We start from the raw sequence: 144,179 nt of genomic DNA, 5'->3' as shown, positions 1-144,179 counted from the left end.
ATATTATATATATATATATTCTCTTCTCTATGCAATTGTGCAAGGGGGTTGGTGAGCAGAGAAGTGGGGTGGAGGGAGAAGCCACAAGGAGGAGGTAGGTGAAGGGAGGATGAAGGAACAACCATGAGGAGAGGGAGGTGAAGAGGAAATAATGAGTTGGAGCGGCAGTGAGGGGAGTAACTTTTGCCAAGGGGTGAAGGTCATGAAGAGAGAGAGAAAGAGAGACTAGAGGCAAGGTGGGAGGTATCATGAAGTAGTGAGGGGGATCTAGAGACACGTAGAGAGCAAAGGGTGTTGAGACAACTAGGAAGACAAGAGAGAAAGTAGAGAGGGAATGACAAAACAAAAGAGGTGATGAGCTTTAAGGTCATGAGGGGTAGATATCAAGGCTACACTTCATTTTAGTTTAGCATGTGAGGAACCAGTCATTGTATGAGTCCACACTCCATAGCTTTAGTGGGTGAAAAAACCAAAGGGTGGTGAGAATTTAGAAATCTTTACCCATCTATCCCTAACGATGCATTAAATGGGGGCTGATCTGTCCCTATTCGGGACAGATGCCATCTTTAAAAAGATGGTCTGGACTCTGATCTATTAACATTAGGGTTGGTCGAAAGAAATTGCTCAGTCCAAGGGGTACGTAATTTAGAGGTATTGTACCCCAAACCTCCATCAGGGAAGAGGAAGCTAAGATGACAATCACCTGAGTTGCCACGCTGCCAACAGAAATCTAAATGTATGTTGCACAAGCAGTTTTCATGCTAGGTATGTGATTTGCGCTTAGACATCTCATTGTTGCTAGTCGTGGACATGCAACAATGTCCTTGCTACTGTTTCAACAAGTTGCCTTAGACTCTTAGAGTGCTATTAGTCCACGTATCGTACATGAAAAAGGTTTAAATTTATGTGCTTGGATCATAGAAAAGCACCTTCATGATTTGATCCAAAGTGCAGGGAAATTACTGATCAAATATGAATCATATGATAATCATAGAAACCACAGATGACAATTAGTTGCAGCGCCCACGATCAGCTGCTTTCAAAATTTGCAAAGATACCTACGTGATTAGTCAGGACCGGTGAACCTACATTTTCCTAGTAAATAGAGGCTCTCGATTGTATAGAAAGTAATCTATAAATCACTCTGGAGTGTCATAGTTCGCTCCGTATAGCTGAGAATATTCCTAACAAAGCAATACAATAGTAGAATACTCTGATAGCAATAACAGAGAACTAATGCAAAACCGAACAATTGCCCTATGATTGAAAGATATAAAGTGATCTTTATAGATCATAGTACAACGATCACACATGTGATCTTCTCCTAGAATATAGGATCTAATGCATTCGATGCACATGATATATAATGGAGCTCTCCATGTGTTGCTCCACGTGATGCTTTTCGAGATGCTAGGCTATGAGAACACAGAATCTAATGCATTCGGTGCACATGATATATAATGGATCTCTCCATGTGTTACTCCACATGACGCTTTCTAAGATGCTAGGCTATGATTATGGTTGAGGGTCATGGATGACCTGACATACCCCCCCTTCAAACACGACCCTCGAGTCATGAGATGGTGAAAACAGGTTTCAGTTGATTCGTTTATGTGAAACCTTGCTAAGGAATGGTTGATACACCGAGAGAAGATCTGAGTAGTTGGAAACATGGTCGGGGAAGAGGCTTAGTGAGAATGTCTGCTGGCATATCAAATGTAGGTAGATAATGGACCATCAGGATTTGATCATGTACTTGATCTCGGATGTAATGATAGTGCAAATGGAAATGCTTTGTATGTGAATGCAATACTGGATTTTTAGTCAAAGCAATGGTGCTTTGATTATCACACCAAAGAGGTGTGGGAGTGGAATCTGGAAGTTTAGAAAGATCCTCAAGTAGTCGATGAAGCCAAACGATCTCCCCGGATGCAACAGAGGCTACAATGTATTCTGCCTTAGTAGAAGACATTGCAACCACTTTCTGAGGTTTGCTGAACCAACTGATCGTAGTCCCATTGATAAGAAAACAGCATCTAGTGACAGATCGGCTAGTATGAACATTTGTACCCCAATTGGCATCTGAATATGCATGTAGTTCAAATGAAGAGGAGGGCTAGCATCGGAAAGTGAGACCAAAAGCTTGAGTACCACAAAGGTATCGTAGAATATGCTTGAGTAACTGCCAATGAGATGGATTGGAACTATATTGAGAAAGAGAGATGACAGCAAATGCTATATCAGGTTTGCAACAAACCATAGTATAGAGGAGGCTTCCAAGTAAGCTGTGAAAGGGAAATCGAGGAGAAGCTTGATCAGAAGTGGGAGCAGCAGCATTGAAGATAGAGATGGCACTGGGATCCATTGGAATAGAAGCTGAATCACATTGAGCCATGTTATACTTGGATAGCGAATCACAAACATATTTATGCTGAGAGAGGTGGAGGATACCGGCATCATGATCTCAAAAAATTTCCATGCCTAAGCAATAACCAATCTTGCCGAGATCAACCATGTCAAAATGAGTATGGAGACTATCTTTAACTTGTGCCAAAGTAATGATATCGTTGGCAAAGAGAAAAATGTCATCCACATATAGAGTACGCATTACAATAGCAGAGGATTCATGAAAAATGTAAAGATTGGAATCTGCAGAGGAGGAGATGAATCCATGAGTGTGGAGATAAGTGTCAATTTTCTGAAACCAAGAATGTGATGCTTGCTTCAGTCCATAAAGAGACTTGAGAAGATGATAAACATGTTGTGGACGAGAAGAGTCTTCATAGCCTGATACTTGAAGCATGTAAGTTTCTTCCTGAATGTCACCATGCAAGAATGCCGTTTTTACATCCATCTCATGGATATGAAGGTCCTCTTGTGTAGCATAAGCAAACAAAACTCGAATGGTACTTAGCTTGACAACTAGAGAAAAAGTCTCAAAATAGTTGAGGCCGGCAACCTAAGAATACCCTTTGTATATCCACTTGCAAGGAATTGGTGACCTCTGAGGTGGTAATTCAGTAAGCATCCAAGTGGAGTTGCGAATGAGAGAAGCATGTTCTTCATCCATAGATTGTTTGCAATGTTGTGCTTTTGGGCCATCAATAGCTTCATCAAATGAAGCTGGTTCGGGTCCATTGTCAAGATGACAATAGGCTTGAGCTTGAAACCAAGGGCACTCTCCTGCATAAAAATTTCAAGCATTCTCGATTACCTTAGCAGATGGTTTTCATGATGGAGGAGGAAGATGACTAGGTGGTATAGCATCGGGCTCTACCAGGAAAAGATCATCTATGTCACGGTAAACATCATTAAAAGCATCATGAATAGGGGAAGGAGAATTTGTTGCTGAACTTGATGGAATGGAGGAGGAGGATTCAAACGAATCAAGGGAAGAGGAAACATCAGAGGAAGCCTGGTCAAGAATTGAGGATTCGGCATGAGCTATAGGAGTGTCAGAATGAGATTCCTCATGCAACGAAACATCATCATCGTTCATGACAAGATCAAGAAGATCATCATTACCAATGAGGTGAATGTCATGAAGTTCATTACCAGATGGAATAGCACGATCGAGAGGTACGCTTGGAAATTCAAAATGGGAAGACTCATCACGACCATGCATTGTACCTGGAAAAATATTTTCAGAGAATATAACATCAGTGCTTAGGATCATGCGTGTTGCAAAAGGATCCCAAAGCTTATAGCCACATCGATTTGTAAGATACCCAACAAATATGGCTTTGTGGGTGCGAGGATCAAACTTTGAACATTGTAAAACCGGTATCTTAGCAAAAGCCTGACAACCAAATACTCGAAGTGTGGAGACATCAGGTTTGGAACCATGCCACTGTTCATAGGGAGTTGAATTGGATAATGCTATAGTGAGTAATCGATTCTACACTTAAATGGCTGTGTGAACTGCCTCTGCCCAAAAACTTGCATCTAGATGACTTTCCACCAACATGGTTCGAGCTGCATTATTGGAAGTTTGATTTTTTCTTTCAGCAACTCCATTAAGCTATGGAGTATATGGTATAGTGAGTCGGCGTTGAATGCCTTCTTGTCGACAAAACATCTGGAAATCATGAGCAAGATACTCCCCTCCATTATCTAATCGTAATGCCTTGAGCTTTCTACCAGTTTGCAGCTCTGCCATGCTTTTGTCTTGTTGGAAGCATTAAAATGCTTCTAATTTTGTCTATGGAAAATAAACTTCTATCCACCTACTTGCATCATCAATAAAGGTCATATAGTACTTGCTGCCTCCTTTAGAAAGAATTGAAATAGGTCCACATAAGCCAGAATGTACTAAATCTAGAACATTTGTAGAATGAGGAGCATGACGATGAAAAGAGCGTTTGGAATGCTTTCCGATGATACATGATTCACATGCTCCCAACCTTAGACTTTGAGCAAGTTCTAAGCCATTGACTAACTGTTTCTTGTGCATGTGACAAATAGTTTTGAAGTTCACGTGAGCCAAAATGCTTGTGCCATGTATCAGTGTTGCTTGTGCTTGTACCTAAGAAGACAACGTTTTGAATGTCAAAGGTATCCGTCAGTAAATACAATGAATGACGATGTATACCTTTAGCTACAAGCTCACGTGTGTCTTCCTCGTGAATGAGACATTCATATGCTGTGAATTCAACTGACATGCTCATATCTATCAACCTTGCTATTGAAATAAGATCTCTTTTTAATTTTGGAACATAAAGAACTCCACACAGTCGAAAAACATCACTAGTGGCTAACTAAAATTCTACATCACCTATTCCTTCAATATAATGTTCAGTGTCATCACCCATTTGAACTATTCGTTTTGAATGACAGTGCTTGAAAGAAATGAACCACTCAGAATGAAACGTCATATGCTGATTTGCCCTAGAATCAAGAATGAGATTTTCTATTGCTTGTACCTTTGATGGCTGACGTGAAGACGGAACCTCTTGAACATTGTGCATGCGAGGTTTTGTCAAATGAAGAAGAATTCATAGTTAGCTTCTTGAGTCATTTCTCCAAATCAGCAAGCTTTCGTCTGTATTCAAATTCAAAGAGTCCATCATACGCTGTAGCAAAGTGTGATTGCTACGTCCTGAACCGCACGTGCAGATATCAATGCACAAAAAATCCAACAATTAGCTGGTTCGTTGGGACGTCGGACTCTGGAGATAGTTAGGATAATTTTACCGGATGAGTTGTCGGGTTTGATGACGAGCTTCATCTGTTACCATGGTTGTTCTTCGGCTTTCAAATGGCTAGAAATTCGAAATTAGATTGCAGAACTTTTCGGGCATAATTGTTTGCGAGCGACTTCCCAAAAATGAAAAAAGGTTGTAGCATGGAATCAATTTGGCTTTTGCCCAATAAATTTGACTTCTGCCCAGATGTCCAAGTAACGTTTTGTCCTCGTCCGTGAGTAATGGTTATTTATAGAATCTTGATTCAAAATGCAGAAGTCAAACAACAGTGCCATGGAAGGCTACTAGAAGGGAAGAGTCATGTGCTTGTGCAATATTTACTATTGATTCAAAGCGATGTGTGCATCATTCATGAGAACGGATCAACTGTGCTGACACACATCTGTCCACATATTTCATAAAACCCTTCATTAGTTGAAAGGCAATAGCGGCAAAGGAAGAAATCCATTCAAGTGTAATCATCAATAAATACTAGTATGCAACCTGCGCATTGTTGAGGGATATAGAGAGAACGAGAGCCTTTTGGCACATGCATTGATCGGTTCTTAAATTGCTAATCAACTAGGGTGCGGTAGGTTGCCTAAGGGGAAAGGTGGATTGAATTACAGAATTTATAATAAGTCGATTTAAATTAACAATGTTTTAAATTGAAATGAAAAAATTAAGTTGAGGATATCAAAATTGTATTCTTTTTGCCTTTTTTGCATTTAAAAAGCAAAGATATGCTTTCACCCATGAGTTTTTATGCTATTTGAATAAAACCTTCATGATTGACATTAATTAAAATCAATTTAAGGGCTCATATTCGTAAGGGGTAAAATCAATCTAGGGGCTCATATTCGTTACACTTGGCTAAAGGAGATGGAAGAAAATTAAAAAAAATGAAATTTGTAAGTTTTCAAAGACAAGAAAGGAAAATACCTGACTATAAAGTAAGTAGGCAATAGTAGGTTCGAGCAAATGTCATGCGTGTTTAAGTGTTCTCTTCTTGCAAGTACCTCAATAGAGAAACATATAAGAATTTAGAATATGCAAAAGAAAAATTCAACAAACAAGGTGACATTCAAAACATATATATACATATATATATATATATATATATAAAATATACTTTATATAACCGGTTACACATAGTGTGGGTGGGGAGGCGGCACGCTTCCTTCCCTAAAGAGTTATAATCCAAGGGAATGGGCCCTTCCCCGTGCATCGAGATTGAGTATCGCGAATATGTAAGAGAATGACACGTTACCTAAATCTCAATGGATGTGTTTGTATTCCAAGTTAAGCATCCAAATTCATGTACGCACCAAGTATATACATCTGCTTCACTTTCTGAAAAGATGCAAAAAACACGTCTGAAATGGAAACAATATTAATATATAATATTATTGAGCAACAAATCATTAGTATTCTAAGGATAGATTACAAGCAAGTGAGAGTGACCACAAGGGCAGATTTGATGTGTTGCATTTACCATTTCCTTCAGAGAGAGCTTGCAAGTAGTGGTCCTGTTGGAAAAGCATGATACTAGTTTTTAAATATGTATTACGTTCCTCAGATCCTCAGACCCAATGCAGTTTTGATGAGAATGTAAAAGATTGGGCATCACAAAAGTCCCTATTGCAGACCATCAGATATGTCTACCTTGAGAAATCCAGAGAAATGATGCTTACTTTTTGTTATGAGCTCCAAATCGCAAAAGAAGTCGGTTACTCCCATAGTGGTGCCCTCCATCTCATCTGCGACACTGATACATTTGAAGCCATCCTCCGTCTCCTCACCGCAAAGACATGAGCATATTCCTGCCCCAGTTGCTTCTCAACTTGGCACTGACGCTGTCTTCATAAGAAAGATTAAAGCGGAGGTTATGCTATTCTTCCGTACGATGCCGATGTGTTGCAGGTTCTAATTGCATTAGCTTTTGATTTTTAAAGCTCGATAAGAAAGCTAGCACCTCTAATTTTGCATAAAACAATGTTACACCATTGGATCTTTTTAAAATCCACGTCTCCAATTGTGACACTTGGCTCTAGGAGGACTCAAAGATCCAAAACATGCCTCTAGGCTGCCTACCGTAATTAACTTGCATGGATATGGATATGAGTGTGCGCACGTATGCGTAAGTTGGTGGGTTTGTTTTGTGTGTGTGAGAGACAGACCTTGCAAGGAAAAAGAGAGTGGAGAAATGGAGAATGAATCGAAGAAAACATGGAAATCGCAATGGAAAGCAATTAGTAGGATTGCACGAGAATACACCGAGTGGATTCGACATGCGAGATCAGATAAGGAAAAATGGGTGTCTGCTGTAACTGTACCTGCCGGCAGCTGACTTCTCAAACATCAACATTGTCGCTGTGGCGGAATAATCGGGACGCTTTTTTGACGCGACATACCGTCGATTGTCATGGCAATCAATCATTCTTATCACACGCGATCGTTTCTTCACGCAGGCAAGTTATAGAAATGACTTCCGACCACATCTGACTCATCGAACCTGCATGTGAATCGATGTTTCACGCTAGAATGTGCCTGCTTTGGTGTGAGATACTGGTTTAGCATATTAGCTTCTCCGTTGATTTTTAGAATTGCTTCGTGCCGCAGAGGCTTGCCTTGGAAGTCTCAAAAAATGGGCAACAAAATTGCAATTCATACATCGTCGATAGTAACGAGTTAGATTGATCATTTATAATCGTGGGTTTTTCCTACATACTTTATTGGGACCTACTCCTACATGTCAATAATACGCACGCACTTAATTTGGATTACTCATCAGAAATTTGTTCTTTCCTTTTGGCAGGGCATGTGGATCATTGCATAGTATTATTGACAGTTCGCCAAATTGTCTAGCTGCCAAGGCGAAGTTGAAAGAACTTTTTGGGTTAGGCATGCCGGCACTGAGCTTTGCTAACTGATGACACCTCTAGGTTTTCCTGTTTGTGTGCCAGAACTTGCGGGAATCGTAGAAACTTCAAATTGCAGGATGATGCTGAGGGTTCCTAAGCTCTTCATATGAAAGATAGCTGGATTTACGAAATACGCCACGATTTTGAACTAGAAAAATATTGAATTTCCTAGAAGACATCAGAATGGACACTTCCAGCAATCCAATAGCAGGAAGCGGCATACATGGGAATATGGAGTCGTGCTTACTTGATTATCGGTTAGCGAAGACACTTGGCGTTGGTTCGTTTGGGAAAGTAAAGTTGGCACTAAGGGAGCAATTGCAGAGCAGCCTATAACAAAACCCACCGGTAAGGCCCCTACCCAACAACACCATAAAAAGACCCGCTGTTTGAGAGGAATCTTGCTATTCCGAATGCGACAAAGACATGTCTTTCACCAAGCAAGAGGCTTGTGAATATGCCAAAATAAATTCCCATGCTGCGGAATCCAAGGCTGTGGAAGAAAGACTTGATAAGCTTTCTTAGCAGAGAGGTCAGCAAATGAAAAGGAAGGATAGCTGGGAGAATGGCAATCAAGCTTCCAATCTAACAACATATGTGTAGTAAACAAATGGGGGATAGGCTGAAAAGGCTAAAAGATGACTGTAAGAGTGCGCCACATAGATCTGTGATGCATAGCCAGACAATACTATCTTGTAGCCCATGGGGGAAACCCCAAGAAGAGGTAAAAACCCACCAATACTTAAGTACAAAGGAAAAATTTACAAGTAAAGCCTAAGAAAAGTCATGAGGCAGCCAAGTAAAGACTGTAGGAAAAAAGAAACATTTACATCCTGAACAGAAAGAAACTCTGGCACAGTCTTCATAGACATAGGAACTAGATCAATATCTGTACTCTTTGAAGAAGGAGCATCTGACAAAAGAGCTACATCATATAAATTACGACTCATCATTTCAGCTTTAGTCAGGATAGCAACCTAAGAGAGAGCATGCAGATCATCCTGTAAAATCCCCTTTCAAGGGGCACATCCATATCATGAGGAGGAGAAGACTGATGGGCTCAATAGGGGTGCAATCCTGAGCTTCTTTAGCAAGAGGAAGATTGGCTTGTGATTTATCTACCTTCCTCTAGTAGTGCTTTGGAGCAGTAGAAGAAGGCTTCTCCAAAGAAGCCATAGTAGAAACCGCCAGAGGAGAAGGGAGAGTAACCTTGACAGCTGAAGAAGGAGCAGGAGGAGTGGGCCTGGATGCAGAAGGGCAATCACATGCAAAATGACCAACCTGTCGGCACCGATAACATGCAGTGGGAAAAGATGCAAAATGCAGCCTGATGCGCATCGGATGGGAAAATCCCAAATCAAGATCCAGAGTAGATGGCATGGGCGGCATCATATCCCACAAAACGAAAAGGCGAACATCACGGGAAGCTTGTAAGAACTCCTGTCGCGGAACATGAAGAGGCCTTCCCAAAAGCGCTGCAAGAGTAGGAAGATGCTGAAGAAGAGGCACAGGCAACGCTTTGAGAGTAATCTAGACCGGACAGTGAGTCAGAAGGGTAGCAAAAGGATCAAAAAGTGGATCCCAGGGCATCACATAAGCAAAGAAACCAGCCCTAGGAACACCTGCACGATTGACTAGCCGCTCCACCACATCAGTCGAAGAAACGTGGGCATAAGCTATTTGGCGAGAGACCTTGCTCTTGCATTTGCACATAAAAGCCAAAACCTTCCTTGCTTTCTTCTTGTTCAACATACCCCAAGATCCTTGTACTCCATGTAAGCACATTGCAATGAGGCTGCAATTCAGTGAAGACACTCAATGCTCCCACATTTTGTGTACATGTCTGCCAAAGTAGTTTCCACAAATAAATCAAACTCAAAGCGAATCTTAAAAACATTGGAGTTGTTTATTAGCAGTGGCTCTCCTAGAGGTAGTGCTTTAGGATTGAGTCGAGTGGGAGTTTTGTGATTATTCTTAGGTTTTTAGAAATTTTTGTTAGGAATTTCTAAAATTCTTAACCTGTACTCTTAGATGGTTGTTGGCTTTCTAGCTTTTAGCTTATGTGTGGCTGTTGGCTTTTCATCTTTTAGCTTGTGTGTGCTTTTGATCCCCCTTCAACATGGCTATAAATCACTTCAAGGGCTCCACTCTCCCTCCATGCTTGAGCTCTCCCTAGAATGTGCCTTGGCTTCCTCTAGCTACAAGTCTTCAAGTCACTTTAAGCTTTCCGGTCGAGGTCTCCCGTGTTCGTTTGTGAGCAGGGTGCTAAAGCTGGTTCGCCTATTAAGTGCTAAAGCTAGAAAAAAAAATGCTATCCAGAAAGCCGTTTGCCAGAAAAGTAGTTCGCTTATTTAAAAAAATACGTTTTAATCAAACGGGCTTTCTGCCAGCCAAACGGGCTTTATGCCTGCCTAACGGGCTTCATGCCATTGTCGGTGAAGAGATTGTTGTCTACTGGATCTATTTATAAAAATAAAGCAAAAAAAAAACCCCAGAAAGTTGACATCAAAACTTTGCAGGTATCATTCATGAAAACTTCAAGGAAAAATAACACCGATTTACCTTTCAGTTTTAAATTATGGTTTTTTTAGATAAAAGGCAGTGGCTTTGTAGTCAGTGTGAGAGCATGCAAATAACCATAGAACCTTGGCAAAGCTTGCAGGTCCTCAAAGCGTTCCTTTTTAATTATTTCTTACTAAACAATCGACAGCGTCTAAAGACTTGTAAAACCCACAAGTTGGAGCCAAGTGCTTTCGTGCATACATGCACCCTTTTTAAACTTCATGTCACTGCAAAACTATTGCAAGCCTGCAATGCGCAAGAATGCTTGTTCAATGCCACAAAGCATAACACATTTATCCCCACGATGCACACCACCAAAACCTCATACGACACCTCTAGTCAGTGCTTGTGCTTGATCATCACCAAGCTGGTACCTCTCAAAGTGTTGAGCTCTCTTAGATAGCAACAATTGTCCCCCGACTACATGCTCCATATATATTATATAGAGGGCAAGGCAAGGGGAATCTCTTGAGCTCTCTCAGACAACAACAATCGTTCCCTCACTACGTGTTGCAGATAAAAATATATGGCAAGCTTCGTAATGATTCAAGATCCTTATATGTAGGCTTTAATTTAAAAAACTATTGTTGCAAATTTGCTTTGCTTAAGATCCTTGCAAGATTCCCTAGACGATGTATAGGGAAATGACACCTTCGTTGGTGGGGAAATGATATGCATATGATATACTAAAGGAATTTATTTGTTTTATGCAAACTTTACAAATTCAAAAAGCCATTGTTATTCGAGTGTTGTATGTATAAAGTCTAAAGATTAAGTTTTAAGGATCAAGCAGAGGTTGATCTTACGATTCGTCAAACCAATAATATTGTAATCTTGTTGATCGGCTGTCTCATCCTTGGTGCTTGTCCTCCTCAGCAACAGATTAGTAAATCATCCCTTGCTCGTGTAGCAGTGGATTAGTAGATCAAACCTGTGCTCGCATACCATATTTATGTCAAGCGAGCTGCTAATGTAGGTTCTTAGCTACCTACGTGCATGTGACTAGGAGAGGCCTTGGCAAGGCCTCTCTCTCTCTATCTCTCTCTCTTACCCTCACTATCTGCTGTAGATAAAAATATATGGCAAACTTCGCAATGATTCAAGATCCTATTATGTAGGCTTGAATTAGAAAAAATATTGTTGCTTATTTGCTTTGGTTAAGACCCTTGCAAGATTCCCAAGATGATGTATAGGTAAATGACACATTCTTTGGTGGGGAAATGATGCACATATGATATACTAAAGGAACTTATTTGTTATATGCAAACTTAATAATTCAAAAAGCCATCGTTACTCGAACGTTGTATGCATAAAATTTATGGATAAAGAAGAGGTTTGATCCGAACCAATAATATTGTAAGCTTGTTGACTGACTGTCTCCTACTTGACTGTGCTTGTTCTCGTGAGTGGATCAACCCTCACTAGTGGAGCAGCAGAGTAGTTAGTAGCTCAAACCTTTGCTCTACCATATTTATGTTAAGCCAGTTGCTAATGGAGGTTCTAAGCTACCTAGGTGCACTGCTAGGAGAGGCCTTGGCCAGCCCCCCCCCCCCCCCCCCTCTCTCTCTCTCTCTCTCTCTCTCTCTCTCTCTCTCTCTCTCTCTCAGCCCAATATGAAGCAGCACTTTGAGGCTCCCATCGATCAATGTGCAAAATGCCTATGCTCACGATGTCAAGCGAGTTGCTAATGAATGTCTTGAGCTACCCAAGGTGCATTGTTAGGAGAGGCCTTGGCATGCTCTCTCTCTCTCTTTCTCTCTCTCTCTCTCTCTCCGCATGTCTATTCTCGGCCCCCCACTTAATGTCACATGTTCTCTTCCTAGCAGTTGTGCATGTGGCTATGCCACAATTCGCCACTTGTTAGATTTGCGCCAAGTCTTGCATGTGGTGCTGCACATTGATTGCATGGCAGCCGTTGTGCTTGACGACCTGCAACCATCTACCTTATCAGACACAACCTACTCCACAGTCAGACAACTCGTCCCTCTGTCATGTTGCCACATGGCCTCCCGCCAACTAATGCCCACATGGCCTCCCCGAAGCTCCCTCCTCTAGCAAAGGTAGTGCCTAAATTGCCAGTGGTCAGCCAATGTTGCATGATGACCCCCACACACATCTGAACCATTGAATTTCTCTGATGATTCCTACATGCATGCCACATCATCAAGATCGTGCGATGAGCCTTTGTGTATGTCTTGGTAGTTTGGGCCACGTAGTCTGGCATGTGTCTGCAGTCTGCTAGCGCCAGCCCTCATTCACTCCTAGTTTGTTAGGTCGGGGAACCCACGTGTGGTGTGCTCAGAAGTTGTCTTGGCCGAGTTGTGCTATGTCATGCCACGTGTCATCATAGCACATTCCTCCATCCAAATATTTTTGCGAACCTCCTCTTACCTTCATTGAACTTCCCTCCTCTCTTCCCGACCCTCCCACGAAACTCCCTCCTCTCCTTCCGAGCCTCCATATCCCTGCCATGTGGCAGGTCTCCTTGCCCTCCTTTCCAAAACCTCTCCTTAAAGGAGTAGAAAGAAAGATGTAGAGGTAACCCTGGACGTTGATGAGCCAGGCACTGTGGTGTAGAACATGGAGAGCGCTAACAAAGAGGCAAAATGCGATGGAGAGGAGACCACGAGGTGATGACAGTGCATTGCCTCGTTTGCTAGTGCATCCAATGCGCATGCGATGTGATTGTGCTGAGAAGTCTCCCCTCCTTCTTGGCTTAAGTCTATAGTATAAGTCCTCGTAATATGGGGTTGTGGCGTTATGGTGTTGTGACAATGTTGAACTATGGCCCGTTGACGACACGGAGGGGGATGTTGAATTGTGGGTTGACAATGCGAGCGTGTCATACGGGTGTCAAATGCCTGTAGTAGTAGTCTTCGGAGGAGCATGACTACATACTATTCAAAATACAAATGGCATGCATACTATGGGGACTTCCTTGGAAGAGCTTATAGACTTACTAGACTTGCGATTCGATTCGGAGGCTATAACAAGGGGGGCTTACTGGTGATTTGATTTTGGAAAGGGGCTTATACTCTGGACTTGTGATTTGATTTGGAGGGGGGGCAATTCAATTTTTGTTTGTTGCAATTCGATCTGATTTTTGTCTACTGCGATTGATTTGGAGGGGGGCCTTACTATAGATTTTTTGGAGGGGGGACTTACTAGCCCGATTTTATGAAATGGGGGTATTTACTCGTATCAAATGGAGGTGGGAGTAAGAGTACCTTGCATGAAATGGCATGAACATGGATTTCCTAGTGTGGGAATGGGTGGCTCAGAGGTTGGCTATTGCTTATTTGTTTAGGGTTTCATGCCCCCCCCCTTTGAGCAGCGTGAAAAGACCAAGGGGAAGGCGTAAGAAGTTGTGGTCTCCGCCACCAAGCTGGAAACATCCAAAGTTTACAAGCTCATTGTAACAATAGGGGTTGGTGGAGCTAATATAGACCTTGGTGCCATGCCTGTTGTAGAGCAATTTTAATGTAACAATAGGGGTTGGTGGGGCTAATATAGGCCTTGGTGTCTTGCCCGCTGTAGAGTGATTTTTGTTGAAGTCTTCTCTTGCTAGTCTTTGCTCTGGAAGGTCCTCACAGGACGCTCCCACACCTATTGGGAACCTTCGATTGGCAAGCATGGGAGGAGCGGGGGTGTCTGTACCTCCATCGACGCTTCTCTAGTTCAGCATGTGTGTGGTTTTGGCACTCTGATCCCAGGACGTGCGCTTTGGGTGGGCTTGCATATTGAGGGATCCCGTATCGGCATCCTCAATATCTATGCCCCGACCGATCTCAGACGGAGAGCCGCTTTTTGGAGAGCCTTCACAGACTTGTTGCCAGAGATGGACTCTCGGATTGTAGGAGGGGACTTCAATAACCTTGAGACCCTAGAGGATCAGCAGGGACGGGGCCTAGAGTTCCTCGGTATAGCTCAGGCAGAGCAGGCATATTGGGACTCCTTCCTATTCGCAGTGGGAGGTCGGGACAGCTGGAGGGAGCCTTCCTTTCGCAGATGGACAGGGAGTCTGGACTTCTCTTGGGGTTACAGGAGGGAGGGAGGCAGAATTCTGTAGCGGCTGGACCGTTTCTATGTGAGCGATTGGGCGCTTGGCAGAGGTGGAGTCAGGAGTGGTTCCAGGGACGACACTCAGACCATGCCCCAGTCATCCTAGTCCTGGACTCAGTCTCTCACTCCTCACCTCCACGCTCATGCTGGATCCCAGACTCCATCTACTCCAGAGCAGCGGTTCATTGCAGGATAGTGGACCTGTGGGAGTAGGATTGGGACCCCACCGGGGATATGGCAGTAGCTCAGGTGCTTGCTGAGTCTAGCCTCATCTGTCAACAGGAGGCGATTCAGGTCAGGCAGCAGTGTTGGGCAAGGGAGAGGGGTCTCAGACGAGATCTCGCTTCGATTCAGCGGATGCAGCAGTCTTCTCCAGGCCCTGAGGAGCTCAGATTGCAGGAGGTTCGGGCACGAGCCATGCTAGAGGAGATCACCCAGCGTCGCTCAGAGTTTTCATTTCATGCTTCCAAGTCCTTCTGGGCTAGGAAAGGCGATAGGATGTGTAGAGAGTTCTTTAGGACTCATGGACAGAGGTCAGCAGGGGAACAACTCCGTTCTCTTAGGGCGCAGGATGGTAGTGTCAGGACAGATCCAGACGAGGTCTGGGACTTGGCGATATATTTCTACAGATCCTTGTTCCAGCAGGAGCCCCCAGACCCTCGTGGCCGCCTATGCAAGGAGGAGGTGTGGAGATCTACACCACGGCTCGTGCAGCCTAGCATGAGTGACTCCCTTCTCGCCCCTTTCACCGTGGCGGAGATGCAGGATGCGGTGAGCGCTATTGATGGGAAGAAATGCCCAGGTGAGGATGGCCTCTCCAGAGCTTTCTTCACCACCTTTTGGGAGCAGATCCACCGGCCCTTGCTCGCAACCTTCCAGCATATCTTCTCCAGCGGGCAGATGTCAGAGAGCCTTGCGACAGGCTTGATTTGCCTCATTCCCAAAGGGGGGGACTGTCAGGAAATCAGACAGTGGCGCCCTATCACCCTCCTCCCGACCGCCTACAAAATCCTCGCCAAGATGATCAGTAGCCGCATCCGCCCCCTGCTACACGACTTGATTCATGACACCCAGACTGGTTTTGTCCAAGATCGCAGCATTTTGGACAACATCTTCACTTTCTCAGAGGCGACGGAATGGGCCCAGCACAGTGGCCAGCACCTTGCCATACTCCTTCTCGACTTTGAGAAGGCGTACGACAGGGTAGACTGGTCCTTCTTGGAAGATACTCTCTCGGTTCGGTTTCCCGGATGAGTGGATCAGAGGTATTGCTAGCCTCTACAGGTTATCATCAGCGGTAGGATTGGGGAGAGATTCACACTCAAGCGCTCGGTGCGTCAGGGCTGTCCGCTAGCGCCCTACCTCTTCCTATTTTTTGCGGAGGCCATGACCCACTTCCTTCGAGCCCGTACCACTTGTCTTCGCAGGATGCGTCTCCCTATTCGAGACGTCTGGACTTTGAGTATGCAGATGACACGGCCCTATATGTGCAGGATGATGACGAGTCACTGGAGCGAGTGAGACTGTCCCTAGAGATTTTTTGCCTTGCGGCTGGGGCGAAAATCAACTGGCATAAGTCAATGGTTTTCTTACGGATCCGGAAGCCAGCTCACAATGGGGTATTTTCCTGGGGTTTCGTTGGATCCCTAGAGGACAGACGACACGTTACCTGGGATTCCAAGTAGGCCTGGACATCACGCCGGCTCAGCAATTCTTGCCGGTCCTAGCCTCCATACGACGGAAGCTTGCTTTCTGGAGCACGGCTCGGCTTTCCTTGGCAGGCAGGGCCCTTGTGGTCAACCAGGTCCTTCTTGCCACTGCTTGGTATGTGGCCTCTTGCTAGTGTTTCTCGAGATCATGTGTAGCCCAACTGAGGAGACTGGTGCCGAACTTCCTATGGTCTGGTTCAGACGGTTCCGGCACCACCAGAGCCAGGGTTGCCTGGCAGACGGTCATTCTCCCCCAGACAGAGGGCAGCCTCGACATCATAGATCCAGAGCTGCAGAGTCAGGCACTTCTTGGCAAGTTAGTCATCCGCGGTCTGACCCCAGGAGGGCAGACGTGGAAGCTCTTGCTACAACATGGTCTCAGCGCGTGTACCCCCCCGAGAGGGGGTGTTTGGCAGCCTTCTATCCAATGGATCTTCACTTCTACCCCTTTGACTCAGCCCCATTCCCCCTTCCTCGGTAGCCTCATCTCGGTCTGGAGGAAGTTGCGACACAGCCTCTCCCAGGTGCCCCCTAGCTGCCGAGAGGAGATAGACAGACAGCCCCTGATCTGGAGCAGCCAGGTGACAGATGATACAGGTCGCCAGCTTGGAGAGAGATCCCATATCCCTTGGGCGCTCTAGGCACGTGGGCCCGCGCGCTCGCTCCGGGTTTGGAGGGACGTCTACAACCAGCTGAGCCCAGGCGAGCTGGCAGCAGTAGTAGGTACGGCACGTGGGATCTAGGCTCGACGAGCGGAGATTGATGCTGCCATTCCTGCAGGTTGGAGGATTCCCATAGTCACCGGACAGCTCTTCTCGAGAGATGAGAGATGGCTAGAACAGTTCACTCCACGAGGCATTCCCTTGGTGGTTGCAGGCCTTTTCTCGGACTCCTCAGTACACTTCTTCTCCGTCACCGATGATAGCCGTCTACAGAGCAGAGAGGCCGTGATCGACCCCCAGCTTCCCTGGCAGCGACTTCGCATTGTAGGGCTGTAAGGGAAGACGTGGCATATAGACCCCCTGATTATGCAGGACCAGGATTGGAGACTCTGGATATGGGAGGGCCGTTCCTTGATAGAGGTGGAGTGGGACCCAGGGGAGTGGTGCTGGCCACCATTGGAGACCTTAGAGAACCCTACCCCCTTCTTCTCTTACAGTGCGCGTACGGGTAGGCATGCTCTTGGGGCTCTCCAGCACGGGCTACCCACACAGGCACATAGTTGGTATGCCCAGGGGATATCTTTGGTCTTTCTTCGCACTTTCTGGAAGACTCTTTGGGCTAGCTAGCGACCGAGGAAGATCTCTTACTTCCTTTGGATGGTGGCACACAAGGGGCTACCAGTTGGCAGCTGGCTGAGGCAGATGGGGCAGGAGGGGCAGTGCTAGATGTGTTTTGAGGAGGAGTCGTCCCTGAAGCACTGCCTTTGGAGCTGCTCGCATGCGCAGACATTTTGGAAGGGAGTCATGGGGATCTTAGCGAGGGCTGCACCCGAGCTAGGACCGATCACTTGGGGAGTAGTTTGTTGGTGCAGCACTGAGATGGGACATCACTTGGCTTATGAGTTCTCTAGACAGAATCATATCTTCTTCATCACGCAGGCCACCTGGGCATACATGGACAGCTTCCCTTGGCATCTAACAGAGACAGATGTAGGAGCGATGACTCGGCACCCAGTTTGGGAGATCATAGGGAGCATTGCAGGCTGGCATATCTGGACTTCCAGATGCGCGCAGACCGTAGGAGATCAGACTTCTTCTGCTACCCAGACCCAAGCAGACATTTGGAGCACGATCGTTCACACGCTCAAGGGTCAGTGAGATCAAGTCGTGGGGAATGGTCTGCTGATGACTGCGGCATCCTAAACCACTGATACTAAAGTGTCTGAGGCATGGGTGTGGTCTACATAATCCCGGAGGGAGCCTATAGCTCATACGATAGATGACTTATGTATATTGCATCAAGGGCATGATAAAAGTGCACCTGGACTTGAGTGGAGGCTAGTGGACCCTGTCTTGTGGCCGGCCTGGAGGCTGAGATGCTGAAAGTTAGACAAGAGTGGTCAATGCCTAGTGGGGGGGGAGGGACAGTGAGGTCATGTACATGTGACACAAAAGCCGTAGATGCCAAAAGGTAATCTACTGTACTCGATCCCCTTCCATGTGGAAAGCAGGTGAGCCCTTCCGACAATGGCCATCTGAGAAGACAGTTGTATATAATTAGATTATGAACAGCTCCCATATCCAATAGATGGCGGCCATAACCAGTGATGTGTGGTGCATCCTTTGATTGTCTCGCTCTTCCAAGCTCTGTCAGGTCTACTATGAAGGGATCAGGCCCACAGGTCTGTTCCTTGTACGCTCATTGAAGTCACCCAAGAGTAGGATCTCTCCCTGTCCGGAGAATTCCATGATATCCTCAAATATCGTCTCATATGCGCTATGACCCTCTATGGTGACTTCATGTGCGTATGATGAAGTGTTTGGGGGGGAAGTACCACAATGTATATCGGGCGTGTGCCAGGTGGCTGAATTCGTATCCACATGTAATGTGCATGCTCCTCCTTCCTCATCGCAAGGTCTCATATGTGACCAAAAGAGATTGTCACCCTTCCTAAGCCCCGTATGCCGCTATCTCTCTGCATCTCCTTTCTATGGGCTGATTCCCATATATATCTTGTTACTATTTGCAATCCCCTCTCTGGGCTCTCATGAGTCTCTATGTAAAAGATCACATCTCTGTAAGTGTATGTTTCTGAAGGGTTCCATTGCAAATCCATACAGCCATTAGTATTCTACTCTGTGCTCTCGTCTCTAGGCCCTGACACTGTCGTGCGCTGCCTATTTCACCACCTTCTTTCTCTTCTCCTTCTTCTCTATTTGCTCTTTCGCGGATGATCACTTTACCATGTCCCATTTCCCTTCCTGTCTTGCTGCCGTCACTTTCACCGTTCCTTCCCTCCAATGTTCATGTTGTAGGAGGGTGACATCATCATCTAAGAAGGTCCTAGTGCCCTTCAGTGTTGCCTTCATGCTCATAAGAATAGATCTGTCCTCTTTTGTTCAGAATCTCACCACTAATGGCCCCGCTGGTATGTCCACTTTACCCATCCTCCAAGCTACCTCACAAGTGAGGTTGACCACCATCTTGGTGAAAAGGATTTTGGCGTCTGCCATTGGGGTATCCCCTACCAGTAAGTCTCTAACATGTACATTCAAGGATTTGTTGTCCCGTCTCTTGTCCTCTTCAAGGGCATCCGATATGATCTCTTTTTTAGGTGCTGATGTACCTTTTTTAACCACATTCTTCCAGTCCAACATTTTGGCTTGTCCTTTGCTGATTTGCTGTTTAAGTTCAGTGTGCTTCCCTTGCATTGTGGCTGCAATATCTTTCCTGAGATTGGCATTCTCAGTTTTGAGCTCTTCCACCATTTTGCATGTCCCTTCTGAGGTCCCTTTCATTTTGTTTGACTTGATGCAATTCAATCTCCGATGCATGCACTTTGTCTTGGAGGCTGGTTTTGGCAGATTCCCATTCCACTTTTTCTTTCTCCAACTCCTCTGTCATAGCTTTCTCTTTCTTCCATCCTTCCTGCAGCTTCCCTCCCTGCTTCTTCATTTCAGTTAAGGCCTTGTCCACAAGTGCTTTCTCAGCTAGCAAGGCCACATTTGTGGTTTCTAGATTCTCTATCTTCTCGATGAGGGCTGTGCAAATCTTATTGAGGCTAGTGAGGACATTTTCTGCAGCCTTATTAGTTGTCCCTGTTGTGTATGTTGCCATGGCATTCTCCATAGCTTGCTTTCCCCATCTGTCTTCAACGCATCCTCGCGTAGGCATTGCAAATAACACAAGAGAGAGAGAGAGAGAGAGAGAGAGAGAGAGAGAGAGAGCATGCTGAAGAATGTCAATTTGATGTTTGGTGTTGATTTGTAGATAATTGAAAATTGTGATTTAGAAGAGCTTCGGGAGTTGGGATTTGGTACTTTTGGCACAGTTTATCATGGAAAGTGGAGGGGGACAGATGTGGCAATTAAGCGCATTAAATCGAGTTGCTTCACAGGAAGGCCATCGGAGAGGGAACGGCTGGTGCAATTTTTGTAACTTCCCTCCATTTGTGGATAGCATGATTCATTGTAAGATGAAGAACTTGATATATGAATTTTTGAACTTCTTTGTGTGTTGAACAGGTTGCTGATTTTTGGAGAGAAGCTTATATTCTTGGACAGTTGCATCATCCAAATGTGGTGGCATTTTATGGTGTTGTCCCTGATGGGCCTGGAGCTACCTTGGCAACGGTTACAGAGTACATGGTCAATGGATCCCTCAAGCAAGTTTTGCAAAAGAAGGACAGGTAAGCTCTATAACAAATGGGAATCATATCTTGTTAATTCTCTCATTGGAGCTATGATCCTAGTACTCCCTTTGCATTTCCTTTCTAAATCCTTTGATTGCTCCGTACAGAATAATCGTTCGTCGAAAGCGTTTGCTTATTATCATGGATGCAGCTTTTGGCATGGAATATTTACATGGAAAAAATATTGTACACTTTGATTTGAAATGTGAGAACTTGCTTGTTAATATGAAAGATCCACAACGACCAATTTGCAAGGTGCGCTTGCATGTTGGCCAACCTTTTTTTATTAAGATTGTTACTTCCTTGTTCTCGCACTTGGACGAAAGGATTCAATAAAGAGAACCTTTTTTTGTATAATGATGTATTGTTTTCGTAGTTTTTGCTGTTTGATCTTGGGTTGGAACTATATATTCGCTTTATAAATTCTTGTTTCGGGTTTCTATCAATTTGTTGCGATAAGCATAGGAAATCATTGAAGTGAGTTCTCCTTATTTGAGGGATATTCAAGGTCGATACATTAGTAGGACTTCTGTCACTTTGTTGTGATAAGCATAGGGGCTTTTCTGAAGCAAGTTGTTGTTATTCGAGTCTTGGGTGGGATATACCGACCATGTATTTGATAATGTCCTCATGGGTTGTAATATTGAGTCTATCCTAGGTGACAACATGTGTAACAAGTGTATAGGCTCCTAGACGATTTGTAGGGTTTAGCTCTAGAATTTGACTCCAATTCAATGAAGGAATCTAGGGTTCTTGGTGCAATAATAAATTTTTGCACCATAAATGTGACACTATGTCACGTGTCCCTCTAGTTCTTGGTTTAGGCCTAGGGTTTATCAAAATGCGCAAGTAAATGGAAAAGCATTTAGCATTTGTTATTAAAGTTTATGGAATAAAGGAAATCCTTACATGTGCATTCCATTTGAAATGGCAAACTAGCAATCCTAAAACAATATTCAGGTTGCAATCTCGCATTAAAATGCTAAAACCTAAATGAAAAAACATTTTCTATTTGCCATTGAAATTTAAATTTAAGATTAAAACATAAAGCAAATTGCCATAAAAATTAAAGAACTGACCCAATCATGGATACTTATATGCACTTACATAATAATCTCTCTCTCTCTCTTTCTCAATCAATGAATTAAAACTAATCTCGAAATTGAGCCAAAAAGAATGCTACCAAAGGCAAGAAATACTTTGCATATGCTTCTTCCCTGATGTCATTGCATAGGCTTCTATTGCATATGATGGTAAGTGGTATGCCAGTTTGCATGCTCTTGAGTAGTTGAACCTGATCAAGAGCGCGTTTTCTATAAAACTCACATTTCCTTTGAATATCAAAGTGTGCTGTTCATTTTCAACGTTGTGTATTCTCTCCGCTCTCACCAACTTCACAAATGCCATAACTTGCTCCACATGGATGCACATGGTTTTGTGGTGATGCGAGAGCTCTCCATGTAGGTCAAATCTACAAGCTTGCAGCCTGAATAGTACGAGATAGATCTACCATAACGGCTTCAGATTCAGATCAGTCACGAAGAGTATAAGATAGGCATAAATACTCGTGGAGAAAAAAAAACACTGAAAATCTTGGTACGGAATCTGTACAGTCAGGTGATTTTGTCCATGTAGTCTGCACAGCTCTTCCATGTCTTTGAAGCGATTGAACCTACAAAGAATAGCTTTGAAACAACAAAAATATGTAAAAATAGCACTCTTGCGCGGATTTGTGAGTTTTTGACAGCCTATTTCACTTTCAGCTAGGAAATTTTACCTTTGGATGCCATTTAGCATGTACATTGAGGCGTTTTCATGCATTCGTAGTAGGTTTGACAGAAAATTGGACTGAAGATAGCCTAATCTTGCTGTAAACGCACATTTGAAGAGGTTTTGTGGTGACAAACAAGAGACTTTTACATTTTGTGTTTGCTTACACACATTTTGAAGAAATTTGAGATGTTTGGCAAAAGGATTTTATGATTCAAGGTGCGATTTCAGCTTTAGGCAAATGCTACACCTCTCTTCTAGTGATTTCAACAAACCACATTAGAGTTTTTCGCCTTTTGCAAAGGTACGACTTCATATAGTCGCTTCCTCATGTTGAACATAAATTGAATGCCATCCATAACTATCTCTTTGAAGTTCGCAATGAAGATGCTATTTACTAGCCTTACGGCTTCTAGAAATTTGTTGTAAGCACATTCACAAAGTTTATTACTGATAACAAGAGAATCAAGAAGTGGGAGATAAAGGATGGCCCATTCTCGTTGCAAATATAAAAAATTTAATCATATAGAGAGTGTCAAAACTTCAGACGGCATATATTTCATGGCACATTTGAGGTAAACAATGCAAGCAAGAAATTTGCAACCCAAAGGACAGATTCACTCTTTGAGAATAGGAGAGGGAGATCTACTCTCCACTCATGTCGACAAGCTCAAACAAATCACTGAGCAGCTAGTAACCATTGGTGAGGAAACAACAGACAAGGATTTTGTGCCAATTACTTAAACCATCATACAAAGGATTTATCTTCAGCTTCAATATGGCGGCTCATGGCATCATGTCTACAATGCAAGAGATGTGTGGCTTGCGCTACCAGGAAGGGAAATTGATGCAACATTAAATGGAAGTCATGGAAACGACCAAGCTTTTGCAGCTCATAAATGTGGGAAGGCCAAAGGCAAATTTGTTAAAAAGTATTCTTCAACTCACAACTGTCATGCAAAGATAGGTGGTGGTGGCAAGGCAAATGTCAACAATAATGCTTATGGTTCAAGCAGTGGAACCAAGTTCTACAAAAAAGGCAGGTGTCTCTATTGTGGGGAAATGATACCTTATGAGAATGAATGCATGGAAAAGAAGGCATATCAAGGTCAAGGACAACAAGGACGTAGGGTCCAAGACACTTCCATAAATGCAATCCGTCCACAAGCAATGTTGAACAAAGCAATTATGTGTCAAGGTCGAGTACAATGAGAACATGTAGTGAAGACAATTCCATTAATGCAAAACCGTCTACAATGCCGAACAAAGCAATTATTGGCTAGAAGTTCTCTTCATACAGTAGAGATTATTGAGCCTGAAATGCCTTTGGATGGGCAGTCAGCCCTATGTGATGAGCAGCCAGCTCGTGAAGAATATGCACATCAGGATGATGACATTTATTTTTATCCACAACCTCTGGCAGACGTTTTTTAAGATGAGTGTTCTATGTTGTCATTTGATTAACACGCATGTATTGTATGTGTTGTATGTGTTGCATGTGTTACGATAGCCATTTGATGCTCATGAATGTGATGAATAATCCACTAATGAGGAGCAAAAAGATGTTTAAGTCTTTGATTGTCATGGTGATGAAATCGTCGGAGCTTTTGATGAGGATCATCTTGCTTCTTAATTGAATCCTATGCATGAGCATTTCATGGTAGCAGATGAAAGGTTCTTACTCTCAAACTTCCCACTTAAGATTTATGAATGATAGACTCAGGTGCTAGCAAGCACATGACAGATCATGGGGATTGATTTCAATCATTAGATCAGTACATACATGGTGTGGTAGTTCACCGTAGTAGTTGCAAATGCTTAAAGCTGAATATCATGGGGGATGGCACAATTCCAATGTTGGATTAACATGAAAAGTGCACTAACTATTTATAGATTTTCAAATATGTGTAAGATCTTTGAAAGAACTCACTCTCTCTTTCAGTAATTTGTGATGATGGGATTGATGTACTCTTCACAAAGTGTAAATGTTCTATAAATGATCATTCAATAGAGTCATGGACTCAAGTAGCAGATATAGACGCCTTTACACATTTGATGGCATAGTCATGAAGATGTTCCAAAACCGAACAGACCTTTAGTATAGAAGAATATCTCACATTAACCTTAAAAGCCTTAGCACATTGAAAATGATTAATATGATGAATGCCTTGGTTTGGGTACAATCAGATATCTCTTTTCGTGAGGCTTGCGTTGATGGATAGGCCATTTGACGCTCATGAATGTGGTGAGCAATCCACTAATGAGCATCTAAAAGATGTGTAGTCTATGATTTTCATGGTGGTGAATTCCTTAGAGCATTTTATGAGGTTCAGAAGAAATCCTAGGCATGAGCATTTGATGATAGCATATGAAAGTTTCTTACTCTCAAGCTTCGCCACTTAAGATTTATGGACAATAGACTCAGGTGCTAGCAAGCACATGACAGATCAGGGGACTGATTTCAATCATTATATCAGTCCATAAGTGGTGTGGTAGGTCACCATATTAGTTGCAAATGCTTACAAGCTGAATATCATGGGGAATGGCACAATTCCAATGTTGGATTCACATGAAAAATGCATGAACTATTTAAACAATCTAAAGAACTTTCTTTCTATTTCAGTAATTTGTGATGATTGGAATGATGTACTCTTCACAGAGTGTAAATGTTCCATAAAGGATCATTCAATAGAATAATTGACTCAGGTAGCGGATATAGAGGCCCTTACACAAATGATGGTAGTCATGAAGAGAGAAACTGCATGTTCCACAACCGAACAGCTCACTTTAGATCTTTGGCATGGAAGAATAGCTCACATCATACCCAAAATCCTTTGCACACCTTGGATTGGGCACTATTACATGTTTCTTTTTGTTGGGCTCATGTTTATGGAAAGATGCACAGGTTGCCTTTCCACAAGCATGAGCAGAGTCCCTCTGGATGTTGAGCACACAGATTTCGTAGGGTCCATGATAACGAGTTTTTTTATGGAAAGAAATATAAGAAGATCTGGGTGCATTTCTTGAGCAAGAAATTAGAGAACTTCTCTCAATTCCTTGAATTCAAGGCTCTTGCAGAGAAAGAAAAAGATAAGAAAATTAGAATTTTAAGAAGTGATTTGGGGATTGGAGGGGGGGGGGCAGTACAAAAGTAAAGAGTTCAAGATATTTTGCACATAAAGCAAGAGTTCACAACTATTGCCCAAAATGTGTATCTTCATTAGCTACTACCTGAAAGCTTGCTCGTTGATTTACAGATATAGAAGAAAGTGCTGTGCCGCAAATGTGCAAGCAGAGGTCTTTTTTAGCGATGCTGTCCTCTACCTCCCCTGGAAGATACTGTGAGTATTCCTTGATATGAGTGCAGAAGGAGAATTGGCACAAGTCTGGCTGAGAGAAGGGGGCAGCTGCTCATTTGAATTGCTTTCTGGGCTGGACAAGATTAGGAAGTATGAGAGAGGAGGGGAACATGACCTTAAAATCAGAATACAGCTTGAAGTAGTAAAAATGCTAAGCTTGGATTCTCAAACTGGCAAATGTGAGAATGAGAAAGTTAGATCAATTCATACTACTCACTGAAATATAAACTAACCAATGACATGTCGACATGTGGCATGAAGGGCATGTGGGCCCCTTAAATCCCTAGAAACTTCAATTACAAGAAAACTTCTGAGCCAGCTTTCCAGCCATCACTTTAGAAGCATTTGTTTACATGTGAGAATCGTGAGGAAATGCACTGTGAATGGAGTGCTACCCTAACCTACGTATGGAGGATGTGTAATCATTATACTTCAAATGCACTCAGCATGGCTTCATTATGTGTAAGACTGAAGGCCCCTGTGTGCCTGCAAAACCTCTCCCAAGGTAAAACCTTTTTAAGATATCTGCATGGTTCTCCTGTGTATGGGTTAAACTGTCTCTCCAGTCTCTCTTTGACACAGTGATGCTGAATATCAATGTGCTTGACAAGGACATGAAAGGCTGGACTGGTTGTCACAATGACTCTTGGTCCTGCTGAATTCAGGGAAATGACATTCTGATGGTGACCACTTGGTTTGGCCAAAGGATCTCTAATGGCAATATCCATGAATCCCATTGCCATCCAGATCTCCTTTTGCCTGGAGGATAAACAGCAGGAATAGAAAGTTGTTCAAGAAGTGATAAAATAGAGTTGTGGTTGGAGACATTGTTGTCCTCACAGTTTGCCTAAACTTAGACTCGCAATGGCAGGTCCTTCTTACATGTACTTTTTAGAAAAGTTTCCTCAAAATTGGCACTCTTCAAACCTGAATGATTATGTGGATCAATGGATGTTCACTTGTGAAAGGTTGTACCCTTTCAACGGGACTCATGTTTGGAGACTTATTCTCTCTCTGTTTAAATGGGTTTGGCTATCCTAACCTTGGGTCCCCTCATCAGGCTTATTCTATATTTCTTTTCTGCAGGTGGGAGATCTGGGTTTGTCGAAAGTCAAGCACCAGACAATGGTCTCAGGTGGGGTACGAGGGACACTGCCATGGATGGCTCCAGAGCTACTAAATGGGAGTAGCGATTTGGTTTCCGAGAAGGTAAGCTGGTCCTCTTGATAAATTGATTGTATTCTGAAAGCAAGGTGCTTTCTAGCCTGAGTTTTCATATTATGACACTCCTTTTTTAGTTGACTGGTATTGTTTGGAGTTCATTTTGCGTTTAGTTAATGGATTATCCTCCCTTGGAATTCATCCTTACCTTTAGCTAATGAACTCCATTAAATAGATGTACCTTACCTTGGAGTCCATCCTGCCATCCCTTCTCCCCCTATATTATCAGTTGGAGCCTGCCTCTAATGGCTTATCTCATGTAGAAAATTTGAAGCTCAATGAGGGAAGCTCTCGTGTCCCCAAGCACAATTGTTTTCCTTTTAGGGAGGATTTATATTGATTTAATTCCTACTTATGGCAGGCTAATTGGTCTGTGAAGTTCAGTTGAAAACTTGTCTGTGAAGATTATTTTTTTAATAATCTGACCTCTCCTCCTCAAAGCTGTTCCTGCCAGCTCCTTTATCCCCAATCACACGCCCCCCCCTCCCCGTCAATTTCAATTTGGCACCTGTTCCGACCTCCTCCCTTCTTTGGCCCTCCCCCCCCCCCCCCGTTGCTGCGATTTTTTGCCTATCCAGCCCTTCCTTCAGACCACCTTGCACACTTGATTCTCCTTCGTGCCCCCTCTTGTGCATGCATTTTTACCCCCCACTGGGAGCTTGATCTGTGCCTCTAGCCAAGGCACCCTTTTAGGGCCGTTTGCCATATCCTTGTAGGCTCACGCAAGCAAAAGGATGCACAAGAGTGGAGCAAGAAGTGGAAGCCGTCACATCAACTAGTATGAAAATGAAAGTACAAAGTACTATAAAAGAGAACCTACCTTAGGACCTAGTGTCCTAGTGGTACCACTAGGTGTCATAAGACACTAAAAGTATTAGGTGACCTAAGTGCCAATAACTAAAGCTACATGGCACATACCAGGGCCTAGAGGGCATCAATACGACCGGGAGAAGATGGCCTACGAACCCCCCTCCATGGTATGGACTGAAGTATTCTAGAAACGTCTCAGAATACCTGGTATTTTCTAGAAGGTCATGGTGGCACATGTTCATCCAAAAGGATATAGCCACCTATGAATGTACAAGGTATGCCAGATCATCTAACAAAGGGAACCGATTGTAAAGCCTGTCGAAAGACTTCAAACTTGGGATGAGGAAGTGCCTTTGTAAACATATCTGCTATGTTGTCCTCTATGGGAAGGTAGGACAACTCCATGTCTCTTGGTGATAACCGCTCTCGAACATAATGATAGTGAACTTCAATGTGCTTGGTACGCACATGAAACACTGGATTACGCGCAATGGCCAAAGCACTCTAGCTGTCAGTGTAGACCAAAGTGGAGGATGTTTGGCGAATACCAAGATCTATAAGTAACTGTCGAAGCCAGACACACTCTACTGTAGCGGTGAAGGCCGCCCTGTACTCAGCCTCACAACTGGATGTGGCAACTGTTGGTTGCTTCTTGCTGAGCCAAGAGATACATGAACTGCCAAGCAAAAAACAATTGCCGGTATGTGACACTCTGGTGTCGGAACAACCTCCTTAGTCACTATCCGTGTAAGCATGCATGGTAAGTGAACCCTGATCACCATAGAAAAGGGCTAAATCCTGAGTGCCTCTGAGATATCTAAAGACTCTCTTCACTGCCTGCCAATGTTGTGAACTAGGCATGTGCATGAACCTGCTGAGCTGGGATATTGCATACAGTCAGGTCTGGTGTGGCATAAGTAAATGAGACATCCAACAACTTGTTGGTAAAGAGTGACATCACATGGTGGGCTCCCATCATGAGCTGAAAATTTGAAGCCAAGGTCCACTGGAGTAAAGATTGGCTTGCAATCCTCAAACTGAAAACGATCAAGGAGCTGTCCAATATACTTGGACTGTGACTTCATGATACCCCCCTCAACATGAGCAAACTGAATGCCTAAATAATAGTGCAACTATCCCATGTCTGGCATTTCAAAAGCTTGCTGCAAATCAACCTTGAAAGCTGTAATATGCTGAGTATTAGGGCCCGTGATCAGCATGTCATCCACATATAAAATCAGCACTAAAAAATCAGATCCACTCCCACGAACATAAAGAGTGGGCTCTATGGGGCTATTCTGAAAACCAAGGGACAGTAAGTGTGCATGAATTTTAGCATACCATGCCCTGGGTGCCTACCTCAAACCATAAAGGGCTTTTCTCAGCCAGCATACCTTGTTTTCAGAGCCAACAACCTCAAAGCCAGGAGGTTGTGTCACATAAACTTCTTCCTGTAGATCCCCATGAAGAAAGGCAGTCTTGATGTCAAGCTGGTGTACTTGCCAATGGTGATGGGTTGCAATGGCAATGACATCTAATAGTAGTAATCCTAGAAGTGGGAGCAAAGGTCTCCTCAAAGTCAATGCCTTGTTGTTGGGCATACCCTTTTGCAACAAGACAGGCTTTGTGTCGATCTATGTTGCCATCAAATTTCCTTTTTAATTTGTAGACCACCGGGTACCAATGGCATGCTTGCCGGGAGGGAGATCTACTAATTCCCATGTGTCATTTTTGGTAATAGATTGTAGCTCAGCTCTCATTGCTAAACAAAATGACCATGCATCTCTCTATTCCCTGATCTTGTCCGCGCAGCAAGAGGTTGATCTTGTTTGCTGTCCCTCAATGTGTCAAGAAGCCATCTGGGAACTTGCCTTTGCTGTCTATTGACAGCTCTTTCTTCAATCATTGCATCATGAATAGTGGGATCATTTTGTGCTGGAGAGGAACCTGCAAATCAGCATGGGGTGTTGGCTGATTATTGCTTGTTGGAGGGCATGTAGGAGGCTCATGTTGCTGATCAAAGTCCCCCTGTGAGGGAAGCAGAGGTAACCAAGAGTCAAAGGCATCAAACATGTCAACTTCTAGCTTAGCTTTGCAGTCCACAAGAGGAGAAGCTGAATGTTCAGCAAAGATTACATCTCTACTAACAATAATCTTCTCAGTATTTGGTTGATACAACCGATGCCCTCTGCTCTCCTGGCTGTAACCAATAAATATGCATTTGATTGTCTTATTATCAAGCTTATGTCTCAGCTGAGATGGTACATGAACATATGCAAGAGACCCAAAAACTTTCCTGTGTGAAAGTGAAGGCTTCCTGCCTTTCCATGCTTCATAAGGTGTAACAGTCCTCAATGCCCTTGTAGGTGATCTATTCAGCACATAGTGGGGACTGTCACATGTGCTAATAATGCTCATTGCTTCCTATGCTGTAAAAGGAATTGGAGATGTGCAGCTCACATCCATTTCAAGCCATCCTGTCACTTTGACAAATGTTCTTTTTGTGCCTGGAATTGAAGTCAACTTGATTTCAATTTCAATAATTGCCACTTCAGGTTTCAGAGTGATATTTGATGGATACAGATGCTTAGTATATGATCTTTGTGATGACAATGCCATAGTTCTCATTGGCACTTTGCAAAAGGGGCTTTATCACCTTGATCATCACTCAGCTGCACTTTCTAGTGAAGCATTTGCTATTTCAGATTCACAGCTTGCTGAAACTCATCTTTGGCATGAGAGAATGGGTCATCTCAATTAAAGAGCTCTTGCCAAGTTACATTCACAGGGCATGGCAAATGATGTACCTCAAACTCACACAATTTCCAAACATGTGTGTGAGGGTTGTCTTTTGGGTAAGATGCATCGGTTTCCTTTTCAAAAGAATTGTCCAAGGAAATTGCAGCTAGTGCACAGTGATGTCTGTGGCCCAATGAGGACAAATGCCATTGGAGGGTACAAATATTTCATGACTCTAATTGATGACTTCACAACATATTGCTGGGTATATGCTTTAAAAGCCAAATCTGAAGTGTTCTCATGCCTTCAGAGGTGGCTGAATATGGTTGAGAATGAATCAGGACGGAAGATTGTCACCCTCAACACAGATAGGAGGGGAGAGTATATGTCAAAGGAGTTTGATGCATTTTTGTCTTCACGGGACATTGTTCACTCATGCACTACTCCTTACACTCAGCATAATCCTGATCCTGAAAGGAAGAATGGGTCCATTATGGAGATGGCCAGATGCATGCTTAAGGCCAAGTCCTTGCCCAATAAATTTTGGCTTGATGCAGTGATGTGTGCTACCTCGAGGTGCATTAGCTAAGGAATGAAACAACTGTCTGCAAGAAGTGACGTGCTTGGAAGCATCACTATCAAAATACAAAGACTGAGCATCATTAGCAGTAAAGAATGCATCAACTTTGGAGGGATCAAAGGAGCAATGGACAGCCCATGCCCCATCATCCTGGAGAGCATGTGCATGTGAGGCATCTGCTGGCTCATGGGATTCAATTGCGTGTGAGGCATTGATTGTCAATCCTGCTTTCTTTTTCTCCGAAGCAATGCGCTTCCTGCATTCTGAAATTTCATGCCCTGCTGGCTTGCGACAATAGTTGCATCTTTTCTTCTTTGACTTATCTGCTGTATTTTGAGATGCATTGGAGAAATTGCCACCGTTAGGCGCATATTTAGGCTTGCCCATAGGCTTGGAAGCCTTGCCTTTTCCTGTTTGCTATGAAGCAAATGCATGATCAAGAATAGTAGCTTGCCTATTTGCACGACTTTGCTCTTCCTGCAAAAGCAAAGTGACTAACTGATCAAAGGAGTAGTGGTCTGGATTACCCAACTAGTCGAAGGGTTGTAGCAAACCCTTGATATGTATCTGGCAGCCCATTCAATGTGGTACTGACAAACTGAGAATTGGGCACCACCTCATCAATATTAGCAAGTTGTTCCATGAGGTCCTTGACCTTTGTCAAGTATGCATCCATAGAGTCACCTTCATTCATGCTAACTTCCTGCAATTGCCTTCTTAAATATGCAACACGTGTCTCATTGTGAATCTGATAAAGAGAAGCCAATTTGTCCCAACCATCCTTTGCTGTCCTGCATGACCGGATGTGTGGAATAATGATTCTCTTGCATGATAAAGCAATACAAGAATGTGCATTTGCATCTCGTGCATCCCATCTTGTTTGTTCTTGAGTTGGAGGAGCAGCAACAGGGGTGCTAGAGGATAAAGCATCAGGAGGAGTACCCTCTGCAGAGGGACCAGCAGTAGGGGCAGCCACTGTAGCATTGGCTGGTCTCAACCCCAGAAACAATGTTCCAAAAATGCCTTGCAACAAGAATATGTTTCATGAGATAAGACCACATCGGATAGTTGGTGCCATCCAACTTATCATCTTCACGAAGAATGCCAAATAAATCATGATTGTTGCCAGCCATTGCAAATGGGACAAGTCAAAAGCACTGACAAAGTAACCCAAAAGATAGCCTTAAGGCTTGCAACTGCAAAAAATAGGACTTGCTGTCCAAATCTGAAAAAGCCCCAAAATAAGCTGTAATTTGCAAATGTGATCAAATGGCCTGCAATTTCTTGCCAAATTCACTGCAAATCTGAAAGTATTGTGCAATCTGCCTGCAATAGACCCAAAAGCCCCAATTTGTAGAGCAAAACTGAGCCAAAAATGCGGCAAATTTAAGAAAAGCCCCAAATTGTCTGCAAATCTGCAATCTACCTGCAAAATCATAGACCGAATGCAAAAGCCCATATGTCACCAAAAAATTGCATATCTGTTGCAATGTCTACTCCGGACGGTATGGAATGGTACGGCCGGTACGGAACTATACGGATGCCGAAGTACGAAAATGTACGTAAATAAAAAATGTACGAAAATCAAAACTATGCGGAAATTGAAATTGCACGAAAATCCGTACAACAGTACGAAAATCCGTACAATTGTACGGAATTCACAGAAGCAAAAGGATGCACAAGAGTGGAGCAAGAAGTGGAAGCTGTCACATCAACTAGTATGAAAATGAAAGTACAAAGTACTATAAAAGAGAACCCTAGGACCTAGTGTCCTAGTGGTACCACTAGTACTAGGTGTCATAAGACACTAAAAGTACTAGGTGACCTAAGTGCCAATAACTAAAGCTACATGGCACATACCAGGGCCCAAAGGGCATCAATACGATTGGGAGAAGATGGCCTACAATCCTCCCTCCCTACGTGCCCCTTGCCCCTCTTTGTGGGAGGGAGTTCTCTCCTCCCCAATTCTTGCACCTTTTGTCTACTCGTTCAGCCTTTTCTTTATTGCCTTGGGGACAAGCAAGGAGTTGAGCATGGCATACATGAGCTCTAAGATGATGCCATGGTGGGCACAATGTCGGCCTGATGCACACGTGGCCAAGTTGGAGATTGATTCTAGGCAAGGCTAACTAGGAAAGGGGACAACATTCAAGAGGTCATTATCTATGGGAGACCACTTAGCTCTTGTTATGACAGAATATTTGGTCTTGCGTTTGTTTTTTTCATTCCCTAGTACCATTGATTCATAGTACATGGAGAACAAGCACCATGTGCCGTGATTACTACCCAGGGAGTACAGGGACGTTTTGCTTTTGGTAGGGTTTTTAATTTCAAGTCATGTCATGTCATGGAGACTTCCATGATGGAAGCTTCAGTGTTCATGGATGACGGTGTAACAAAGATACATCTGATTGTAGAGGATCCAAAATTCCTCCTCTTGAGTGCATGTACCTCCAGCATGAACCGGCCCTCCCAAAATTCCTCACAGCAGTTAACTACGTTTGGGAGTAGTCTGGACCAGCCCTCTTGGAGTTCCGTGTCTCTAGCTTCTAGGGTGGAGAAGTAATATGCTTCTTGTTGTTAGCTAAAGTCGAACACATCTACTAGGGATCGTGTAAGGATAAAGGGTTGAGCATGAGCTTATGTTTTCACATGATATGCTGCCAACTGGGAGACTGTTGGTCTCAATTCACATGGATCTCACTTTTTCATAGTGTGGGCTCAAGTGTTTTCTATTGGCCGAGACTGTTGGAGAGCTTAGGGATGTAGTCTCGACCTTGATAGCGGGCTTTCAAGGTGGGTTTGGAGACAGCAATGCCTCTTGCACACCACTACATTGACCCTAACTTTTCTTCATCCAAACTTCCCTCAAAGCCTAGAAGATCAGAGACATCCTTGCAAGTCTAAAGTACCAGGCGCAACAGGCTGAGACTCCTATCAAGCCCAGTCAATGGCCTCTTAAAATGTGAAGATGCTGCTTGAGAGTCGAGAGACCGAGCTCTTAATCAAACCGCCTCCGTGAATGGCCTTGATGAGGCCGGGAGGCTATGTCTAGGGAGGTGATCAGTACTCAATGTTAGATATCGGCTACATTCCCCCCTTGGGGATAAGCCAGATCCTATCAGATTCTATCATCCTGACAGAGTAGAAAAGGCTACCTTGCATGGGGGAGAAGTTGGGCTCTCACCACGAATCTCTATCTCTGATGGAAAAGATAAACTGTTCCCAAGAGGTAGAACAAAGTGCCCCCAAGCTTGTCTTGACAAACTCCAAGTTGTTGAGGTCTCCTCCAATCATCTAGGAATCCGCCTCATACCTGGCATCATCTTGGAGTTCAAGAAGGCCTAGGGTGAAATGGACTTGTAGGGCAATATGAGCTGACTTGGTCTCTCACAGTGGATCAAGGGTATGTCAATTGCCTACATAGCAATCTATGTAAGCAACTTGAGCCAGCTACTTATTGGAGACCACATAAGTGAGGCCTTCTCTTTCTCCTGGTCAGGGTGTAACTTAGCCTCCTTTCCATTTTCCTGGCCCTTTGGCTATTTTTTCAGCTCACGGGAGGCAAGATTGTGCTTGATTTGGGAGCAAGGTAATGAGGGCTCTAGGAAATACTACATGACGTTTCTGCAAGTTCTGGCCTACAAATACTTTTTTAGTGTGCTCCAGGTTAATTTAGGCAATGAGCTGCAACCTTCAGAAGCAGGCTGCAAACAGCCTTTCTCTCTCCGTTGGACCTTTGCGGATAGCTGATCTCATGTGGATTTTTTAGCAAGGTTTGTTGCTTTTTTTAAAACAGTTTTCTTGAGGATTTCTCTGCTTTGGGCTGCCGGTTGATGTTTTCTCCTTCGGCATTGTGATGTGGGAGCTCTTGACAGGGGAGGAACCCTATGCGAACATGCATTATGGTGCTATTATAGGTAAGGCATTCATTTGGCTTGTTGGCAGGTGATATATATGGGGGTGGATTGATGTTTAATTAGTTCTAGCATCGTATGTATTCAGAATAAGCTCTCTTGCACAGTTGTTGCTCATTGGGTGATCATTTCTCCTTTAACGTTTCATGGATGTTTTGTCTTGTTTTTTGTAAGAAGTTCTCGACTCAGACAGAATTTTGTTTTAGTATTTCAGAGAAGCTCACGTGCCTAGTGATCAGTAGAATCATTTCTTCCCAAAAGCAGAAGGAACGACATTGTATTGTTTTGTCATGAAAAATGCAAAGCGGATGAGTATCTGATGTAGATTTACTGTAGAACTCTCTTTGTCTCCCTTCTTCATTGTTGTTTATGATCATTTTTTGCTTATAGGACGTTTAGCTGGGGTGACATACATATATTTTATGACTGGGTTATCAGGGGGCATAGTAAATAACACCTTACGGCCGCCCGTACCAAGTTGGTGTGACCCTTCATGGAGGTCTCTGATGGAGCGTTGCTGGTCAGCTGACCCAGTGCAAAGGCCCTCCTTTCCAGAACTTGCTGCAGAATTAAGGGCGATGGCCACGGTGGCAAACTCAAGGTCAGCACCTGCGGTCTAGGTTGACATAGTACTGGAGATTCACATCATGCGTACAGGAAATCTTCTTGTTTTGACCTGCTTCATAGGCTTCCTTACTATGGTGATCAGATGAGATTCTGGAGAAAGGCCACACCAGCTTAGCCTTGGGACTGTAACCAGGCAACTTGAAGCAAGGGTTTCAAAGTCGTAGCTAACGTAGACATCCAATCATTCTTTGGAAATTGTAAATTGAAATTTGTCGGCTTCTTTCTCTTTTGGACTGCTATTATTTTTCAGTGAAGCTGGATGATGGTTGGTTATTCTGTGCATCTCTACAATTGGTTTAATCAGCCTTTTTATGTAAGAATAGGGTTTCACTGTTTCAACTTTATTCTGATTCCAAATATTTACGATGCTTGCTTCTTTTTCCTTCTTAGCATTCGTTTTTTGTTTTAGCATTCGTTTTTTGTTTCCCATGAAGGCATCTGGAATTATATTTGTTCTTTTAGTTTACACTCAGATTTAAAATCATCACCGTATGAATTCATCTCAATTGTTAACTAAATGGTGTCTTAATGTGATAGCTTAGTTACAAGTGTTTGTTTTTAAGCACATGATTTCTTTTGATATCATTTGATTTTGTTATTGCTTTGATTTGACATGCATGTTTACAATAATCTCAAAAATGTTTTCACCATTCACCACTAAGGATTGATCTTACGGTATTTTAAAAAAATATGTATTCAAATTTTGAAAGTTTCTTTGCAGAATTTTGCAATTCAATTGTTTATGCTCTTGTTTAATTACATCAAGATGAAACGATTTAGTAATTTTAACATGTGATCTAATCGAATTAGATAATTATGTTTCAAGATGCAAAAGTCTAGAGGGACTACAAATTGCCTTTAGACATAGTTTGAACCCTTGCTCCAAAGAGGAAAGAATCAACAATTTTGCAAGTAGTTGAACTAGGTATTTGTAAACTTTCACATAAGCAATTTTATTTGGTGTGATTCTTTTTTAATGCATTTATCTGCAAAATTATGATGTCCATGTGAGCTCTCTTTTCTTACAGTTACTATGTAGAGCTTCTAGGTCAAGTTTAAAATAAATGTACACTTATTTTCCTCTAGAATTTGTGATGATTATGTAATTTTAAGATAAATGAAGGATTTACAACATTGGTGGAATGCTTGGATAATGTGAACTAGCTAATGCATGAGCAATCATTTTGATTTTTCTAGTGGTTGGTGGAGTTTTAATAATTTGAACCAGCTAATGCATGAGTAACCATTTTGCATTTATTTAATTCTTTACTTGGTGGAATTCTTGGACAGAGAACTAGCTAATGCAAGAGCAACCATTTTGCATTTATTTAATTCTTTACTTGGTGGAATTCTTGGACAGAGAACTAGCTAATGCAAGAGCAACCATTTTGGTTTTTCTAGTGGTTGGTGGAACTAGCTAATGCATGAGCAACCATTTTTATTTTTCTATCGATGGGATGTTTTAATAATTTGAACTAGCTAATGATGAGCAATCGTTTTGAATAGAAATTGACAATTGTCGAGTGATAAAGAATTATATATATTTGATTATATACATTATCTTTTTTAAAAGAAAGCAAGTTTGGGCCACTTACATATGCCATTGATCTAGACATCTTTGATTGAATATAGACCAATGAGGCCTTAGAAGTTGACTATAGGTACTTGATCATATTAGTAAAGTATGTATTCAAAAAGCCAAAGCTTGACATAAGAATGTCAAAATCAACCTAGACTTATTGCAAAACATCAAGCTAATGTGTGTGTGTATGTGTGTGTGTGTGTGTGTGTGTGAGAGAGAGAGAGAGAGAAAGCACCTATCTTGAGAAAGCATAAAACATAAAATTATCTATTCGAGAAAAAGGCGAACTAGAAAGATAAATTGATGCAAGTGCCCTCTTTCTTGGCGCGCGCGTGGGTGGAGGGGGGTACATAAAGCAAGTAATGTGCTGATCTTGCAAGTGGATAAAATGTAAAATCATATATATTTGTAGGGGAAGCAAAAAAGAAAGCAAGTGGCCATTGACCCACTTGCCAAAGGCCCCCATGAACTAATTAATGGATAAAAGAGAAACTAGAGTTATATTCAATCAACTTGTAGTGGGAAGCCTACTCATAACATTGGAATCTTTGGGCATTATGGTCTGTAAGTCTCAAGCAAATTGAAACTCAAAACATATGATTAAGTTATATGCATCATTTTATGAGACCAAACCTTAAATCTGAAAAAATCATCACCACCATGAGGCATTTGCCTCGTTCATTAGAATCCTAGTCCCCTTGAAATTTTAGGGTTGGTAATTTTATTACAAAGTAAATATAATCATAGATATAGTTCTTTATAGCCATAGAGTTTCCAAGAATAGCCACTCAATCTCCAAAAAAGTGTAAAACTTCAAAACAGGTCCCTTCCTTGCATCCAATGTATATAAAATGGTTATTGTGGTTAAGTTTGCCTAGTAAAAAGATGGAGACAACGGAGTTATGAACAAAGTGTGTTAGATGTATGAACAGCATTTGAATGTCTTTGGCAATATTGCAACCTACATTTAATAACTAAATATAAAATTAGCAAATGTTAATGAATTCATATGGGTGTTTCTTGCAAATACCAAAATAATAATAATATTTTGAGTTTAGAAAATAACTCATTCATATCAAGAGCACTTAGGAGTCATGCTTAATCATACACAAGTTATCACTCAAGAACACACGTGTCTTAAGTGGCACTCAGTCATATTTTCCTCATAATGGAAGATTGAACACTACGATGGCCTCAATTAGCTATTTATGTTTTATTACAAATCAAATTCAATGTGGAGTCCCAACCTATTGAATTTAAAGAAGCTTTATGTACAAATCATCTTACTAGAAGGTAATGGTATTGATATACAACTTTTGATTCAACGTTATAACACCACATGAACATCAAGAACATCATGCTTTCATTTCAAGGGCAATTAAGGGATTACACAAACAATTAATGCATTTGTTTAAAGGAGGAGGTCTCAAAGGTGAGCCCCTTCCCTCCTAGGTAAATAAGAAGGTATCAATGTTCACAGGGGCATAACTTTTTCTCAAAATGTCAAATTCAAATCTTTTGAACCAGACGTGAGAGTACATCTTGCTCTTCATTGTGCATTGTTGGATTGGCATTTTAAGCAACTTGGTGGCATGTAATCCAACCAAAGAGATATATTCAAAAACTAAATGCAAACATTACAATGAAAATATCAAAATAAATTCTCTTCAAAATGCAATTCATGTTGTGTCTATGGTGCATTGGGGCTTAGCCATGTCTTATCAAATGGAGTACATTCGGTCCTCTTCACTACCTTAATGTTCACAAGTATTGATTTGATGTACTCCCTTAGGATTGCCGAACTAATTCTCATTTGAGTATATAGAGAAATCAATTCAATAGCCTTGTACTCTCTTACTAATTTAAAAATAAAATTGACAAGTTAGTTCCATAACTTTGATTATCCAATAAAGGGCACACTAATTAGCAAGAAAAATTTTATGTTAAAAATAGACGATGCACCAGGAGTCCTCCTAAGCAAACTTCCTAACCAATCGATTTCCCAAAAAACAACCAAGAAAGTTGCAAGTTCTGTTAGGTTGCTTTTATAAGGTCATCCATTTCATGCCTTTTTATAGTGATCTTTGTCAACTTTTGTTTACATATATCGAGAACCTAAAGTTATGCAATCACATGGGATCACGTGGGTAGATAGTGTGTGTCATTATCATCTTCTAGAATGAAGGAGCATCCACTTATCTTAGTAATTAAATGGGATAACATAGGTGCTAGTCATTATCATCCACTTATTTTCGTAATCAAATGGGATAGCATAGGTGCTAGTCATTATCATATTCTAGGGTAAAGAGCAATTAGGGAGCATCCATGTATTTTACACCAACTCCACACATCGCCTTCAACTCCTCAATAAATTGATCCTTGTACAATATACATGTTGATGCACCAACAAGAGTGCATGAATGGCAGTCCATTTTTATCTTATACGGCTATTTGCTAATCCATGCCACTCCCACTAATGGTGTCTATAACCAAAGATAGAAACCTTCATATGTATCAACACTAGGCTCTCCAAAACATTCCTCTAGTCTAAACAAGAACTAATATAGCACCAAAGACTAATATAACTAAACCACATACACACCACTATCAACATAGCCACACTAGTTTCAATCTAAGCCTTTGATTTTAGGTGCAAAAGATTTTTTGTACATAAAAGCACCCTCCAATAAAATTTTGTAGCGCTTGCACATAGACTAATATTCTACATAAAAGCATGCCCCAACAACATTTTTTTAGCCTTTGCATACAGATTTGTGCAAGCATGTTGTCACATTGCATCCACAAAGCTTCCACAGATTGAGTTGGGCCAATCTCAACAAGATCTCAACAATTGTGTGATTGCAAGTCCTACTTGGTTCACGTGCCCCAAAGTCACCCTCAAGAACATAAAGGTCAAGAGGAAGGTCCATTCCTCGAACCTTGGTCCAATGGACATCTATGTCTAGACGCCTGCGTCCCATACCACATATTACCTCCACAAGGGAGGCATTGGACTAGCTTGCTAACCTATGACACCTATGGACAAGATCTACAATCCAAGTATTGATCAAGGAATGTCAATGGCCCAAGCAATAAATAGTCTTAGGCTAGTACTAAATATATCATGAACGCTTCTTACTCCTTATACCTTTACTTGATATGATATTCCTTAACCTTAACCATGGGGCCTTCCACCATAGGTTAATATCCTGACCCTCTAAGGTCTTGACTACAGGTAGGGCTAGCTATTGACAACTCATGGTTGGCTAGGGATCTAACCTGCTTCCCCTCTCAAGGTATTTACATCCTCATAGATGGAGTAGGGGAACCCTCCTCTTTGAATTGGAAATCCTCTTTTCATCTGGCTCTACTTAACATATCTTTTGACGATATTGAACCTTGACTTCATTCCACCCAAAAAAGAAAGAAAAAACTTCACTTCAGTCATAGCCCTCATACTTTTAGAAGTTAGTTTGGCATTCCATAAATAAGCTCCAACTAATCCTTGTGATGTCTCACATGTAAGTGTGTGCACACGCGTGCATGTGTGCATGCGTGTGTGTGTGTGTGTGCACATGCGTGCGTGCGAGTGCATGTGCATGCGTGCACGCACGTGTGTGTGTGTGTGTGTGTGTGTGTGTGGGGAGTGACACACACACAAGGATGTTTAGGCTATACTAAGTCAATGTGGGTTCTTATTTAACTTAGCTTCAAGCTTATCAAAAATCCATATATCATGCCATACAACTCATGAATTCACATGTAAAATGTATATCAAATCTTCACCTAAACGTTTCATTATGTGCAAATATCAACATATTTCTTTCTTCCTCTAGATTAAAAGAACAATATATGAGCTCTAAATTCATATGCCAAACATGATCAAGGGCAAATCTAATATGATGGGGATACCATAGAATACTTTCCAAATCTTTAAAAATTGCATAGCCATCCATGGAAAGAATTAAAGATCCTAGTTCTTGAAGACCCAAGGATTTTCACTTACTGAATTCCGCCTTGCTCTACTTTTCAGCAGTTTTGATAGCTTTTTAAAAAAATACAAGTGCCTCTGTATATCTTGCAAGAAATAATATTGGACTTTCATGTCTTCCCATGTCTAGAGATATGAGATATTTGGTCTGAAGTACATATCTAAGCATAAATAAGCTATAGTTTATAGTGTATATGCATATTATAATCATGAGCTCCACCATCGAAATATATCTCTCCCAATCTATAGGCGATCAAGGGAAATATGTCCTTGATCTTGATATACTACCTAACTATGGTCAACCAATAGAGACTCAATCTCCTTTCAAATAAGTTGCTTGTCTTAAAGTGTCCATGACCTCAAGCTTTGGTCACTAGCTATGTCAATAGTAAATTTGTCATGTCGAATTCCAATATTTACTCATAGGTATATAAAGTATCAATTTGGTAAGCTATATGACTTTCACCCAATTTGTCTCCTATCTTGTATTCCTTTTTGCTTAGGATAAATATGTGACAATTACCTCAGAGGTAATTGCCCCTTTCCCTAAAGGAATCACTAGAGTATATAGCAAGACAATTGTTTCAATTGCAATCAACTCAAATGTATAGACTTGATTAACACTTACCCACATAGTAATAGATATGCATTTTTCATTCCATCCAATCAAATTGTATGCTGGAAAGATAAAAAGGCGATTTGCACTAATGCTAGCACTCGATAAAATAGAAAATCTCCAATTTCCAAATTCACTACTAGGAAGAACCTACCTCTAAGAAGCATCAATCTTTAGCCAAATATTTTTACCCCATTCTCAACATTACAATCTTGTTTGAAATTTCATTCCTAGAAATCTTGCCATATACAATTGAAGTAAATATTTGTGGCCAAACTACTTGACTTCAGGGGGACCTTATTACTTCACCTCAAATGTGATCTTTGTATGTGCATTTTCCATTCTAATTTGAATTTCTTCCATCAAGAAATCTCAAAGTCAAATCATTATCCTAACTCAACCCGCTTCATCTTTTGGCCTTTCATCTATTCTCGACTTCTTCTTAAGGGCTACATATTTAGAATATGACAACAAAAATACTAAAGTCCGTGTAGGAGGAACCATAATGTTCATCTACTTCAAAGATGATTTTTTAGCACCCACTATCTAGGTACATTGCCTTGTATCAATTTGTCACTCTTGAAGAAAAAAAAGGAATGAGGAATCCTTGACCGAATGGCTTGTTTTGTTGTCTTTTTCCACATCATGCTGTATCTAGTACCACTTTTCATATGCTTAATGCTTGAAATTATGACGTGGATAACAATTGGGGTTAGGATTCAATGCTTTGTAGTCCCCATCATTCTCAATGAAGTTATAATGGACTAGTTGTAGTGTAGTGGGTGGATGTAGGCTAGTGTCTACCCCCTTCAATTATTTGGATTAATGATTGTAACAAAGGCTTTGCAAACTATACAAAGGTCTAGCATGATTTGGTAAATAATATGTTACTTTATTCCATTTTAGTTGCATTTTTTGGGTTGTTAAGGCCTCTACAAAGTATCATACCCATAATACACATATACATATGATAGAAGCACATTGATGCATATTTTTTAGCACTTAGGCATGATGCTTTACAAAACAAGAAAATGCACTTTTTTTACCACTCAAATGATATCTGAATCACATCAAAGCCCGAACATGGATCATACTTTTACAAAGTATCATACCCATATGGCATTCTAAAGTATATGTGTAAATTTTGAATAAAGAAATGTTAAAATATCAAACTACATAAGATAAAGTGATGGCCCAAGTAAAGTAATCGTATAGAGATGATGATTAAAATATACAATGATTAGATAAATACAATGAGAAAGTGTGGCACAACATAGTGATATGCGCTTTGTTTTTCTTTCAATATTTAATTTTGCATTTTCCATTAATCTAGCCACACTAATCCTTATTTTGAATCATGTCCTATTAACTCACCAAATCAATCATTTCCATGTGAGCTAATGCGTTGTGTTCGTTTTTGGTTCCCTTCAAGCCATCCACACTACTCAAATTATCTCAAGTGAGGTCAATCACAATTATAACTTTTCGTGAACTAATGCTTGGTTCTCTCCATGAATTATATATTTAGCACACAATCCTTTCACCCACATCTTGTTACCAAAGAAATAGCAAGCTAACCTTGTGGCTTGGAGAAAGTAGGATTATCATCTCTTAAGATGATTGCGATAAGAATGGTAGTAGCCCCTAGGGGATGCACCTAGAATATGTAACCATACACTATAGGTTTAAAAAAAAGGTTTTTAATCCAAAAAAGACATGCACAAGGGTTTTCAATCCAAAAAATTCATGTACGAATTGTATAGGTTTTAATTTAAGCTCTTATAAAGGGAAAGGAATGTACGAATTGTATCCAAGTATAGGTTTAAATATTGCACACGGTATGTACTAGTTTCTTTAGTAGTACACCCCTTAGCTTGTAACCAAGTCGTGCAACATAATGTACTTGCATTAGGAATGACTATGAGTTTACACCAAATACATAGCTATTCACCATGGTATAAATAAATTCAACATAGATGTGCATATATGAACACACTAATCAAAATGCCAACCTTTTTCCAAACCATGCTAACAAATGTAAACTCCTCTATAGGCCTATTTATTTCACACAAATCTATCAAAGTGAAGTCCTCATTTTCTTTTTCATAAAAAACAAACAAGTTGAAATCCTCTACTCCACAAGCCTATTTGTTTCTTTTAGTTTTACGAAGGCAAATAGGACCGGATTATTCACAAAAATGAAACTAATGAAACTACGCACGGATATCCACATCATTTGGTAGTCACGGTATTTAGATGGACAAGCTTTCCCCCTTTCAATATAGCATGGATGCACCACCCGAGATGATCCCACGAGATGAGATCAACCGTATCATACAGTTGGACCTCCTCAAGCTCCATACATTGAGGGCTTGGTGGGGAGAGGAGTTCCCCACCAAGATCTAGCTCTACCATGACCACTTCCTAAGGGTCTTGGAGCATGGTTTCGTCATTAGACCTCAATAGCTCAAGAAAAGAAGAGGCTCACATGCATTGAGGATCGCCATCAGTCAATTGCGAGTCTCATCAAATCAGCAGAGGATTGAGGCAAGGAGAGCTGCACGCATACCCAGAGAGAAGAGGATCTGCATGGAGATCGGGATAGAAGACCAATTTGTATATGTCTGCCCAGTCTACTATGAGATCCGAGGGCAATATCACTGCCTCTTTCAGTAGGGGCATGGCTTTGGTCCATTTTCCCGATCAGGTTTGTGTTGGGATCTATCTAATTGAGATGTGACAACAGAGAGATATATTGATGCAACAGACCGGAGGGCAATAGGGATTGATGCCACAGGTCACCGAGATCGACAGAGCACAAACACTTGTTACAAATTTCTATGCATCTGAGTCAGCTATTGTCGGTGAGGCTGAGGGAGAGGAGCTTGATGAGATGAGAGCATCATGAATTAGCAATGGGAGTCTCGACCACGATGCTACCAAACGAGGGACACGCACTCCACATGCAACACGGAGAGGGACCAGAGCATGCACGATCGAGGTTCCATCTATTTCAACCCTCCTGAGAGGTGACCACCAAAGACGAGGCGCCACCTTGATATAGCCCATCGGATACAGAGATCGAGGAGATCATACCCTCCACCCCATCGAGAGACATCTCAATAGACACAGATAAGAGAGCTCCTCACATCTCATCAGAGAACCACCAAGTTACCTGGATATATGGAACCTTGGCATGTATTAGGAGTGTTAGCTCTGAGCACCTGATACTCTTTTGACATTTTGCTACTCTACTATTTTGTTCACTAGCTTAGCACTTTAGCTTTAAGCAAGGACCTTAGTGAGCCCTTTGCTTTAGCCCTTAGTGGCTTGTTTGAGTTACCTTTTGGTTTTGCACTTTGTCTCATAGGCTCGCGAGGCCTCCTGTAGACGTTAATACCTCTCTCTCTCTCTCTCTCTCTCTCTCCATGTGAGATGCACATGCATTTGCTAATATTGGAGCTCAACAAAAAAATTATTACCCACAATTATAATACCATTGTCCCCCACGAACGAAGATATCATTTCTTCTCACAATGTAATAAAGCCCTCACTTTGTTGACTAAGCTCACTCAAGCTTGCAAGGGATTTGTAATCTCTTTCTTAAGAATAATCTACATGTTTGTCTTACAAATTTCACTCATCCCGAATGTGACATTAAGTAGTCTTGCCCACAGCTTTATGTAGCTCGATAACACTCAGGGTCCATCCTTTGGCACTACATCCGTAGAAACTACGATCAACATCAATAATCTAGCTAAACATGTATGGAATGGAGCTATACTCTATGCATGGAAGCCTTACCACCTCGGTAGGAAATGAACAAATGCAAAGGGGACCACTGCATATCACAAAATAGCTGTGCTTGGAAGGTATGTGTTGAATTGCGAAGGAGCAAGCTTGCCATTACATTCAAAAGAAAACCGATAATGTTCGCAAATATACCCTCAAAATCACTACTACCTTGTCAATGCACTCTTTAGTATAACATGTACAACCCTAACTCCTATTAGAATATGATAATCTACTCGCCACCACAAACAACGCACAATACAAGGAGAAAAGAGAGTCACACCGATACTACAATAGGGTTGGCTGTTGCATGGGCAAAATGAGTTTTCCATGTCAGCAGATCTAAGAGATGTGAGGGTTGTCACACCGAAAACATCTTGACAGCAACAGTGGCAGCTCTATGGGCTACCATCTAGGCAGCAACACAGTTGGCTACAATGTGTGCATTCTCATTTGCACATATCAAAATCGCGAAAGTAGTTGCATTTCTGTGCATAGTGTGTAGCTTGATAGACAAAAATAAAACCAACAGTTATGTTTGCCACTTGGGGCAAAACTCGCGTGCCCGATGTCACCATTTGGTACTCCTCTCAAGAAATAAAGTGTAATCTTAATTACAATTGACTTCATTCAAACAATGTTGGCTTTGGTTAACTAACAATAGGTTTTATTGTTTTACTTTTGCTTTGCATTGGTAAAAGAGAACTCTGGGGACACCCACAAGGGACTAGGATTAGTCTAAGAACTAGGAATGCATGCATTTCGCTAATCTTTAATGGGTTAAGTGCTGGAGTTCCCCTCCAACTCCACCTTCCCCTCCCCCCTCCCCCTCCCCCTCCCCCTCCCCCCTCCATCTCCACCACCCCCTCCCCCCTCCCCCTTTCCCCCCTCCATCTCCACCACCCCCTCCCCCCTTCCCCCCTGCATCTCCACCACCCCCTTCCCCCTCCCCCCCTCCCCCCTCTCCCTTCCATCTCCACCACCCCCTCCCCCCTCCACCACCCCCCTCCACCATCACCCCCTTGTGAAGAGAGTGGGAGAAAAGTAAGGAGTCTCACTTGCAGCTTTCTCACATACACAATGGGGGAATACACACAAAGGTGGAGGCTTAAAACAGCTTTCCTCTTCTTAGTTGTGACAGCCAAAAGAACTCTCTCTAAGTACAAAAGGGAGAGGTGAACCATATATGTGGGTGAAAGCTTAGCTTTTATAAGAGTACCTTTACAAAAGTGAGTCTAGCTTTTAGCTAGGTCAAGTCTATAAAAGACGGGTGCTCGGAGCTCCTAGATTCATTCAGGGTTGTATGCTCTTCTTAGAGCCAGTTGTACAAAGTTCATTTCTATCTATCTATCCATTTATCAATCTATCTATCCATCTCTCTATCCATCCATCCATCCATATATATATATATATATATTCCCCCCCAGTCTCCTACTCTTGATGCAAGTTATTATTTCTGTTCCTCCACGCCCTACCTTTGTGAGCCACGTGTGTGAGCTGGCTAAAGGAAGAGAGATCCTCTTCCAATTAATAGTCCAACCTTCCCAAGGGCTCCAGAACTGCTGCAATTTGTACCAGGAAGCTAGAACTTGATGGCGATTTAAGAAAATTTTTGCTACGATTTGATTACGAGCTTTCAATATGGATTGCGAATAGCTTCTGATTGTTGCAATTTTTTGTATGGGTTGGTCTCAGTGGTATCAGAGGGCAATTTTGCCGCTTCCCTTCGTGGCAACCATCCAAGGAGTCCTTCGTTTGAAGCAACCTCATCGCAATACAACTGGGGTTGCAATTTTCTATATTACTATTATTTTTATGGATCATACCCCGGACTAGTGGTTGAGCCACAACCAAAAAGCCACTCCCACCCATATTTCATCACGCATCGAGCCAACTCTCATCTTCACCCGTAAGTGTTTACCTATTTGGATGCCCGAAAAGCCTTCGAGTTTGAGGGAGAAAAACTGCCAAAAGAACTGTCAAAGCCTTCAACGAAAGGAGTCCTTGATATGTTGGGAAGACCAATTGATCCGGACACTCAAGACCTTTGCCTCTCATGAGGTAAAGTATGAGACGAAAATGCTTTGATCTTATTTGATCTAGGAATCAAAACTCAAGAGTTAGGACCAAGTCTAGATGCAAAATATGTTTTTAAAGCAAAACAAGTTAAAGTTACTCCATTGATTGGAAAGCTCTGACATCACATTCAAGACTGTGGACCATGAGGAGTTTTATGTTTCAACCATCATGACGTCATTTTAGGAATGCCATGGTTCCACAAAGTGAAAGTAAATATGGACACCAAGACAAGAACTCTCAGTTTCATACGCAAAAACAAGGAGCACAAAATTTTGGCGAAAAGAAGAGGCGAGAGAATCCCAATTATATCTAATGTTTCTATTGCTAAGCCAATAAAATCTGCTATTTACTTGTACTTTGTTTTCATACGAGAGAGGGCGAGCCCCATGTGAAAGTGAATCCTGTCGAGAAAGAAAAATTTTAGTTTCTTGATTCTTTAAAAGATTATTTCCTAGATTCTCTTCCAAGAGAGCTTCCTCCTGAGCGGCCGGAAGATCATGTCATAGAGGTCCTCCCAAGAAGTGAGCCTCCGAATAGGCCACCTTATTGCATGAGTGCAACACAAAAATCATGACATAGGTACAGCATCTACTTTCTTCTAAACGACTCATTAGACCCAATTCCTCACCCTTCTGTTCACCCGTACTCTTAGTTCAAAAGAAAGATGGCTCCTAACATATGTGTGGAGTATAAAGCCCTCAATAAAATGACGATTAAGAATAGGTTTCTGATCCGTCGTGTAGACGATATCTTGGATAGACTAAAAAAGGCCACAATCTTTAGTCGCATTGATTTGAAAAGCGGGTACCATCAGATAAGAATCCATCCTCGAGATGTTCGTAAGACAGCTTTTCAGACATGAGTTCTTGGTGATCCCGTTTGGGTCAACCAACACACCAACCACTTTCAATTGCACGATGGACATGATTTTCAGACCATACAAACATTTCACAGGTGCTTTCTTTGATGACATCTTGGTCTTTCCAAAGATAGAAGAACATAAGGAGCACTTGGCCACCGTGTTCCAAGAACTTCGAAATCACAAGCTTTTTATCAAAGGCAAGAAGGGCGAGTTTTTCCTTAATGAGATCACTATCTCGGGCATATTATCCCTAAAGAAGGGATTCGGATGGATCCCACAAAGATAAGAGCTAGGAATGGCCAGAGCTTACCTCAGTACATGAAGTACGTAGCTTCCTCAAGCTTTGCTCCTATTACAAACACTATATCAGACATTTTGCTGATAGAGCAGCCACGTTGCATGAATCTGTAATCTTCAGATGGGGAGAACAAAGGACAACTTTCAACACTCATAGAAAAATTATCCAAACAAATTCTCGTTCTTCCAGATCTACACAAACAATCCAATGTGGACTATGATGCATTTGGGAAGTGTGTAGGAGCTGCCCTTCGTCATAAAGGTCGAGTCATAGCTTATGAGAGTCGAAGGCTGCGTTGCGGCAAGATAAAAGGTAATGGTTGTTTTGGCTCTAAAGGTAGCTACTGTGAAAATAGTAGCAGCATAAGAATTGCACATTTCATAGTAAATTCAAAATTATTTCCTATGAGACCTCAGACAGTCCTATACAATTTCCAAAATTGATTTGAAACATCAACGCATGTTGTTCAAAAGGATGAGCATGATTCATCCGTTGTACGAGTGTGTCTCATTTTACAAAGAGCTAGGCCTTTGCCCTGCTCCATCTCATTTTATGATCAAAGTTTGCAATACATCCCTGAAACCCAGATACCATGAACTGATTTTCTTCATTAAGAGAGTAAAACCTTCAAGCTCCACGGAACCTTGAGCTAACCCAAGGCTTATCCACTGCTGCACCATGATCCATCAGTTTGTGTATTCTTGAGGACAGCTCTTCTGCCTGGCACAGAAACAGTACAAAGCTCAGTCACTCAACAAAAGCAAATATGCAAACAGATGTTTATGTGCAACATGTGGGCGCGTGAGGTGAAGTGGTAAAGGTGAATCAAGTCTCCCAGTGATGGGCTCATTTATGTGTGTGTGTTGTGTGCAGGTGCTGAGAAAGCTCAAGATTCCCTTGAAAAGAGTTTTCTAGATTGAATTATGTGGATGGGATGACAAAAGTGCATCGTTCCTAGTTTTGTTTTCATCAATGTGCTTCAGGCTTGATCACGTAGTTATAGTACAACACAACACTTGGAGCAGCCAGCAAAACGGCCCAGCAGTTAGATCTAAGAGACTCTAAATTGCAGGAATGACTAGAGTGTCACAGTATTTATCCCAAGAAATAAAGAGAACTATTTTGTTTTGATTCCGTTAAAAGAGATTTGACTTTGGTCAACCAGAGAAAGTTTCTATTTCATTGCTTGCATTTGTTTATATGCATAGTGGGGACTTTCCCACAAAGGACTAGGATTAGTCCAGAGACTAGAATCCATGCGTTGGCCAACCAATAATGGGTGAAATGTGTCAGATATTTTTTTGTTTGTGACAGGACTCTAGAGAATGCAAAAATTCCCACTTTTTTAAGGGAAGAGGCATAGGCACAAAAGGGGAAGGGAAAGCCGAGGGGTGTTTGGGGAGGGGGGGGCGCTGGCTTCTGGCCCCTAGTGTATGTGCGCTCCTCTCCTTCTCTCCACCTCAAATTCCAAGAAGTCAATATTGGTTTGAACCTGAAGTTCGAGTAAATTTGAGAAATTGTAAGCAATGGAGTTCCAGTGGTATCAAAGCCAAGATTCCATCCTGGGACCTATGGGTTATGAACCCACCACGCTTCGATCCCTCGGGCGCTCCGGTAGCGACTCTCCTAGAATAGACTCTATAAAACAAGCTTTAAGGGACTCAAGAAACTGAAAAACTTCTTTTTCCAAGGGATTGATTCAACTTCTGGATCATTTTCTTTATCTCGATGGAAATCATATATGCAGACATGGCAAACCGAAACATTAGATACAACAGGAATTGTCTTTCCATGGCAAAAATCTTGTGCTGCTTGTTTTTATGGGTAAAAACACACATCATAAGATGTACTCCCTTTCTATTAAAGCACGGAATCGTTGGGATATGTGTAATCAAGGGCTTGCTAGGTGCATGTGTGCATCCACTAGCAGCCATATGGTTGTGTGTGTGTGTGTGTGTGTGTGTGTGTGTGTGTGTGTGTGTAGAAGAGGCACACTTAGGGCCATAGGCCACGACGGAGGTGGTGAAGCAGTGCAAGGTCCCCCACATGGGGTGATACCTATGATTGTGGAGTTCCTATGATTTAGAAGCTACCTCCTTTGATGTAGGAGAGGTGCCATTGTTTTAGGACACCCTCTCTCCATTTCTATAAAAGAGGGACTTCCCTCTCAAATCAATAGAACACCCATTTCAATATCTTATGTGTTCTCTCCTCTTGCCATAATGCATCTATTCTCCCCCACGTTCCAACATGTGGTATGAGAGCTATGATCCTCCTTGACCTTTTAGACTCATAGGCTGCCACATCATCATCTTCTTCAACCTTCTTCCATCTCTCTCCCATTTTTCCCAATTCTGCTCGAATCTTGCAGCATCAAATTCTCCAGATCTAGCCGTTAACTTTTAAAATGCTTCCGGCTGCAGCTTCGCCACACTAGGGCGCACCTCTTCACCGTTGGGATTGACAGAATTTTACTCTGAGCTGCCGTGCCGCTTCGTTCTTTGTTCGCCAATCTTGCTCAAAATTCCGCCTAGTGGGAGACAATTTCGTAAAACCCTCTTAGTCATAGTTAGGCGACCTTATTAGCTACTTGCTGTTCAAGTTTGAGCCCATTTGGTCAATAGATGGAGGAAAAATCAGAGAAAAACCAGTCAACTTTCAAGCTTCTGCCCCAGGAAATGCCGCGCAAAATTTCGCCATGCCTCTTTGGTAAAAGTAGTCCTCATTAAGAGCTTCATTCCCATGCCAAAAGCCCCTTGAATGGTTCTTCCTTCAGCTTCAATTGCACCCTCCAACTTCAGACTGTTCAATTTGGGGGTAACAGTGATATTTGCTTCTAATATGAACCAAGAGCTTCATTCCCATGCCAAACGCCCCTTAAATGGTTCTTCCTTCAGCTTCAATTGCACCCTGCAACTTCAGACTGTTCAATTTGGGGGTAACAGTGATATTTGCTTCTAATATGAACCATTGAATATGGTTAAATGCTAGAAAGTTTAATTATTATCTCTGTTATCTTTGGGCTTTTGGATGTTTGATCATTGGAAGTGATCTTAGGCATTTTTCAGTCTTATCTTTGGAGCACTGTCCTGCGGTTTGACAGTTTTGTTAAATGCTCATGATGCATTTATGATATATTTTGAATTGAATATGTTTGAATGCTATTTTGTAAGAGTATAGACACTGCCCTTGAATAATATATCAAGTGGTAAGACCTACTCAAGATCATGTCTTCACAAGGTGAAGGAGTTGCCCAAAGGTACTTACTTGTTCATAGTGACATATATAGAAGATCATCACTTTTCATTGGGTGCTCTACCCTGGCCTTGATGTCTAAAAAGATTGGAAGTGATGAGCTTGGATGTGATATGATCAAGATGATATGTTGTGATACCAAGATAAAGCTTGGACACTTCAAGAAGATTATGGAGAACAAGAAGTTCACCATCATAAAAAAAGGGATATGGAATGTGGTAAATGGGAAAGAAAAGAAGCCAAGGGAAGTACAATGGACAGTCCAATATGAAAAGACCCTTGCTATCATAGCATTGGGACTTAGTGACTCATACATTCATCACATTGATGGGTGTGAGACTTCACATGAAGTTTGGGTGCAACTTGAAAAGCTATTTAGTGCACGAGTTTTACTCAAAAGTCTTCTAGATGAAGATTATAGCAACACTTTTACATCCAACTTGGTGGATATTGAAGCTTCTCTTTTGGAAGAAGAGAAAAGAGAGAAATGGATTCTACTACAACTCCAAAGAGAATGAAGAATATCATGTGAAGAAGAGCTACATCAACAACAAAGCAAATCTTGCTGAAGGAAGAACTATATCAACAAATAAAGAATCAAATTTTGTGGTAGATTGGACTTTCCAGAGTCCAACATATTGAACTTTAGTCACCACTTGGTCATGTAGTCAATTTTTGAGGTTCTCTGCCTGCAATAGTACTCCAAAAGGAATGTCTTGGTTATGTTTTTCCTTGTAGTCTTTTTGCAAATCACCTCTGGTCACCATATGATGTAGGCCATGTGATATGTGTTTGCCCCCTTGATACCTTTGCAAACATGAGAAACTAGGTCCACACAAAGGCCTAATATTAATCCTTGTACATACAAGGGAGAGAACCATTTGGGGGGGGTTATCCCATTTTTGTAAACCTTGACCCTTGGGCACCTTTGCTAGCATGAGATCCTCCTAAATTTCATGCATGGGTTTTTTACTTTTTCACTCTGCGAGGGATTCGCTGGTTGTATAGTCCCCCCACCTAGATCCCCTAGGCAGTGAGCTAGGTTCCTTTGGATCATGCCGGCTTTTCTTCTTTCAGCCTTTTTTCAGTTTTTCCATACTCAGCACCTTCAGGGCTGCTGTTTTCTATGAAGTCTTTCAAGCATTAATAGAAGGTTCCTTTCTTTGCCCAAAAAAAAAAGAATAAGCCTAACCTTAGTTAGGGAGAATTGGTTAACTACGGTTGACCAAAGAACCACATAGCTGACCACGATTAGAAAGCGTTGACTTTTGTCAACGAGGCTTGGCTTCAGACAAGGAGGATTGACTTCATCCAACCAAGTTATTCCGATTCCGGTCGAAGAGATTTGAATATAATTAAACCAGCCTGGACTTTGGTCAAAGCCCTTTAATTACAATCAAAGAGGGTTGACCTTGGTCAACAAGAGAATTAATTGTATATGTGCACATGTTTGCTTGGTGGGGACGCCCACAAAAGACCTAACGCATTACTTTTGCATGCAAAAGCTAACATTTAATGGGTACCTTGGTGGTGTATTTCATTAAATGGTTGCAAGTATCAAGAAGGGCTAAAATGTCCTAATTTGAAGGAGCTAGAGAAGGACTTCTCCAAAGCAAGTGACCATCGGTGTTGGAAGACCCCAGTAGACTCTACCCATAGACATGGGTTTAGAAGTAGGCTAAGAATTAGATGCTTGGCATGTTGCCAACTATGGAGACTAGATCTCCTTTGTAATCTGAATTACTCACAGTTTGTAACAGCAGCCTGTGAGCTGAGAACTCTTGTACTCTCTTTTACTGAAATAAAATACCTTGGGGGAGTTTAGCTTGCTTGGGTTATGGGCCCTAATGCTGTGCAAAGAGAGGAAGTGAGAGAAATTAAGAGAAAGAGAAAAAGCAAAAGAGAGCGCTCAGTTTTGCAGAGAAAATCAATCGCCAGGCAGCGTGAGTGTGATTGCGTGAAGAACTACAATGCAGGCACAATTCCTTGAAGATTGCAGGACATATGACCCTAAGCCCGATTTTCATACATGACAAAAACAACATGAGGATGGATACGGTAAGGTACCTATAGATCACTAATCAAAGACCCCTTCTACATGAGGGAGGAGCGACCTAGCGGCCAGTTACATGACCCTCAGCCCAATTAACATACACGTCAAACCAGCATGAGGACAAATACCAGCCAAGTAGCAGACGCTCCATTGGGGGCACTCTCGTCCCATCATCACAGTGCTCGAGAGACTCCACGACTCCCATTGACACAAACTGTTCTCCCATGCCCACGAGCAAGTACTATAGAGCAAATCAATGGGCGACAGCTGCAACTCTTGGACAAATTTCTAAGGGGCACTTTTCCCTCACTAGAAGTTTTTCCCCCTAACCACAGTTAGTGGGTTAGTGTGGTTTTGTCACTTGAACAAAACCACCTCCACACTTGTAGCTCTTTAATCTTATCTTTTCCAGCTTTGACGTTTTGCTCTCTGCTCTCTTGCATTCTCTCTTGCTCCCATTTCAACATTTGGTATCAGAGCAGCTAAGCTCCCGCCTTCAACTTCAGTTTTCTTGCCCAAGCTCCCGGTTCAGCCATAGTACAGCTGTCGTACAGACGTACCGCCCACACGTGCAAAGCGGTGCATCAGTCTGCTCATCCGTACTGCGTCAGCCCATACCAGTCTGCTGCCTATCTGTACATCATACGGATTTCCGTACCAATCTGCAAGCGACATACCAGTTTGCAACTCCGTAGTACAGGCATCTGTATACTGTTTCGCCATACCTGCACCAACAATCAACCATCATTCCGTACAACTCACAATCCGTACATTGCCTCGTCCGTACAGCTAAGCTCCTCTGACGCGTCCGTACTGTGTACGGCTTCCGTACTTGCACTGTTGTCAGCGCCATACATCATACCAACTGTACGGACAACATTCCGTACAGGTCTTCAATACCTGCAGGGTGTGTCTTCCGTACATTGCACGCAACTCCAATCATGTCAGGCATACAAGCTTCCGTACCAGCATCAATGTACATCCGTACAAGCAGTCCGTACTACTTGTTTTGACATCTGCAAGCCTCGACCTGTTTTGGAGCTGTTTGCTGCAGGCTCGACTTGTTTTGGAGCTGTTTGCTGCAGCCTCGACCTGTTTTGGATTTGCTGCAAGCCTTGACTTGTTTTGGAGCTGTATTGCAAAGTGCATTGCAATTGCCTTGCACTTCAGTTTGCATTCCAGGTGAAATTTGATGCCATTCTAGCAAGAAATTGCTACAGATTTTTGAGGCATTTTGTGTTCGTAGGCAGACATTGCAGTTAGTTTGCAGCATTTGCTACAAAATTTGGGCCTTTTGCAAGCAAAGTGCAATTTTAGTAACATTTGGGGCTTTTAGTCAATTTGCCCTCTTTCAGTTGCAATTTCTTGTAGGAATTTGGGGCTTTTGCATTTTGGATGCAATTTGGCAGTGGACAGATAATTTGGGAGTTTTGCATGCAATTTTGGACTCACTTTGAGTCACATTGAAAACATTTGCCAATTTTTGCAGACAGAATTTGCAGATATCGGGCATTTGCAGAGCATTTTGGTGCATTTTCACTTTTTGATAGTCTGTGACAGCAAGTTCAGCTTTTTTGCAGACTTTGGTTGTGCATCTTTCATCCCAAGAACGGATTTCACTTGTTAGGCTTGCTGCAATTTTAGTGTTGTCTAGCAGATATAGCTCAAAACAACCCCAATGAGGTTTTTGGTGTCCTCACTCAGGAGGATAAGTTGGATGGCACTAACTACTCCTTATGGAGTTTTATGGTTTGCAACATCTTAGTTGGCAAACATCTATGGGATTATGTCAACGGAGATGAGACAAGACCAGAAACTGTGGTTGCACCTCGAACTCCTCCACAACAAGGTGGAGGACGTGGTAGAGGTCAAGGTGAAGGACAAATGAGAGATCTATCTCACACACAAATGGATGAGAGTGATTCCATAAATGCTCACCTCACGAAGCTTCAGGATTTGAGGGAACAATTGCTGCATATAGATGAGATCATTCTTGATTCAGAGATGATTACCACCACTCTGAATTCTCTTCCTGAGTCATATCTCAGTTTTCATACCTCGCTGAATTTGTCATTGAGGGGGGGTGCCAATCCTCTCTCTTTTCACGAGTTGGTAGGACTCTTGTGATAGGAAGAGCAAACTAGGAAGAACATGGCCACAAGGGCTGGCGAGCATGCCATGCTTTTAAAATTCAAGCCCTAAGGGAGAGGGTAGCAAAAGCAACATGCAAATCAGCCTACACATCAGCATAAAGATGATTCCGGACAGCCCTCTTACAAGGCTAAAGGTGATGCAGAGAAGCCAAAGATGAAGGGTATTTGTCACTACTGGAAGCCGGGTCAATAGATTGGCGATTGCAAGAAGAGAATAGCAAAGGAAAAGAAAAAGGATTCGGGTATGGCTGTCTCAGATGCATCAACCCCTAATGCATATGAAGGAGCAAATGTTACAACCAACTTTGTGGAAGAGGATTATGCCTTTTTGTCTTGCATTTCAGATTTTCAAGTGGCTGGTCTAGGTACAACAGCCACTCTTGAGGATGACTCCTATGCTTTCCTAAATTGCAGCTATGACCCTTCGAAGGATGCATGTACTTTTAGTATCAATGAGACATTGAACACATGGTATTTGTAGCAACAAGGACACCAAAACCTCATGGAGTAAATCATGAAAGCTTTGTTGGACCTCAGTGCAAACAATTCTTCTTATTCAGGGTGTAAAGTGGGTGATATTATACTTACCTCCACAGATGGCACAGATTTCAGAATTTCAAATGTTCTTTATGTGCCTGGTACCAAGAAGAATTTACTTTCAGTGTCCTCGCTCAATCGAGAAGGATTTCAGGTCATCTTTGATGATGCTAAGTGTGCAATCCGAGACAAAGAAAATCATTATGCTTTGATGTTGTTTGGCACTTTATATCGGGGTCTTTTTCAACTTGATGTTTATGAGAAAAGATCCAATCTTTCACTTGCAATAAGCACTCCCACCACTGCCATGCAGAATGCGGAGTTATGGCATGCCAGATATGGACACATGAGCTATGGCAGCTTGATGACACTTCAAAAGCATGCTATGGATGATGCATTGCCTCCTTTGGAGTCACCTCCTCCTCATGCCTGTGAAGGATGCATCCTCGGTAAGATGCATAGATTTCCCTTTAAAAAGGATGGTGCAGTACGACCTTCTCGCAAATTACAGCTCGTACATAGTGATGTATGTGGTGCAATGAGGACACCTGCTTTTGGTGATTATCTGTAATATGTCACTTCCAATTCGACGTACGGAACGTTTTGTACGTTCCGTACGGTCCCATACAGTCGCCTGTTTTTTAGGATTTCGGTCGATTAGGGTTTTCGTTTTTGGACCGTTTTCTGCCCCTTTTTTACCATTAGGGCCAGCCTCTCCTCCAAACCTGCATATATACCCCTCTTACCCCTCCCCCTCTCCACCAAGCACTCTTGCCTCTCCATCTCCCTAGCCATCAAGCAGCCCGCTGCCAACCTCTCCATCTCCCTCTCCCTTCCTCTCCCTCTCCCTCTCTCCTCTCTCCTCTCCATCTCCATCTCCATCTCCATCTCCATCTCCCTCTTTCTCTCCCTCTCCCCCTCCCTCTCCATCAAGCTCCCTCTTCATCCCCCTCCTCCATCACTTCTCCATCTCCATTAAGTCATGGACATGTTTGTGTTTCAACTTACTCTAAAACTCTAAAATATCCCTCTCTTTTTTTTGTATCGAACGTACCATCAAACGTATACCTAAGATTTTTTAGTTCGTTTAGTACCGCACTAATATCAAACAACAAGCATCGAACGTGATCGTACGTGTCAACCATGGTCACATTTATAGATGACCACAAATTATACTTGGTTCTATGGCTTGAAGAAAGAATTAGATGTGTTTATGCATGTCAAACACTTTGTGGCCATGGTTGAAAATGAGACAAGACTCAAGGTGCAGACACTTCGCACTGACACAGGGGGGGAGTATAGGTCTCATGAATTTGAGGCATTTTTTAAGGAGAAAGGCATCACATATCACCTTACAGCGAGGCTTACCCCTCAGCAAAATGACAAAGCTGAGCGAAAAAATCAAACTCTCATGGAGATGGATAGATGCATGCTCACAAGCAAGAAGTTGCCTTACAAATTTTGGCTCGACGACCTCATGTGTGCCAATCATGTTTTGAATCGGACCCCCACAAAGGCTTTGAAGACAATCACTCCCTATGAGGCTTGGCATGGGAGAAAGCCTTCAGTGGATCACTTTCGTGTTTTTGGATGTGTAGCATATGCCCACGTGCCTGTGGAGTTTCGACATAAGTTGTCAGGTAAGGCACTAAAGTGTATCCTTGTTGGGTATAGTGCACAAAGCAAAGGCTATCGTCTCTACAATCCTGCTACACGTGAGATTTTTATGAGTAGAGATGTAATTATTTCACAGAATTCGGCTCATACACATGCTAAATTCACTATTCTAGCTTCTTCAAATGATGTTTTTGAGGGGTTGCTTCCTATTGCTTTTGGTTCTCAAGCTGGGGCTCATGCTGAAAATCAGCATTTACAGCAGCCTCCACCTGCTCCACATGCCTCGATTCAGCCACATGCTAATTTTGTTCCTCCACAGGCAGTGGATGATGTTGTCAGGTAGGAAATTCAAGAGATACAAGCAGCAAAAACAGTTTTGAACTGGTTGCTACAGACTCTCAGGAAGACTCTTAAGGCACCTTTCCCTGGCAGGACTCGTAGTGCAGCAAGGCAGCTTATGCACGTACTCTTCTTGATGAAGAAGAACCTGAAACTTTCGAAGAAGCCGAGGATAATGTAAACTGGATGAATGCCATGCACAATGAATTGCAGTCCATTGAGAAAAATCAGACTTGGGATGTTGTGGATATACCACCAAGAAAACATGCCATTGGTACCAAATGGGTTTCCAAAGTGAAAAGAAAGCCAGATGGGTCTGTTAATAGAGGTACAAGGCACGACTGCTGCCAAAGGCTATGCTCAGAAAAAGGGCATAGATTATGAGGATCCTTTTGTTCCTACATCCCGGATGACCACCATCAGATCAGTCATTGCCATGGCTGCAACTTTTGTTTGGAATGTCCATCAGTTGGACATAAAAACAGCTTTCCGTAATGGGGACTTGCAGGAAGAGGTTTATGTCAAACAACCTCCTGGCTTTGAACTTTCGGGCAATGCACTTCAAGTTTGCAAGCTGAATAAAGCTTTATATGGGCTGAAACTGTTGGGATATCTCAAGGTACATGCCCCAGGCACACCTTGGTTTCTATGTGTGTGTGCTAGAGGCACAATTAGGTGCCCATCAGCACTGTTAGGTGGTAGATGCCACATAGGATGATTGAGAGATTCTAGGAGCTGATTGAGGAGATGATTGTGGAGCTTAGAGGTCATCAGTGATGTCAGTGATCATGTAAGAGGTGCCTACATATGGACCTCACCTTTCTTCATTCCATAATCAAGCATTCTCATTTTGTGTTCACTTCATGCTTTCCCTTTAGTTCCTCAACATGGTATCAGAGCACTATGATCCTCCTTGAGCCCATTTGTGCCACATCATCTTCTTCTTCTCCATCTTCTTCTTCTTCTTCATCTTCACCATTTCTTCCCAAGACTTGTTAGAGCTTGTTCTCCCTCGTTTTTCCGCCATTCTCCAAATCCTCTGAACTGGAGATACCCTTCGTATGGGCGAACTTTCACCTGCAAGGAATTGAAAAAACATCGTCGCTGCTAGTCGCCATTCCCCGAAGATCGTCAAAACTCCCTTCTGCGTATTCTCTGTTTCTCCTCCACCTTTCTCTAATTCCTTTTAGGGGAAGCTTCTCCATACCTTGGACTATCTTGTGTTGAAATTTGAGCAACAATGATTGCATATTCGAGGAGAAAACGCAGAAAAACCAGTTGATCTTCAAGCTGCTAACTATGGCGACGTGACGCGGCATTTCGCCCTTCCTCCTCAGTGGCTCTTCTCTGGTATATGAGCTTTGTTTCTACCTAGAAAGTCCTATTTTCTTTGCTCTGAAGAAGGAGATACAAGACCTCCAAGTTCAGGCCTCTGTTTTGGACAGTTTTGACAAGGTTGTGAGTTTAATGCTACATTAGATGCTACTTTAGCATTTCTGATGTTTTAAAGTGATGAATAGCTTCAGTACAACTATGGCTACAGCTTTGCTTTAAGTTGCTACCTGGATTTGCTTGGAATGCTTTCATTTAGCCACCTCTATGAAGCATGCAAGTGAAAACATAATTTCCATTATATTTTGTAGTATGGAATTTGGTTGCAAGCCTTTGCTATTCTAAATGCTTGTATTTTGAAGCTCTTTAACTCTTTCTAGCCTTGTAAGAGAGTAGACACTGCCCATTCTGGGTTAGACCCTCTCATGGCTACTATCTTGAATATGGATAAGTTCAATGGTAAAGGCTTTCACACATGGCAGATGAAGGTTAAGTTTGCATTGATGAGGGAAAACCTCTGGGGCTTGTCAAACCGGCTTCAACTTCTTCTTCAACAGCCTCTAATGCTGGAGAATCCTCAGCTCCGACACACCCGGCAAGAGATCCTGCTAGAGAGGAGAAAGCCTATGGCATCATTGCTCTTGCCTTAGGAGATGACTATATTCATCACATCTCTAACTTAGAGTCTCCTTCACAAGCTTGGCAGAAGCTTGACATTATTTTTGGTGCTAGCTCTCACATCTCAAAATTGTCACTTAAGATTGCTTTCTTTGAATTGAAGATGGTTAGTGGCACTCCTCTGGCTGCCCATGTCAATCTTATGCGGAGTCTCATGACTCAACTTGCTTCTATCAACTCTCCAATCACTACAGATGATGCAATGGAAGTATTGCTCAAAAGTATGCCTGAAGATTATGATCATGTTGTTACCACTTTGAAAAATCTTCCTACTCCTAGTCTTGAAGGTCTTATTTCTGCTCTTCAAGAAGAAGAAAGGCACATGGAACTCCGGAGAGGCAATGACACAGAATACCAGAGAGGCAATGACACAGCCTATGCCATAAAATTTCAAAAGGGCAAGTTTTCACCTTGCAAACATTGTGGGAAGACTAATCACCTCTCAAAATACTGCTTCAAGATCAATCCATGCAAACACTGTGGCAAAAACAATCACCATGAAAAGTATTGTAGAGCCAAAAAGGAAGCAACTACAAAGTCAGAAACTGCCAATCTACTTTCATTTGATGAGTCTCCACATGATGAAGATTATGCTTTTTGAACCATCTCCATATATGCTCCAGATCTCTCTTTTTATGTTGAGTCAAGGTACTCAGCCTGGATAGTCCTCCAAAATGAATGAAATAAACTATTGTGTTCTTTGTAAACACCTCTGGTCACCATATGATGTAGGCCATGTGTATGTGTTTTGCTCCATGGTACCTCCTGCAGACATTGTGTGCATGTACATGCAGGGGAGATAACCATTGGAAGGTCTTATGTATCCCTTTTGTTTACCTCACACCCTTGGGAACCCTTTGCTAGCATGAGATCCTAGCCATAGATTAATCCTTGACCACCATGAGATGGCATGAGAAACTATGAGACTAGATGAATCCTTGACATAGCCTGAGGCATTCCCTTGAGGGGGGGTTCGTTGGGATATCTCAAGGTGTATGCCCCAAGCACACCTTGGTTTCTATGTGTGTGTGCTAGAGGCACAGTTAGGTGCCCATAAGCACTGTTAGGTGGTAGATGCCACATAGGATGATTGAGAGATTCTAGGAGCTGATTGAGGAGATGATTGTGGAGCTCACAGGTCATCAGTGATGTCAGTGATCATGTAAGAGGTGCCTACATATGGACCTCACCTTTCTTCATTCCATAATCAAGCATTCTTATTTTGTATTCACTTCATGCTTTCCCTTTAGTTCCTCAACAGAAACAAGCCCCACGTGCATGGTATGCCAAGATTGATGCCAACTTGGCAAGTAAGGGGTTACACAATAGTCCCACTGAAAGCACCCTCTACATCAAGAAGATATTTTGGTCATCATTCTTTATGTAGATGACATGCTGCTCATAGGGTCAAATGAGAAAATAATTGCAGATTTCAAGGCTGAATTGAAAGCTGAATTTGCAATGACAAATTTGGGCATGTTAAATTTCTATTAGGAGATCCAGTTCATACAAGACAATCGTGGCATTGTTATGTCTAAATCCAAGTATGTGCAAAAGCTTTTGGATAGGTTCAACATGCAAGATTGGAAGCCTACAGCCACTCCCATGGAGCCAGGGCTGAAGCTTACTATGTATGATGCAGGTGAATCAGTGAAAGCCACACTTTACAACCAGGCTATTGGATGCCTCATTTATTTGTGCAATACACGACCCGATATTCAGTATGCAGTATCTCAAGTCACCAAGTATATACACAGCCCAAAGACAACACATTGGCAGGCTGTAAAACGCATCTTCCGTTACTTTAAGGCACAAAGCCTTATGGCTTGATGTTTCCCAAGGGGGGTGACTTGCATATGCATGCTTATAGTGACTCAGATTGGGCTGGAGACTATGACATTAGGTAGTCCACAAGTGGTAATTGTTTCTTTTTGGCAAAGCTTGCATTTCTGGGCTGAGCAAGAAACAATCTATTGTGGCTACTTCCTCATGTGAAGCTAAGTACAGGGCAGCTTTCACAGCGACAGTTGAATGTGCTTGGCAGCGTCATTTGTTTTGTTGATCTTCATCTCTTATTGGAGAGCACATTGAGGTTCATTATCATTATGTCAAAGACAAGTTGCATGCATCAGTATGATCTATGTGTCAACACATGACAATGTTGCAGACATCTTCACCAAAGCACTTCCACGTGAGAAGTTTGAGGCATTTCGCACTCCCCTAAACTTATATCCTTTTGGTGATTGATCATTTCCTTGTACATCATCACATTGGCACTACAGGGGGGTGTTAGAATTATTGGCATATTCTAGGCAGTAACCAATGTAATCCATAAGTGAGTTAGGGACACTTTTCCCTCATTAGAGGTTTTTCCCCCTAACCACAATTAGTGGGTTAGTGTGGTTTTGTCACTTACACAAAACCACCTCCACACTTGTAGTTCTTTAATCTTATCTATTCCAGCTTTGACGTTTTGCTATCTGCTCTCTTGCATCCTCTCTTGCTCTCATTTCAACAAAGACCACGCACGATACAGAGGCTTACCCGAGAACGTACAATGGAGGTCTGGCCTGTCTCAGCTCTTCTTAGAGGGAACCACCATCAGGTGTCACTTTTGATATGGCTCACCAGATATAGAGATCACGAAGACCACACCACCACCGTAGCGAGAGATGCTTATAGACCCTTTGGTCTTTCGTAGACGTTACTAAATTTTCTTTCTTTCTTTCATAGGCCCGCAAGCCCACCCAAGATGTAAACACCTCTCTCTCTCTCTCTCTCTCTCTCTCTCTTCATTCAGTTCTAAAAATTCTCTCTTGGAGTGGTTTTTCCACGAATACGGCATGGACTCACAGCTACAAAGCTTGAGATATAGATGGAGTTTTATTAACAGTTGAATAAGTTCCAGGTTTACAGCAGAAATGATGAAGGGATGGTGAACACATATGTAGATAAAATAAAATCCAGGACTAGCCATTAGAAACAAGCGTTGTACGGAAAGCTTTCGAACAATTGGAAACGCAAATAAATGCATTTAACTCAACTTCCGCTCCACTATATAGAAAAAAACAGAGGCACCGTAGCTTGCTTGCTGCTTTGGAGTCTAGATTCATTAATCACTATTCACATACAACCCTTGCCCGCGACAAATCGATATAAGAGCAATTAATAAGAAAAACATTACCTTCTCATCAATCCAAACCAGTGAGCTTAGTTGATTGTTTAAAATCCGCACTACCACATCAATCGGGCTACCACCATCAGTCAAGCCCAAATCTCCCATCTACAATCCACACCATGATGTTAAAGTGGATACCAGCAATCTGTAACCTTGATAAATCAAGAATGACAACGGTTCTTTAAAAATTACCTAAATTTGATGCATGAAAATCCCAACTTTAGGTCATCATTTAAAACAAATCAAAGTTGCTACATCAAAAGACTAACAGCTTAATAAGCATCGTAGAATTGCATTACCCTTCTGCAAGGCCTTCAGCCTGTGCACCTGAGTGCCGCCACCAAGGAGCCATTTCCACTCCCTCATGCTTCTGCTCAGGTAACCCAACCTTGCCCACCTCTCCCGTGGGCACCCCAAGCTTGATTGTTTAATGTAGCCCTCCCTATTCCCCGATGACCAGCATTGTAGCTTCCTTCCCCTCTTTCCTTCTCTTCAAGCTAGCAGGCGGCAGCCTTTATTGGGCAAAAGGGTTAGGATATTCAGAATGTAATTACTTGGTTTGGACAAAGAGGCTCACATGGCAATGCCCTCACTAGCCACCGGATCTCCCTCTTCCCAAAGAACAAACAACAGGTGCAGAAGGCCATATTCTCTCTCCAGAATCGAGTATCGATGGGACGCATTGTTGGCCTTACCCCACCCACCCCCCACCCCCATGCGACAAAATGGTCTAAGCGAGCTAAGCCTTGGAAGGCGATCATATCTAGGACGTTACAATTTATGGGAGGGGGGTTTTTCTTGCTATAAAGAAGCTCCCTCGAGTTTGGATTGTTGTGCTTTTGCATTACCTATCGAAGGTCTGGAGGAGCCTAGGAGGGTGACTCGTGAATCAAGGACACAAGCCCTGGCTAGGTGTCTTTGTCCTCCCGCTGCCCTTGGCCATCTCTCCACTGGTTGTTATTACCCTTGTCACCCGCGCTCCCTCCAAAACGTGCAACCCCCGAGCCCCTCCTTTGAGCCTACACCACAAGCTCCGTTGCATCCTCTACACACACCCCGCCCCCAACGCACACTCACCCTGATCTCCCTTACAATCCAGCCCAGGCCTCATCAAGCTCTCCCTCTCACGGTTTGGCCTGAGCGTCCTCCATAGACTCGGTTCCCCCCTTTCTAGCTTCTACCACGCAAGCCCCATCCAGGAAAACCACTCTCATGGGAGGTCTAGCACATTAGGCCTTAAAACTACACCGATATATCGGAGGAGGGCCCTCTCGCCATGGAGATTGTTGGGTAAGTATGATCAAGGGCTTGCTCTATGGTGCATGTGTGCATCTAGGGAGTCACATGTGTGTTTGTGTGTGTTGTAAAGACACATCAAGTGCTATGATGTGTCTAGTGTGTGACCTAAGTGATGATGTAAGACAAAGGCAATCCCACTGATGTAGGGATTGATTCCCACTGATGTAGGGGCTGATTGCCACTATGTAGGGAAGGTATTACCTTCTCCCCCTTTCTATAAGAGAGAGTCCTCTCTCTCACAATCATAATAGAGAACTATCATCTTTCTTTCATTGTGCTCTCACACCTCTTACAAGATGCATCTATTCTATCCTAGGGGATCCTACAAATGGTATCACAGCTTTAGGTTCTAGATCTAGCCTAGTCTAGCATTAGGTTCTAGATCTAGCCTAGTCTAGCATTAGATGCTATCTCTAGCATAAAACTACTAGTTTCTCAAAACTTCTTCATCTTCTCCATTTTCCTCCTCCTTCCCCAAATCTTTGAGAGCTCTGTTCTCTGCATTCAAGCGACCATTGCCCAAACCCTTTGAGCTGCAAACTCCTCACGTATGGGCGAACTTCCAGCTGCAAGCATTCAGAGAAATTTCGACTGTACGCGCAATGCCAACACTCACACTCTCTGACGAAATTTCGTGCAATGCCGCCCCAGTACTTACCTATCTGCAAATTCCTCTAAGCCCGTGCTGGACGACACTGAGGGCAGGCTGCTGCTGAAATCTGAGCTCATTTGGACAAGAGATGGAGGAGAGAACGACGAAAAACCAATCTATCTTCTCAAGCCTGGCTATGGCGACCTGGCGCAACATTGCGCCCCTCCTTGCTGGTAGCTCTTCTCTGGTATAAGGCCTTTCTTCCTGCATAAAAATCCCCTTGAATAGAGCTATGAGATGTGAGAATTGCACCCTCCAAGTTTTGGTCTCTGTTTTGGACAGTTTTGACAAGGTTGTGAGTTTGATGCTACATTAGATGCTACTTTAGCATTTCTGATGTTTTAAAGTGTTGAATAGCTTCAGTACAACTATGGCTACAGCTTTGCTTTAAGTTGCTACACCTGGATTTGCTTGGAATACTTTCATTTAGCCACCTCTATGAAGCATGCAAGTGGAAGAATCATTTCCATTATGTTTTGTAGTATGGAATTTGGTTACAAGTCTTTGCTACACTAAATGCTTGTACTTTGAAGGATTATTTTTTATTGCTCATATTTTCACTTGTAAGGCACTAGACACTGCCCTCGGGTAAGACCTTGCCATGGAAGCTAAGACCTTTTTGAGAAGTTGGATGGAACTAGTTTCCATACTTGGCAAACAAAAGCCAAGTTTATGCTTATGAAAAAGATATGGAATGTTGTGAATGGAAAAAAGTCTACAAAAGAAAAAGCTAAAGACAAGAAGGACTACTTCAACAACAAAGCAATTATGCCTGAAGGAAGAACTCCATCAGCAAATGAAGAAAATGAAGACTATGCTTTTTAGGCACTTTGTCGTTTTTGTTTATCATCACTTGGTCAAATTTTGAGGTTCTCTTCCTGGAGTAGTACTCCAAAAAGAATATGTTATGTAAATCACCTCTGGTCACCATATGATGTAGGCCATTTGATATGTGTTTTGACTATCCCATTTCTGTGAACCTCACACCCATGGGAACCCTTGCTACCATGAGATCCTAGCCATAGATTAATCCTTGACCACCATGAGATGGCTTGAGAAACTATGAGACTAGATGTATCCTTGACACTGCAAGAGGCAACCCCTTGAGGGGGGGTTTGTTGGGGTAAGTATGATCAAGGGCTTGCTCTATGGTGCATGTGTGCATCTAGGGGAGTCACATGTGTGTTTGTGTGTGTTGTAAAGGCACATCAAGTGCTATGATGTGTCTAGTGTGTGACCTAAGTGATGATGTAAGACAAAGGCAATCCCACTCATGTAGGGATTGATTCCCACTGATGTAGGGACTGATTGCCACTATGTAGGGAAGCTATTACCTTCTCCCCCTTTCTATAAGAGAGAGTCCTCTCTCTCACAATCATAATAGAGAACTATCATCTTTCTTTCATTGTGCTCTCACACCTCTTGCAAGATGCATCTATTCTATCCTACGGGATCCTACAAAGATCTCGATCCCTAACTTGTAGCCCTCGAGGAAGGCAGATCCATTGGAGCAAAGGGTAGCTTCTCCCACCTTTCTAGAGCCTCAACTTTAAGCTATGGGAGAGAAAAAGTGGAAAGCAGTTCTCTTTGGCGTTATGCTGAAGGTCCAAATGATGGAGATACTAGAGTGGTTGCAAAGAATGGGTCGAGAACTATGGCTAGCACATAGCCAGAGTGCCACCTTCCAAATTGCTTTTAGTAATAGGCATGGTTGTGGGTGCGCCATGAGACTAATCTATTTAGAAAGGAGTGAGAAGCTCAACCACGTGATGCATTGCCCTCTAAACCAATGAGTAGATAGGCTCAAAGTCTTGATCTCTATATTGATGTCTTGACCCTCAAGTTGGGTATAGAAGTAGTAATGCCTCTAGCACGATGCCATGCAAACCTAGACTATCCCCCTCCAAGCCTCTAGCAAAGTCCACTCGCTTTGAAGTGGCCACACACGCTTCCAATCATCAAAATGCCTTGCTTGCAAACCCCCATTGGATGCCCTGCACCCCTGCCATGGTCTGCCCTAATTGCGCCTTCTGCCAGGGCTTCCTTTTCAGCTCCACTCTTGTGCCTTCTTGCTGCTCCTTTGTCGCTTCCTGCCAAGCCAAATCCAAGGCATATTGCCCAGCCATCTTTCCTGTCCATCTGCTCCCTCGATGCAGCCTCTGAGGCTCGAGGTGGATCTCCTTATGTGCTGCCCACATGGCAGCCTTCCTGCTGTCCATGTGGCAGCCACTTCTCCTTTCTTTTCTAGTGAGTACATGCATGTTTTCCACAATTGGGCACCAACCGTAGCACCTCTTCCTATGACACAAACTGCAAAGAGCCCTTGTTGGACGGCCAATGGACATCCTTATGCTTCAAGAGCACATGTTTCCAGCCCAGATATTTGTAATCCAATGCGCTGTCTTCAGCAAGGGACCCAGATACATGGTTTGCAGCAATGGGTCGGGCTAAGGGGTTCACATAGGCCCTGGCCCAAGAGGTGTTTGACTAGGGTGAGCTCATTGCAAGACGTGCACGCCAAGCTCGAGGGAACCCCTAGCCACCATGCCTATTACAGCAAGGTGCCTGGAATAATATCTTACTAATTGCACCCCTGCTAACTACTAAGACTACTAACTAAGTGTGGAACCGTGGAATGTTGACTATAGATAGACACATTAATCTCTCTCTCCGTGGAATGTTGACTATAGATAGATACATAAATCTCTCTCTCTCTCTCTCTCTCTCTCTCTCTCTCTCTCTCTATATATATATATATATATATAGATAGATAGATAGATAGATAGAGAGAAAGAGAGATTGTGATAATGCATAAAAGACATCACATCATGAATCACAAGGATACCCCTTTGTAGAACTTCGGTCCCTCAATGAATAAGGCATACATCTTGGTCCTCACTGAAGGGCTATGCTGTGGCTATGGGGCTGTCCATGGCTGAGGCAAACCATAAACGCTCTCCGGGAATTGATCCCGTGGCAGGATGTGCATGAAGAGGTTAGGGCTTCTGTAGAACTTCTGTTGGCTGTACAGGACGCTGCTGCTGCTGTATGGGCCACTGGAACTGCTGCAGATGCTGCTGTGAAGAGATGGCTGAGGAAGCTGACTTCCAGGCTGCTGCAGAATGAGATCTCGCTGCAGCTGGAGCTGAATGGAGGCCTCTTTTTATAGCCCTGCTCACAAACTGGTCTGTAACTGCCATTCACAGACTGTTCTGTGACTGCTATTTTCACAGACTGGTCTGTGACTTTACAGACTGTATCTGAGCCCTATTGCTGTTTTGGGCCTGATCTATTCTGGGTTCTATAATTGGCGTACCCTGGCTGCTGCTGGCATACCCCATATATATTGCTGCTACACCTGTCCGTGGACTGCAGTGTGCCGCGGAGCTGCCAGCAAGGCCTCCATGCCATGGGGATGCATCTGTGACATCCTGCTGCAGCTGGAGATGAAGCTACTGATGGAGATGAATAAGGTCGTTTTATAGCCCTGAAGGCTCCTGTAACTGCCATCTCACAGACTGGCCTATAACTGCCATTCACAGACTGTTCTGTGACTGCTATTTTCAGAGACTGGTCTGTGAGTTTACAGACTGGATCTGAGCCTATAAAAGGCCCTGTTGCTGCTTTGGGCCTGACGTGTTCTGGGTCCTATTTATGGCATTCCCTCGATGAACCATTGCATTGAGAAAACAAGCAGCAAAGCAGGTATGGATACAAAGCACAGAAGTGCTAATGTAATCCAATGACCTTAGTACCACCAAAACCAAGCAGTGTGCAAGGACAAATAAAATGAAATTTGAGCTATGCATCCTTGTGACATGACTACATATTTTGGATGGTTGGTATGGGCATTTATCATATGTGACAATAAGGATGCCAAACCTGCCTAGCACTTACCATCTAGGACATTATTGGACAGCTTGTGGATAAATACACTGGATAAATACACAATACAGTGTGTACATGCAGATTCATAGTGCCATTGGCATCAAAACAATGAAATCTGCATGCTTATGGCTATAAGATGAGGCTACTTCAAGGCAAAACACCATGTAACTTTAAGCATTCGACATTATACTAGAAAACGTAGAAGTAGGTTGCTTACGCTCGAGAAACGTTCCCGTTCCTTGGTAACTATGATATGCACAGCCCAAAGAAAGCCACCAAGGTGGCCAACCAGCAGGGCGGCCCACCCTCTCTCCATATCCCATAAATGGGGCTCTAAGAGGTGCCTAAAGGGCAGCCCTACAGGGCATACCTTCCCACACACCCGCGTACCCTGCCTGGGTGCCTCCATGGCACTGAACAGCCACTCTAGCCTACTCTCATGAGGTGCGGGCACACCACAACACATGCCCTCACTCTCACGAGTGGCTTATATGAGTTTACATTGATTTCGGCACTTTTGTCCCATAGGCCCGCGAAGCCTCCCACGGATGTTAATATATCTTTCTTTCTTTCTTTCTATGCTATCCTCACTCATTGGGCGGGCATACCCACAAGCAAGGCCCTCTCTCTAGGTGACATCAGGAGATGCTGACCTCCAACATTAGCATGCATCTCCCCATCTCTGAAATCGGCCGATTTTTCCTTTCACCCTTCTCATTTTGTTGAGGAGTATATCTCACCGCATTGGCAGGCTGTAAAACTCATCTTCTATTATTTGCAAGGCACAAAGTATTATGGCTTGATGTTCCCCAGGGGGGGTGACTTGCAGATACATGCTTACAGTGACTCAAATTGGAATGGAGATCATGACACTGGGCAGTCCACAAGTGGTAATTGTTTATTTTTGGGCAAAGCCTGCATTTCTTGGCTGAGCAAGAAACAATCTACTGTGGCTACTTCCTCATGTGTGTTTTTATTTTTATTTATATATATGTATATGTATATGTATAGATACATATAAATGCAATATAAATGACATTACTCTAAAAAATAATAATAAAATACACAAGTTAACACTAAGGCAATGGTCTTGATGTCCAAGGGATTAATGTCTCACACACAAGATAAATGCCGTTAAGGAACAAAACTCTTATGAACTTCACACTCTATTATTTAAAATCACATACACCAATTTGGAAGGAGCAAATACCACACCTGACTCGAGTTGATCTTTTCAATTGTCTCTCTAATTTGCTCACCCATTTGCTCCAGCTCTCTTTCTAGTTGCTCACCTTGTTCAAACCTGCACATCCAAGCTCATTCAAACTATATACATACACAACGGGCAAATAGAAAAGCAGAACTGTAAACTTAGTATCACTAATTGTATTAATGATGATTCTGCCTGCAAACACAAAATGTACTTAGATAGAAAGCAAGTTCATTTCTAAATTGCACTGGAATTGTAGAAAAAAATGGCTGATTGATCTACCCTTCATGCACATACAAAATAAGCATGTTTGCATTCAAAGACAATGGAATTTGCAATCTGAGGACATGCTATTAACTTCATAGGTTGACTGATGTATAAACACAGCTCACATGTGCTTCCATGACTGAATTTTCTGGTGTGAGAGTGGTGCACGTGTGGAAGCGTTAGGAGAGAGAGAGAGAGAGAGAGAGAGAGAGAGAGAAAGACAGAGTAGATAGGCAATAGCAACTGTATATCCAGATCAAGCATGCAATCCACAGCCAAGGGGCAGAACAAAGTGAGGAAGAAAATGCTCCAAAGAGTGAGCCATGGAATGAAGAATGGAGGGGGGCTATAGCCTATTATACCCCCCGACCAGGCTACCCCCCGACCAGGCCTGGTGGGGTGGCCAGATAAACCGACTAGGTGGTTGGACCCAAGCAGAGTCAAACTGGATCAAGTTGACCCGACCAAGTTGGGGGGCCATTGGTCCCTGCCTAGCCTAGCCTAGCCTATGAGGCCTACCTATTCCTATCAGGCACACCCACATAGAAGACCTCTCTCACTATGAGATGCCATTCTTTAACACCCTCTATGCAGCTCATGGGGAGAACAATAATCTGAAGAAGCAAGTCGATGAAGATGCAACCATGGACCCTCCAGTAGCACGCCTACTGGATCCACCTGGAAGAGGGCACCAAATAGCCTAGATCCTCGAACCATAATGCCACCTCGAACAGCAAATGATCAGCTGTGATTTCCATGCTAATCTGCACTGAGTTCCCACTACGACGTCAAGCAATGAACCACAAAATCATCTGGTCCATAGCTCCAGAGACTTGCTTTGCCTGACAGACTTTCAAATGATCAGGTCCCTTATCAGCCCGCACTCCCTCCCACATGCCCTGTCTTGTTGTGACCCATGGGGGGACCCAGAACTAGTGCTAGAAGGCTGGGGTAATCTGGAGATTCTTGGCAACAATTGCCTTGGAACAACCAGACTGCGAAGAATAGTCCGACTCAGAGTCGTGGTCCTTAGTTTCACCTTTGGACGGACACTTGCCAGACTCAGACTGCCAGATGCCCTCTCTTTCCGCATTTATAACACTTGCTCCGCTTTTTCTTATGCATGTCGAACTCTATGTAGAGCGATCATGAGCTTCCCCTAGGAGACTAGAACTGATTCCTCCTCAAGAAGAAGGAAACATAGATCCTCAAAAGTCTAGATGACTCATGGTGACCTGGCACCTCAACGCTTGGGTAACAATGTCGTAATCGCGAGGAAGCTTGGTGAGAATGAGCAATGCCACCTGACTTGTGGTGAGGGCAGCACCCATTGCCTACAATTGATCATGGAGTATCTTGACCAGCATCACGAATAGTTGCATGGAACTCCCTTTGGGGAACTCGAGATTGTACAATTGTCCTTGCAAGGTGACACCACGCATCGCCCAATCCCTGGCATAGAGGTCCTCTAGCTTAGACCGTAGCTGTTGAGGTTCGGATGGGCATAATTCGTGCCGACGAGCTTGTCCTCCTCACTCATACACGGGGGTCCCATGAAGCTATTCCAAAACCTCGTACTCCTTCTGTTGATCCTCGCACAAACAGTCCACAAAGCAGAGACAAAGAGATGCAAGACGAGAAGATAGTGTGAAAGAGGACTGCCCTTCTGAGGTCTCCAACACGAGCCCTTTGCTGTCCACAATCCCAACAGGCTGCTGCAAACAGCTGCAAAGTTCTTTCGCCTCTAGGACTAGTGCCCAACCCTGCTGGCTGTCCTTTCTGTGGGCAGACTTCCCTGAACTCTTGCTGCCAGTAACTGTGGGCAATCAGCCGCCGGCCCCAAATTGCTGCCTTTAGATGCCCTGAACAGGGTGCTCGGACGGGCCTTTGGAACTGTACCAGACTGCCCGTATAAGCCGCCTAGGAGTACCGCTGCAGATCGCCCTCAAAACAGGCTGCTCCAGATCTCCCTCTGAGTCTTGTGCTGCAGAAAATTGTCTGGAGCATACCAGGCCCCCAGAAGAACTGATGGCCGCCCTCTTGTGTGCTGCCCCCAGATCGCCCTTTAATTGGTGCTTGGAACTGCAGCCTCAGGTAGGCCTGGGCAGACTGCTCCGAAACTCCAAGGTCCTTTACATCAGCCTGTCATAAGCCAGCCCTGCAAGCAGCAAGCAGCCATCCGAAGCACCTTAGATTACGTAGCAAAGCCTTCAAAACTGTGTCAGTCCTCTCTTGGTCCCTCATCATCGATGGCAAATGATACATGTGAGAGTGGTGCGCGTGTCGAAGCGTGAGAGAAAGAAAGAAAGAAAGAAAGATATATTAACGTCCTCAGGAGGCCTCATGGGCCTATGAGAGAGAGAGAGAGAGAGAGAGAGAGAGAGAGAGAGATCCACAAGCAAGGGGCCGAACAAAGTGAGGAGGAGAATGCTTCAATGAGTGCCCACATGTGACCCATGAAATGATGAATGAAAAGGAAGGGGGAGGGGCTTTTATAGATCCAGCCAGCTTGGCCATAGGTCGGCTGATCCGACCCAAGGAGGGTTTAGTTTAATCCGACCAATCAGGTCGAGTAAGACCAGATATTGCCTAGGCCAAGGACACCTTTAGGTGAACCTTGAGGGAGAAGCTGACAAGCCACTTTCAGATATTATTTGGACTCCTCATGGAGCCTGTGGGCATAGTTCACATTCACAACACTTCTAAGGGTGTAACTTTTGGTAATACCAGAACGCTCAGCATTACTATTGGGTAGGCCTAACGACAATCTCACATGGTTTCTTGCATAAGCAGCCATGACCCTTGTTGGAGTATGAATGAAAAATATGGGAGCCCAATATTGGCATCAAAGTTCAAACCCATGTTTACGTAGTGTTACCCTTAGAAGGAAATTACAATTTCAGAACTTTGGAGATGCCCATGTATAGCTAAAGGACAAGGGAAAACCAAGTTGCACCATATCATAACAAATAAATGTTTCATAGATCATGTGTGATAGTTGAAGATACAAAGCTTCGGAGTTTTATTTCCCCCCAAAGGTTCGACATGGCAATGGAAAAATATAGCCATCTCTTTCAACTCAAGATTGTTACATACATCAACAAGATGATAGTCACGTTTCATCGTAAGCACCTTGGGTGAAAAGGGGGGGGGGGGGGGGGGGGGGGGGCTTTTATAGCCCCCGGCCAGCTTGGTCATAGGTTGGCTAACCCGACCCAAGGAGGGTCGAGTTTAATCTGACCAATCAGGTCGGGTAAGACCAGCTATTGCCTAGGCCAAGGACACGATCTATGAAACCTTTATTTGTTATGATGGGGTGCAAGTTGGTTTTCCCTCTTGTCCTTTAGATATACATGGGAATCTCCAAAGTTCTGAATTTGTAGTTTCCTTATGCATGTAACACTATGTAACATGCCAATATTGGCCTCCCATATTTTTCATTACCTCAATGTCATACTCCAACAAGGGTCGTGGCTGCTTATGCAAGAAACCATGTGAGATTGGCATCGGGCCTACCCAATAGTAATGCTGGGCATTCTGGTATTACCAAGTTACACTCTTAGAAGTGTTGTGAACGTGAACTATGCCCACATCCTCCGTGAGGAGTCCAAATAATATCTGAAAGTGGCTTCCCTCAAGGCTACCTAAAGTTATAAGAGAAATGTAAGACAACACCCCACTTGGGTACCGAAACATGGGACTAATCAAATGCATAGAGCAACCCAGCAACTATTAAGAAGAATGTTTGCAATAGCCTTGGATGTGCAACCAAACTTAATTAGTTCTACATTAGCCCTTCGAATAAGCTGTTGCTGAAAAACCTAAGGACGAAAACAGAAGTAAAATCAAACTAGTATTGGCCACTCAAACTGAATTTAATAGTCAGTCGAATAGAGTGGTTGAAAACAAATAAGCACAATGCATAGTGCAGTTTCAATCTCATGATAGTCACTCGTAAGGATGAAAACCATAAATTCCATCAAGCATAGCACGGACTAGCTACTATGACATCACCACCAATTTCATCAACGCCCAATGGTGGATGTAGACCATAGTATAAACGTATGCTCTCACACACACAAATCCACACATCCTTGAGCATCCAATTTCATCAGCACGCCAGAGGTGAAGGGCACACTCAACCGTGACAAAGGCTAGCACTAAAGGAGAAGGCTAATCAAAAAGTAGTCCACTTTCTCTTCATTCAAGCTACAACTCCTTGTGAATACTATACAATTTCGACTCTCCCTAGGCATAAAAAATGCTTAGACAATCTAGTTGTTGATAGGCCAACGCACCACTTAAGATAAAAAGAATTGATCGAAATATCAACAAGCCACAACATGGACGAAAACTTCACAAGTTGAAATTTGCATGTCCACTAATAAAGCATGAACATATTCTAGATGAATCCAGGAACATGCCCAAACTCTATCCTCTACAAACACATCACATAGTGCACTTTCAATCCAATGATAGTCACTCGTAAGGTTGAAAACCATGAACTTCATCACGCATAGCAAGGATTAGCTACTATGACATCCCCACCGACGTCATCAATGCCCAACCGTGGGTGTAGACCATAATATAAACATATGCTCTCACACATACAAACCCAAGCCTCTAACAAGGGCATTTAGTGCTTTACCATTTCTTCTCTTCTTTTCCTCTAAGGCATCAAAGATAAACTCTTTCTTTCGTGACCACTCTTTCCATTCTTTCATCTCAGCATTCCCTCTATCTATTTGTTTAGAAAATTCCTCATGTTTCTCTTGGATTCTCATATGTAGGGCAGCCATCTCTTTCTTTAGCTTTTCATTTTCTGTTTTCAGCATATTCAGCTCCTCATTAAGAGGTGGTTGGATCTCTCCTTCTTCAAGTGGAGTGTGGGCTTTCAATAGTTCATTATCATCCTTGAGCTTGGCAATCTGCGTTTCTAGTTCCTTGATCATCAATGTGTGGTGGCTGGTTTTGGCATCAACCAAGCAGGTCATTTCCTCTCGCATCTTCAATTTGGATCCCCATTTGTAATTGCATTTCTGATCTCCATTTATTCATTTCTCCTTCCAAGCACGTATTTCCTGTTTGATGGCATAAATATCTACCTCTTTGCTGCCCCAAAGCATCTTCTGTAATTTTTCAATATCACCATCATGCATTTTGGAGATGTCTATCATGGTATTTATGCATGTTTTGACATGCTCCTCACTTATCTTCTGTGCACTTGCCCAAATGGCACTACACTTTCTTTCTTTTTCTCCCCTTGTTTTCCTGTCACGTGAACAGTCCATAACATTATCCCTTCTTGAATATTGTGCTGAAATCTAAAATTCTGAAAGCTCACCTCAAGGTCTTTAACGCTCTTTTTGTGGATTCAAATTTTCAAAATTTTAAATTTGAAAACACTGTTTTGTGCTTTCTGTTTTCCTTGGTTTGTTGCACGTGGATATCTCCTCCAAAATCGTAGCACACACACACAGAGAGAGAGAGAGAGAGAGAGAGAGAGAGAGAAGACTACCATATGGGCATCATATGGGACTACCACACAGACCATGGAAGAGGACAAAAGAGCACGCGATTGCAGCACATAGAGTAATGTATTGGGAATACATATATACCTTTGTAAGACTAGAATAAGTCCAATCATACAAATTTAGATTTTTTTGTTGTTCTAAAGATCAAAAATCTACACAAAAAATAAAAGAGAAAATGAAAGAAGAAAAAAGAGGTAAACAAAAACTTTTATGAAAAACAAAAGGAAGAAAAAAATAATTTATTGGGAATACATGATCTTCCTACACACGGTGTAAGCTGTTGGTACCCAAGTGATCTCTCCCTTGGAGTACATGTTGGTAGTGCCTCTTGGAACACACATTGGATTGAGAGGATTGAGAATTGGACACTAATCTCAAGCACAAAGAGGACAAGAGCCAATAGATTATGCACAACCATGAGAGAGAGAGAGAGAGAGAGAGAGAGAGAGAGAGAGAGAAAGAAAGAAAGAAAGAAAGAAAGATATATATATTAACGTCCTCGGGAGGCCTCATGGGCCTAAGTACAGCAAATGGAAAGAAACTCATACAAGCCACTCACACACACAGAATGCTGCCAGCAAAGGGCTCCCTTTTGGCACCATTAGTATTAACATCCGCTCGAGGTCAAACATAGTCTAGGAACAAAAACACAAGTACAACAAAGTTGTGTGAGGAATAGCAAACTAGCAAACTGGTCCAGTGCAAAGTGGGTGAGTCCTAGCTAGTGAGATGTGCAATACATCTAGTGGAGAGAAAGAAAGAAAGAAAAATATATTAAGGTCTTCCAGGTGACTTGTCAGCCTATGAGACAAAATACAGTCAAAAAAGAGTAGCCACTACATTTGAGTAATCACACGGCCGAGCAGGCATCTCCTTGGAGAGCATATAGCATCACCAAAATTATTATGGGCTAGCTGTAAAGATAATCAATCTGCACTTAAATCAGTTCAAGACTGAAGAGCCTTTTGGACTAGATTTGAAGTCTCTGATTCACGCTTTCCCATCTCTATAAACAGCCCACTTTCCTTCCTTCCGAGCATCCTTCAGTTTAACCAATTCTGTAGCTTTTGCCGTGAGCTGAGTCGTGGTGAGCTCTTATGAGATCCATGTCCTGGTGCCTCTCCGCTTGTTAGTTTGCTAGAGGACCTTGCTCCTTGCCATCTTGTCACTGTAAATTACTCGTGCTTGTGCCCCCTTTTGGACGACACAATATATATCATATGAATCCCAGTCAATCTTGGGGATTGTTTCCTTGATATGATAAATCTTTTAGTTCATACTCCCATCTCCTATATACCAACCCTCAAGCGTCCCGCCTATGCATATAACCTGTGTATTGGCTGGCAGCCCTGGTTTCCTGTTCTTTTACCTCCCCATATACGTCCCATGTGTTGATTTTATCGTCCAGTGCTGCTGCAATTTCCTGTCTCATGGACTTGAGCTGGGTGGTAACTTGGGCCTTGGTTACAAACTCTGGTGCAGGTGCTGCTGCATTGCATTTCTGCATTACCTCCAAGATTACTTACTGTTTTCCATGTCAAAGACTTTCCTCTCCAAAGAGGCAAGTCGAAGCTTGACCTCTCCAAGTCCTTGCGGTAAAAAGTAAATCTGTTCCTGTGGGTTACTCTAGCCTGCAGACATGGAGTGTCCAAGAACTAGCCGACCTGCTCCAGCCTGCAGACAATATAAAGGCCTCCCCTGGAGGCATTTGAAGCATTCAAAGGCGCAGGAGGTGGGCTTTCCCTGGACACTCCAGCCTCCAGACCAGCACCCTGCTAGTGAGCACTGTGGAGGGCAGGAAGGGATCTACATCTGCAGAACAATATACAAGGAGTATCCTTGCAGAGCAGAAATTCAGACGTCTGCAGCATGCCTAGGTGCATACCCACTTTTGTAGCGAAAGCATAAGGGTGCAAGGGAGCTTTGTCTGCAGGACAGCAACGAGAGCATATCTTTGCAGGAGTGCTCAGCCTTGAGCAGCTCCTGACGCCTATAACAGAGGCGTGTGGCAGAGGAGGAGTTTCCTTAAGAAGGTGCAGCAAATCAGGGCCTCACTTTGGTACCTTACCTCAGGGATTCCTCAATATATCTATTCTATTTTGGCTACACATCTAAGTTCTCTTTCAGATCTGAGCTGCTGTAAAGCACATGTATTTAAGTTGTGTTCCATTAAGTCTCTTGTGGTCGGGTGAATCTTCTGCAGCAGGGTAGTGTTGGCCTTAAGCAAGTAGCTTAAACTCTACTTCTCTAACAATTATAACAGACTAGGCAGCTTAAACAAAGCTGAACCTATAAGTCCATCCCATGGAACTCAGGGTCTGCTCCAACGTCAAGTAGCAGTGGACCTCAAGTACCTGGGATATCCATCAGGCCATCAAGGAAGCGCTTGAGAAAGCAATGGCAATAGAATCGCGTAACAAATACATTTCAACAAGGAGGTCTTTTGACCACTGAGAAACACAGAAAGATCAAAACAACAAATCAACCCATGAAAGTTACATTTTTTAATAAGAATAATTTCTATTACATGAAAAAGCAAGCATCAAGGAAGTCTGAAGGTTCACTTACATCATATCTCTTACAGCAGCAGGTTCATCTTCAATGATATTCACGCGTTCTTCCTTGTAGAATTTGGTGGCCTCTTCTTCCATGCTTTCAAGAGCCTTCTCAACCTTTGGGGGGGGGGGGGGAAAAAGAGCAGCTTAACAAGGTCCTGCAGTTCTGAGGTACATCTTAGCCTAAGCACACATCATTCATATTAAGAGATGGTCCAACACCCTCAACATATTCTTAGGGATTGAGCAGATGTGATCGAAACGAATCAGGAAGGGATGACAAAATGATTCATATGAAGTAAATGAGACAATGATTCACCAAGCATGCAACCAACTCCTCACAAAGTTTCCCTATTCGTCTATATATTCATTTCACAACAACATGGCATGGGTAAGAAGGATGATGCAACCATTTCTCACATAAACCAATGCATGCAATGACTTTTCACACTATTATGAAACCCTAAATGTGAACCCCCAGGGCAACCCCCCCCCCCCCCCCAAAAAAAAACTCCAGAAAACTAAGTTCATCATGTTGGAATTGGGTTGGTCACCTCCGCATCTGTAAGCCCCCGTATGAGGAGAGCATGGCGGGGGTGAACAACATAGTGATGTGGCCGCCACATGGGCAGCACCTTGGTTATAATGTGGGCAGCATGCTCACAACAAAACACAAAAAAATGTGACTGCCACCTGGGCAGCACATTGGCTGCCATGTGGGCAGCAGGTCCAAAGACATACCTGGTAATTCAGAGCCAACATGGTGGGCAGCAGAGGTACGGCTATGCCACATAGCTGCCAACCATTGGCTAGAGCATGATTGCACAGGGATTACAGGCAGGAAACGCTGTGATGATGTGCTGCTGTACAGGCTATTTGCAGAGGCAATACGGATCTGTTTGGAGTGGCTCCAGGGCCTGGAAATGGTCACGAACAGTGCAAAACAGAAGCAGCAAGCAGGCACCTGTTTGGAGGTGGTTTTGGGCCTCAAATAGGGCCTGGAACAGGCCGGGGCAGAGGCAGACCAGCCTGGTCCAGTGGCTGGATGCCACATGGCCAGGCAGGGTCTGCAAACCCCCAAAAAGGAGCAGACGTGGCTGGACAGACCAGGACAGCCGGCTGTTTCAATGCGGTTGGGTCAGTCAATATGACCCGGGTGGGTAGGTTGATTTGGGAGCTACCAGAGCAGCCTTCGAGCAGCAGACTGAAGCAGCAGATCAGCACTCTTTGGTCCTACATCCAAGAGGACAAAGAGGGGCAGAAGAGTCGCAAACAGAGCTAGGAAGGGCTGCACACCTAGGCTGGATGGAAACTAAGTCTACAAAAGCTCGCCGCTCTATCAGCCTTCCACTGCGGGACCTTTGTCTCGTCATTTCAAACACATCCTTCATTTGATGATACTGTCATTCGTGTGGAAGTACATGCTTTCTTCGGAAATCCACAATAAGCAGTTGAAGATATTCTTAAATCTCTCGTCTTGGACAATACCTGTGAAAATGACAATCTGAAAATAGGCACCACATTCCTTTCTGCGTCATGCCCACATGCTCAAAAAAAAAGTTGTCCTCAATTTTTCTATTGATGTTTAAGGAGCCTCCATAGAACTTTCCCACGATATGTCAGAGCTTGATACAACAATGGTAGCTCAATTTCTAGACAGAAGGCATCATCTTCAAAATCTTATTACAAAGAAAAACAAGAAAAGGGATATGAAGAAGAGAAGATAAAAGGCATAGATTATAGAACTTGTGTCTAAGAATTTCTACATTCTTAGATTTCCAAGAGTCTTGAAAATTGACCTCAAAGACCAGGTAAGCGGAGGAGGAGGAGGCTCTATGTGACGCACAACGGAGGTAAATTGATAATGCGGATGTCATCTTTGTTAGAAATCACCCAACAGAGGTACCGGTACGCACATAGGCCTAGAGATATATTATTTAGGAGAAAGACAAAAATTTAAAAGACACAAATCAAGGAGTCATGCCTCTAAAAGTGAACCCATCTTTTAACATTGTAACCATTACAGAAATCAGACTTTCCAGATGTCATCTTTGTTAGAAATCACCCAACAGAGGTACCGGTACGCACACAGGCCTAGAGATATATTATTTAGGAGAAAGACAAAAATTTTAAAGACACAAATCAAGGAGTCATGCCTCTAAATTGAACCCATCTTTTAACATTGTAACCATTACAGAAATCAGACTTTCCGGATGTCATCTTTGTTAGAAATCACCCAACAGAGGTACCGGTACGCACACAGGCCTAGAGATATATTATTTAGGAGAAAGACAAAAATTTTAAAGACACAAATCAAGGAGTCATGCCTCTAAAAGTGAACCCATCTTTTAACATTGTAACCATTACAGAAATCAGACTTTCCATAAATTGGATGTGGACGTAGATCCAAATTCTCCTTGACGTTGCTTGCTTCTGACTCCTCCAAACTACCAGGTGTTACGTTTTCATATACGATTGCAACAACAATAAGATTATCTAGTACTGTTCCCAGTAATGAGTCACTATGTTCGTCCATGTTCTCTTCTAAAAGTATAGGATTAATGATATTCCTTGTAATCGTCTCCATTTTTTGTGCTATGTTTTCTTCTATACCTCGTGTATCCATCACATCATTGATTGTCCCCGTTTCGGGTGGTATGTTCTCCTCTACATTTAATGTCTCCATATCCACCCATGCATCATTGGTCCCTGTAGAAGTTTAGGATAATAAAAATAGTTCCATTCTTTAGTTAGAGAACTGAAAAGTCTTTGTGGAAGTGTATTTCCATTCCTTGTCTATTACAACTTTAGAAAACACTAAATCTCTGTGGAAGTTCACCTGTCTATTACACCATTAGAGAGAGCATGTGTCCTGCAAAGTGCCTACTATCACATTGGCTTTGTGAAAACAAGCGGACTTTAAATCCACAGGCCATTCATCACCAAGATTGGCATCTGCAATCTCGTCATAGACTCTCCTTACAAGCTGCTTTGAATCTTCCGCCGACTTGTAAGCATTCAACAACTCCTCTTTTCGCTCCTGGCTTTCCTCGCCCTCAACAACAATTAAGTAGAGTGAATGATGATAGATCTGGTAAAAGGTGTTAGAAATATTTATATTTCCTAAGGCAATGGCCAAGGTTAAGTAATAAGGAGCTCGGGGCACTTTTTTCTTTTATCAAGGTTTTTTACCCCTGACCTGAGTTCGAGGTTGAGTTTGTGGATGAGTTAGTCACCAGACATCTTTTGACCCCAGTTAGGGTTCATTCTAGGGTTTTATCTCTATGACCACCCTAGTGTTGTTGCTGCAATTTCATTCCAGCTTGCTTCAGCTCCATTCTCTCACATTATCTCACTTCCATTTCTAACATTTGGTATCAGAGCAAGTTCCCCCTCGCTCCCACACCTCTCCCCGTGCCTCCCACGCCCGTTGGCTTCAATTCTGTCGCGAAAAACTTCACTTTTGTTGCTAAGAACTTGGGTAAAACAGCTCTTTTTTGCTGGCAGCCACCTCCTATAGGGTTCTCTTGCTTGGGTGCCACTTTTGAAGAAGTTCCAGTGCTGTTTTGGACCTAGGCAACCAGTTTTTGGAGGCTTATTTTCTCTCGTTGTAGGAAGAGCAGCCGTGAAAGAATATGGCTTCGCGTTCTCGTAGTGGGGAGCATGCTTTTTCAGCAAAGGATAAGGACAAAAAGAAAGTTCAATCAAGTCATGCCTCTAGCAGTGGTTCCAGACATGCACATGCAGATGGGAAAGAAAAAAAGGATGCCTCTTTCAAGAAAGGCAAGTGGTCATCAAAGTAAAGAATTCCCCAAGAGACTTGCAAAGGAAAAAAAGATATAGTCTGGTATGGCAGTTTCACAATCAGCCCATAATGCAGGTTCCGAGGGTACTTCTGCCCATTTCATTGAGCATGATTGGGCCTTCTTTACTTGCAGCTATGATGGTTCCTTGGGAGTCACGTATTTTCAGCGTGAATGAGACGGCTAAAACTGTGAGAGTGCAGCAGAATCTGAACAAAGTGAGAGAGAGTGAGAGCGCTCACGCTGACACACACTGCTGAAAGAGAGAGAAAACAAGAGAGGACTGCAATGGATCTCAGGGAAAACCCCAAGAGAGGTAGGTACAAGAGGTGCTCAACTGTAGCACCTGGAGAGTGGAAGAGCTGCTCCTCACACGTGCTCCAAGAGATGAGCAATGAAGGGAGGAGGGGGGCCTATATACAGCCCCTGCCCCCCTAGTCGGTCAGCATGCTAGCAGGGCTGACCAGCCTGCTATGTGGGCCGATCCACAGCCCATGGGGCCAACCCCATGTGCTCTACAAAGGGACCTTGCTAGCAGCCCTACATGGGGCTGGTCCCCTGCTCCGCACAGCCCGACCTAAGGGCCAACAGCAGCCCTGAGTAGCTGATCACATGCTGCTCCATAGATGGCCACACACAACCTCCAACCTTCACTCCGTAGTGTGCCTAATCAGCAACAATCTGACCCGCATCCCTAGGCGCCTCTAGGAGCTGTCACGTGGCAGCAAAACAAGCCAGACGGAGCCCTCAACATGGCCGTACAGATCCTCCATAGCCATCCTGGCACCAGCAAGAGGCCTTGGATAGCCACGCAACCCTACAGTCAGCCCTACCCTAGTCTGCCCTCACAAGGGACGGTCACGCCCACAACACACACCCTCTCAACCTAGCCTAGCCTCCCTCTGGGTGGGCACACCCATAAGCAAGGCCCTCACTCACTAAGGTGACATCAGGAGATGTTGACCTCCAACAAAAACATGGTACTTTGATAGCGGTGCTTCCCGCCATATTACCTCACATAAATCTTTCTTTGATAAGTTATCCAGTGCACTGGTTGGGAAATTTGTTTCTTGTGAACAGAAAGAATGATGCACTCAAAACACAAGTGGAACTGTGGAGTGAGTGTGAGAATCAAAGGAAGAGAATATAGCGGGCCTTTGAAGAGAGAAAATAATAATGAACAAATGTATGGCCCAGAGGGCTGAATACAACTGTAAATAAACAAGCACTGTATGTAGGAAAATCCCTCGAATGCTATACCAAATTGAACAGGATTAGGACTAACTGAAGGAGGACTGGAAGGGGTTGCTGGGCTACTACAGACTTCTCCTACCTTGATCCTAGTCCCAAAGGCTACTGCTTGGTGAGGCTAGAAACTTTGAGAGGTGGATGAAGAACGAGGCCAAGGGGCTGCCCTTACATAGGCTTTTAGGGAAGATTGACCGAATGGTCAGCTGGTCAATGCAGACCGTTGACCAAGTCAGTCAAATGTCAATGTTGGTTAAAAAGTCAACGTGTTGACTGTTTTACCAAAAAGTCGAGCCTGCATTTTGACCAACATTGTCTTCTAACACTTCTTGGCAGTATTTGATGGCGCTGCAGCCTATAGAAAGATTCTTCTCATCCAATTAAAGGAATTGGAGAACTTTCACTCACAACCGTGAATGGTTCAGATCTTCGCATCCACGATGTTTTGTATGTCCCTGGGATTAAAAAGAAATTACTTTCTGTCTCTTCTTTCTCTCAATGAGATTTTAAGGATGATAGATGTACAGTTCGTGACAGGGAGAGAGATTATGCCTTGTTTCACCGGTACAGTATGTCACCGCTTATTTCAGCTTGATGGCTATGAGAAAAGAGCATATTCACGCTTCTACCTCTGCCATCCAAGATGCAGAATTATTGCATGCCATGTTTGGGCATGTAAATCATGGCAGCCTTAAGTTATTGCAGAAGGTTAATATGGTTGATGCCTTGCCTCATTTGGAGACTCCTCCAAACAAAATATGTGCGGGCTGTATTTTAGGTAAAATGCATCATTTTTCATTTCCCAAAGATGGTGCAGTCCAGGCTACAAGAAAATTACAGCTAGTCCATACTGATATTTGTGGACCTATTCGCACTCCGTCACTAGGGGGTAATCTTTAAATGTTACATTCATAGATGAATTCACAAAAATCAACCTGAATGTCCGTTGCAAACCCTCCGTTGAGATCAAGGGGGGGAATATATGTCCAAGGCATTGCAACAATTTTTTGCTAAGAAGGGCATTACACATCAGTTATGGGGTTTCACCCAATCACACACACACACACACATACACAAATTTTTTTGTGGAATCCATATGTATTATACTACAAGAAACTATGAAACTGTCCCCGCAAAAAGGGCGGACAAGAGGTCACAAGACACACACACACACACTTTTTTTTTGGTGAAATCATTGATTGATTATATTATATGAGTAGCAACCTCAAAAAAAGGTGCTACAATTGCATCAACTGAAAATTTCAGTATATGCCAAAAAGACCTCATGATCTATGCAGCGGGTCTGCAAGCAATCAAAGAAAGATTGCTGCTGAGAACGCCTAAAAAAGCCAAACAGAGAGAAACTAGGATCACCAAAGACTTTACAATTCCTATATGTCCATAAAGTCCATAGTGCCCAGTAGCAAACCCAAACGAAGAAAAGATGAAAGTGGGTCGGCCCACCTGGCCAGGTCGGCATGTCTACAGCAGGGACTCAGCCCTAATATAGTACCCTGAAGAGCCCTTTTGTAGGGCTGTAGAGTCGGCCATGTAGGTGTTGGAAAGGTCACCTCCCCATCTGTAAGCCCCCATATGAGGAGAGCATGGGGGAGGGAGACCTAGGGCAGAACCCAACAGAAAAAGAGAGAAAGGGGCTGCCACATAGACAGCATCATGGCTGTCATGTGGGCAGCACATCTAGGACTGTTATGTGCAGGACAGAGGGACAGAAAAGTGCGGAAGCATGGCTGGGACAGATTGCGATGGATCTAGACAGGAGGCGCATTGTCTGCAGTAGATTTTGGGGGGGGGCTGGACCCTGTATTTATAGGGCATCTGCCCTTGAAAGATGGGCCAAGGGCCCTTGTACTGAGTGCCCCAAAAGGGCAGCCCACAGTCCCATAAATGGGGAGCTGTGGGGTCGGTTTTCATACAGACTGAGTCGGTTTTTTTTGGTACATGCCTTGGGGCCTATCTAAAGAGGCCATTTAGCCTCATTTCAGCATCACTTGCAGCAGCAGATCCAGAGCAGAAAGGGAAGGTACTCATGGCAGTAGACAGAGAGGAGCTTGAAGCTTGGGAAGAAAGAGATGCCCATGCCCTGGCAATAATCATGGGGACTACGGCGGACACTCTTCTTCGGCATATCCAGCTGGCCGAGACGTCAGTAGAGGCGTGGGCCACCCTGAAGGATCTGTACGAGACGGATAATACCTCCCGGATCGTGCTTCTTCAGCATCAACTCTACAATCTTGATATGGAAGAAGGCGATACGGTACATAGCCATTTGACGAAGGTCAAGGTGGTGCGGGATCAGTTGGCAGCAATTGGTCAGAAGACAGACTCATGCCATCTGGCCTTGATGGTACTGAGGAGATTGCCTCGGAGTTTCAAGAGCTTTGTTACGGCTGTGACAGCAGGACAGAGGACCAAACCTCTGACATTTGAGGAGTTGTGTCCATTACTGTTACAGGAGGAAGCTCGGGAGAAGCTCTACAACGAGGACAAAGACGACAAGGCGATGCTGGTGAAGGATTCCGCAGGTAAGGGAAAGGGCAAGCCTAACAGTGGCAAGTCCAATAAAGATGACTCTAATGACGAGGGGACTTCGAAGAGGAAGCACAAGAAGAAGTGTTTCTATTGTGATACGCCCGGACATTTTGCAAAGGACTGCAGAAAGAAAAAGGCGGATCTGAAAAACAAACAGGAGTCTGACCCAGATTCAGAGGGAAAGGCCAAAGCTAATGTGGTAATCGAAGAATTGTTCCTGGTGACATCACCGAGTGTTACCGAGGTCATATATGTTGATCCACAAGTCACAATAAGGATGTCTAACATAGAGATGTGGGTCGACGAGGAGTCAGATGCCTTTGTGAAGGTGAAGGACAGTATGGAGCGCTTGGTACCTTCCAGGTGTGTAGCTGTTGACACTGACACGAGGGTGGATTCCATGGAAAGCCCTAGGGTCTCATGATCAGATGAATGCTGGACTTCAGAAGGGGACAGTACAGGATTACACAGGATCTTGGCAGGTGCCTCATTGAGGTACAGGGTTTGCTTTCAGAGCGAACATCCAGGCAATACAACAGTCTGGTATGTATTTGATATTCTGCATTTGAGCCTTTATAGCATGCTGTGGAGAGATTTTGCTCTTCATTTGTCTCAGGTGATAAGAGATTGGAAGGAATTGGCCTTCTTCGAAGGTAGAAGGGGAAGTATTGGTGCTTCTTCAAATCTCGGACGCAGATTGCTAGAAGGTGGTGGACAAAGAGTACTGAAGCCAGAAGAGTACCTGCTTGAGAACTCAGCGAGAGTTCATGGTCCAGGTTATCTGGAAATATTCATTGGTTGCAAACCTTGCCAAAGGAAGGACGGGTTGAAACAGACCCTCAGAGCATGGTGCCTGGAAGACTCCAGGTTGTTCACTCATTATGAGGGGGACGACTGGAAGATCATGACGGCTGGGTTGCTCGAGTTCAGAGGCGGGAATGTGACTGAAGGAGGTGCTACCAGGAGGTGCTACCAGAGATGGACCTATGTACCAGGATGGTGTGCGGAAGCAGAACCGGACCTGGTGGAGCAGGAGCCACTGGATGAAAAGCCAGAAAAAGATTTCGACACCGAAAGGTTCCAGAGGACTACGACCAGGGAGTTACTGGAGCATCTTCATCGACGTGTTGGCATTGGGCTGAGATGTGTCGGTGAGAGGGGGTGTTGGAAAGGTCACCTCCCCATCTGTAAGCCCCCATATGAGGAGAGCATGGGGGAGGGAGACCTAGGGCAGAACCCAACAGAAAAAGAGAGAAAGGGGCTGCCACATAGACAGCATCATGGCTGTCATGTGGGCAGCACATCTAGGACTGTTATGTGCAGGACAGAGGGACAGAAAAGTGCGGAAGCATGGCTGGGACAGATTGCGATGGATCTAGACATGAGGCGCATTGTCTGCAGTCGATTTTGGGGGGGGCTGGACCCTGTATTTATAGGGCATCTGCCCTTGAAAGATGGGCCAAGGGCCCTTGTAATGAGTGCCCCAAAAGGGCAGCCCACAGTCCCATAAATGGGGAGCTGTGGGGTCGGTTTTCATACAGACTGAGTCGGTTTTTTTTGGTACAGGCCTTGGGGCCTATATAAAGAGGCCATTTAGCCTCATTTCAGCATCACTTGCAGCAGCAGATCCAGAGCAGAAAGGAGCAGCAGGTAGCCACCCTCTGGACCTACATTCAGGAGGATAGAGAGGTGCTAGCAGGGCTGCAGACTTAGCCAGGAAGCTGCCCACCTAGACTGGTTCCCAGACAGCAAGGTGGAGAGGATCATCCTAGACGGAAAGTCTACTCACGCTCAAGGTGGAGCACGCGGACTCTAGTCTAGAGATAGCCAGCAGATAGGAGAAGGACTGTTGTGCTAAGATCAGAGGACCACACCATTGGTGGGACTCTGGATCTGTCTATTTTGTATTGTGTCCATATTTGTGGACGGAAATATATTATTTGGTGGTTTCTCTATCTAGTTTGGTTCATTGTCTATTGATGAGTCTGCACACCTATTGAATGCACATAAGTAAAGAAGTTTGTGATTCCACACCCACACCGCACACTGTGTGAGCTCCTGGGCATTATTTCCGCTGCGTGTACCCTCTGTTGGGTCTTTTCTAACAGTAGGCCTGTTGGGTCAGCCACCAGGCAGGCTGGTCGGCCCTGCCCTATGCCAGCCGACTAGGAGGGGCTAGGGGGCTATATAGCCTCCTCCCTCAGCCCTCTTTTCATCATCCAATGGAGGAGCATTGCTAGCTCAGTTGAGCAGATCTGGAGCAGCTTTGCCTGCCTTGCAGAGGAGTGCTAGGGGAGAGTTGTGGAGCAGTTCATTCACTTTCTCTGTGCCTCCCATGTTCATGGTTGTTGAGCTGTTTGTCTGAGCTCTCGAGCAGCCCGTTGGTTCCGAGGTTTTCTCCAGAGATCACTTGCAGTTCTCCTGTGCCTCTCTCTCCAGTTCTCTCCTTCTCAGTGTGCGTGTGTGAGGCGTGCTCTCTCTCTCTCTCTCTCTCTCTCTCTCTTCCGTTCATTTCCGGAGCACTTCTCACATGGTATCAGAGCCACAGTTGGCTTGAGACCCGAGGAGCGGAGGGAGTGTTGAGCCAACACACAGAGAGAGGAGGATTAGGGTGCTGTTCGAACGTGTCTTTGAGGAGCGTGTTCGAGGAGTGGACTGTTCGGGTGACCAGCAAACGGGTGACTTTGAAGGGTGTTTTCAGATCATAGAGGAGGTGTTTCCAAGGGACGGAAAGCAAAGGCCAATGTACCCAAGTGAAGGTACATTGGGCTGAGCCCAATGTTTCCAAGGGACGGAAAGCGAAGTGAAGGTACATTGGGCGTGCTCTCTCTCTCTCTCTCTCTCTCTCTCTCTCTCTCTCTTCCGTTCATTTTCGGAGCACTTCTCACATGGTATCAGAGCCACAGTTGGCTTGAGACCCGAGGAGCGGAGGGAGTGTTGAGCCAACACACAGAGAGAGGAGGATTAGGGTGCTATTCGAACGTGTCTTTGAGGAGCGTGTTCGAGGAGTGGACTGTTCGGGCGACTTTGAAGGGTGTTTTCAGATCATAGAGGAGGTGTTTCCAAGGGACGGAAAGCGAAGTGAAGGTACATTGGGTTCAGCCCCTTCATCCTCTTCTTCCGCCTTCTGCTTTCTTCAACCCTCAATTCCCTTAGTTCATTATCCTCTTCGCTCCGACATGGCAACTTTGTCCAAGATGGCAATGAACAAGACTAGAATTCCAATGTTGCCCAGGTTCTCGATTGACTGGCAGTTGGATGGGCTCAACTTCGGCGTTTGGCAGGTGATGATGGGATCTGTGTTACAGTCATACAACATGGCAGATTTTGTCTTGATAGGTGTTGCCCGACCAAATCCCCTGGCAGAGGACCTTGGCATCCTGGCTCAGAAGAAGGCCGAGACTTGTCCCAGCTATGGGACCGTGTTAATGCCAGGGTAAGATCATTTATATTTCTTAATTGTACTCCTCAAGTGATTAATCACATGAAACACATGACAGTGGCCAAAAGTATTTGGGAGCATTTGGCATCCATGTATAATCGAACCTCTCCCATGAAGAGGGTTTCACTGGAGGTCCAGATGAGGTTGTTGGATCCCAATAAGTCTTCATGGATGCGCGAACACATCAACAAGATCCTCCAAGCAAGGAAGCAGATTTCATCAGAGGACATGACCATAACTCTCCTGTCCCAATTATCTTCTCAATACGAGGCCTTCTACTCATCCCTGAGATCACCAGTGGTAGGGTGAATGAGTTGACCTGGGAGGAATTGGTCCCCATGGTGCTTGACCAAGAGGAGCACTTCGTCAATCGTACCTATGACAGCCAACCTGAGGCTTTGACAGCTGATCAAAGAGGAAGAAAGCAATTGACAACTGAGGAACGAGAAGCTCTCAAGGCATCCCGTACGTGTAGCCGATGTGGCCAAAAAGGTCATTATTGGCATCAGTGTCCCCAAAGGAACGCAAAGGGGTCCGATAACTAGGTGGCCAATAGTGTGATTGCTGCAACCACGTATACTCCAACCTTCTAGTAACACGACACAAGCGCTGCCATCAAGCTTTCTAGATCCAAGGGGAGGATTGCTTGCTTGTTTCTAGCACTCGTTCGGGTGCACCGAGAAGGAAGTCATTTATCAAGGCAAGCCTTCAGGCGGACCTCGAGCCACGCAAAGTTGTTCCCGCTGACTCAGGTGGGACTATGTTACCAGTTTCTATTTTGTTTGGACGTTGTGACCTGGCACATCCATAGGGGGTCTCCTAGTGTTGTGCTGCAGCGATTGTCTAATGTTGTGCTGATCAGGATGGGTCAGTAGATTGCCAGTGCGGGAACCCAGACACAGTTGATTGATCCTTGAGAGCAGTTATACGCTCGTTGCCACTGGAGCACTGAAGTTCATCGATCTGGCGACAGTATACCAGTTTGTACTTGAGAGGGGGTTTTATAGGAGGCTATCTAGATCTACGATACAGGTGCCCATGCAAGGAAGCAGACCTTGCACCGGAGGCAGTATCTAGCACCTGTGGCCTAGAAGCAACAATTCCAGGTTTCTAGTGATCGTGCTGAGGCGGTTCGTGCCACAAGGGGGCTTCTTCGACAGTACTTGTGGCGGTCTTCAACGGTGGATGATCACACAATGGATTCCTCCAATTGTTCCAGCGCAACACCCACCTCCCTGGCGTCTGTTCCATCTAGGAGCTGAGAGGGGGTGGTGGAGGTCAACATCTCCTAATGTCACCTAGAGAGAGGGCCTTGCTTGTGGGTGTGCCCGCCCAGTGAGTGAGGATAGCATAGAGAGTAAGGGCCTGTGTTGTGGGTGCGCCTGCCCCTTGTGAGAGTAGGCTAGAGTGGTTGTTTAGTGCCATGGAGGTGCCCAGGCGGGGTACGGGGGTGTGTGGTCAGGTATGCCTTGTAGGGCTGCCCTTTAGGCACCTCTTAGAGCCCCATTTATGGGATATGGAGCAAAGGGTGGGCCAATCTATTGGTCAGATACCTTGGTAGCTTCATCCCTCCTTGGGCAGAGCCCTATGTATAGGATTGTGCAGTGTGTGCAGCCCTGCTGGTTGGTCGGCCCACTTGGCCCACCACTGATATAGGGCCCTGAGGAGCCCTTTTGTAGGGCTGTAGAGTCGGCCATGTAGGCCTGTTGGTTCGGCTACCAGGCAGGCTTGGTCGGCCTGCCGTATGCCAACCGACTAGGAGGGGCTAGGGAGCTATATATAGGCCCCCCCTCCAGCCCTCTTTTCATGATCGAGTAGAGGAGCATTTCTAGCTCAATTAGCAGATCTGGAGCAACTTTGCCCGCCTTGTAGAGGGGTGCTAGGGGAGAGTTGTGGAGCAGTTCATGCACTCTTCTCTGTGCCTCCCGTGTTCATGGTTGTTGAGCTGTTTGTCTGAGCTCTGGAGCAGCCCGTTGGTTCTGAGGTTTTCCCCCGGTTGTTGCAGGGTTTTCTCCAAAGATCACTTGCAGTTCTCGGCAAAGAAGTGCATCTTTATTTCCTACAGCAGTGAAAGCAAGGGGTATAGACTTTATAATCTTGTGACCAAGAAGGTTATCACTAGTCGGCATGTTATCTTTGCTGAAAATGCAGACCTACCCTTTGTTGGTTTTGACAGAAATCAGGGTCCATTTGAACCCTTTGACGGGCTGCTGCCCATTTCCTTTGATGTTGCACCTAATATGCCAGTGGAAAATCAGAATTTGCAGCAAAATACCCCAGTGGGTGACGCCTCAGTTCAGCCTATGGCTGAGCGATTGATTATGCCATAGCACGTGACAGTATAGCCGTGTAGGAAGTAATATCAGTACCTCGTTGGCTTCTCCGCACTCTTGAGGACAGCAAATACTGTGAGTCTGCGTGGGTCAGCAGCATTCTTGAGGCAAATGAGCCTGATAGTTTTGATGATGCACGAGACAATGTGCATTGGATGCAGACAATGCAAGCAGAGATTGACTCCATTAAGACAAACCACACTTGGGAATTGGTGGACTTGCCTACCGGCAAGAAGGCGATTGGCACGAAGTGGGTGTACAAGCTCAAAAGAAAATCAAATGCGTCCATTGACAAGTAAAAAGCTCACCTTGTAGCAAAGGGCTATGCACAACAAAAAGGCATAGATTATGATGAAACCTTTGCTCCCACTTCTCAAATGACCACCGTTAGGTGTGTGGCTGCATTGGCCCCATTTCATGGATGAAAGATCCATCAGCTGGACATTAAAACTGCATTCTCCAATGGGGGACCTTCACGAGGAGGTCTATGTTTCTCAACCCATTGGATTTGTGGCACCTAGCAAGGAAACCAAAATATGCAAACTGAGAAAGGCCTTGTATGGCTTGAAGCAAGCTCCTTGAGCTTGGTATGCGAAGATAGATGCCTTTTTGACCAGCCAGGGAATGCAGAACAGTCCACATCAAAGCAACCTCTATGTCAGGAAGGAAGGGGAGGATTTGCTCATAATTGTTCTCTATGTCGATGACATGCTGCTCACTTGTACTAATGCTGCAAAAATTGCAGATTTCAAGGCTGAATTGCAACAAATGTTTGAGATGTCACATTTGGGGTTGCCTCACTACTATTTGAGCATCCAGTTTATACGCAATAATAGAGGTATTGGGCTGTTGCAGTCCACGTATATTGCTAAGCTCCTGAAACAGTTCAAATTTCAGAATTGCAAGCCCATCTCTACTCCCATGGAGCCGAAGGTTAATCTGTCCGTTGATGATGCCAGTGAACCATTTGATGCTTCTCTTTACAGCCAGGTTGTGGGATGCCTTAACACACATCTTGACATTCAATATGCGGTGTCACAGTTGAGCACATTTATGCACAGCCCAAGGACTTCACATTGGCAAGCTATGAAGCGTGTGTTTCAATATTTGCAGGGCACCGGGTCTCTTGGTTCCAAGGGGGGCGACTTTCACTTACATGCTTACAAGCTAGTGATTTTGATACTCGGCAGTCCACTAGTGGTAATTGTTTCTTTCTTGGGCACTTGTGCATTTCTTGGTTAAGCAAGAAACGGTCTACAGTGGCTACCTCTTCGTGTGAGGCTCAGTACAAGGCAGCCGTACTCCAATTCTCACTTACAATCAAAGTGCCATTGCAGTAGCGCAAAATCTTATGTTTCATGCTCGTACGAAACACATTAAATTCATTATCATTATGTCAGGGAGTGGCTACATGCAAGGGACATCAGCTTGTTCTTCGGCCCTACACAACAAAATGTGGTAGTTCTTTTCACCAAAAATTACCTCTGTCAAAGTTTGAGGCTTTTCGCAAAGCCTTAAACTTATATCCGTTTGGTGATTGATGTTTACCTTGTACATTGCAACATTGTCACTGCAGGGGGATGTTAGAAATAATATTTCCTAAGGGAGTGGCCAATGTTATGCATTCAGAGGCTAGGGGCACTTTTTCCCTTTATTAAGGTTTTTTACCCCTAATCTCAGTTAAAGTTTGAGTTTGTGGATGAGTTAGTCACCAGACATCTTTTGACCCTAGTTAGGGTTCATTCTAGGGTTTCACCTCTATGACTACCCTAGCTTTGTAATTCATTGTTGCTGCTGCATTTTCATTCCAGGTTGCTTCAGCTCCATTCTATTTGGAATGAACAAAATTAGAGCCATGTCTTGTAAATTAAAGCAAAATCCTCAAGACTGTTTCACCTCTATGACTACCCTAGCTTTGTAATTCATTGTTGCTGCTGCATTTTCATTCCAGGTTGCTTCAGCTCCATTCTATTTGGAATGAACAAAATTAGAGCCATGTCTTGTAAATTAAAGCAAAATCCTCAAGACTGTCTTGCTTTAATTCCTGATTGAAGACTGTCTTGCTTTAATTCCCAATTGAACAGCAGTCTCCTCAAGACTGTCTTGCTTTAATTTCCGATTGAAGGCCCTTTCCTTCACACTGTTTACCTTGGAACCTATTATCATCCTATATAAAAGTTGCTACACGTTTACACACTCTAAGATGAAATCCAAGGCCATCTAGCTGCTGCCTCTTTAAAAAGATTCTGTTTTTTAGCATATCTTCATTATTCAACCTTTATTTCTCAATCCATTTGAGCTGGCGTATTACTCCTACAATACTTTGCCCCTCTACATCGGTCATGTGCAAAAACAAGATCGACGATTTCAATCCATCGAGTTGCAAGCCAAAGCTTCCACTTGGACGTCACCAGAGGATAGATCTTGCTTCAGTTTGGCTTCCATGCGAACCCACAAGAGATTTCTTCACGTTTGCATTTTGAAGGCATCAAAACATCATCCAAGCTGACGTTTTGCTCCAAGATTTGTCCTAAACAAAGAGTGATTTGCTCCAAGGGACTCTTTTCCTACTTGTGATCTATTGCTGGATCTTCCTTATCAGTAATATGAGTTTCTATAGGAGCTTCGGTTTATGGAGCTTTAGTTTTGCTTGTGTGGACATTGGATCTTGCTCCTCATGACGGAGTTGGTTTGCAAATATATGATTGGAAATACTCATGCTTCTAGAAATTACAGTCCTTGGATTCAAAAAGGACTTCCTACATCAATTTTGTTTATTTTTCCTCTTGTTTAAGAGACCATTGTAAACAAACCAATCTAGTTAATACTGGTAACATTCAAAGTCCTAAGATTCCCAATGTAATCAAGTCAAGTGTCATTGGAAATAGAGAAATATTCCATGAAAAAAAATGATCCTCGTTCGCATCCCATGTGCTGTCTTTGTTTCTTTATTTCTCTCACTCTACCCTATTTCATTACGTGATTATTGAGTTATTGTAGTTTAGCTTGTTCAGTTTGAACAACTACTTGAAGTTCTACATGTTAATTAAGTTAAAGATCTTTGGAAACACACTTCTGCTATAGCACGACTCTATTAAGAAAAAAAAAAGAAATCTGAAATAGGAGACCCCAATTGAGAGTTTATATAAAGCGATTCTTCCACTCAACCATGTATGTACAAAAGAATGTGTGCCTTTTAGACTATTTTTCTCCATTTATCCAACCGAATAAAGAGTGCTCGTAATCTGATTTGAGATGAAGTGGCTATGTGTGAATCAACAAAGAGATGTAAAAATCATATGAAACAATACCTCTTGTTGGTGGGTCTCAATGAGCTCCAACTGCCTCTCTAAACTATGTTGTGTCTCAACGACTTTCGCAACTTCACTCTGACAAATATGCAAAAAACATGTGTTATAAAATAACATGTGCATTGTCTAGAGCAAACAATAAATCTCAGCCAAAATTCTCCAATGATTAAATTGTTTGGGGATCCTTGAATACATTTTTGCCACACATCAAACAATAGTAGTTATTGCAAGCATCACTTTTGCAATAGCACAACTGTTAACATATTATACGTCTCCTCACCTGGAAGCTACATGGACTCAACAATACTCACATACTCTTCATTGATGCTTCCCAAGGGTACTTCTTGTGCATCAGTCTCTGGCATAAGAGCCCTAATGATCATTGATAGTTGTATAATCAACTTAAAGCGAGCTCAAAAAACCTTATTCACGGGTGTTACAAATTTACTAGAACCCATGCAAAGACCAAAGAGCTGCTTGAGAAAAAACCTTGTCAATTTTCATTTTTGCACCAAGAGTACCATCCAAGTAATCCTAAGTCTCCTTGGGGATCTGAGAAATAAACATGGTGGATGTATTGTTCATCCACGTTTTTGTGATCATGGCAACCACACGTCCATTCTTCAAGTCCCATTTGCTCTTCCTTTTCGTTGTTCTATCTCCTTATCAATTCATCAAACCCAACCCCCAAAAGTTGAGCAACATGAAAGCAAAACGAACCTGTGCTCACAAGTATGGGAGTTCCTTAGAAGCAATGATCCTAAATCGATTGGTAGGTCATCCATTTCACTTGTTGAATGTAATGAACCAATTTTCAGGGTTCATCTCTAAATCTCTAATTTCCCTCCATCCTACAACTATGTGGCTGATTTACAGGCCCTCCTACAGCTTTGAAGCTGTAGTAAGCGCCCCCGTGACCTCAATGGTGGGTATTTCTTTCCCTATCCTATTCTTCTTTTTTTTTAAGTACCTTTGTAAGACTAGAAAAAGTCCAATCATACAAATTTAGAGTTTTTGTTGTTCTAAAGATCAAAAATCTACACAGAAAATAAAAGAGAAAATGAAAGCGAAGAAAAAAGAGGTAAAACAAAAGGAAGACATACTTAGCAAGCAAAGCAACACTTACTCATTTCCTACTCTAGGCTGACCTACCTATGTGCGTAGGACCTATCCTATGTGCCAGTACTTCTCTTCCTATGGGACAAGAGCCTCCTTCCAATAGACGGGATGGAAGATGGGATGTGACCATACGAGTGATCACATCTCATTAAATGTGCCCCTTTGATTCTCACTAAGACCTAGGTTAACTTTAAGACCTTAGGTACTAGGGTTTCTAAGGTTCCTTGACCCCTTTTCCTACACTTTAATTATTCTAATCCCCTTTTGCCCCTAGGCATTGACCTATAACTTAACATAACCCTTTTTCCTTTCTATCTCACTCAATATGTCTCTGATTTCAGAGCCGTCTGAACGAACATCCTTCTCTTGATTAATCCCATTGATTAGCATACTAATTTGGGTACTACTAGGTACTCATGTCATTACATTGAAGCTATCATCTCCCTAAACACAAAGATTTCTCACAACTTCCTCGAAGATTTCACAACCCTCACATATCTCAAGAGTCGATTCCTCTGATGCCAATTGATAAGCCGAAAACTTTTAAACAATGCTTGCAGCTCCAAACTAGTATGAATTTATTTGGAGAATTCTCTAGCAACAAATAAGAGCACTTACACAAGGTCTACAAACCATAATGTACTCAAAAGGGTAACATCTCGAGGTAGGACACTACCTTCTACTAACGTGACCCTTCATGGGGTCTCATAAGCTTTCCACTACACTCACAGACACATGCAACTATCTATAGACTACTCCCCCTTTTACTCCAACCCTAACCTCCTAACTATTAGCCTATGCATCACCACCACATGGACAAATGCATGGGTGCCCTCTACATGTCAACACCACTCCAAGGATGAAGGCGAAGATGGGTAATACCCTTCGTGTACAAGACAAGAGATGGATCAAGCAAAACAACTTATGCAATAGTGATTTAGGACAATGAAGTACTCCTCCTTCACTAAACAATCATTAAAATTTGTGAAGAATTCAATATGACTTGAGGACAAGGGACTTCAGCCTTTGGCAAAAGATACTTAATTATTCTGAATAGGGCTGGTATCCCACCGTTTGGAATGTTCATTGTGTTAATTCTTTGTCGTTTGTTCAATCTCGATCTCCAATGGCATGTTGTCAGTTTTATTTTATAGAATTTTCATCGTGTTGCTATATTTAGTCATTCATCCTAAGTACGCAATTTGATAAAACCATGCTAATAGTTTGTTGAGGTTTTGGCTAATCTATATGTTTGCTAACAAAACGAACTAGCAAGTTGATAAACAAAAGAAGATGGATGCACCTCCAGTTTTATGAGGACGTTCCTATTGCTTATTATTCTGCGATCCCACATACTCAATGCTTCCGCTTGCTTTCGGAATTTTGTGCTTTGTTCTTGTAACTCGGAAGTCCAATCTTTAATTACCTGATCAAGTGAATATGAAGAATGATCAAAAAGTGACTACTGAACAAAGCATGGAAAAATCAACAAGAAAAGTTTACCAGCATTTTCATTACCTCCTCTACATTTTTCCCGGTAACTTCTGATGGCACTTTTGGAGCAAGTACATTAGTCAATTGTCCACTACTGGCCCTGCAACCACAAGTTCTAGAAAGTCACCCTCCAACATAATCCAAAGAACAAAGGGACACAACGAAGAATTCACACGTTATAGACAAAATCATAATATCATACCCAATAGTTGAAGCGCTTGGTGCAGCAGAAGAGGAGGCCACAACACCTGGAAGAGACTTAGTTCCCAAGGAAGCTGTTAAACCAACAACACTTGCACCTATCAAGCAAAAGACACAAACAGCACAAAAAAATTTTAAAAGAATTAAACTACTATTAGTATGCTCGAGGCTCTAAATTTGACAATAATGATACAACAATATTTCAATCAACATTATGGGTCGATACTCTTTTTGACGTTGTCAAATAGTGACCCAAGGAGAATCTCTTATACATGCATGATGTTCCATGATCACATTTGTTGTCAAAAAAGGATAGTAACTCTACAATGAAACGCTTTATGTACATTTGGCGATAGAGACATATGAGCACACACATAATGACCTGGTCCTAAAGGGATACTAACATATGTGGGCCTTAATTGCTATTGCGATGCCATAAATATGGCATTGGAGTATGCCCCTAAAAAGGAATCAATGACAAGCTAAAAATTATAACATATCAATTATGGGATGCCATATTTATGACGTTGGAGTATGCCCCTAAGGATGAATCAATGACAATACCGTGTCCATTCGAGGCCCGAGTGTGCTAATGAAAGATGGGTTGAAGACACCTAAGGCACTCAAGATGCAAGATTAAAGTTCATGAAGCAATGGATGTGTTCAAACGAATTAAAGGGCAACATATTGACAAAGTGGCATTGATTAATACGTGAAAGATGAGATCCACCTTTATGAAACATTGTGCAAAAGAAGGGAACCAATGGCATAACCAAGTACCAAAATTTTGAAAGTATTAACTTTTAAGCACCCACAGGAGACCTTTTATAGATTCCCCCTCCTGAACCGGGCTGATTTGAGCTGGATAGAGCCAATTGCTGCCCTCATGGGACCAACCTGAAATGACTCACCCATCTGTCACACTACATGGCAGCTTGCTAATGTGGCACCCACGCAAGCCTTACTGGTAGCCTCTTGTTGTCACTGATATCATGGCAGTCCTTCAGGATTGTTGCTGCTGTTCGGCTGACAAGCATTGCTTGTATGGCCCTACCCCTCGGCTGACAAGGATTAGGTTTGGCCGACCAGCTCTAGGGCCGGCCGGTCCTACTGCCAAACAGCCCTTATGGGCTAGTTTGCTGGCCGAGCAGTCTGCCTTGGGGCCTATAAAAGGCCACATAAGGCTGCCCATTAGCTGGTCTTGTGACAACAACAGAGCAATCCAAACCACCCTCCCGCAAAGAGAAGGGTGAATTTCATTTTGTCTTAGCTCTAGTCCTTGCACCTAGCTCCCCACACCACCTGGCTGAATTTCATTTTTTTGACCCCCCTCATCTGTCCTCGACTTCAATGGGAAAATAGGCTTAATGATAAATTTACATTTTGTCTAATTAGTTCAAAGCCCAACCGGGAGGAATTGTAATCCCCCACCCGACATGAAGACGCTGATTAAATCCAGAAGGGCAGAGAGTTAAGACTCGAGGTAGGCCCCATTTAACCAGCTGAAATTTAATCGTAGTAGCATGAAGCTGCTGGCTTGATCTTATAAAATCTTGTCGTAGGTGATCCGATCCATGATGCATACTGACTCATTAAGTAAAAGCAAAACGAGTAGTGCATTAACACTTGAATGACACAATGCACCTTACATACATGTCCTGAAATGCAAGGGCGATCTCACCTGTAGTCGCTGTTGAGGCTGCTGTAGAAGGAGCTGGGGTAGCAACCTTTGCAGAAGATAGGTTGAGCGCTGAGGACGAGCCCGTCAAACCACCTGCTGGTGCGGTCGTTGAAGATGGTCGCATTCCAGCGGCTCCTTGCGAAGCCGCTGGAAAACTGAAAGAAAAGCTCGAGGTAGTTGATGCCGAAGAGCTGGGAGTTGCAGTTGGAGAACTTGCAAACAAGGTGGTCGAAGGAGCAGAGGGGAAGCTAGGAGTAGGAGACGCAGCCTTTGAAAAAAGAGTTCCTGCGGCAGCAGAAGCTGACGTTGTAGCTTTAGCAGCAGAGGAAAGAGTAATTGGGGACGACGCAAACGTCTGTGCTCCGCTGGTGGCTTGCAAGCTAAAACCGAAATTAGAGGCCGATGAACTTGCAGGCGGTGTCGAAGAGAAGGCGGGGGCCGAATTGGAAAAAGAAGGCGCAGGCTGAAAGGCAGCAGGAGGTGGAGTTATGATGGTGGTGGGAGCTGAGGTTGCGGAGACCCCAAAGAGTGGCGTCGAAGTAGACAGCGAGGCACCACTAGTGGCGCTGGTGGTTGGTCTGGAGAGCGATGATCCTCCAAATGAGAAGGATGAAGCTCCAAAGGCTGGTGTCGAAGAAGTAGTCGGGGGCACAGAAAAACCGCCTAAGTTGGGTTTACTGGCCCCAAATCCAAAAGCGGGCAAGGGAGTGGACAAGGCTGGTGCTGAGGAAGATCCGAAAGGCAGACTTGAGGAACCAAAGGAAAAAGAAGGTGTTGAAGAAGGCGTGGAGAACGCGCTGGGAGTGGACGCAGGAGCAGTGGCAGAGGCTGCAAAAAGGCTTCCGCCACCGAATAGGGAAGAAGAGGAGGAGGAGGAAGCAAAAGAAGAGGTACCAAAGAGGGGAGGAAGGGAAGAAGAAGCAGGAGGTGCTTGAGAAGAAGAGGGAGCAAAGGAGGAGAAAGAAGAAGAGGAGGATGGTTGAGCGGAAGATGTGAAAGCCGAGAAACCACCTCCTCCTCCTCCTCCCAAGATGTTGCTGGACTGTGTAGAGCTCCCAAACCCGAAGCCTGTGCCTGCTCCTCCAAATGCAGGAGCAGCTGATGATGCTGCTGCTGCTGCTGCTGCGCCGAAGGGCGAAGGTGATCCAAAAACGCTTCCGGGAGTCCCGAAGGCAGGAGTCGAAGGCGATGCTGCGGCTGTTCCTCCGAATAATCCTCCTCCCCCTCCTCCAAACATTCCTGATGATGCTGCTGCTGGCGTTGATGCTGCTCCAAAAAATGCTCCCCCTCCGCCTGTTGATGCTGCTGGTGTGAAAAATGCTGCGCTGCTTGATGATGGCGTTCCAAAGCCGAAGGCTGATGAAGACGACGCCGATGCTGAAGACGAGGAAGCTCCGCCAAAGCTGAAGGCCGTGGCCATCGCTGCTGCTGCTGCTGCTGCTGCTGTTTGATGGAGCTCGGAGAGAGTGTGGTGGTGCCCTAACGCTCTTTGTTTTCAAGTGGCGAGGTAGGCTTGCTGCTGGCATTGGCTTGTGTTTCCAAGTGCGTCCTTTTAGCGTCATCCATTCTCAAGCGCTAAAGTAGCATTTGCTCAGCAACATAACCATGAGTGTCTGTTTATATTTTGCCTCAAACCTATGAAATTGCTATAAGAACCTTAAAATTAAGGTAGCCTATATTGACGTTTTTGGCCTTAGCTTTTTTGAGATTTGGTGAGGCTCCACCTTTTCTTTCCCTTTCTCTCTTATTTCTATTTTGGTCCCTCTTTTTCTTGGCCACTTTTTTTTTTTCATTGAATTTTTTTCTTGGCCACTTAATGTCATTCCAACTTTTTCTCCTCCTTTTCCTCTTCACGGCGCTAGGCCACTTGAACATGGTTCAACTTGTTCTATCTTTTTCTTTGAATACTACCTCACCTTGCAATGCCAAGGTACAATGATGCTAGCATAGCATTTGTGCAATAGCTAACAATGTAGCAGAGCCTGGGTAAATCCTGTAAACGAAGACTTTGAGATTCTTCATTGGTGACTTTTGTAGATAATTCAAAGCCTCTCCCTCAACAGGGCTAGAATAGCATCATTTGCCAACACTGGACTGGAGCTTCTGCTTTTGTTTAGCAATACTCAAGGCAACCACAGGGCTGATCACTTTCATCACTAGAAGTGTCCTACTAGTGCTCCTAGTCGACATTGTCTTCTTCATTTTTGAAGTAACAAAGGAAAATATAATTGAATAAAATCATGGAATGAGACACCACACAAGGTCCATCATGCCCAATTCTCCCTAAAAATACAAGAATAGAGCATTGCTCACACTAGCTAGTACATCTCATTAAAATTTGATAACATAAAAGTTAGCATTAGTCCAAGTTATAAAATATTGTGATCAAGAGTATCATAACATGAATGTTGGTGTTGTCCTTTGACCTAACATCCATCATGGTTATCTTTTTCAATTTTTAATGCTCCTTTGTAGGCATTAGAAGAAAGGGCTAGTTAGCTTCTCAAAATATAATTTTAATTGATTACACTACTATTTTTAATCTGGTGCTTTTTATTATAAAACAAAGTAAATATACATACATAAGTGTAACCAAACAACAAAAGAGGCAACAGGACCTTTTATAGGTTGGAAAACATCCCGATTATCTTGGTTTGTCTAAGCAATGGGTAGCGTTGACCAAGTTGTTCAAAGTAGCATGGGCCAAAAAGTCAACGAGTTGGATTTCTAACCAAGAAGTCACCTCTATTTTTTGAATTGTTTGTCGTATGCTGCTTTTGCAAGGCTGAATAATGTTGTTGCTATCCAAATCTACATGTGACTCCAAATTTGCAGGAGTCTTATTTGCATGGCCTAAATCTACATGTGGTTGAAGTTGTTTTTCTTTTGGGTTGTATTCTCAATCCTATGTGTCGTGATACGTCTGATTTTCCTTTAGAGGCAAAGCCTTCACTTTTTGCTACATTTTTGTTGTACTCAGTATTGACTTTGGTTACGAACTACTCAAGTTGCCCACGTTCTTCCTTGGTTATTCACTCTTGCCATCCACTCTTCTCTTTTGTGTTGATGTCTTTGTTGTCGAGGAGCTCTCTTATCCTCTACACTGATTCGCACTACTTGCTTTCTCACCATTTGTGGTCTCATCTTTTTTTTTTGGGGTGGTCTTCATCTTTAACACACTTGTTACTAAGGCATCTGCTTCGTACATTTGACACATAGGTCATCGCTTGGCAATCACATCAATTCCAAATTGATGAATTCATTGGGATGCAATGCTTCCTCTCCCAAATTTTATGAATCCGCAAAACCAAGAAGCCAAGAAAACTTAAAACTCTAACATGGACAAGAGCAACATATGTTACATGACAAAAAGCCTACAAGCACTATTAAAAATGGTTCACAACCCCCAAGCACCTAGAAAAAACTAACTAGCATGTTGCACACCGTGGCCCAACACCAATAGTTAGCCATCGCTATACAAACTATATATATATATATATATATATATATAAGCTACGCCACCAAATACCTAGATGTAGGCAAAAAACTATGTAAAATACACCCAAAAAAGTAAAGAGAAACCAAAAGATTAAAAAGACATGACTCTAGCACACGGGTCTATAAGAGAAAGAAAGATAATCTATTAGAGTCTGTGGGAGACTAAAAGGTCTAGTTCACATGCACTAGTGCAAAGCGACATGTGGCATAGATGGTAAACCTTTGCTCACCAAGGCCGATCATTCGACCTGACCTAGTCAGTCGAACCCAACTAGTAGCTCAATTAACCTAGATTGCTAGTCAGGCAACTTAGTTGGCTAATTTTGGGTCTGTTTAAGGGGCCATCCATGTAAGAAAATAATACAACGTCTGTGCTCAACAGATAATAAGATCTCGTATGCAAGAGAGAAAGCTGATAGTATGGAGAATAAAAAATTTGATTACTGTAAATCTGATACAATAGATGGCGCTGCCTCCCAACCGTGCGGTCCTATGTGAGAAGCTTCGATGGCGTGCTGGAAACAGTAGAGGACGGAGGCTAGATGCTAAGGAATCAGGGTTGCTGTAGCCAGTGATCGATTATGGGCTTCACAGGCTTGCTCTTATATAGCCACCAATTGTAGTCGGTTAGACCCAATTGGGAGACCGACCCAATCCGCCCAAAACGGCCGACTGGAGGTCGGTCCCGAAATAGGCCACCGACCACACGTTAGAACCGTGGCGCAGAATAGAGCAACTTACCTACGGTTTCCATTTTGCCTAGAGCCATTCGGGATCATCTGGGGCTGCAAACAGGCCCCGTAACCCGAGAGTGGGCTGCCCCAAGAAATGCTCTGTCTACCCTCAGTGCAGTCAGTCATGGGATGCCTTCCTACACTTACATGTAGCCTAGTTGGCAGTGTGCCAACTCTATTTGAAGCCATCTAGCCATCAGGCCACACATGGCCCCCATCTGGTGTCCAAACCAGGACCTACCGGATAACCGAGCTACTCAAATGCCTTCTCCTCATATGGGGGGCTTACAAGTAGAGTTAGCTGGTTCCCGCGTAGTTACACGAGAGTGGTCGATGAAGATGCCTCTCCAGCAAGTCTCTTCCAAGAGCCTTCATGAAGATGTCCGCAGCATTCTCTGTAGTCGAACAGTACACTAAGTCGACCTCTCCATCCATGATGAGCTCGCATACAAAGTGATATTGAATCTTAATGTGTTTTGTGTGAGCGTGGAACACAGGGTTCTTTGCAATTGCCATGCAACTCTGATTGTCACATGACAACTCCGTAGGCTTGTTCTACACTGCACCCATGTCCCCTAAAATCCTCCTGAACCACACTGCCTCACAAGAAGCAAAACATGCTAATTTGTACTCAGCCTCAGTAGAAGAAAGAGCAACTGTAGGTTGCTTCTTGCTGACCCATGACATAGCTCCAGATCCAAGTGAGAAACAGTAACCTATCACTGATCTCTTGCTATCCACGTCTCCTACCCAATCTGAGTCACAGAATTTGGTCAAGGTGTTGCCCTTGGTATAGGTGATGCCATAATCAAGTGTGCCTTTGATGTCTTTCAGCACCCGCATCCTTGCCCTCCAATAGTTCTCTTGGGGCTTATTGGAAAACCTGCTTAGTACACCAGTCGCAAAACTGATGTCCGGCCGCGTGTTGCACAAGTAAATCAAACTACCCACAAGCCTTCTGTACTTTGCTTCGTCCACCAGTGGTGATGAATCCTCGTTTAAGAGCTTCACGTCAATCTCCATAGGGGTACCAACTGTCTTGCACTCAGCCATGCCAAATGCCTTCAGTATCTCTCCAGCATACTTTAGCTGTGAAATAAGATCTGTTTTGGCTCTTGCCAAACTTCAATCGCCAAACAGAAATGCATCAGTCCGAGGTTTGTCATTTCAAACTCTCTTCCTAGCAACTGCTTTGTCTGCGAGATCTTTTCTTCATGGTTCCCTGTTATGACAAGGTCGTCCAGCTAAAGGACCACGATCATACACCTGCCTCCTTCTCTGTAGATATACAAATTTGCATCAGATGGGCTCCTCATGAACCCATTTTGCAGAAAGTAGGCATCAATCCACTGGTACCATGCTCATGGGACCTGTTCCAGCCCGTAAAGTGCCTTCTTTAGTTTACAGACTTTACCTTCTGAACCGGGGATCACAAAACCTAGTGGTTGTTCCACGTATACCTCCTCCTTGAGATCGCCATTCAGAAAGGCGGATTTTACAGTGTTCGAATGGTTCCTCCTCAATGGCTAGAGGTTCTCTGCCATCCAAAAGCTGCTTTACCCACTTCGGGAATGGCCGTTGCCGTTGTGGTTCTGCAAGCTCTTCTTTCTCTTCTTTATCTTGAATCCTCCCAAGCACCGTTGGGGAAGTTTAGTCTGCTGTTGGTGGTTGAAATGGATGGATATCCTAGTCCTGGTGGTCTGGGAAGGAAGCATGCGATGCTGCTTGCCCATCATGCAAGCTTCACATACATCGGGCAGATCTCTAATTTCTGGTAGGTCTGCAATCATTCCACTTTTATGCAGCTCCTTCAAAGAACTAAGGTTTAGATAACCAAACCTCTCATGCCATAGCTTAGTGCTCTTCACATCTGCTCGAGCACTGAAAGCTGAGAGTTCGTAGATGTTGTTGTGCCGTGTATATTTACCAACGACCTTTCCTTGAAGATCCAGGATTTGTGCACCATTCTTATCTGTTGGGATATCTCAAGGTGTATGCCTCAGGCACACCTTGGTTTCTATGTGTGAGTGCTAGAGGCACAGTTAGGTGCCCACAAGCACAGTTAGGTGGTGGAAGAGCCACATAGGATGATTGAGAGAATCTAGGATTAGATTGAGGAGATGATTGTGGAGCTCTGAAGTCATCAGTGATGTCGGTGAGCATGTATGAGGTGCCTACTTAAGGACTTCACTCTTCTTCATTCTACAAGCAAGTAATGCAAGTATTCTGAGTTTGTGTCCACTCTTTCCTTTCCTTTCAGTTTACCAACATGGTATCAGAGCCCTTTGATCCCCCTTGAGCCCATTTCTGCCACATATCTTCTTCTTCTTCTTCTTCTTCTTCTCCATTTTCCTCTTTCTTCCCAAAATCTTTGAGAGCTTGGTTCTCCACCTACAAACGACCATTGCCCAAACCCTCTGAGCTGGAAACTCCTCTAGTATGGGCGAACTTCCACCTGCAAGCAATTGAAGAAAAAACGTCTGTGGTGGCTGCCATTCCCCAAACAATGCATTTTTCGCCATTTCTTCTACTGCTCAATACTCCCTGCCTGCTCCGCCATTGCCTAAGCCCTCTTAGGAGTAGATGGGCGACCTCAAGACGAAGATTTTGAGCCATTTTTCAGCTCATTTGGTTCAGTAACGAGGGAGAAATCGTCAAAACTCAGGTTCAGCCTGTAGTAACTCTCCCGGGCAAAAGTGCGCACCATTTCATCCAACCTCTGTGCTGGACCCTCTCTGGTATATGAGCTTTCTTTTGCTTTAGAAAGCCCTCTTTTCCTTGCTTTGAAGAGTGAGCTACAAGCCCTCCAAGTTCAGCCTTTTGGTTTTGACAGTTTTGGACAAGTTTTTGAAGATGATGCTACGTAAAATGCTACTCTAGCATTTCTAGTTTTTTGAATCTTTCAATAACTTCAGTACAAGTGTGGCTTCAGTTTTGTTTTGAATTACTAGACCTGGTTTTGAGTGGAAAGTATTCATTTTAGCCACTTCTATGAAGCATGTAAGAAGAAGCATCATTGATTGAATATTGGTCACTAGTCTTTGCTACATCAAGTGCTCATATTTTGGAAGTTTTTCAGTTATTTTTTGCCTTGTAAGAGAGATAGACACTGCCCAATATATGGGTTAGACCCTCTCATGGCTACCCTATTGAATATAGAGAACTTCAATGGAAAGGGCTTCCACACATGGCAGATGAAGGTGAAATTTGCATTGATGAGGGAGAACTTATGGGGACTTGTCAAAACTACTCCTACCGCTTCTTCTACGGCCTCCAATGCTGGAGAATCCTCAACTCCGACATGATCGGCAAGGGATCCAGCTAGAGAAGAAAAAGCATATGGTATCATTGCTCTTGCTTTAGGAGATGATTATATTCACCATATCTCTGACTTGGAGTCTCCTTCAGAAGCTTGGCAGAAGCTTGACATGATTTTTGGTGCTAGCTCTCACATCTCTAAACTATCACTTAAAATCTCTTTCTTTGAATTGAAGATGGCTAGTGGTACTACTTTAGCAGCTCATGTCAATTATATGCGGAGTCTTATGACTTAATTAGCTTCTATTAACTCTCCTATTACTCCAGATGATGCTATGGCAGTGTTACTTAAGAGTATGCCTGAAGATTATGATCACATAGTTAGCACTTTGAAAAATCTTCCTAATCCTAATCTTGAAGGTATTATCTCTGCTCTCCAAGAAGAAGAAAGGCATATGGAGCTCAGGAAAGGCAATGACACTGTTTATGCTGTAAAAGTCCAGAAGGGCAAGTATACCCCTTGCAATCACTCTGGAAAGACAAATCACCTTTTAAAGGACTGCTTCAAAATTAATCCATGCAAGCACTGTGGCAAGAACAACCATAATGAGAAGTTTTGCAGAGCCAAAGCAAAGACAGAAAATGCAAATCTACTTTCAGTTGATGTGCCTCCACAAGATGAGGCATCCTTTGAAGATTATGCATTTTAAATCATCTCTATGTATGCTCCAGATCTCTATTTTTATGTCAAGTTACTCAGCCTAGATAGTCCTCCAAAATGAATGAAATAAACTATTGCGTTTTGTGTGTTTTGTAAACACCTCTGGTCACCTTATGATGTAGGCCATGTGTATGTTTTGCTCCATGGTACCTCCTGCAGACATTGTGTGCATGTACATGCAGGGGAGATAACCATTGGAAGGTCTTTTTGTATCCCTTTTGTTTACCTTACACCCGAGGGAACCCTTGCTAGCATGAGAACCTAGCCATAGATTAATCCTTGACCACCATGAGATGGCATGAGAAACTATGAGACTAGATGTATCCTTGACATAGCCTGAGGCATTCCCTTGAGGGGGGGTTTGTTGGGATATTTCAAGGTGTATGCCTCAGGCACACCTTGGTTTCTATGTGTGAGTGCTAGAGGCACAATTAGGTGCCCACAAGCACAGTTAGGTGGTGGAAGAGCCACATAGGATGATTGAGAGAATCTAGGAGCAGATTGAGGAGATGATTGTGGAGCTCTGAAGTCATCAGTGATGTCAGTGAGCATGTATGAGGTGCCTACTTAAGGACCTCACTCTTCTTCATTCTACAAGCAAGTAATGCAAGTATTCTAAGTTTGTGTCCACTCTTTCCTTTCCTTTCAGTTTACCAACATTATCGAATTGAACTTTGAGGTCCCGATCCGTGATCGCAGAAACGGACAACAAGTTCCTCTTGATATCTGGCACATAAAGAACATCGGACAACTGTTTTACAACTCCATCTGACTTGAGAGCAATCGTACCTTTTCCTTTTGCTGGATGTTTTGCATCATTGCCGACTGCTACCACGATGTCATTCCCTACCGGATGTAGAGTACCAATCCTTCCGACTGGTCATGTGGCGCGATGCACCACTGTCAATAATCCAAGGTTCATCCGCCGGTACATGAACTGCCTCCATGCAAATCTCCTCAATTGCTACAAATAGCTCTACTGGTACTGCTTGCGCATTGTTGTTGGACTCTTTCTTTACTCCGTTCTTCTCATCTACAATCTTCTTCTGGCACTCATTCTGCTTGTGTCGTGCCTTGTTGCAATAGAAGCACTTGATCTTCTTCTTTATCTTTTTATCATCATCAGAAGATGGGTTACCAGAGTCCTTACCCTTACCTTTCTTTGATCCAGCCCACAAAGCCAAACCTTCTCCAGTCCTCGTCTTTTGACGCATCTCCTCCTCCAGAAGCATTGCGTTGAAATCCTCAAAGTTAAGGGGTGGATTTCTGTTCTGCGTATTTAGCCCCGTAACAAGACCGTCGTACTTTGGTGGGAGAATCCGTATGCACCTTCGTGCTAGATTCTCGCTGGTGATGGTAATGCCAATCGCAGTCATCTGATCGCGCAGATTCTTCACCCTAGTGATGAACTTCTCTACCGTTTCAGACTCAAACAGTTTCTCGTTTGTGAGTTGAGTCTCCAAATTCTGAATCCGCGTCTGATTCGTGGTCTCGTACTGATTTTTCAAGACCGTCCATGCCTCCTCCGCTGTGGTGACATGTTGAATTAACACCATGACCGAATCACTTATACTGCGGACAATAGAACATAGCGCATTTGCATTTCTTCTTGTCCACACGAGAATCTCATCCACAGTTGGTACTATCTGTTGTGCTCCATTGGCTAGATTCGGTCTCAGAACTGGCTTCACGTCCACCCCAGTAGCAATATCCCAAAGCTCGTATACGCTTAGGATGGTCTTCATCTTGAACTTCCAGAGTAGATAGTTAGAGCCGTCCAACTTTCCGCTCTCACCGAACGGTGGTATTCGCAGTCTTGCGGGCTGGGCCATCTCACAATATGCTCGCAAACAGAAACACACTACCAAATCTTCTTGCTAGAGCCCAAGCTCTGATACCATGTGAGAAAATAATACAACGTCTGTGCTCAACAGATAACAGGATCTCGTATGCAAGAGAGAAAAGAAGATAGTATGGAGAATAAAAAATTTGATTACTATAAAACTGATACAATAGATGGCGTTGCCTCCTAGCCGTGTGCTCTTGTGTGAGAAGATGGTGTGCTGGAAATAGTAGAGGACGGAGGCTGGATGCTGAGGAATCAGGGTTGTTGTAGCCAGTGATCGATTATGGGCTTCATGGGCTTGCTCTTATATAGCCACCAGTTGTAGTCGATTAGACCCAATTGGGAGACCGACCCAGTCTGCCCATAACGACCGACTGGAGGTCGGTCTCAAAATAGGCCACCATCCACACGTTAGAATCGTGGCGCAGAATAGAGCAAGTAGCCTACAGTCTCCGTTTCGCCCAGAGCCATCCGAGATCATCTGGGGCTCCAAACGGGTCCCGTAACCCGAGAGTGGGCTGCCTCGAGAAATGCTCCGTCTACCCTAAGTGCAGTCAGTCATGGGATCCCTTCCCGCACTTGCATGTAGCCTAGTTGGTAGTGTGCCAACTCTATCTGAAGCCGTCCAGCCATCAAGCCACACATGGCCCCGATCTAGTGTCCAAACCAGGACCTACCGGATAACCGAGCTACTCAAATGCCTTCTCCTACATGGGGGGCTTACAAGTAGAGTTATCCCGCATAGTTACACGAGAGTGGAGCATTGATATCTAACAATCCAACCCTTATTTCCCATTCAATTCTTGCCCCTTCTTGGATTGTTCCAACTCCCTTGCAATGCTAGTACATGACCGAAGATTCTGCATCCGATAGGTTGTGATTCCTAGCAACCTCCACATAGCACACATGTGCATTTGGACAGTAGCAAGATCAAGGTTTGGGTAATCTACTTTAGCAACATAGCTCGTTCTCCCATAGTCGCAATTAGGGGAGTTTTCAGCTCAATTTTGCATGCCAATTTGGTACTTATATACAGACAGTGGATAGGGCATTTATGCCAGCATAATAAATAAAGCAATGTACAACAGTTAGGAAGATCTCTTGTGCCTTTTATGCTTGAGTTCTCCTTCTAAGTTCATCTATTTATACATAACAAATCCCCACATGATATAGTCTATGAGACTAAAAACCTAACAGTCTAGCAAAAAAAGAGAGTCTATGAGACTAAAAACCTAACAGTCTAGCAAAAAAAGAGAGTCCATGGAGCCATTAAAGTGAGCATCCATTCCCAAAACCTACTCACTCATATCAATTATAGACTAAAAGCCTTTAGGTTTGGATTCGAACTCTTTGATGAGAGCCTTGCCTTCACAGTAAAAGGTCCAACTAACCCTCCCTTCTAGCTATCCTCACCTTCACTAACTTTGTGGCTTTTTGCCTAAGTTGGGATCTAGTGAGTTCTTATGCTATTATTACTTTCATACCTTTCAAGCTATTAAATTATCTAAGAATATGAACTCTACTAGATTTCATTTGAGAGAGAGAGAGAGAGAGGATTAGGACCCATCATCAAACACACAACAACAACTCTTCAAAATTGAATCGATTAATCATAATAATTATTTACAATGTGGGCTAAACAGTCAATATGCAATGGTTTATATAGATATAATGTGTCAAGTCTGAATGCCATGTTGCCTTGAAATCATAACCCTAAGTATCAACACTCACTCTCTGCATGTCATAGTTGTCACAACCATAAAGTAGATATCATACAATTTACAATGAGAAGTGTCCTCACATCAATGGAGTACAAAATGTTAATCAAGCATTAATGACGAATAAGTGAGCTAATAAGAGTCACAATTGCTCAAAACTTAGTAGGATATTTCATTCATTTCTTGGTTGCTAATCTAAGGATTACCACAATCAAACACAGGGCTAGAGAAAACTGAAGCAACATGGTTTGTCGGAGCCAACAAACCTCCCCAATGCACTGAGTTAAACATCCACGCTATAATGGACAATGCAGAATAACCCTCTGACTTAAGCGTTAAGGATACAAAAAATCAATCAGCCCAAGTATGTAGTTTATGAACACCACAAGTCATATATGGACTCGTAGGATTACCATCATTTGTTAATATTAAATCCAACTTGAGATCTTTACCTACCAAGCTATCCTTAACCAGCAATACATCCAATTGAAACTCATTGATACATTAATCACCGTAATTGAGGGCAACTACAAGTATGACAATAGATAAGGAGCTCTTGTAGGGAGCCTTAAAATCCACATATGTAAACATTGCTTCACTGGACACTACCTTGAGATTAGGGACCCCAATCACCAATTTCTGATATTCCTTCAAGGATGCTAGCACATAGCCAATCAAGCATACTGTAGTAATGTATTTTGGTGAGGGAAGGTAAATCAATAAAGTCAAGCAGGATGACATAAGCTAGATTTATTTGACTACCGAGACAACCAGCCAATGACGAAACTCGAGATCTATATTGAAGTTTCAGAGTCAAAAAATTGATGGAACAAAGAAGGGGGAGGTATGGGTGAAAGGACGAGGGGGAACACAGCGAGGGTAGATAGGGAGAGAAGAGGGAAGAAAATAGTATAATTATTGCCCATTTGAATATGAATGTTTTGTTGGAATAAATAGTCTCCTAGAGTTACAAACAAATTATGTAGAACAAAGTTTAACTCTAATAAAGGACATCATCACCTCCTACAACTTTCGTGCACACTTTCTTTTCCAAATCAAGTCTTTCTTTTTAGATTTTGTTCACTCTCTTACTCTTACATTGGGCACTCACAATATTCCTATGCCTCACTTATCTCAACACCCCCCTTAATACTAGGCCAGTCGTTACTATTGCCAATAAATCCTTAAATTGTGGAATGTCTAGGACAAATAAAGCAAACATGAGTCTCCTAATCGGATTAAGCTTATGAAGAACAAGAGATCAATTGTTGCATAAACTCAAATTCATTGCTAAGAAAAAAGTATAATTATTGCCATTTGAATATGAATGTTTTGTTGGAATAAATAGTCTCCTAGAGTTACAAACAAATTATGTAGAACAAAGTTTAACCAATAAAGGACATCATCACCTCCTACAACTTTTGTGCACACTTTCTTTTTCAAATCAAAGTCTTTCTTTTAGATTTTGCCCATGAAAATAAAATGCAAGGCTAATTTCTCAACCCTTCACACTCTGCATCTATCTTTTACATATATAATTGAAAACTTGTGCAAGAAGCTTTCCTATTTGTGACTTTAACCATTCTAAATTTATCTGAGGATATATTCCAATAGAATAAAATATTTCAAGCAAGATTGGACTATATTTTTCTTTTACACCGAGACCCCCATTCATTCCAACTTGTATGTATTGGAACGCATACACACCCCTCAGAATATATCATACACCTGCATGATAACACTCACGCACACCCTTTGATGCACTTGCTGTGCACACACAAATTTTCCCTGGATTTAATATTTACCAACATAAATCATCCTTTTGTCATAGTTCACTTGTATTCAAGCTCTTTTTCTTGGTATGTAACCAAAGTATACATGGTTTTTTAATGGCATCAAATAGGATTAAGGGTCATTGGCTATACAAGGCTATGAAAGAAAAAGGCTAATATCTACAACCATGGGCATAGTTGATTGACACATGTATCTTGCTCTTATCACATAGAGGATTCCTTAAGAAACTTTATCCTATCTTTCTCTTATCACATAGTGGATTCCTTGTGAAATCTTATATTGTGAACCTAAAATTTGTTTTCTTTGCTTGTCCTACAAATTCAATCGGCTCCCCCTCTCTTTAAGCCCGCTCTTGCTTTCCCTCCCACTGGTACTCTTTCTCCTTTATTCTCTCTTACGGCTCTCTCTTTCCCTTTCTCCCTACTCACCCCTTGTATTTCCCTATTGTAATGAATTTGAGTTTATGCAACAATTGGTCTCTTGTTCTTCATAAGCTTAGTCCGATTAGGAGACTCATGTTTGCTTTATTTGTCGTAGACATTCCACAATGTAAAGATTTATGTACAAAGTCGAGGAATATATTATCCTCAAGATTTTTGTGAACTTATTTGTACAAGTAGTGGAAACGATCATAGTTTCTTAAATCTTAGAATTACTCAATATTCTTAAAGTTTATAGGTGATATCTATGATAAACAACAAAAACCAAAGTATGCTATGTCAAATATCATGTGAATGCCTCACATTGACTCAAGCGCCACTTGAAATGCCTAAATATGGAGTGATTTACTTCCCAATTCTATAGATTTTCTCGTCATTGCACAAGTATGAATGCCTTATCTCTCAATGATGAAGAAACTTTGATGTTATCCTACATTGTAGCTATTATATCTTTTAAATTTTGGCTTTGGATATGTTTAGGATGCTAGAAAAATAGAATCAAAATCCAAGTTGGGAGTTTCAAAGCCCATTTTCTTTTTAGTTCTTACGTTTGTCCCGATTTTAGAGGTCATTGACCCTTAGGTACCTATTCAGTTTGTTTTTCCCCACCCCCTTATTTTTAATCTTTTCTTATCTCTCTTCATTTTCCTTAAAAGCCTTTTGAAAATTTTCTACCCTGTCCTTTCCTAATTCTCCTTAAAAATCCCCTTAAATCTTTCCCACCTTTTTCCTACACCTCCTCCCCGATTTTCCTTTTTCCTAATTTATTTCTATTTTTTCCTATTTTTTATCTAATTTTCTTAATAGTTTTCCCTAATTATCTCCCTATCTTGTTCCTAATTCCCCCCCCTTTTTTAATCTCTCTAACCCCCTTTTTCCTATTTTTTCCTTATTTTTGTATATTATTACTCTAACTTTGTCCTAATTTTTCTTTTTTATTTTACCCAATTAACCCCCCCCTTCTTCCCTCTCTCTCTCTCTCTCTCCCCCTCACTATTCCTTTCTCCAAAATCCTCTCTATCTCTCTCTACGCTTTCTCCCTCCTTATCTGTTCCAAAAACCCTTTAACAAAACCTCTTTAATAAAAAAAAACGCCTAATCCTATTTACTACCTAAACTACCCACGAACCTAACACTCCATTTCCTCGGCCCTCTATTATCCTGACCCTCTCCGACCCATGGCCTATAAAAACTATCCTAATACTTACTACCCCTACTCTAAACTCCTTTACCTGCACCCCCAACGCACTGCCTCACCTCTACATGCATTGCCCCCTAGTTCTACTACTGTAACCTCTACTATTGTACCTTTGACTTGCGGTCAGAACCCCCCCAATTACTTTATTCCTCTACCCATGCTCGCTCTACTCTAAAGATTCTACACCCCCATTCGTTGAGCTCAAAAGCCTCCCTGGTTTCCCTGTCGCTACTCTTTTCACTGTGCGCTACACCCCGCTCCTGTTTCCACTGTCTCTACTTCATTTCTTTAACCCTTCAGCCATGGTTGACAACTACTCTTCTTAATGGCGCCTTCTCGAGCCCCTTGTTCCACTTAAGTTGACTTGAAGGAAATCCACTCTGATCGGCGTCGCTTTAGTTTGCGCTTCCATAGTGTAGCTGCATGGCTTCCCCCTTCAAGGCTCTCTTGGCTTTTGTACTTCCACACGGATGTCGCGTCTTCCTTGGACTCTAAGGTCCTTTTTTACTTTTTTCATTTACCCCCCCCCCCCCCCTCTTCCTCCTCTCTCTCTCTTATCTTTCTCCACTCTTTCTTTCTCCTCTCTTTTATTAGTCTTTCTGATATTAGTCATTCTCCTCTTTTATATCAGTATTTAGTTCTTCTTATATTACTCTTTCTCCCTCTTATATTGGTCCCTCTTCTTAAATTCCATTTCTAACCCTTCCCTTTTAATTCCTGTGCTACATTTATTTAGCATTGTTTTTATTCTTTTTATTTCTTCTCACTCCCCATAGTCTTTTTCCCTTAGTTCCTTTTTATACTTCTAATTTGTTACACAAAAAAAATCTTTCTTTAAATTTAGAAAGATTACTTCAAAACCTTATCATCGGTTTTTCCCCCCCTTCCCTTTCCTTTGCTCATTATTGAAAAACTTTTTCTTTTATTAGCCTAATTTCTTCCAAATTGGTCCCTCCTAAATTTTCTTTTCTCTCCCTATTTTCTATATATTCATAGCTGTCATTTTGTCCATTTAACTTAATTTCTCTTTCATTATGCTTACGTCTATTTTTTCATTATACCCCCACTTTACCACCCCCTTAACATAATTCTTCACACCCCTAGTGATCACACCATTACTCCATACAATTTTGCATTTATTAACTAGCTTTGTAAGTCAATGGTTAAGTGTTTATTTTTATTGTAACTCTGATAACAAGGGAGGGGTGTTTATGACACCTGTCTTCCCAACTAAGGTTTAATTGGTTCTCACCATGTTTTTCTTGTTGGATGGTGGCAGGTAGGCAGATTCCCCTCTTCAATAAAAGTGATGCTATCAACAACTTATCAAAGCTTCATTGCTCACATTTTCTCTTTTAGAAAAACATGTTCATCCTTTAATGATGCTACTTCGTTTTTTGTGATGTTTATTGCAAAGTTTATCTATTAAACATTTATCTTTCCTACTCCAAATTTGTCTACTCTTCACTCACAGGTTGGATTTACTACATTTACTTGTTGCATGCTCTAGCATAGAGCCATAAAAGTATGAGAACTACGCGTCCGGTTTCTCCGAGAGCATATCTAGTACCCAGCTTCTGGCACACGCGTTTGATGACCATGGACTCCTGCTCGGAACATGTAGAAATACCTTAGAACCTTCTAACGATACACAGATGTGAGAGAAGATCGTGACTTCAAAAACATGAGACCGGGTAACTTGAGAAATTGTTTGCATCCGGCAGATTAATATTCGTGAGGGCCTTCCTTGACGTTGAGAACCTATGTGGTGCATTGAAGTTTATTGCATATGCTTTGGAGCTATATCTCCTAAATTGGAATATTGCATTCACTCTGGTGCTTTGCTTATACAGGACTCACCAGTGTACCGTTTATGGTACTTGGGCCTCCTCTATGGAAGGTGGTAATGGTTGTAATGTTATCTAGCTATTCGGAATAACCGAGCACGTATACATGATTTGTTTTGGGATGGATCATTAATGGTTTATAGCATGAGCGTTGCTATGGGATTACTTAACATAGTTTTCTCCATTCACTCTAGGCTATGCTCTGGAGCGTGATTTCGATACTTGGAACTTATCTAATAGACAATATATCACACTTTCAAAGGATTTATTACATGGAGGTCTATGGTCTAGTTAATTATCATATATAGAGCTTGACATGGCATGAGTATAGAGGGAATATTGTTTATGTTGAGTCCTATGTTAAATCCTTTCCAGAGATAGCTTGAATGGTTACCTAAAATGAAGTGGACAGAATGCTTGCTGAATCCTTTTATCTCTATTTTGCTGGATGGAATGGGAAACTATTGATTATATATCTTCTAGATGATGTGTTGATAAGAAGATACCATCAATGTGATCGATTTTTTCAAAGCTACCGATTCTGGTCAAAAGAGCTCATGAATATATTGCTTTTTCCTAAGGTAACCCCCTTGAGATTCCTTAAGGCCCCTCTACACTTGGTTGCTAGAAATGGTTTAAGGGAGTTTCCTTTTTAGAAGCAAGGATCTGACTCCCGGCTTACAACTATTAGAGTAGTAAAGCTTCTTTGAGCTTGCTTTGGCTTTGATGACATAGTGTATTGGTGGATGGATAGACATAGCACGCCTAATGGATTAAGAGACTTATGAGGCAAATTCTAGGAATTTTTGGTACTGCTTATTCTTTATACACTTTGGGGTTTTACTGTGTTGATTAGTGGATACAATAATTTGGTGAAGCACCTTGAAACTTTGGAGAACTTCCTACTTATTGATGCCCTTGGATTATTGAATGGGCAAATTTCCTATATGTTTTGACATACTTTGAAGAATGAAGAGAAGACATTGTCCAACCCTAGGAAGATGGGAGAGACTAGATACATTTACTTGTTTCGCTTATCACTGATTGGTTGGACTTGTCTATTAGTGAAGGGAACTATATCTTTTCAGGATTACTTAAGCAGGCAAATGGAGAAGATCCCTCTTGAGAACTTTTACACTTGGGAATTTCTTATAGTAAGCTACATTAGGGATGTTCTTGGCCAATTCCTTTATGGTTTGAGGTTGCTTTCTTTGTGAGAAAAGGAAATGCCCTTAGAAACTTGATTTCAAATCCCATGTTTGTGGAATTTTATCTAGCCCGTTGGGATTCATTACCATTTTATATATGCACTTCATTAATGTTATACATGCCAACTGCTTTAAGAATTCCAAGATTTTATTAATGCTAATCTTGATTGAGTGACAAGGATAGCAACTGTGTGCCAGCGTTGAAGCCTGGCTTCCACATCAGAAATGTATTGTCCTAACTTTCATTTTTGTTGTGATGGTGCTAAGTGAGTTGGCACACCTCTCCATCGAATTTGCAAGTAGAATCTTGGGCATGATATTGCAGAAGAAGACGTTGGCAACCTGGAGGAATATACTTGAGAGAGAGATATAGTGCTCTCGACCCTTTTATACATGCTTACATAATTATATGTATTTGCAATTTAAGAACTTGGAAGTGAACTACCTTGCAACTTGCTTAATTTGAGAATTGTCTTATGGCTTTCACCATGGGAATAATTGACACTTTATTTTCTTGGATTCACGATTTGAAATGCAGTTAGAGTAAGTAAACGGATTTCTCTTTTCTTGAGCATTATCTCTAGACTCTACTGCACCCTTTAGTAATAAAGTAAATGTGAACATAGTCTTGATAAAGCTGTGGCTGTCAGGGCTCTTTCGAAGCGTTGACTAAGAGCATGGATTAGTGGAGATTTAGATTCATTGAAATAATAGAGGTAACACACACCGGTGCAAGCTCGCTTGGATTTGACCTAACTTGGTGGATTTGCATCATCTCCTGCAAGTCCCTTCTTGGTCGTAGGACCTCGCCAGACTTGGCTATACGAGGATCCATTCCCCTCATTGGCATACCAGGCTTTCAAGATGATGTTTGGTTTAAGGATCCATGAAGGTATAGTCAGCATGGGCTCATGAGAATTTTGGGACCATTTGAAGTTCTTTTGATCATTACCTTGACCAACTGGTTGTGGGATCCTCACTTGATACACTCTATGGATGTCCTTGACTAACTAGTCGATCGAACTCAGTCATGATTATGATAGCTTTGCTGCCCTCCGCCAACTGGTGGGAGAGGGCTAATACTTCTAATTACCTTTCATACACTGAGTCTTATCCATTGCCATATGGGATAGGACCCCTCATAATCCATGACCTTACTTTAAGGGCACTTACAAGACCCATTCATATTCATCACAGTACTAGTGGGACATGGATTTGATTAACAAATTACCCTTGTTCTATATAATTGATTTGATTTTACTGTGCAGTAGTCCAACTCAATCCACTCTGATGGGCAGACTGTTGCCTTCACTTGGATTGTGTGTTGGACCTATGGGAATGCGGTCGATGGGAAAAACACACACACACACACACACTCCTCCCCTTGGGGACCCCTGTGATTGCAAGTTGTACATGTCAAGAGCACAAGACTCACACACACAAACACACGCGCACACACACACACACACACACACACACACACACACACTCCTCCCCTTGGGGACCCCTTTGATCCCAAGTTGTACTATGGTTCCCCACATTGGCATGAGCAAGGAGTCTCTTATGATTTTGATTATCTCATACACTTATATCGATGTCTCTTATGATAATTCTCGGAGGAATGCATGGAAATGTCCATGTACTATAAAGAGTGCGAATTGAATGTGAGGGCCACTAAAAGGCTTTACTTCACGTTCCCTTCCCCTCGGGGCCCCTTGTTTTTAGGAGTGCCTTGACATGACCAAGAGAAGAATCACCTAATGGTGGGGGGTACTATGCTAGTGGGTACATATTGGTATTGGACCACCATACCCACACAACATTGGATATTTATGAGGAGTTAAAAAGTGGTACAAGGGGCAATATGGAGTATCTATTTTCAAGAAGGGATGTTACTTGAGACCTTTGCCCCAAGCCTCTAAATGGACTACATTGACTATATCTCATTAAATCATTAACTGGGGCAATAACTATCCCATGCATAGATTGATGGGCATAAGTACAACTCTACCAACAATGGCAGCCAAAGTCAACTGGCAAAAGAGTCATGGACGGCTACGTGGGTGACTCCTGTTTGATGCTCATCTTGAGAATGAGGGATCTCAACCATTCCCTGGTGACTTGCTATAGGAAGGCGAGCTTATACTGGCCTTGTGTTCAAGCATACACAATCCCCAAGGTGCAAGACATGGAGTGCGAGGCATCTCGGAGTCGAAGGAAGGACGTTTGTCGAACTACTCAGCTCACCTCCAAATATTTGCCATACGGGTTGCAAAATCCATTGAGTGCTGGTACGGCCATGGTGGTGCAAATTTCAAAATACCCCCAGGTGTGAATTTTTCATGAGGAAGATAGCCTCTATTGTTTGAGAATGTCTCATACCTCTCCTTTGCAACGTGATGATTCCCTGAACTAGCCTCTCCCTTGCCAATCTTCTGGCACATGCATTGTCAACCTATTGTTCCTACGTATTACCACCCTGAGTCTTTACCATTTTATGAGGCTCTATGATTTCTACTTCATGTTTACAGATCTTAAGAGCCCTTGCTCTGGCTACGATTATGAGAAAAAAACGCTTTGTCCCACTTCATCATAGCTTTTCATAATTAGTGCAGCTCCCACATCGAGGATTAGGACGGCTTCCACATATCATATTCAAGCCACCTGGGTGCTTTTCCTTACGCGGTGCTTTATTTCTGTGAGCTCTGTTAGGGTCCTGAAACTTCTCAAGCACTGGTGTGACTCAGGCTAAAAAGTTTGGCTTGATTTTATATGGCATTCCTTATGCTCCTTCTCTATTTTTACGCGGTGTTTGAGCATCTCCAACACTGAGTTGCACCCACTAGAATGCATTCCAACTCTATATGCACGAAATATTTCCCTCAATAATGCTATAAGCTCTACATCATTTTCTTGCACTTGCATTCCTCAGACACCTTTCGTTCCCATGGTCCATTTCCCCCACATTTGCATGTCACCACCTCGAATGACATGGTCACAGAGGGCCTCTATATCGTGGTGTTGTATGGGGGGTAGCCGTAATTTAAGTACTAGAAATGTGCATGGTCTTCGGCCTCTCCATCATATCCTCCATTGTCTCCCTAAAAAACTTTAATGCAACAAGCTAGGCTAGCGGCAATACTGAGTTGTACAAATTTTCTCTTGCTCAATGAGGCTCATAACCACTCAATAATGGTTGGATGTAATCTTTTGGCCTCTAAGGCTCACAGCGATCTTTTGGCTCACTGGATGTAATCTTTTGGTCTCTAAGGCTCTCTAAGGCACTTGAGAGAGTGGCTCTAGGTACTCTTGCTCCCGGGCTTAGTGTTGCTCATAAGCCCGAAAATGCCATGCACCCTGAGTGGACACACAGGTATACTATAGTCGAGTAGTAGCGAGCTGATGTTTGTCTGACAAGAAGACATTGGGACTGAGGCATTGCAAATCACAACCACCTGGGACACGGTAGAGCACTCATATGGCCTTCCCTTTGTTTACAACATTGATTCTAGTACACCGGAGCTTAACTTTGAATGGGTATCTCTGTAGAAACTAAAGCATCTAGCTCAGGTTGGATTTACTACATTTACTTATTGCATGCTCTAGCATAGAGACATAAAAGTATGAGAACTACGTGTCTGGCTTCTCCGAGAGCATATCTAGTACCCAGCTTCTGGCACACACATTTGATGATTGTGGATTCTTGCTTAGAACATGTAGAAATACCTTAGAACCTTCTAATGATACACAGATGTGAGAGAAGATTGTGACTTCAAAAACATGCGACTAGGTAACTCCAAAAAGTGTTTGCATACGGCAGATCAATATTCATGAGGGGCTTCCTTGACATTGAGAACCTATGTGGTGCGTTGAAGTTTGTTGCATATGCTTTGGAGTTGTATCTCCTGAACTTGAATATTGCATTTACTGTGGTGCTTTGCTGATATAGGACTCACCAGTGTATCGTTTGTGGTGCTTGGGCCTCCTCTATGGAAGGTGGTAATGGTTGTAGTGTTATCTAGCTATTTGTCGGAATAACCATGTATGTACACATTGTTTGTTTTGGGATGGATCATTAATGGTTTATAGCATGAGCGTTGCTATGGGATTACTTAACATAGTTTTCTCCATTCACTCTAGGCTATGCTCTGGTCTCCATGTTTGTATAAGACGTTTTTGGACACCCGGAGCGTGATTTTGATACTTGGAACTCGTCTAATAGACAATATGTCACACTTTCAAAGGATTTATTACATGGAGGTCTATGGTCTAGTTAATTATCATAGATAGAGCCATGGCATGGGTATAGAGGGAATATTGTTTATATTGAGTCCTATGTTAAAACCTTTAGTCCTATGTTAAATCCTTTCCACAGATAGCTTGAATGGTTACTTGAAATGAAGTGGATGGAATGTTTGTTGGATCCTTTTATCTCTATTTGCTAGATGGGATGGGAAGCTACTGATTATATATCTTCTAGATGATGTGTTGATAAGAAGATACCATCAATGTGATCAATGTTTTCAAAGCTACTGATTCTCGTCAAAAGAGCTCATGAATATATTGCTTTTCCCTAAGGTAACCCCCTTGAGATTCCTTAAGGCCCGTTGTTGGAAATGGTTTAAGGGAGTTCCCTTTTTGGAAGCAAAGATCTGAACCCCGGCTTACAACTATTGCTAGCATTAACCGGTTTACCACTTTGCAGATAGAGTAGTAAAGCTTCTTTGAGCTCGCTTTGGCTTTTATGACATAGTGTACTTGGTGGATGGATGGACATAGCACCCCTAATGGATTAAGAGAGTTATGAGGCAAATTCTAAGAATTTTTGGTACTGCTTATTCTTATACACTTTGGGGTTTTATTGTGTTGATTAGTGGATACAATAATTTGGTGAAGCACCTTGAAACTTTGGAGTACTTCCTACTTATTGACACCCTTGGATTATTGAATGGGCAAATTTCCTATATGTTTTGACATACTTTGAAGAATGAAGAGAAGACATTGTCCAACCCTAGGAAGATGGGAAAGACTAGATACATTTACTTGTGTTGCTTATCACACTGACTGGTCGGACTTGTCTATTGGTGAAGGGAACTATACCTTTTCAGGATTACTTAAGCAGGAAAATGGAGGAAGATCCCCCTTGAGAACTTTTACACTTGGGAATTTCTTATAGTAGGCTACACTAGGGATGTTCTTGTCCAATTTCCTTTATGGTTTGAGGTTGCTTTCTTTGGGAGAAAAGAAAATGCCCTTGGAAACTTGATTTGAAATCCCATGCTTGTGGGGTTTCATCTAGCCAGTTGAGATTCAGTTACCATTTTATATATGCACTTCATTAATGTTATACATGCCAACTGCTTTAAGAATGCCAAGATTTTATTAATGCTAATCTTGATTGAGTGACAAGGATAATAACTGTGTGCCAGCATTGAAGCCTGGCTTCCACATCAAAAATACTTTCATTTTTGTTATGATGGTGCCAGGTGAGTTGGCACACCTCTCTGTCGGATTTGCAAGTAGAATCTTGGGTATGATATTGCAGAAGAATACACTTGAGAGAGAGATATAGTGCTCTCGACCCTGTTATGCATGCTTACATAATTATATGTATTTGCAATTTAAGAACTTGGAAGTGAACTACCTTGCAATTTGCTTAATTTGAGAATGGATTTGCAAGTAGAATCTTGGGTATGATATTGCAGAAGAATACACTTGAGAGAGAGAGATAGTGCTCTCGACCCTGTTATGCATGCTTACATAATTATATGTATTTGCAATTTAAGAACTTGGAAGTGAACTACCTTGCAATTTGCGTAATTTGAGAATTGTCTTATGGCTTTCACTATGGGAATAATTGACAGAACTTTATTTTCTTGGATTCATGATTTGAAATGCAACTAGAGTAATAAAATGGATTTCTCTTTTCTTGAGGATTGTCTCTAGACTCTACTGCACCCTTTAGTAATAAAGTAAATGTGAACATAGTCTTGATAAAGCTGTGGCTGTCAGGGCTCTTTCGAAGCATTGACTAAGAGCATGGATTAGTGGAGATTTAGATTTATTGAAATAATAGGTGACACACACAATCCTTTTCTTCCTTTTTTCCTTGCAATTTATGTTCTTTCCCTTGTTACCCCTTTGGTAAAACTTTTTTAACTACCTCTCCCCTCTCTCTCTCTTCAAATAAAACTTCCTCCCACACTGTCTATGCTTCCCCTCTCTTTCTTCTAATTTCCCTCACACCCTTTCTCAACTTCCCCCCCGTTTTTTTTCCTAATTATAAACCTATTTTTAAATAAAAATAATTTTCTCTGTTCTATTTTTCTAAAATTTTCTAAAATCTTCCTAAAATTTCCTATTCATTCTAAATTTTCCTAAATTTTTCATAATATGCTTTCTCCCTATTTTGTCTAATTTCTTTTTTAATATTCCTCTATGTTTTGTCTCCCTAATCTCTCTCTCTCTCTCTCTCTCTCTAAATTTTTGCTTAGTTCTTCCAATTTTCCTATTTTCTCCTCTCACTAATCACTCCTCTTTCTTTTTCCTAAATTCCCTAAGTTCAACTCTCTTAAACTTCTCCTTTCCCTATTTTTTCCTAAGTTTTGCTTTTCCTCTTTTTTGAACCCTTTTTTTTCCTAATTTCTTTTATTTTATCCTAATTTTCTTTTTTTTTCCTATTTCTTCATACTTTTTGTTTTTTTCTCTAATTTCTTCTAGATTTTTCATATTTTCTTTGCTACTTTCAATTTCTCCCCTTTTTTCTTTTATTCTTAACCTAATTTCCTATTTCCCACTAATTGTTCTCTATTGCTTCGTGTTTTTCCTAATTCCTTCAAATCCTTTCTATTTTCTCAAATTCGTCCCAATTTTTCTAAATTTTCCTTCTTTGAAATTTCCTCTTTATATTTCTTTCTTTCATTTTCTTCTTTTTAAAATTCTTAAAAATCTTTCTTTAAATACCTTTAAAATTCCTTTAAGCTCCTCTTTCTTATAAATTCTCCTTCCCTTATGCTCCAAATCTTAAAATTACATTTATTGCTCTAATCCTTAATTCTCTCCCGCTCCTTCTCCTTTATGTTCACACACCTAAATACACTAAGTTTTTCTACCTTACATAACCATTTATTTACTTGTTCTTAAACTCACCCCAATTATTTTTACACTTAAAGCATAATATCAAAAATTTGCTTTATAAATCTTTAGTATGAGCAACTATTTTTATTGTGATCTCGATAACAAGGGAGGGGTGTTTATGACACCTATTTTTCCAACTCAGTTAAAATATGGTTCTTATCAGTTTTCTTATTGGATCGTGGTAGGTATGCAAACTCCCCTCTTCAATAAAAGTGATTGTAATGTCTCATAGCACTTTTCTCTTTTGTTTCTATTACCAAAACTGATTTCATTTCACTATGAAATGGGGTTTTGTCGAGTCCACACACACACACACACACACACACACACACACACACACACACACACACATATGTATGTACATGTATGTATATAATGCTATATGGACACATATACATCAATGGCCTATGGACGAAAAAAGTTCTACATTACCCCTTGTTCCATATTATACCTTTTAAGCATACAATTTTTGGATTATGGAGGTACATATATATATATTTATGACTTATATATGTATATATTTACATATATAGTGATATATATATATATATATATATATATTAGCATGTATATTTGCATATGCATATTTAAAAAGATAAGGATTCATATGTGGATTGATGGGACACTATGTTTGAGAGCAATGGAGGAATGAAAAAGCCATATACTAGGACATCTCGTGAGATTCATTAAAATATTTATGTTACCCTTGCTTTTGGCAGAATATGGAGCCCTTTGTAGTACCATATATGATTATCAAGTGAGATTTTTATATGTATATATATACCTTCCTATGGACATGGGAGGTTTAGTACTATTTACCCTTCTAGAGGTCTTTTGCCATAAAATTGAGACTATTTGATTACTATATATGAATACCACTTGATACATATTTATATATATAGATATATATAGATGTATGTATCATCTATATATGTATGTGTGTGTGTGTGTGTGTGTGTGTGTACATATATATATATATATATATATATATATATGTAGGTATGTATGTATGTATGTATAGAAATATATGCCTATATAAATATATTTATATACTTGATGACATGAATACACATATGTATTCATATATGGAAATAGGCAATGTTAGGATTAATGAAAGGGTGGAAACTTATAAGGAAAACGTCACATGGTATGACCCACATAAAACACCCTAGCATATGATTATTACATTACATAAGGGTAGTTGGAGGCTGTGTTCAGTGATGCTATGTGTAAAAAGTGGTGTTATGGCTATTTACAAGCCATGAAACAAAAATATTGGGAGAGACCCCTTGGGGGCTGGAGATTACATACAGGGTTTAGTGCAATACTGCGGTTTGTGATAGTGATTAGAGGATAATGTGGTTGATTTCATGACTAGGGGATTTGCCAGGTAGTCAGTAGCGCCAGCGCCATTACATAGTCAACGGGAATTTATGGCATGCTGCTAGGCCAAACGTGATTCCGTGCCAAAAGCTTTGCCTTGAGGTACTTCGCGACCACGGAAATGACGAGAGTAAGAGTTGTGTGGTTTTTGAGGCACCTTGGATACCTATTCTGATGCTTGAACCATTTGTGTCTGCCTCAAGCAACGCTTAACAATTCTAACAAGACTTCGAAGCCCCGGTTGTGATCTCCATGACTGAGCAAAGTGAGTGAGCAGTCAAAAGCAATGAAGATCGAGGAAAGATTTCTCATGCTAGCTCGTGACCTCGGGAGACATGGATGACAATCAAGTTTGTCATATCCCATGATGAGAAAACAAGTTTCACTTCACCTTACATATAGCAGGAGCTCTCATCTTCTGCAGCCTTGTGACAGTTTCCTTCTTCCTCACCTCTCAGCGCCTTGAGCTTGCTATAGGCTTAGCAAACTAGTGAGAGTGACTTAGTATCTATGTGAGACATAGGGATGCCTTTAGCCGAGTCCTTTCGGATGGGCAAACGACCTGCCCTTAGATAAAGCACTACAACTGAGAATACACACTATTTGTGGCTCATGTTTCCTTTGGCCAAGGGCACCCGGGGCCCCTGGAGATTTCTTATACAATGCATGGTCGAACTTACGATGGCCGTGGGGACAGCTCGGTTATCCACCCTTCTTTTTAGCACTCGGGGAAACATAGTTTGCTTGTTGATGTTAACTATATTGTGTTGCATCTAGTCACGAGTGCATTATTTTGATAAGGGATAGCATTGTTCAGCTTTGTCTGTGGCAATTCCCTTGGATTTTTAGCAAAATGCTATGAAAAACTCCCTCCTCAGCACAACGGTAGTGATGCTAGACAAAGATCTGGGGAATGGGTGGAGTAACAAGGTTATGTGCATGATTCAACGCCTACATACTCTAGGAATGGGTTGAGGACATATGGATGTAATAGGTTATTCTGAGACCCATGATCCATGCGTACCTTCATATATTTGCTGATGCATCTCTAGCAGTTTACCGTCTATAGCACCATTGCCTTGGGGCATAACGAAAGCACACTGCTACAATGTTTGCATGCAGTCATGATGGTCTTAATGACAATCGATTTCTATGAATGGACACCTTGGTTGTCTAGATCGTATTGAGAAGTAGACGAGTATGAGCATCTCTAGGCTTAACCTTGTGCTAAATGATTAGTATGATGGGTTTAAGGGTACGGATTTGTCTCTGATAGTGCATTCATCATCGTCAAAGATGACTTTGTAATTGTGTTCCATCATTTGACCTACTGACAAAAGGTTCTTGCTGAGCTTCAGAACATAGAGCACATCTTTCACTAATCCTTTTGTACCAGTGAAATTGTTCATAGGGATAACAACTATCCCTTGAACTGGATTCGGTGTATTGTCTGCTATGTAGATGACATTTTTCTGTCCTTTTAATGGCTTCATTTTTGTGAACCATTCCTGATGATTTGTCATGTGAGATGATGCACCGCTGTCGATATACCAAGGATCCTATTCCACTTGGTCGACTTGATAGCTAAAATCCTCTTTGGGATTGAATCAGTATCTAGGTACACTGTATCAGTCTGATGCAATTCCTCGCTTGCAAGAAACATATTTCCATGTTCATTCGCAAAATGACTGTGATTAGAATGTCCACCACGGTGATGTCCTCTGCCTCGGGAATTCCTTCGATTACTGTTGGATTGACCGCCTTGGTCGTACTGCTTCTTGCGGCAATCTCTTTCATAGTGTCCAAACTTGTGATAGTAGTTGCACTGAATGTTTGACACATTGGTGGATGCATTCCCTCGTCCTTGAAATCTTCCTTGGTTGGAATGATTTCCTCTGGAATTTGCCATTGGATGGCAATACTTTGGACTAGATTCTCGTATCCCTCTCCTAGTCCATTCAGAATGACTTGAACCATTTCTGCAAGGTTCATAGTCTCTCCTGCTACTGCAAGTTGATTGTTGTGGTCTTTTATGCAGAGTACATAAGCATGACCGGTTTCACTGCTGTTGCGAAAACTCTGATTGATCTGGTTTCTCAAGGTGAGAATCCTGGATGTGTTCTTGGACTCGTAGAGAGCTGCGAACATATCCCATGCTTCTTTTGATGTCTTGACTATATTGAGCTATCCTAGCATGACATCTTGCACATTCTGCTTGATCAGGTGATAGGCATACTTGTCTTTCTTATCCCATTCTGCTTGGGCTCGGGCAATGGCAGGATCTGCTACCGATGCGAAAACCGTTTGTGTAGATGCAGATCCCGATGTAGATCCCGTTGCTGGTGCTATGACAACAGATGGAGTAGAGCTACTGGTAGTTGGATCGGCCAATGGTCTAGGTGTAGACCCATCGACATACTCCCATTTGTCCTGAAGCACAAGAATGTCTCCATTCGGTATTTCCATGTACCGTAATTGGAGTTGTCTAACTTAGCAGATGCCTCCAAATTGAGGTTGCTAGTCGACATGGTGCAAGAAATATACTCAAAAGTGTTGTGAAAATCTTTGTATGAATCAATTGCAAATACACTAACTATGCCAAGTGAAATCTCTGAACTGTCGGTGAAGATAGAACTGTAGTATATAAAATTTGATCTGTATTACAAGGCTTGTGGCAATGATGTCGGGAATAGCCAAGAGGCTTTACAAGGCTGAAATGATGTGCACGATGCCGTGAAATAGCTGAATAGGCTTTACAATGGTGGCATATGTGTGTGAAATCAAATGCTATCTGCCCACTGAAACAATCTGCAATGCCTCTAAACTCTGAAGTCTGCTCACTGAACTAATGAACGTAAGGTTTCAGGTAATGTAATGATGTGAAACCATATGTGAGCATATGGACTGACTCCGAGTAGGTACTAGTCGGGAATTTCGGGCATGGCTTAGATTGGCAACTTGGGGAAATTCAAAGCGTCCCCTCTATGGTGATCTAGTCTACTCTGATCTAGATCTAAACCAACCATCGATCGATGAAAGAACAGCAAATCATTCCTTTTCTTTTGTTCTTTTTAAGTGCTAGGTCAGATGCGTCGATGTAGAGGCAAATGTGCATGAAGGAAGTGGTTTTGTCGGTGAGGCTCAAATGTGAGTGTAACTTACACCGAAATGTGCACGTGATGTGACAACCGCGTAGAGCACGAAAAAACGAGCGACTTTCCTTTTTGGAGCACCCTCAAATTCTTCATGGATCAAGAGATACGACTTGATCTAGGTGGAGGGGCAAAAGGAGTGCAAATGTGCTCAATGATGGTGTCACTGTGAGTCGCATGCAGTAATGATGTGGCACTGTGCCTAGCAAGAGGCATGCCAATGAAGCCCTGTGCTGAGGTGGCAGCTGTGTGCACAGTGTGCCTGACAAGGGACTGTGCCTGCAGAGGGTGACTGGATAGCTGAGGTGGCACTACTGAGGTGGCATAAATGATGATGTCAATAAGGTGACGTGGTAATGATGACGTGGTAGAATGATGTGGCCTACTTACGTGGCACTGATGATGTGGCAGTTGATGTGGCAGTGTGGATAAGATGACGACGTGGCACACGGGCCATGTGTCACTTGGTTGACCACACCTCAATGTGTGGTGAGGTTGGGGATAAGGGATATCCTCCCTCTTTGCCACATGGCGCTAGGAGGGTGACCGGAATCTTTCGAAGATTTTGACGGAATCCAGTGATTCCGTCATCTTCTCCCTAGCAGTCCCATGAGCTCTTAGAGATGGCGTTGTTGCGGTGCAAGCTGCTGAGCCATCGCGTTGCTGTGGCTTTGGAGCTCTGCTATCAGGCGATGGTTGGTGAGGCGTCCGTTGGCAAAGCCTCAAGCGATGTTGGCTGGGGAGAGTCGCGTTTCTTCACGATTGCCCAGCAATCAACGGACTCGTTGCAGATGGTGGAGCAAGAGCTTGGAGGCGATGTGGACTAGCGTCGCACTGATTGCGGTGTGAGCTAGAGCTCTGGTTGTAGAGGCGAAGGAGCGGAGAGACTCTGTGGAGGCGTTGGAGCAGTTGTACGTGAGGTAGAGCCTGGAGCAATTACGGTTCTCGTAGGTAGAGCCTAGAGATGTGGAGCAAAAGCATCTGGCTGGAAGAGTTAGTGCTATGACCGTTCATTCCTCGGTGTTGATGGATCCAATAGTGCACCACTGAACGTGTTGGAGCTGCCTGTGATGCCTGCTATTGGAGAGCCTTAGTTGCTTGTTGTAGAAGGACTAGAACGAGCCAAAGTCGAAGGGCTCGTCTCCAAGGTAGCCATCTTGTTCCAAGTTGACGGCCCCTTGTCACGAGAGAGGCTAAGGTGCTACTGTCGAGCGGCACAGAAAGAAGAACTCTCTCTCTCTCTCAAGGATGGAATTCTCTCAAGCAAGAAGAAGAGGAATCTCTCTCTCTCATAAGATTATGAAGAACTCTCCCTATCTTTCTCACAAACATAATGGATGGACAATCTCTCTCTCACTCACAATGGAAGTCCTCACAAAGAATGAACGGAATGAATAACTCTCGAAGGAGATGATAGAAATCTTCTTTCAATGGATGGAATTTTCTCTCAATGGAAGTGGACTCTCACGGAGAACACTCAAGAGAACTCTCAATCTCACAATCTCTCTCACACTCTCAAGAATCGCAATGCCTCAGCGGAAGGCAAGGGAGCTTTGATACCATGACAAAATATGAAGAGGGGAGAGGAGAAGAGTGGAGATGAGGAGAGAGGGCACAGCTAGAGAGCACACCACAAATGACTAACTGTACACTAGATTTAGTTGAAAAAATAGAATATATAGAAAGCCTTTTAGGGTTAGGGTTAGGGGATCTAACCCTTTCCTTTATAGCACTCTATAAGGTTAGTGCTATGTACATATGATCACGTGATGGTGCTATGCACACATGATCACATGGTGTTGAGCGTGAACTCTCAACAGAGCACTTGTCTGAGGATTCACTTTATTTTGTTAGCCCAGCACAGCACAGAGACAGAGCACTTACTTTGCTACTTATTCTAAAATACTTATTTTCGGAGTGGCTTATGTAATTTGGGGAATCAAGGATCTCCTTTTTTATATGCACCTCTACGTTCTGCTTCACCACTCTCTCGAGATTTAAGGACTGAGTATGTGTGTTAAGAAAACTAGGACTATGAATAAGTTCCACATTAGCAAGGTGTAGGCAGTATTGTCCGCTTATGTTGGAAGCTTTGCCTTGAGCATTGCCCAAGTAAATAGTGAATAAGGAAAGACATAAGTTCTGAACTCCTTGTTGAAATATCAAGAAATCTATGATGGTCATACATACAAGCGATAGTTAGTTGCAAGGGACAACAATTAGTTGGCTATGCTTTTGACCCACTATCGTCCCAAGAGCAATCAAGGGTGGGTTAACACTCTTGCACTTGGGAAATGATCGAAGCTGGTTACCTTCGAGGGTTTAGGCCCCATGTTACTCTAGGAGAAGGATCAAATGAAGTTGTATGACAGAGAGGATGATAATCATAAGGCTTTCTTTGCCAAGGTAAGCCTGGTAAGGGGAAAAGAAGGATGCCAAAGATTTTAAAAATGTTGGGGACTCTTCAAATGGTGAAAGCAAGAAAAGGAAGAAGAAATGTTCCGACTATGACAAGCCTAGGCATTTTGCTAAGGATTGAATGGTCAAAGACCATAGAATCATAGGAGAGCATGCAGGCTTAGGAGTCTTTGAAGGTGCAAGGAGATGTAGAAGGAAAGCACAAGTGTGCATCCAACAGTATACATCAAGGCAACACAGTGCTACTTGGAGCACATTTTGTATAGGATTTGTCCTATTTTGGAGCATTCTATTGGAGTTATGTGCATCTCATAGTAAGTGAGGTCTTATTTGTGGGTGTCCCCGTCCTTTTCAAGCTAGGTTTTCCTCTAAATAGAGGCCTATTCCAAGAATCTAGGTAGGTCTGCATGGCCCAGGCTATAGGACTGCCTGGTCATGCCATTTTAGGGCCTTCATGTCAACCTTGGGGTGCCAACTCCCTTTAGTAAGAATACCTATCAAATCTTGAGTATGAGATGACTTTAACAATAAGCCATGAGTAGAAATTAGTCAAATTAGAATGGTTGTTTTCTACACTAAAAGAGTTCCAAATATGTCTTTATGCCTTGAAATTTAGGTAAAACATGAGAAAGTTACATTAATTTGAAAGGAGATGGGTTTTCATATCTTAGTGTTAAACACCCCCCCTCCCCCCCCCCTTGGGCCTCACATATTATGAAAAGTTTGTACAAATTTTAAAATCTTGCATATTTTTCAAGGTATATACCATATGTTTTGTGGGAGTGGGACATGAGATTTTCATTTTTTTTCTTTGCACATTTGAATTTTTTCAAGGAAATCCATGTATATTCTATATGGGACTTGTCCCCCCATACCTTGGATTTTGGACGAGGGTAGTGACATAATACATATTGAGTTGGTGCCCCAAGAGGTCAACCCGACCTACAGATTGGTTCAACCAACCTAGCCTGAGGACCTTGGGTCAGCCACATGGCAGGCCCTGGGTTGGCCACTACCAAGTTTATATATGGCCCTGCCCTCCTCCTTTAATGTGGACCTCTTATTCTACTCCTCCTTGTTTGGTTGGTCCCCATTGTCTCATATCTATGTAAAGACTCTCTCTCTCTCTCTCTCTCTCTCTCTCTCTCTCTCTCTTTGATGTATGCTTCTGCATTGCACCACTCTCACACGGTATCAACTTTCAGGTGCATTATTTGTGCACTTTTGCTACGTAGAATACAGGCACCTCAGAGGGCTGCTTGTTGCTACTTGGGGCCTGGTTCATGCCAACTGGTTCATGCCAAGCCAACACCCACATCCTTGGTGATTTGGAGCAATCTGCCCAAGCTGACCTGAGGGTGCAACTCCAAGCACCAAGGTGATATGTGGCTAGCACAACAGCGTCAGCTATTAGTTCCTATAGGTGGACTCATTATGTTTAGCAGAATCCACTGAGGTGCAGTTGGAGCAGCAGCTTGTTTGAGGATGATCTACAACAATTCTCCTAGGTGGCTCACAACAGTTGTCTCCAGGCAATGAACCTAGGCAGGTCTAAGCACCCTGCTCACGGCATTGTGAGGCAACAACTTGGGGCTGTTTGCTCACGGCATCTTGCACGATTATTCGAGATAGTCTGTTCATGCCAAGGACAGCCAGTAGGGTCAGCCTTAGTCCACGAGGCATAAGAACTTGGCGGCTATATCCAATAGCATATTTGGGATAGTGGACAACAAAGGGGGCGTGTGTTGCAGATGTCACCAAGGCAATTTTATTTCACACCTCCATCTTGTCTTGCATCTTGTTCTCTTCGTCTTGTGGATTGTTTTTGCCAAGATCAACAAAAAGAGCATGAGGTTTTGGAATAGCTTCATAGGACCCCCATGTACAAGTAAGGAGGACAAGCTCAACGGCACACATTATGCCCATTGTAGACTTGACATGAAGATATGGCTCATCCATAAGGGTTTGTGGGAGCTTGTGAATGGAAGCTAAGCATCCCAAGAGCTCTATGAGCTGGGATGCTGACCGGGAGAGTTTCAAGAGACACTCAAGAATTGAGAGGATCGGGACTCAAAAGGTAGATTTCAAAAGGACGTTTCTCTGGTTGTCCAGACCTTGGAGAGTGCATTTGAGGTATGGTTTACGCGAGTGGACCTCTATGCCAAGGATTGGACGATGCAAATTGTCACCTTGTAGCGACAGTTGTGCAATCTTGAGTTCCCCAAAGGGAGTGGGAGTTCCATGCAACCTTTCCTGACACAAGCCAAGATTCTCCACAATCACTTATAACCTATGGTTGCTACCCTTACTATGAGTCAGTTGGTGTCATTCTCTCTTGATTATGACATGGTTGCCCGAGCGGTGAGGTGCTAGGTCACAACACGTCAATTGGACTTTAAAGGACTAGGATTCAGAGTTGGACTCTTCTTCCCAATCTCGTGTTTCCATGACAGTTGTTGCAAAGAATCTCCATATTACTCTATAGCCTTCTAGCACCAATTCCACATCCCCCAACAGGTCACAACCAGTGAGGGCATGCGGGAGGGAGTACAATCTGATAATGGCACTGATCATCTGAAGTCTAGCAAGCAAGGTAATAGTGTGGGGCTACGGACCATATGAGTTTGAGGTTCAATGCTCTGGTGTTCTCATCGAGGTGAATCCCGTATGTCAATGTTGGAGGGTTCATGGTTGTATCTTCATCGGCTTGTTTCTTCAAATTATATGCTCACTTTACGCTACAAAGAGGGTGTTGGAGTTATGTGCATCTCATAGTCAATGAGGGCTTATTTGTGGGTATGCTTGCACTTTTTAGGCTAGGTTTTCCTAAGTATCTAACCCTGGTCGACTCAACTAACCAAGGCTGGATTGGTTGACTAACCCTTAATTGGTGACATGGCAAGCCTCAGGTCGGCCACTGCCAAGCCTATATATATGGCCCTGCCCTCCTCCTTTGATGTGCACCTCTTGGAGCATTCTACCCCTCCTTGTTTGGTGGTTCCCTTGCTGTATATATAGTTGTCATTGCCTCATCTCTCTCTCTCTCTCTCTCTCTCTCTCTCTCTCTCATGTATGCTTCTGCACTGCGCCATTCTCACACATTCATTATACATTGTTTTTGGCTGTACTACATGCTGAGCTTGTGTTGATGTTATTGTGTAGGCACACGGAGTGGTTGTGTGATCTCCAGGAAGCTGCAGTAGGAGTTGGCTAAAGCAAGAAAGCTCTCTTTGTATCCGAATGGTATCCAGACCTTGTGTGTGGTAGAGGAGACATGCTCTTTTATTCTCTGACACCTTGAGCTGCGATTATATCAGTCATGCCAGAACTAAAGCCTTTAGTCAAAAATTCATATGATCACTACCTTACATTTCTCAACAATTAGAGATAAACATTCCCTTCTTTTCAAATTCTTCTTTTTGTATTCGGATATCTAGATCAAAGGAACATCTATTATATATATCTAGATGAATCCAGGAACATCTCGAACCCATCCTCTGAAAACTCACACTCAAGTATTTATTATGAGACACTCCAATACTCACATTTAAACTGCTAGCATGCAGACGGGTAGCGTCAATGAACTGACAACATGTAAAATTGGAAGGGGTCAAGAACTACAGGGAGGATTCAGCTACTCTGTAGAAGCGGCTTTGTCAGTGCTTCCTTATCCATTATTTCACTGACCATGACTTCCACTGATTCCAAGTCCGTCAAGATTGTATTGTGTGTTTTCCCTTCCATTTTGATTACCTTCACTGTCTGGCCTTCTGTAGCATCCCACATTTCTGCAACTGCAGAAAGGCTGCAAAGATTAACAGTCCCATCTCCATCTCCATTGACCACTTTGGGCTGCTTATCAAAACCCTTTTCCCCATACACTAGTGTTTCAGGAGTCTTAATTCCACTGCTGAGGATCAAGGTGACAGGAATGCCAGGTGGTTTTAGCTTCCCAGTCAGTGCTGGAATGCGAGAATTATACAAGGAAACCCCTTCAGAATAGCCTATGTCCTCTAGAAACTCTGGTATATCAGAGGCAGAATATTTTTTCTTCCCAGTTATTACCAATGTGCGGTTTCCAAAAACTTCAGGAACCGGGAGAAGCCATAAGTTGCTCTCAGAACTTCTTTGCTCTGCCCGCAATACTAACGGGTCAATCAGAACTGCTCCCTCTGTGTATCCAGAAGCATAGGTCCTCATCTGCTGGACCGTCCCACCCCAGGGGGTTGAAACAGCTATGTAGTGTCTTACATATTTTTGACGCCAGGAAAGTGTTTGCTGGTTCAAGAAGTGAAGTGCCCAGAGCCCTCCCAAACTATGTGATAGTAGCACCACCTGCTCTTCACCATTAGAATAATAGGCTTTCTCAATCAAAATTCTCAAATTCTCCAGGAAAGCAGCCGCGACAGGTGTTGCATGCTCACCAGGTGCATATCGAAAATCATATGGCGCTCCAAGTAGAGATTTCCCATCAACATACCCTTTATCTTCAAGGGCTCCCACCAGCACTCCCATGTAAAGTGATAATTTCCTGGACAAAATAAAGGGCACCATATAATTTATATTAATTCTTAGATAGAGGTCTGTATCTGTCCCAAATGACAGATCAAACTTCTGTCAAACTGAAAGGAAAATCAAATAGAACAGAACAATAAAGACAAACCCCTGTGATAGCTTGTTATATTGACAATGCCTATTGTACAGTGAATTTTGTGAGTAGCCAGCCAACAAAGTCTCTTTCGGGACAACTGGACGAGACTAGGCAATAAGCTGTTGTGGTGACAAGCGCTGTATAGCTACAGATGCTGGCTGAAAGAAAGTCAAAATATATTATGGTTTAGCCATCCATATCTATAAATTTAGCTGAGGCTGGTTTGGCCAAGCTCCAAACCAGCAACCTCAAGGGTTTACTAAAAGCTGAGGGCAGTAGGATGGGAGTGAAACACCCCTTACAGGTTAGCTGTAACTCACCTAGGGGAACAACACAATGCTCTATCCACAAGCTACCTGCAAACACAACAGAAGGTAGAACACAAACACAGGGACACACATGGTGTAGGCTACCGCATCATCACCCAACCATAGATCCTCGCAAGGATCACCACCAAGCTAGGGGTCAAGCAATCCCAGACCAATTGACTCCCAAGTAAGACCAGGCATCCCATGCCACGCAGCCTCATTTGCACACAGATGTCGTTCCACTTTGGAAGCTGTTTGTACGGTTTTTCAAGCATTAATAGACTTTACCTTTCTCCTTAAAAAAGAAAAAGAAAAAAGGAATAACTGGTTGGACGTGTGTCAAGACGTCCCACTCCCAAGAATGCCCCAAATAAGCTAAGGCTCACCTTAATATAGGCATAGAGTATCGTAGGTGTCTCAAACCTAAGAACGTCCTAACTGTACCAAGGGTACATCATGTCTTAATTGTACCAGGGTTAAATTACATGACCTTAAGTTAACTTAACCTCCAGAACACTAGTCACATTATGTCGAGGCGTGGACACCTCGCCCCTATTCAATGAAGGATCGAGACGTAAACTCTATGGATTGGCATCAAAGAGAACCAATACTTTCCCAAGTACTATCGTCTTTCAAGCGATCTTTCTACTTAACCTTCAACTTTGAAACAACCTTGTTCCTAAGCTGTTGGTCCCCACAATCCAAAAGACATTCCAATTCATGGGGCACATAAGTGTATAGATCCTCGAGTCGTGCAAGTTCGTCCTCAGAGACTAAATTATTTCCAGCACATAGCTTCTCTTCATACCACTGGGATAATGTTGTGCCAACAGTATAGTCAGTGGCATCTATTTCAATCACAAATGGCTTATTATGATCCAAGCATCATGCGTCTTTGTCCAAAAAATGGAATTTTACTTTATTGCTTTAGACGAGTTTGTACAGGGGTAATGTTATCTTAGTATAATTCAAATGAAGATCTAGAAGAAATGCACAAATCCAAGGAAGGATTTAATCGCTTTCAAAATAGGCCACTCACATACCTTCTTGGCTTTTTCATAGTCAATACGGATGCCATCCACCAAAATGACATCGTCCAAAGTATGTAAAGTTCATGTTTCAAGAATTCACATTTGCCTGCTTTCGCAAAGAGCTACTCTTTTCGATTTGCCTTCTATCGCAAAGAGCTGTTCTTTTCGAAGTATGGACAGCACTTCCCAAGATGGCCTCCATGCTCTAAGAGTGTCCTTGTGTGGATTGGAAGTGATGGTATTTTTTCTTCGCTCTGCCATTTTTCCAATAACCTAGAAAGTAGTCTTAAGAGAGGATGGCGTTCCAGCTTAGTCTGCCATGTTAGACAAACTAAAGACCATCCATACCTGCTGGCTTCATTACCAGCAGCTGCACATAGGAGACAGCAAACTGGTAGGTTCAAGTCTACAAGAATTGTGCCCTCCCTAAATACGCGTCCTGCAACAGGACTCAGGACTTTTTGTCTCCTGATACTCTTTATCCATAACCATTTATACTCGAGTAAAAGGACAGTAGGGAACGGGACAAGAAAGTTACACCTGAAGGAAGGGTCCAAGTATGCCATTCCTTTAGTCGAGCCAAAATAAGGTACACCCGGAGCATTCTCGTATTTGTCATTGTCCGAATTATAAACCAAGCTTATTCTTTCCGCAAAGCATTGAGTGAAAGGAGGGGTTATCCCCAGTACGTCCAGCCAAAGTCTGAAATATCGGGTTTGCCACCAGCTTCTTCGGCAAAGGAAACTGCTAGCTTTGTATTGATCAGTGAGCTTAACTTCTAGCTGGTTGCCTCCTGCACCAGGAATGAGCACGACGGGAGAGAGACTATGATGCGCCTTGAATGTATACGAGAGAGAGAGACTGGGAAACAGGAGGGGAGAAGCCATGAGGCAAGCAAGAGAGACATATAGAGAGAGGTAATGCATGCCTTTGCCAGATGTTTCAAGTGAGCGATAGTGGCAGAGCTACAGATTCAAGGCATCCACTACGTCCCCCTACTCAACAAAATCCCATAGTCTAGGAGTATTACGGACTTATGTGGAGATTGGGAAGGTTTTATGTGGATGTCTTCTTGAGGAAGAAGCATAATTCAAGGAGTTTTATCCCTCATTGCATGACATGATGTCAATGGGGCATTCGAAATTGGCTACAAACAAACGTCCTTTCTAGAGAGACGTCACATCCATGGCTTTGAGGTAAAGACCATGAGTCCGCCTTTACCTTAGATGGGCAGCTTTGTCACTCCCATTAAAGTTGAAGGTGCAAGGAGGTAAGTTTTATCAAAGTTTATCCGAAAGTTTTGGGCAACTGATGGATACACATCAGCTTGCCCAAAGCATCCACTATTTCCATCCAACGGTGAGGATCCATCTTCCAAGTGCCAACAACTTTGATAGGTAGGGAAATAGCACCAAGAGCTCTAGAGTGAGTCTAGAGCATGGTACTTTGTTTCCCTCGATCCCCTTATATTTGCAACAACATAAGGGAAATATCTATTTCCCCTATTATCTCCCCTCCATAATATAAGCCCCTTAGGACTTAAAGCCTCTCTTGGAATGGCATCACATCATTAATGTCTAGATATAGTTATGGCTCCATTAAAGGAGAGGCTCCTCTCTTTGTAGTTTAGAAAAAAAAAGTAAATATTATTAATTATTAAGGAAGAGGTGAGTATTTTTAAAAGCCCACAATTTTTTGAGAATTTTCAAAACTTGACTTTAATATACACAAAGCTCAGTAGAAGAAAAGGCTGGATCGAGTACATGATGATTGCCTCCTCTATAAGAAACTCATTTTATCTTAGCTTCGAAAGAAAATGGTTAAGAAAGAAACATAGTCAAGGACTAAGCTAACATGCCTTGTTGAGCGAATTGCCAGTACCTTGTTATTCTTGTTGGTACAATGAGTAGAAGTACACCAAGAGATAGTATACTCAAAAATGGTGTTCGAAAATGAAATATCACCGAATGGGAGACTGATAGATGAGCCCAAGAATTACACGTGGAAATGTTTCAATATGGAATCAAGCTTCATAAACATGTGTCTACTTCATAACCTTTCATGTATACGTATGCAAGCTAGTAAATAGACTATGCAAATATAGAAGCAACACTTATATATTTACGTCCATCCATGACAAATTGGACAAAATACAATACCAAAAATGTTATCCTACTATATGCCTAAACTAGCCCGGTGGTGGTTCAAGACAAACATCAGTTATACTAATTGAAATTGTGAAATTCAAAAATGAAAAATAATATATTGTTATTTTCTAATTGTGAAATTCAGAAATGAAAAGCAATATACTTGTTATTGTCTAATATGTGAAGTTCACACCATCATGCTAAACCAGCTCGGTGGTTGAAATTGTGACTATCCTAAATGTATCCTAAACTACCTCGGTGGTTGACTGTCCTAAACGTGTCCTAAACCAGCCCGGTGATTAAAATTGTGACTATCCTAAACCACCCTAGTAGTTGAAATTGTGATTGTCCTAAACTAGCATGGTGGTTGAAATTTGTTTTTCTTCATTATATACTTTAATTAGATGGTGTTTTTGTGTGTACTATGTTTTGTCTTTTTTTAGTAGTGCAAAAAGGGGGCTCACTGTACTATTGTTCCATTTAAAAGAGGGCTCATTGTTCTGTTGTTTCCGCATGTTGGGTCAGTAGACAGAGTTGTATCTCAAGTTTATGGATTAGAATTCTGACATTTCAATTGGGCAGAGGAGCTTTGAGCATTGTAAGCCCTGGTACATAAGGAAACTCAAAGACGGGAATGTTTGTTGTTGCAAAACACACAGACTTTGACTTGGCCCAGAAAGCTATGAATGACTTGAGATCTGGTCGTGTTGGAGCATTGCTCCATGGGGATTGATGCCCATGTCTCCTCGATAAATGCGCAGTCTATAGGCCACCTGGATACTCATCATGTGTTGTAAGTTAGAGCAGGTTTTGTAGCCTAAGGTCTCTATGGAAGCTAGTGGTTTGTCCAAAGGGAGACCATGAGTGGCACTGCATTGAATGCACTTGTGGCACATGCAAGCATTGCAGGCAAGCATTGCAGTCTGAAGCTAAAGAAGAAGACATTTCATGTCTATCCAAATGAAATGAGAGAAGACAACCATGTTGCTCTAAAAATGGAGGAGATTTGAAAATGTCAATGTTGAAGGATCTAATAAAAAGAGATGGCTACTATCGCATAAGAGCACTTAGCCAAGGGAGCTTATAGGTCACGTGGTTTAATCCATCTCAAAATATATGCTTCAAAATTTCACGGCCAGGTGCAGGATAAGCAGTTCAAGACGTGCCTTGCCAATTTTCCCCATGACACTATTATCTCTGTCATAGATTTTGCTGAAAATTATTCATTTTAAGAATAAGATGAGATACAAAGTGCTCATTAGTACAACATGTAAATAACAATTCTTGTGCATATCACGTACAACCATTTGCTTGATTCTTCTACGACTGATACCAATCTGCTTGTTGACTCATAGGAGTCTAGGTCAGTGCAACACACATATCATTTCTACATTTTAAATGATATGAAACATGAACCTTATTTGTGCAGCATGCTTTTTTACTCCATTGGGAATCACTGAAAAAGAAAATCTTCATGCAAAAATTATAAAACAACATTGGGTGTGGTTAGATGGTGCTGCCTCTAAATTTCAATCAGGCTGTGGATTCTACTTTGTCTCAAGGTTCAAATCCTTGATCGGTCTAGACATGATGTGGAATTTCTTTGGGTCTAGTCATGGCAAGGGTGAACATGATGGAGGTGGTGGTGTTATTAAGCAAGCTCTGTTTAAACACTAATTAACATGCATTCAAGAAAAACTCAATGATGCCGATGATGCTGTAACATGGCTTAGAGCCAACCTCTCCACATGTGCACATTCAACATACAGTAAACAAAGCCTTAAGAATAGTGTAGTATGCAGAGTGTTCCATGAAGTGAAAGTGGATGAAGTGCAAAGGAGAAGCTGGCATGATTGCGAGAAAATAAAAGGAGTTCGTGGTCTACACAGCATATGGGGCTTTTCAAACAACCACTAAAACAAGAAAACTTTCTTGTTTCTGCAGTGTGTGCATCATAGGGGCTCATGACAATTATGAGAACATTGTGACTGTGAAGACATGGGAGCGAGTTCAAGATTTCCCTCTATGTTCAAATGGAGTGACAAATAATGGAGAGACAAACAATGACTCACCATAGTTTGGGAGAGTTTCGATGACCTCACTGACTGTCTGGAAGAGGGGGATAACTTTGCAATTGTTGCTGCCTCTGGGGAGAACGAGGAAGATGACCCATACTTTCTATTGCAGTGCACAAAACCTAAGCACAAGGTTGAGGAAGTATTTAAGGATAATTGGGGAACAACCTATGAGAAGTGGGATGTAGTAGTCGGAGCTTTTTGGTACCAAAAAACATCCAAGAGAGGCCGCAATTACGAACTGCTACATAAGAGTCCACGAACATTTGTGTAATGTCATCTAGTAAGAGCTATTAAGTTACAGATGCAACCTGTGCCACAATGAAAGAAGGGCAAGAGTGTCTTCAAATTGGATTTAGACATGCATGAGCACATCTTGGGGTGTCTTGGAGTGGTGGACAAGGACGACTAAGATAGTACTAAGAACATGTAGTCTCATTGCAAGGAAAAAAGATTCCACTTGTCCTGGAAAATGAAAAATGTATTTGAGGCTACACTTCTTTTAGTAAATCCCAAACTAACCACCGCACTTGTTTTTGTAAATCCCAAATGATAAATCCCGTGCTTGTTTTTAGTACATCCCAAACAACCACCACGTTAGTTTTATCAAATCCCATAACGAATCCACAAGTCCACAAATCCATTCATCTTGTTATAATAGAAGCAAACCATCGTGTTGATGGATGTTAATATCCTAGTGTGCAACCAACCACCCCACTAGTGACCACTTATCCTGCACTACCACCATGCTATCCTAAAATTCATTGCACAGTGCTATACTAAAACAATCCCCTTTAGGCTGGTTATCTTTAACTGCTAGATTCCAACCACCGAGCTACTTAGAACATT

The 144,179-nt window shown here is 42.7% G+C and overlaps 3 protein-coding genes across 7 annotated transcripts; 1 reads left to right on the top strand and 2 right to left on the bottom strand.

The window, feature by feature from the left end:
- The first annotated feature begins 20,218 nt into the window (after positions 1 to 20,218).
- Positions 20,219 to 27,257, top strand: LOC147895787 (RAF-like serine/threonine-protein kinase PRAF). The gene is made up of 6 exons (XM_087382841.1): positions 20,219 to 20,269; positions 20,374 to 20,526; positions 20,628 to 20,791; positions 20,902 to 21,049; positions 27,010 to 27,132; positions 27,222 to 27,257. The coding sequence occupies exons 1-6, from the start codon at positions 20,219 to 20,221 to the stop codon at positions 27,255 to 27,257; spliced, it is 675 nt and encodes a 224-aa protein (XP_087238967.1).
- A 22,201-nt stretch (positions 27,258 to 49,458) lies between these two features.
- EMB2766 (structural constituent of nuclear pore) lies at positions 49,459 to 102,260 on the bottom strand. 3 transcript variants are annotated; one of them, XM_087382508.1, is made up of 9 exons: positions 100,767 to 102,260; positions 99,087 to 99,159; positions 98,909 to 98,984; positions 98,694 to 98,816; positions 96,272 to 96,349; positions 79,598 to 79,701; positions 71,234 to 71,321; positions 64,186 to 64,284; positions 49,459 to 49,757 (listed from the first exon to the last, which is right to left on the bottom strand). In XM_087382508.1, the coding sequence occupies exons 1-9, from the start codon at positions 102,184 to 102,186 to the stop codon at positions 49,665 to 49,667; spliced, it is 2,154 nt and encodes a 717-aa protein (XP_087238634.1). In that variant the 5' UTR covers positions 102,187 to 102,260; the 3' UTR covers positions 49,459 to 49,664. The 3 variants fall into 3 exon arrangements, with proteins under 3 accessions (XP_087238634.1, XP_087238633.1, XP_087238636.1); XM_087382507.1 differs by having other exon boundaries at positions 49,461 to 49,757; positions 99,087 to 99,183; XM_087382510.1 differs by lacking the exons at positions 49,459 to 49,757; positions 64,186 to 64,284 and having other exon boundaries at positions 71,231 to 71,321; positions 79,598 to 79,742; positions 99,087 to 99,183.
- A 34,356-nt stretch (positions 102,261 to 136,616) lies between these two features.
- On the bottom strand, positions 136,617 to 140,226 carry LOC147895785 (alpha/beta-Hydrolases superfamily protein). Of its 3 annotated transcripts, none has more exons than XM_087383182.1 (3): positions 139,649 to 140,226; positions 137,543 to 137,649; positions 136,617 to 137,458 (listed from the first exon to the last, which is right to left on the bottom strand). In XM_087383182.1, the coding sequence occupies exons 1-3, from the start codon at positions 140,032 to 140,034 to the stop codon at positions 136,749 to 136,751; spliced, it is 1,203 nt and encodes a 400-aa protein (XP_087239308.1). In that variant the 5' UTR covers positions 140,035 to 140,226; the 3' UTR covers positions 136,617 to 136,748. The 3 variants fall into 3 exon arrangements, with proteins under 3 accessions (XP_087239308.1, XP_087239309.1, XP_087239307.1); XM_087383183.1 differs by having other exon boundaries at positions 136,617 to 137,453; XM_087383181.1 differs by having other exon boundaries at positions 136,617 to 137,649.
- Between the last annotated feature and the right edge of the window lie 3,953 nt (positions 140,227 to 144,179).

This window comes from Dipteris shenzhenensis, chromosome 12, assembly GCF_047967505.1.
Source record: "Dipteris shenzhenensis isolate YYH24624 ecotype China chromosome 12, Dip_SZ_1.0, whole genome shotgun sequence".
In the NCBI taxonomy this organism is placed as follows: Eukaryota; Viridiplantae; Streptophyta; class Polypodiopsida; order Gleicheniales; family Dipteridaceae; genus Dipteris; species Dipteris shenzhenensis.
This window is presented reverse-complemented; position numbering and strand designations above follow the sequence as displayed.

What these genes read in the sequence shown, in the direction of transcription:
- LOC147895787 (XM_087382841.1), top strand. Translation starts at nt 20,219, where the DNA reads ATGGCATTCTCCATAGCTTGCTTTCCCCATCTGTCTTCAACGCATCCT. An exon ending in TGTCTTCAACGCATCCTCGC is followed by an intron (nt 20,270 to 20,373) that starts GTAGGCATTGCA and finishes GTTGATTTGTAG; the next exon opens with ATAATTGAAAATTGTGATTT. An exon ending in GCGATTTGGTTTCCGAGAAG is followed by an intron (nt 27,133 to 27,221) that starts GTAAGCTGGTCC and finishes CTCCTTTTTTAG; the next exon opens with TTGACTGGTATTGTTTGGAG.
- EMB2766 (XM_087382507.1), bottom strand. Translation starts at nt 102,186, where the DNA reads ATGGCCACGGCCTTCAGCTTTGGCGGAGCTTCCTCGTCTTCAGCATCG. An exon ending in ACGTCCTCATAAAACTGGAG is followed by an intron (nt 96,350 to 98,693) that starts GTGCATCCATCT and finishes CATATTTGTCAG; the next exon opens with AGTGAAGTTGCGAAAGTCGT. An exon ending in GCTGCTGTAAGAGATATGAT is followed by an intron (nt 71,322 to 79,597) that starts GTAAGTGAACCT and finishes TTGGATGTGCAG; the next exon opens with GTTTGAACAAGGTGAGCAAC.
- LOC147895785 (XM_087383181.1), bottom strand. Translation starts at nt 140,034, where the DNA reads ATGCATTACCTCTCTCTATATGTCTCTCTTGCTTGCCTCATGGCTTCT. An exon ending in TACTTGGACCCTTCCTTCAG is followed by an intron (nt 137,650 to 139,648) that starts GTGTAACTTTCT and finishes TATTTTGTCCAG; the next exon opens with GAAATTATCACTTTACATGG.